This window comes from Homalodisca vitripennis, chromosome 1, assembly GCF_021130785.1.
Source record: "Homalodisca vitripennis isolate AUS2020 chromosome 1, UT_GWSS_2.1, whole genome shotgun sequence".
In the NCBI taxonomy this organism is placed as follows: Eukaryota; Metazoa; Arthropoda; class Insecta; order Hemiptera; family Cicadellidae; genus Homalodisca; species Homalodisca vitripennis.
The window spans coordinates 104,104,268-104,235,159 of NC_060207.1; the positions used below are offsets into that span (position 1 = coordinate 104,104,268).

At 32.8% G+C, this 130,892-nt stretch overlaps 2 protein-coding genes across 26 annotated transcripts in view; one reads left to right on the forward strand and one right to left on the reverse strand.

Moving 5' to 3' along the window:
* Positions 1 to 25,090, reverse strand: part of LOC124368346 (C-Jun-amino-terminal kinase-interacting protein 4) — a 152,075-nt gene extending 126,985 nt beyond the window's left edge. For 12 of the 25 annotated variants that reach the window (XM_046825722.1, XM_046825709.1, XM_046825707.1 and 9 more), the window contains exons 1-3: positions 24,601 to 25,089; positions 5,164 to 5,284; positions 3,284 to 3,473 (exon numbers count right to left, since the gene is read on the reverse strand). In XM_046825722.1, the coding sequence (XP_046681678.1) occupies positions 3,284 to 3,473; positions 5,164 to 5,284; positions 24,601 to 24,912 (623 nt within the window). In that variant the 5' untranslated portion in view covers positions 24,913 to 25,089. Of the gene's footprint in view, positions 1 to 3,283; positions 3,474 to 5,163; positions 5,285 to 24,600 lie in introns of all 25 variants that reach the window. The other 13 variants (XM_046825715.1, XM_046825693.1, XM_046825710.1 and 10 more) reach the window with 2 other exon arrangements.
* An 8,539-nt stretch (positions 25,091 to 33,629) lies between these two features.
* LOC124373976 lies at positions 33,630 to 109,348 on the forward strand. The gene is made up of 15 exons (XM_046832313.1): positions 33,630 to 33,898; positions 36,978 to 37,105; positions 39,715 to 39,984; positions 42,506 to 42,748; positions 47,649 to 47,815; positions 49,994 to 50,788; positions 52,426 to 52,717; positions 66,980 to 67,129; positions 67,683 to 67,775; positions 69,121 to 69,299; positions 75,527 to 75,731; positions 76,994 to 77,281; positions 77,784 to 78,033; positions 80,074 to 80,189; positions 109,128 to 109,348. Exons 2-15 carry the CDS (start codon positions 37,013 to 37,015, stop codon positions 109,239 to 109,241), a joined length of 3,255 nt encoding a protein of 1,084 aa, XP_046688269.1. The 5' UTR covers positions 33,630 to 33,898; positions 36,978 to 37,012; the 3' UTR covers positions 109,242 to 109,348.
* The last annotated feature ends 21,544 nt before the right edge of the window (positions 109,349 to 130,892 follow it).

The window sequence follows — 130,892 nt, forward strand, 5'->3', positions numbered from 1 at the left end:
TTCCAATTTATAAGTTGTCAATTATATATTCAACAAGGTCAACAATTGCTGTGATGGTAGATTTGCTAGCAATAAAGTCGTGTTGCTTTTCTGTTGGTAGTTGGTTCTCTCTCAGGTACTTCAAGAGTCTGATGAGTACAATTTTGTCAATGAGTTTTGAACCAGACGGGAGTAGAGAGACAGGTCTGTAATTAGTAATATCTTTGGGGTCACCTTGTTTTAGTTTTGGGTAGACTTTTGCTATTTTTAATTTGGAAGGAAAGATGCCTTTCGCCAATGACATATTTGTGACTACTACCAGAGGTTCTATTAGTTCATTTTCACTTTATTTAGGAGGACCTTAGCTGATATCCCATCTGTTCCAGCAGAAGTTGAGAATCATAAAGATCTCAAAACTTTGTCCATCTCTTCAGCAGTTGTTAGGTGTAGGATTGTCAGATTCTCTCTTGGAACTGACTGGACAATTAGAGTGGACAATACTGGTTTACAGTTTATGTAATTTGCTTTACGTGTTTCTTTGGCTATGTTTAAAAAGTATTTATTCAAACAATTAGCTAATTTTTCAGTTTCTGTAAGCAGTTCTCTAACATTGTGTACAGTATTTCTAACTCAGTGGTTTCAGACTCTTGTTTTCCTTTGCTGTCATTGTTTATAGTGTTCTAAATAGCTTTGGGTTTATTATCTGCTTGGTGTATATATCATGTATTGTTTGTTGTTATTATCTTGGTGACAAAGTTTGTTTGTCATTTTTACTTCCAGTTGGAAGATATTTGTCTTGTGCATTTAAGAAATCTTCCTTAAGGGTTGCAATTTCTGTGATATAGTACGTAATTTTCCCTTTTTTGTTGTGTTTTCATCTTAGGGCATCTTCAGTTACATGCAAATGGGAGTGAAGTGTCAAAGTGAGAATATGCCTCATCCACCTCTGTTGACTTGATGACACTGTCCCAATTTGTCAAAGGTAGTAAATTTCTTAGGGTCAGATTGTTGTGTGTCCTCCTCCATAGACTAATGGTTATAGTCTCGGCTCTCTAACTGAGAGATAACGGATTCAAATCCCGGCGAGGGCCAATAATGTATAGACACGAAACAGTGTGTGTACTTTGAAATAAACCAGTGTATATCGAAGCCTACATAGCTGAAGCTGAGGCTTAAAAGAGAGAGAAGAAGAAAAAGATTGTTGAGAGTAAGCTGTCTTTTCACAGTGTACATACGAGAGTTATTCCAGAAGTAAGGTCCGATTCGCCGTAACTATTTGAATTTGGCATCAAGAACAAAACAGGCATCCGCGACTCCTGTCATGCTTTGTGCATCAAGCACCGTGATTTATGTTGTTGCTGTGTGCTGTTTATAGTGTCAGTTCACAATGTTTAAGACAGCCCGTTGATTGTGAAGTAAGAAACACTTAGCTGCGGAGATTAATCAGCAGATTACTGACATAACATAATCAGTAACAGTAAAGTGCACAAGTAGGTGTGAGCTTTTAATGAAGGACGGGAAAATGTACATGATGCACCACGCTCTGGTCAACCATCAGTAATAACAGACGATTTGGTCAATGCAGTTGATGAAAGAATTCGTGAAGATCGACAATTCACTATTTTAGATTTAGAAATGGATTTCCCGAATTTGAGTAGAACGACTTTGTACTTTTTTTTAACCAGACTTTACTTTTGGAATAATCTGTGTATTTCTTAGTGCATGTATAGTGTGCAAAATAATTGCCCTGTATGGTCTGATAATCCTGTTATAGTTTCTCTAGTGTCATTCTGTCCCGGTGTAGGCAGAATTGCCTACTCAAGATATTGTATTACCATGTTTATTCAAGATATTAGGTGTATTAGGATATTAATGTGTTGATGTATTGTGTTTGGTGGGTGGAAGGTCTAGTCTGTCGATGTTATATCACGATTAAAGCCTGATAGTCGGTACACAAGGCATTGAAACAGAACAAAGTGCACATCTTAATTTAACTGTGCACATATAAATTCATCAGTGCTATAAAAGCAGTGATCTATAAGATATATTATAGTTTATTTTAAAAAATATTTACATTTTCTTTTTGTTTGATAATGTTTGGCAATTTTAATAAAAAATATTGTCCAATATAGGTAGGCATTGTTTTTATAAAATTCCAAATTTGGTCTGTCTGTTATAACCAGGGATTTGATTTTGAGTGTTATAATGATGATGATGATGATGATGATGATGATGATGATGATGATGATGATTGTGTTGCCTTCTGTAGTTGATTGATTTTGCCCTGAAATCTAATAAAGATTGATAAATATACAAACCATTAACGGTGATGATGCCAAGATCACTAAAGCATCCCTCACAGAATCATCCCACTTAAGTTTGAGCGTAATATGATTTTTTTTTTGCTATTACATTGTTTTCTAGGTTTGTTTTAATAGTAGCCCCATAGACAACAACATACGCTATATGACACTGTATAAGGGAGAAGTATATTGTTTTCATGGGTCTTAATACTCCAGAATTCCGGAAGATATTTTGTTTTAATATTTTTTTCTATATGCAGGTCCCATTTGAGATTTTTATCTATTACTAAGCCTAGAAATTTTATGCTTTGTCCCTGCTTAATTTTCTGATTATTAATTAAGACTTCAGGTTCTTCTTTTAGTTTTTTTGTACTTGTAGTTGTTTTATTGACATTGAGTAGAAGAATACATCTTTCGTTCAAAAATCGATTTACCTTTACTGAATCATTGCTACCAGCTAACACTGCAAAGACAAATATAATAAGTAAAATTTAGATTTAGAAGTTTCACATACCACATGAATTATACAACTCTTTTATTTGTTTTTGAAAAATAGGCTCTTATAAATTAAATTAACAATATACCGGTATTAGAAGTTACATAATAAATCATTTCCATCTATTCTATAACATAATTAATTGATTAAATTTGTATGGTTCAGATAACATATGGAAGTATACAACTCTTATTGTTGTTTTTGCCAAATAGCCTATTTAATAATATTTATAAAACAAACTTGCAATAAATCATCAAACACAATAAATTATTTACAGTTATTACATAACATAATTGATCAAGGTAACCATGTAAACTTTTTCCACAATATGTTTCATTTAATAAACCCATTAAAATTATGTGTTACATATACTACATCAACAATGTTTTTATAAATTCTATGTAAAATAAAGATTACGTTTGAGAACCATACCAGTTTTTCCACATCTCAAGGCCATTAATGAAGGCTAATTGAATGTTAATCTGCACAGGTGAACTGATCTTACCTATTGAGTTGAGAGAGTCCAAGGTTCCCTAACCGCCCTCTCCCAGGTCCTTCCATTCTATCCGAGTTGCCCATTATAATTTTCGTCCTCTCCATATAGTCCATATGGGTCTTAAACAGCTCCGTATAGCGTTCATGCAATTTTGAATATTCTTTCTTCATTTCTTGCTCTTTCTCTTCTAGCCTATACACTACAAGAAAAAAATTCCTTTAACATCTTGTATATACTACACTCCAGTAGTAATTAAATATTACTTTTGTTATTTAATAAGTGAATGAGTTGGAGTATTTTTTAAATTATCACAGAGATATTTTCTGTTAAAATTAATTTTAATTACTGAGGACCATTAGCAAAACTACATACTCTACACTTGGCATCGCCAAAGCTTCCAATAAAAATAAAACCAAGGCAATCTTTACGGTGCATTATAAAAAATATGTTAAATATCAAAACTAAAAATGTTTGGGTAATGGATAATAATACAATATTTGTTATCTCAACAAAAATTTAAACCATGTTATTAACTGATACCTGCTCTTTTCTTCAAGTGTTACAGAAATAGTATCAAATCAAATCAATACCTGTTTTGAATAAGCTCAGTTTTAAATTTTAATAGGCACTGTCACAGTCACTAATGTTTTACAAACTGTGAATGTCTTTATACTTTCACAGTTACTAATAATATTATTGGCTTGATTTGTGCAGTTTTGTTGAGTTTAGTAAATTTCTTACCGTACGTTTGTTTTACAAATTGTGAATGTTTTTATACAAGATAGAAGATATTTTTATTCTTGTTAAGCACAATCACAAATTATGCAATAGGCAAGTCATCAACAATAACAGGTGTGACAAAGTCAGATATAAAAAGTTTAAATTTTAAAATATCTGAACTTACAAAATAGTACTTAAGAATACTGAACATTTAAATTACTCCAATCAGGGAAAAAAGTGCGTTATTCACCAAAAATTAAAATTATACATCCTACAAGTGTTAAACAAGAATTTTTTTTAGTTATGCAGTTTTGCTCCTTCGTTGTCAAATTTATGTATTATATATTTAAGTAACTTAATTGAAACTGTTAAGTTGTTTTGGAAGGAAATGTTTCTTTATAACACGTACAGTTTTAAGTATAGTTATAATTATAGATTAAAGTAAACAATTAATTATGATGGACTAAGCAGCACAGTCTCCAATCTTAAACTGAGGAACATTGTCAGTGTGTGTAAGCTCTGGGAGCAAAGGTGTTCATCAATTGAAAATAATCAGTTGGTTAATAAAGTTTCTTTAGAATTGTTATGATTATATGTGACAACAATTAATCAGTTTAAAGCATAATTATATCTCAGTTTAGAACGTTTTCAGTATAAATTTCTGCTTGAATCAGCGCAAAGAATCTGATGGTTGTATAACTAGGTTTCTCACATGCTTATTCATAAATATTCATTCCAAACTCATAAATAAATTCTAATAAGTTTCTTTTTTTATTAGACAACCATCTTTTTAAACTAATTTTCTCAACTCTAAAGTGTTATAGTAATAGAAGAAAACAAAATAACATATACTGTTACTAATCAATATTTTTATATCAAATCTTGTATTTTATTAAACCTTGGTTGTTGATCACTCAGAGCGATAGAGAATAAATCAATTTATTTCCTGGACATCTGTTTGATATCTAATCTCTGCATTAACACTTATTTGACACAAATTGCTGGTATTTAAAACTTAATATATAAGATAATAATAATTAAGATAATATTACTAAATATATATAATACACTAATGGTAAAATGTAATTCACATTACTCATTTACAAAACTGTTATATTTTAACTATTTTAAGCCCTAATGTGCAATAAAATCAAGATATCCATATTTACCATGATCTGATGAATTTTTGGCTTTAAGTTCCAGCATTCGAACAATTGATTCTAGACTTTCAATTTTTCCTATAAGGTCTTTCCTCTCATCCTCAACAGCATCTTCTACTTCTAGCAGTTTCTGCAAGTCAAAAAATATCATCAGTACACATGGTAATTCTATATTAATAAATACTGTGATGGAAAGATAAATTATGATACAGGCAGTGGTCAGATGTCTATTGAGTCTGATTTTAGATACTATCCCAAAGCATGATTTTCATTTATTGGGGTGGCCCTGAATTCGCCACTGAAGCCTGAACTGTTGGCCAGAGGCATTTCTCATCTATGCCCCTGGTCATCAGAGTGGACTTATTCGCCACCCTGCATTAATGAAGGAAAAGGAAAAACATCCCTCAAGATTATATCTAAATTCAAACTTAATGCCAAGTAAACAATTTGATCTTGAATGTTACTGCATTGTTCAATTAAATAAGTTAACACTAAATTACAGTTTTATCCATCTATAATACATACTTGTTCACCTATATCACATTTATATAGTTTAATATCGTGTAATACAAATAATAAATATGCAACTACTGTTACTAGTGTTAGTACATAGGAAAGGGGAATCGTTTTGTTTACTTCCTTCAATTCTTTTAAATTACTATTTTTAGTTTGTTTATTCTTTCCAATACTTAAAATTGTATACTTTGTACAGTACATCCTTTATTCATGTGCATACTTAAAAATTACCAGACCAACTACTTAAATTTTGTCTTCATGTAAAATTATGTTTAGTCATAAATTATGTGATTCTAAGGTAAATACATACTTCTAGCATAGCACATAACACAGAAATTTAAAAGTTGTATATTAAAAAAACGAATAGGGTGTATTGTAAAAAAAATGTAGAGTACCAAAACATTATTTTACTGTCAAAACATAGGCACAAATAACAAAATCTTTTATTTATTTTTCATTTATACAAATTTATATTTTAGACTTAACCTTTCTTAGTTTACCTATTGATAAAAATTTTACTTAAAAGTACCATTGCAACCCATAATTTTTTAACAGTTAAAATTAAAAAATTCCTGCTGATCTAAAATGTTTTATATATATATATATATATATATATATATATATATATATATATATATATATCCTTCAGGCATAAAATTGATTTAAAGTTATAATACTTACTTTAGAAATATTCTATTTTGTGATAATAAATTTTCAAGCATCTCAAAAAGAAATAAAATGAAACAAGTCTTGATTAAAGATAAAGTTTGGACTATAAAGTGCTCTCTACCAAACAAAACGTTATACACGGTTTCTACACATTTCCTGGCATAAAATTCCCTGAAATTCCCAGGTTTTTTAGACCATACTCCACAAATTTCCAGAGATATAGAAGAATAAGTGTAATATAATTTTATGAAAAGTAACAACTTTTACTGGTACTTTAAGCTATAACATTAAGTTAATAATGTTTCACACAATGTCTCAGAAAATGAAACTATATGTAGTAACGAGTTATTTTGCAAGCATTGAAATATCTATAACGTAAAAAAGCTAGTTATCCCGCAAACTATGTTTTAAAATATTAGGGGTCAGATTTGCCGCTAGATGCCAGGGCAAGTACATTTTGTACTTGTCTAACACCGTCTGCTAATGTGCAAACTAAACATCAGAGGAGTACCCTCTGATAGCAACTGTTACTTTGTTTTGTTCTATCGGTTGTGCTTCTTGAAGCGCCCATAACAAGTATATTCATTGAAGCTTATTTTGCACTATATCTTTGTCGTTTCCGCTCTTGGGTTTTTCCTCTATAAGTTTTTATATAGTTATATTAGTTTAAATTATAGTGAATGTATTTGCAAATTAGAATTTACAATCCACAAAAACAAAATAAATTAGAAATGAAGGTATTTTTGTGAAGTTATCTGATTGTTCAAACTGCTACATATATGATTTCATCCCTTATTTTGGTAAACAAGAAATCTTCCAGAAAAGAAGACCTTGTTGCAAGCAAGCTGTCGCAACTAATAAACAAACGAGACTACTACGGTCGACCCAGTCAAAGAGAAGGAGAAGCATCGCTGAACCATTCAATAAAAACCGCAATTCATCCAGGTGTGAGATGTTTGGGTTGTCTCGTAAAAGGCTTGAGAAAAGAAACCATAGTAGTGCAAAACATGTACTATCGAAGCATTACACACGGAAGTATGTTTTGAGATATACCAAACAAACTATAGAGGTCTACACTCATAAAAAGAAAACAATTAGCAAAACCTGCCTTTTATTGTTTTTCACATTTGTATTTCTTTACTTACAATATCATTTTTTGTTAAATTATGAATTTTGTTTAAACATTTTTTATCAAAACAATGTTGTTTGTTGATTTTATACATACTGGCAGTTTTATGTACAAAACATGATAGATAGTTTAAAAATCTTCCAACAAAGCATTAAACAGTTTTTTTCTTAAATCAACCATTGAAACAAATAAAAATTGTTTTTCTTTTTTATTAGAATACATTGTAATGTTGCTGTAAATTATTGCCAGCTAGGGAAAAATTTTTATAAAAGAATTAGGCGTTAAAAGGTATTGAACATATATATATATATATATATATATATATATATATATATATATATATATATATTTGACACAATGTTTAAGTAAGAAATAAAATCAATGTCATTAGTATATCTAATTATTTAGCCAAAGAATAAAACTCCTCTTCAACTTCTGCTTTAATTTTTAAATTTGTTTCTTGAAGTAAAGATTTTTTTATGACTAATAATTCATTAATTTTTGGTGAAGTGAATAAAGTTGGAGTACATGCTCCGTAGCAGATGCTCAGGTAGTGAGGAGTAACTCCTTCTAACACGAGTAAGTGCTCTGATTCGATGTGAATAAAAAGTCAATATTGGGCCAGAGGACTTGCTCAGGCAAATGGAGCAAGTGCTCACAGTTCCCTTTCCCTATCTTGTGCTAGACAGACGTGTTGCAACTTGTCCAGATATCGAGCAGATAAAACTAATATTCCGCGTCCACATTCGCATTGTTGTTTTAGTTGTCTCACGAGTTACAACAAAACAAGTGATGGCTTGTGATAAAGGGAATAACCCATAACTTGAAAACCAGGCTTCTTTTATTTCGATTATAAAGGAATGTTCAATTATTTTGGAAAAGAGTAATATACCAAGTATCAAAAACAAAAGAAACTGAGCCATTCAAGAGATTCAAAATCGAATTGATAATGAATTGGGATTGCATCTCGACTCAAGCCAAATTTTGAAAAAATTCAATAATATGAAGAGTAGAGTGAAGTCAAAGGCAGATACTAACAAGACTGGCAACAAGAAGGTTATCTTAAAACCAAGGGAAGAGGGGTTACTTAATTTTATTAGAGGTGACACCGACAACCCGGGTATTGTGCTTTTAAAAGGTAAGTTCATTTAAAACAGCTAAATAAATAATTTTGCTTTTTATAACAGTTATTTGATCCTGTTGGCATGATAAATAAACTCTCAATTTTTCTTCATATTGTACTGGTATACTTTGTGTTAATTTTTTTCAGAACTACGCTTGTAATAAAGAACTTGACGTTTTCAGGTGCTGTTACTGCGCGGACTGAAGAGACTCAGAATGAAAACAGTGTTTCTTTTGACTCTTCGGTGAATTCCACCAACTTTGAAACTAGCTCGGACAAAACAACTGAGAATCGACAAGGAAAAACGCAAGATTCGACTGCTGAACAAAGTAAAGTAACAGGACCAAGCGTTAAGCAAGCAAAGAAAAAACTTAAATTAATTGAAACTGAGGTAACTAAAGATTTGACCTTGCCTGAGCTACGTATGGTGTTACTTAAGCAGCTTGATTACTTCAAAAAAGCTGAGAAATTGGTTGATATTCAATTGAAACGAGAAAAATCTAAGGAAATCGATCAGCCACAATCAACAGCACCATCTGAGCAAAACGGAATTTCAACAGAGGAACTACAAACTATGATTGGAACTTCTTATTCAACAACTTACTGTGATGGATTGGAGTTCACTACTCTGTAATAAATGTATAATAATGTAAAATAAATTCTCATCCTGATCCTATTATAAAAATACCTACCTACTTCCAATTCCTAAAAATAACACACAAAAAACAAAAACAATACCAAATATATTTAAACTCTGGGGTCGTAATGACCGTGTTTACGTGCGTACGACTTTCAATAGAGCCAGTCTTACAGCCGTAAAGCCAGTGTCTGGGACACTTGCTCAAGGGTTTTACATACGCAGTGTGTACAACCGCGTATACAACACGGCCACAAGCAAAGGTTAAGTCCTACTGTGTTACAACAAGGCTTGTGGCCGTGTTGTATACGTACACACTGCCTACATGAGACCCTTGAGCGACTGTCTCAGACACTGGCTTTACGGCTGTAAGACTGGTTCTATTGAAAGTCATACGCACGTAAACATGGTCATTACGACCCCAGAGTTTAGATATTTTTGGCATTGTTTTTGTTTTTTTGTGTGTTTTTTTTTTAGGAATTGGAAGTAGGTAGGTATTTTTTATTCTTTTACCAGAACATTTATTTACACAGTACATTCTTTTTAGCTGTAAACTCCATGTATCAGCCGAGCAATTTCGGTTCTTCTCTGTTGTCCTCTATTGTGGATGTCTCTTCGGTTACGATTCTCTACATTGCCAACTTCATTGTTTTGCCTTTCCTCAATGTTATAGTCAAAGTCTTCATCACTTAGTCTTTTTGCTACATTATGAAGAATAAAGCAACAAACAACCATCGATGGAACATTTTCAGTTTTAATCCTAATTTTGTTTTGCATAATTGTCAAACGTTGTTTCAACTGACCAAAACAACGTTCAATTATTACTCTTTCTCGGGACAAACACAGATTGTATGCCCTTTCTCTAGCAGTTATTGGGTTTTCATAGGGCGTCATAAGCCAGAGAGCTATCCCTTAACCCGAATCTCCAATTAGGAGTGCATTAGCTTCATTGAATTCCATAATTCTGTAAATATCTGAATTTCTCCAAATTCGTGCATCATGCACTGAACCTGTCCAAGAAGCATCTACGCTTGTGAACTCTTCAGCAAAATTACAAGTTGCCTGCACATTTATACTTGGAATCATCTTTCTATTTATAAATTCATCGCCATGGTCAGAAGGCTTGCGTATAGGTATTTGACTGCAGTCAACAGCTCCAATGGCTGAAGGAAATCTGTATTTTTCTTGCTAATTGGCTTTTTGTTGTTTCATTTCTTCTCTTGTAGAATGAAATTTTATCCATACGTTTTTCTTCAGTAATATAGCTGCCATTACATCTGAAATGGTTTTTGTGACTGTAGTTCTGTCGATACCAACGTCATCGGTAACACCACTCTGAAACCCAGGATCACCAACATATCGAAGAAAAGTACGCATTCTGTCCAAATTGGGCAACGCACCACCACGCCTTTCAAAGTTTTCCCCAAGAAAATGATCACTGATCCACTCAAAATTCATTTTATTAAAACGATAAAGAGTTCGGAAGTCTTGCTCTAGAGATTCCCGACGCACTCTGCAAAGTTTTACAGCACGAAAAGGTAAAAACTCTTCTATCACAAGATTGAATGTCTTTACTTGAGCAAGTTGTATCTACTAATGAGTAGATCAGTAATTTCTGGAGTACCTGCTCACATTTTGGAGCAAGTGCCTAGTTTTATTCACCTAAAAAGGTGAGTAGATACTCCAAGTCAATTGTCTAGTCGTCAACATGAGAAAGTGCTCCGAGCCTCCACTGAGCAAGTTCTTTTTATTCACATGAAACTGGAGTACGTACTCATTTTTTGGAGGAAAGAGCATTTGCTCAGCTTTATTCACTTCACCCTTTATCTGCAACTCTCTTTTTCTTACTACACCAATGATGCAGGAACATAAATATAAAAAACATTATTTACAAAAGTACAATAATTTGTCAATTAACTTATCTATTTTCTGTTTTAAAAACACAAAATACAGAAAAAACATTAGGTGATTTGTTATTAAGGAAAAGCCAAACACTAACGTATTGGTCTTTTATTTAAATGGAGTACATTATATGGCCTATTGGAGATGTATTAACCCATTGGTATAACTGTAATAATAACAGCTTTTATGTTGCTTTAGATTCAAATTAAATTAAAAGAAAGTGCAGTTTTATGTTTGATTCTTTTATGACCATTTATAGTTAGTTATCGCTGATATAGCCTATAATGTAAATATTTTTTCTGAATCATCAAGAATCAGTAAAAATGTGTATGTAATTTTACAAAAAAAAAAAAACATTTTCCATACATCTTGTTTTTTATATATGTACACAAGGCAAAGAAATGGACATAACAATTATTGCTTTTTGAAAGTAATCTAATTTTGTTATTAACTTTAATTTAAATCCGTCTAGTTTTATTCAGATTTATCTTAAATTATAAATAAAAATATAAATATCAGCAGAGCCATTTTTTTCCTTCGATAACTACCACTGCTGCTACTTGTAATATATTGGGATCTTAATATATTGCTGGTGCTTTATATGTTTCTGTTTTGCATAGTTACATCTAGAAGTAACTTAGGAATACATTTTAAAATTACTTGCCTGGATAACTTTTTTATGATACTAACATTCTTCTACAAATAAAAACAATTGCAAATCTACAAATTATTTTATTTTTTTATTTACCAAATACACTAAGTGATATTAAAGCAAGTGAAACTGTATAAAACAACTGACAAATATAACTCAATATAATTAAATAATACGTTTCAAATACATACAAGTTACGAACTGGCTTTTATGCACAGTAATCTAGCTAAGCGTGATAGCCTTAAAACAACTGTTAATTTGTGTATAGTCATGTAATAATTTTACGTTTTATAAGCATTAGTCATTTATTATAATTCAAAAGTTTTCCAATAAAAACATTTTATTTGTGATATCATCATGGATTTGTATGATATCATCATATAGACGGTATGAATGCAGCAATGCACAATCAACTTCTGTACAAACTAAATTATCTTCACTTTAACATGGATAAGGCATCTTTATTGTTAATATAGAGGTAATTAATTATCAAATTCACCCAAAAATATTAATTTTAAGTTTTTAAATTTGATTTTAATTCTTCATATTTGAGTACTGAAAACTACACAATGAAGTTACATCATGCTAAATTTTTAATTTATTTCAACAGTAAAACGTCCCAAAAAAAATAATAAAAATGTTTAAAGTTTTTTTTACTTGTATTTTACTGCAATGTATATAAATTGTAGTAAAGTTAATGTTTTAATCATAAAACATAAAACTATAGATTATGAATAGTATAAATATTTATATCCATAGAATAACTTTGTTTTATTTGGATAGTGAAATTTCACACTTTAATAAGATTGAGCATTACTTGACATTTGAAATGAACAGGAGTTTTTTTTATGTTTATATTACCAAAAATTACATTGACAACAAAACTTTTGATTCACTTGTTATTTTTTGTAACTTTATACACAAGTTTACACAAAAAAACCACTGTAGCCTTAAGATCTTGCGTAATTTATCATACTAATTTGTGGTATGAAACAATAATTCATCGTTATATAAGTTAATAATGACCTTACAGGCCTACATGGATTGAAGCCCAAGTGTCAATGCTTTCAAGATATGTTTTTATCACATCAGTGGGCAGAAGATAACATTTCTCATAAAGTTTGTTGGACATTTGTTAATTAAGCTAAGCAAAATATCACATCTTACAGTTTGGATATAAATTTGATTTTGTTTGGAGTTTCAGAGGTAAAAGTTATACTGATAGCCAATCTTCAATTTAAAAGTTTATAATACATATTTAATGAGATATGTTTGGTTAAATTATATTTATATAAGAGGCTAAACAGAACAAAATATTTTTGACAACGAATGCACAACATAAAAACTAAAAACTAATACTTTTCAAACATAAATTAATACAATGTTCTGAACATTAATTCATACAAAATAGGTCAATTTGTGATGATGTAAAATAAATTATTAAATAAAAATCAAATGATGTTTATATAAAAATAAGACACAAACTGGACATTACCGTACGGACTTCAGCAGCTGAACGGACTTACCGATTAGGTTTTTTTTCAAACATTTACTCAATTTATCTCAATGTGATATATTTTATATCAAACACATTTATTTACAATGACATTAATAAGTCAATTTCACAATATTATTCCTTAAGATTTTTTTTGTTAAAATTAAAATAAATGCTATTTAAAAGTGAATAGTTTATCTTCATTCACAAATCCCTTCCAGTGACTGGAATTTCTTAAAACTTGGTAAAAACTAAAAGACTATAACTGATCATTATATATATGATTTTATATTGAATTTACTTAATTACAACTTTTATCTGTCTGATACCCAACATATTTTTTTAATTGATAGCCTAAACATTTTTCTAATAAACAAATATAACTGAATTGAATATTGAAGTTGTATATCAAAAGGAGTTTTAGTTCATTATTTTAACACCCAGGAAGAAAGTAAAAAACATGTTTCCCTCATTCATTTTACAACATTTGTACACCTCTGATTGCACCTGGTTAATACAACACAAAAACATAGGTAGAATTGATTTGACTTTGCAATACATGACTGCTCAGTTTGTTGGAAAGTTTATACCTTAACCCTAGAACTGATCATCTATTTTTCTTGTGTAGTCTAACATGTTGTTGCGCCTATATAATATGAAATAATTCTGGTTCATAAAACATGTAGGGCTAATTATTCTTTGGAAAATGTACTGGCGATAAATATAATGCTGTCTAACTTGTAGCTGATGGTGTAAGTTTTGATGTTTTTTTTTTTTTTAATAATTTCATATACCTATATCATTTAAATACAGATGGCCTACTGATCAATAGTCAGCACAACTATGCTTTAATTTTTATATTTCTTTAGTTCCCTGCAAAACTTCTTGTAAATTAAAAAACCTACTTTTAATTGATTAGGAAAATGCAGGTACAATTTTTATTGGGGTAAAGATTTCAAAACAAACATAATACTTAGTGACAAAACAAACAGTAACATCTACATTATAGTCCATGGCCTGTAGGGTCAAGTAAAGTTCACATGCTTCCTACATTTACTGTACGAGTATATCATTTTTTTAAATCCATGACTAGTAATACTTATAACAAGTCAATGACAAATCGACTCAGACAGGGTGAAGTACAATACATGGACACAGTTCTTATACATTAGCCTTACAAATGATATTTTGTAATTGGCAACATCAATATAATTTACTTATTTTTGATTAATTATAACAAAAACATATTATCAACTGTAAACACAATTTCAAATTATTAACAAAATATCTCCTTTAAAAGTGATTTTCATCTAAAACAATTACAATAAATGTCAAGGTAAATAAATTAAATAGGCTTTAAAAGTAACTGTGATCACCCAGATTTGAGACATTGAACTGGTGCCCAAAACTCAGTATTTGAAAGATTTGTAACTTTTTACCATGACCTTTAAAAGCAGAGTTTTCCATTGCTACCTAGGTAAAAACTTCTAAAAGGCATTAAAATTGTTTTATTCCCTGGTTTTTTAGTATTTATTAGTGTTACTGGTTAAGAGAATAAGTGGTGGGGGAAATCCCATGTGGTGTTTGTGACCATGTTGTGCTGACTGATTTTGGAAGAAATTTCACTAGTGTTTAACCCTTTGAGTGCCAAGTATTTATTGACTGTGTATACTGAAAAGTGCCAGGTATTTTTCTAGTGGGTGTACCTAAAAGTGCCAGCCCTTTTGAAGGCATTTTGCAAGGTTTTAGTAAAAAATTCACAGTTTGATTATTTAATAAGCTATCAACATGATTCTTTTTTTTTTACTTTTATCTGAAAACTCTGTATAATTAACATAAAATAACAAAGTTACCATAACACTAAATTTAGGAATACCAAAAATGGACTTACCTAAAAAAAATTCAAAAATTTTTTTAAATTTCATTTTTTAACCAAATTATTATGACCAAAAAAATTCATATCCTTTTCTTAGTCCCTATCACTGGAAATCATATGCAATTGTCTGTAAATCTTGAAAAATTTATATTATTATCTTCAATAATGAGTAAGTTATACAACTTTTAAGAAACTATTGTCACATTGTTTCCGGTAGCTATGGCAACCAAAAATATTTATATGTGAGTTTCATAATATTTAAAGTTTGATTGGAAGTGTACTATAACAACTTATTTTGAAAAGAACGATTCTTCACAAACATTTCAATATGATATTATTATAAAATATTAAAGGTTAACATTTTTAGTGACTTTTTCCCGAACGTCCGTTGTCGGCACTTTTCAGCCAACTTTTGTCGTCCGGTAAAATCGGACGTTGGCACTCAAAGGGTTAAAGAAGGTGCAAACTAAATTTACACCTCAGTTTAGTTTGACACCATGAATAGTCATAAATAAACAGTTTTAATAGCAGCAAGGTAGTATTTAACATTTTTATATTTTTCACAATAAGTTTCTGAAAATGGAATAGAGATAAGAAGGGCACTCTCTGTAGTTAAGACAGTGCTCACCTTTAGACCTGGCTAGCTGCTGTTGATAACTTATCAGCAGATTATCTATTACTGCCTTATCTATTATCAGACCTTATCTATTTGTTTATTTTGCAAATATTGCAAGATTCTCTTATTGAGTGTTGGTTCATTAGTAGAGGCATATTTGAATCTAGTTTCATCCTAATTTTATTTATTTACTTTATTTATTCACAAATTAATCTGAAAATGAAGGAAAACACTGAGAAATAACCATGTGGGGATTGTTTTAAAATTTTGGGAAGAAATGATAGGGCTATACTTTGTTCAGAATACTTGAACTGGTATGATCTTAAGTGTACAAATCTTCTTCCATAATATGGAGAAATCCAAAATGAAATGGGTGTGTGTTAAATGTTATCATGAACACAAAAACAATTGTCCACAGTGCCAATGAGATCATAGATATGACAACATACTGATGAGCTTAATAAGGTTTTAAAAGAACAACTAAAATCTATGAATGAAGTAGTAAAAACATTAAATGAAGATTTATTTCAAGCACAACAAGAAATAAAAAAACTTAAAAAGTGAAAAAGTTCATTTGGAGCATGTTATTGAAAAAAAGCAGACAGCTTACCATATGGTTCAGAAACTTTGTGTTTGAGACAGTTCCCTCCCTTAGTTCACAATACAAAAAAGGAAACAAACAAAAAAACCGAGGCACTTGTAACCAAAAGTAAAAAAGCCATTTCATGCTCTTCAAGTTGCTTACAACACACTTATAGATGATATTTATAGATTCAGTAAACTCTACCAAAGCAATTATAGTTGATTTATTTTTTCTAAACCCATGTCATAACGATTATTTACCTTTAGATGTTTAAATAATCTATGGTACATAATTCTTTCCAAACTTTTGAAACTGATGGTAAAATGAAAATAGGACGATAATTCTGAATATCTGTTACTGAGCCTTTTTTGAAGACTGGGATAACCTTTGAAATTTTTAAGTTATCAGGAAATATGCAAGAGAAGAATTTAATAGATACAATAGTGGTTTAATTAGGAAATGTTTTACAAACTTTGTCAATATCACTGGAATTCCATCATAGCCAGTGATGATTTATTTTGAAGCGAGTCTAAAATTTGTTTCAATTCGGCTTCAGTCACAGGAGGACATTGAAATTTTGAAAAATTTATGCTGGTATTATTGTATTTATGTTTTGGCTCAATTGAAGGAAGGTCTTTTAACAACGCATCTATCACATTTATAAAATAATCATTAAAGGAGTTAGCAATATGAGATAGATCGCTAATACATGAATCTTTGGATTTTAATACAAGATTCCCTTCACAACTATGTATATTCTTTTTTGTTTCTTTATTTATAATTTGCCATGACATCTTGTTAATAATTTCTGTATTTTTAATTTTGGTGTACACATTTTTTTTACTGTTAGTTTAGAATAATATTTTATTCTTGACTTCGTATTTTAGATTATCAGATTTTGCGAGTTTTGATAATTTACTGATATTATTAGTAAATTCATATTTTTTCATCTTTTAAATTTTGTGTAATCTAAGTGTGCTTTTCATTTTCTTTTTTAATCTGTGTAACAGGAAAACAGAGATTAAAATAATATCTGAATATACTGTCAAAGCAATCATACTTCCCATCAACTTGAGAATAACATACTGAATACCAGGTTTCTTTTTCCAATAGAGTCCTAAAAATACCATATTGTTAACTGAGAATATTCTTCTAAAATGGGTCAAGGCATTTTTGTTTCTTACTCGGGTTTGCAGAAGTTCAAGCATTTGTGCATCATGGTCTGATCAAGACAATCCAAAAAAAACTTTAATTTAATTAATATTACTATTTGTCAAGAAATTATCTGTACAGGATTTAGACGTTGGTGTCACTCTAGTTGGAAAATCAATTAAGTAATTCATTCCATTTCGTCTTAAAATGTTTTTAAGTTCCTTTGACTCTTTAGATTCATCTAACATGTTAACATTAAAATCTCCTGTAATGATTAAATATTCTCTTTTCCTACAAGAAATTCTATGAGTTTGACCTATGAAAAACTCTTATTGATTAATTCTTACCAATACAACACCAAACCTTTGTACCTTAAATTTATCTAAAAAAACATTCAAATAATTTATTGTGAAGTTCAACAAATACAGTAGCTGGGGAAACCAGCTGCCTCCCCATTAATCCCTCTTTTTAAAGAATCACCACACCTTCTCCAAAAGTTGTAGTGCGAGAATATTCTGAAATTAAAGTATAGCTTTCTATATTAAAGCATTCAAGTTTAATTGTTGACGAGTTATGTTCCGTTATAACAATTATTAGAGGGTCTAATTCAGACAAAGTTATTTCTAAAGCATCAACACGTTTTTTTTAATTCATGATATTCTGGTGAAAAAATTTATGCTTTTAGGTTTTTTATTTATTCTACTTAGTACCAGTCAATTTGGCTACCACACTAGAAGATTAACTGTACAGGCCATAGATACGCTTGTGGAACAAATTTTATTGGCTTTAGAAGACTGCAATTCAGCTCAGGTCACTTTATGTCACATTAGTAAAGCCTTTGATACTGGGCAGCATGATGTATTGTTGGTAAAACTACAGTTTTCTTAACCTAGCTGTCTTAAAAACTTATATGAAAGATTGTAAGTAGTTAGTTGAGATAGGAGGTAACAGATCTAAAATTGTTGAACTAATTATTGGAGTCCCTCAAGGGTCTGTTTTGGGACCATTTATTTTCTTTTTTTATAAATGAATTAAGTTTCAATTTGTTAAACTTTACCACAATTTATGCCGATGATAACTCTTTGCTCAATGTACATAGAAATATTGAACAGCTTAATTTTTTGTATGAAGGCACTTTGTTGGATGCAACCTAGTGCTTTGTAATCAATGGCCTTCTTTTAAAGAAGGATAAAACTCAAAATTCACTTGTTTCTTTAAGGTCTGTAGATGTTCTGTTAATTCTTTAAGATATGTCAAATGATGATAATAATCTAGTTACCTTGTTAGGAATAAATAATGATTATAATCTTTCATGGAAATGTCACACTGATAGTGTTTTTTTAAAATTGTCCAGAGTAATATTTTTACTAGCAAATTTAAGGAGTCATGTAACTACTAGTTATGTAAAAATGTCCTATTACTCATTTGTTAAAAGTATTATAAGGTATAGTTTGGTGGTGTTATGAAGGAATGGGACAGGCATGGAGAAGATTTTTATTCTGAATAAAAAAGCAGTAAGAATATTAACTGACTCTAAGCCATTAAATCATTATAGATCTCTTTTTGTAAAAACCAGTATTTTTACCATTGTAAATTTGTACATGTTTTATATTTACCTTTAGTTGAGAAAATATATTATCAATTCCCCTTTAGGAAACTTGACACATTACCATGATACTAGAAATAGTACGGTAATAAGCTTGTATTACCACAGTATAGGTTAACAAGAACCATGGATTATCATAAGTATATAAGCTTAAAAATATATTTTAATCTAGCTGCTTCATGGTAAAATCTAACAGAAAAAAATGTGCAATAGTGTTACACAACTGGCTATCTAGGAATCCATTCTATAAATTCGACGAATATTATAAAGGCATTAACAATGTGATATGAATACTATAAAATTTAATCTGAATAGTTAGTATTGTACTTTTTTAATATGAATATGAATATGTATATGTATATAAAGGTAAAACTTTTAGAATGACTTTAAACATGACAATATCCATTGCAATATATTTAAAACCTGAGGTATGTTAACATACCTGACTGTCAAACCTACCTGAGGGCCACCCAGGTCAGACCTGAAGGTATTTTTATAATTTAAGTATTGTTATTTGAGGTAAACTAACAAAATATTCACCTAACCTAACTACCTCACTTTTGGACGTTTTGGGAGGGCCGACCAGTGCACCTAAGAGTTAACCATCTTAACCTTCTTATTTTCCACCATAACTTCCTTATTTCATGTTTCCATTTGAAAGTTCTTTATTTACGCCAGTTGCCTCTCAGGTAGGCCGGTCGGCTCTAGGGCAAGTCAGACCATCAGGTAGTGTTCCGTGAGTTCTCATTAGTTGATCTCAAATAACAAGTTTAATTATAAGCAAATCCTCAAGTCGGCTGGTTGACCTTCGGATAAGGCAGTCAACCCTTGGGTCCAATAGTCAGGTGGTAGGTTTGGTCAGTTTGATCTTTATCACTTTCTGCAAAATCAATTCATGTTTGTAGCATCTAGATTCATTATATTTCCTTATCTTGTGGTATTATTAATTGTTGACTTGTATAATAAAAAGTGCTTAATATGTGATTCGGATTGCAATATTGATTAAATAAAAGTGAGGAAAGGCCTATAAAGTTAAAAAATACATTCCATAAAGGGAGAAAATCCCTGTTGTTCTTGAGTAGTTTCACCGTCTCAGGTAGGTATTAAGCCCTTAGGTAGGTATTAAGTCCTTAGGTAGGTTGATAGTCCCTTAGGTAGGGTATATGGCCCTTGGTAGATGAGAGTTAGGTTAGGTAGGTTTTGTTAGCTTCATGAGCAAAATAACATTGCTTCACTGTTTGTTATTCTCAAATTTTTCATTGACCTTTTAGTAAAAATAACAGTATTTTAGGTCTAAGGTAGGTAGATTAAAGAATTGAGGGACTTCCTCATGATGGTTTTTTTTTATTAAGCCTTTAAGTTACATATTCTTTTCCTTAATATTGCAATTTCTTAACATTGATTTTTTTAGTTACTTTCCACTAAAAAATCAACAAACCATATGAAGTGTAACTTAATACACTATATTTCATAGGAGGTTAGACGTAAGGTTTGATTAACATGATAGAAACTCGTCAATATAATTTAGTTATATACTTGATTGTAGTATAGTAAGCGGCCACCATCAAAATCAATCGAATCAGAGCACCAAAATAATGATTAGAAATACCTAAACCATTGAATACAAAAACATCATAATTATAGTTACTTACAATTAATTACCGCCAGCTCTTTTTAACGTATTGCATAACAATATTGTTCCAAATTATTTCAAACAAAGTTAATTACTTGTGCTGTATTTGAGTAATTGGCGCGTTCAGAGTATGATAAGCGGATCCGGTGGTTTTAATATACTTTGGTATAATCATCGATACTTCAAATATCAAATAACAGAACTAGTTATCAATGGATATCAAAGTATCTAAAATACTAAATAAATTTCATATGTTTGAAATTAAAAGAATTAATATAATATACCTCGTCAATTATATATCAGCCATAACCATCAGACAAACAATTAGGATAAGTGATAGAGAAATCTCATTTAACAATAGAGAAACTGCAATAAAAAAATAAATATATATTACCAAAAAATAAACACAATCTATCATTTCCCAATGCTATTTTGGCTAGTTTTCTACAGTTAACCATCATTTTTATTTAGATGAAGTCACTTACCAAATATTATTTTTACAAACTGAAGATGTGGCAGCAGTATAATAAGAGGCCCCCACCAAAATAGAATCATAGTATACCCTTAAAAACAGTAAAAAGGGTACTTTGGGATTATACCGACCACACTAGTATGAAGAACACAAAAATAGAAATTTATAGAAACAAACATGATAGAACGAAAAAACAACTCTTCAATTACAAAATTACAAACTTACAAGCATTTCCAGGTATTGTGATCGGTATTGTTGTCGCTGTTATCTTATCTTTCTCGAGAATCCTGATTACGGCAGGCCGCGCGGCATCACGTGATTTGCACGGTACATAATTGCCTTTCCATTTCAATTCAATTTATATTTCTGATTAGCCCCTCTAGAATTTGATATTTTACTGATAGGTACTATCTCGAGGGATGTTTTTCTTTCGTCGACATCAGCGCGGGGCAGCACCGAAGGCCGGAGGCACTCGCATTTTGGGTGGCGGAATGTGATCAAGAATAAAAACAAGTTTTGAGTGTTTTTTTAATAAAGAGTTTAGTTTGGTAAATGTTTGTTTTTGTTAAATTTTTGTGTTTGGAGAAATGTAGAGGTAAAACACGGAAGTACAACAAAGCGATGCACCAGCTGAACGGGCGGCGAGGCTCTGCAATCACGTTATCTACTAGACGCTCGACTTTGACCTCTGTCTGAGGATGGGGAGGGGTTTGCGATAAGACAATTCCTGTTTTATACTGACGAAATAGTCTTCTACGCTAATCTAGTAATCAGTAGAAGCAAAATGTTAAATAACGATTCATGTCTGGGTGTGGTCGGTATAATCCCAAAGTACCTAAATTTCATATGTTTGAAATTAAAAGAATTAATATAATATACCTCGTCAATTATATATCAGCCATAACCATCAGACAAACAATTAGGATAAGTGATAGAGAAATCTCATTTAACAATAGAGAAACTGCAATAAAAAAATAAATATATTACCAAAAAAATAAACACAATCTATCATTTCCCAATGCTATTTTGGCTAGTTTTCTACAGTTAACCATCATTTTTATTTAGATGAAGTCACTTACCAAATATTATTTTTACAAACTGAAGATGTGGCAGCAGTATAATAAGAGGCCCCCACCAAAATAGAATCATAGTATACCCTTAAAAACAGTAAAAAGTAACCAAATGTTAAACTGTTTTGTTTGTTACATTTTATAGATACGTACAACATAAATAGTTTTCATACAATGTAATTCGTGCCAACATTTTTTTCTATAGTTTAGATAATCATAAATATGATTCTATTGTGGTGGTGGCCTCTTATTATTTTGCAGCCAAACAGTTATGTAATGTCATAAATAATATAGGAACCATAACTTTTAATCAAACGATACAACTAAGGTAATAGGAAAATTGACATTTAAATAATAAAGAAAACGTAACAAGAACCATTTTGGAACCGAGAAAGACACAGTGAATCATCTGGTACTTTGGGATTATACCGACCACACCCAGACATGAATCGTTATTTCACATTTCGTTTCTACTGATTACTAGATTAGCGTAGAACAATATTTCGTCAATATAAAACAGGAATTGTCTTATCGCAAACCCCTCCCCATCCTCAGACAGAGGTCAAAGTCGAGCGTCTAGTAGATAACGTGATTGCAGAGTCTCGCCGCCCGTTCAGCTGGTGCATCGCTTTGTTGTACTTCCGTGTTTTACCTCTACATTTCTCCAAACACAAAAATTCAACAAAAACAAACATTTACCAAACTAAACTCTTTATTAAAAAAACACTAAAAACTTGTTTTTATTCTTGATCACATTCCGCCACCCAAAATGCGAGTGCCTCCGGCCATCAGCGCGGGCTTTGGCAGCACCGGTGCTGCCCCGCGCTGATGTCGACGAAAGAAAAACATCCCTCGAGATAGTACCTATCAGTAAAATATCAAATTCTAGAGGGGCTAATCAGAAATATAAATTGAATTGTAATGGAAAGGCAATTATGTACCGTGCAAATCACGTGATGCCGCGCGGTCTGCCGTAATCAGGATTCTCGAGAAAGATAAGATAACAGCGACAACAATAACGATCACAATACCTGGAAATGCTTGTAAGTTTGTAATTTTGTAATTGAAGAGTTGTTTTTTCGTTCTATCATGTTTGTTTCTATAAATTTCTATTTTTGTGTTCTTCATACTAGTGTGGTCGGTATAATCCCAAAGTACCAATCATCTTTTAGTGTTATTTTGTATAGTTTTCTGAAGTTAACTATCCTTTTTAGGGGTAGGGTACGATAAGCGGACACAGTTTTATATATCGAAGAATGTAATCATCGATACCTAATATTCGCATCTCAAATCCTACACTATCAATCGATATAAAGTATTTATAGTTCTCAATAACAATCATATGTTTTAAATTAAAATATGGATCTAATATTTACAGTGATCAAACAAATTATTATAACCAACATTAGGAAAACTGAAGACGACATATTTGCTCCTCTCACAGTTACAGTTGTTTCTTTCCCACAAATTTCACATAATGGGGTTTTCCGCATGAGTCCAACATGTGAAGTCTTAAAAAACATTTCTTATCATCTTCCAAAGCAATGTTGTGTATTTTTCTAAAATTGACTGTCATTTTTAATAATCAAATGTTACTTATATAAAATTGAAATATTACATTAAGAGTATTATTTGAAAGTGTTTACAGCTATTGATATAGATTATTTAATTAATCGTTAAAAATAATTAATCAGTATCGATTGATTATATCGATGTTTATGATTAAGTAATATCGTTTGCCAATTTCGATATAAAAAACCGGGTCCGCTTATCGTACCCTACCCCTTTTTAGTTTAAAAGAAGCTTTATAGAACAAATTGTGCTTAGAATATTAAATTGTGTACTTGGTGCAGATGATTTAGTTATTGTTCAAATTAATTACTACTGGTTGTTGATATTGATGGGTATAATAATTAAATATTGTTTGATAATATCGATAGTAAAATGTATTGTATTATAAGAACAACTTTGTTTTAAAATGTTCAGCTAGATATTAATTGATTGTAGAGTTAAGTTTGTATAAAAATTAAATTTTATCTCTCCTAAAAGATGGAATTTACAGCCAGTAAGATTGCCAAACAGGAAAACAGGTGGGGAGACATGTATAACTTTTTAAATATGAATACAGTCTAGTCATAACTATTGTAGTCTAACTAGGCCTATTTAATAATAATTAGTGCAATTTGACCTACCACCAAGTTAATGATAACCTCAGACTCTTTATAAACAACAGACTGACATATAATCTGCATTGTCTAAAAATGTGATTTAAAATATAAAGGTCTTATTGTAGGGTGAAAATTAAAGTAACTCACCTGTTCAGAAGTTTTCCTCAGTTGCTTCTCCCTTTCATACTGAGTTACAAGCTGTTCGTTGTCTTCCCTAAGTAGTTCTAGTTCAACTTCATGTTCCTGATTTTCTGTATAAGACAGGTCTAAACATTCTAAAACATTTACCACTAGGGGCATTAAATCTTTTACCACATCTTCATCATATTTACCAATCATTTTTTCAAATTCCTGGTAAATACTGCCAGCCAAGGATTGAACCTTTTCTGACATAACAACATGAGAATCTTCATGGGTTCCATAAACCGTCTCTTGCTCCATTTCAATCATGATGTTCATATTATGTCACTAAAATCTCACCTGTAGATAAACAATATATTTATTAATAACAACATAAACATTATGTATTTATATAACACTGCGCACATCACTATGACTCACACACCATAGTGACATTTCTCTTCTTTCATTCTGGATCAGTGATCAGTGGAGTTGAGTAGAGATAGCTGATTTCTGTTTTATTCAATACCAAATCTGGATACACGAAACAGATGTTGATAGTAACATGTTCAACAACGCAACAAAAAATAAAATATAATAAATTAATGTGTACGCAAGTTATTGTATACTTATTAACCTGAGGAATCTATTTCGCCTCTTTATTTTATTCATTTATTCACACAGAAAATGTATATGGTTATACAGCAAGTTGGCATAGGAAATTATAATATTAGAATAGTGGTTGTTGCAACTGAAATAAATATAAATACAAATATATATGATAACATTAAAGAAATGTATGGAAAACATCTAGATCATGGCGATAAACATTATATATGAGTATTTTTTTATTTAGAAAAGATATATGAATATGTAGTATATACCGAGTTAACAATAGTGGAAAATATAAATACTTTCCAGATAAAATAATAGTAGATAGAACAGTTGTAATGTAATTAAATATTAGGACAATACAACAGAGAGGTGTGGTGCAGCCATAATATGGGCTTATAATATCGGACAGAGATTTGAATAAATATTTTAGAACATTTTGTGACAATCTTGGTCCATGTGTAATTAAACACATCAAAAGATTAGGTTATCCGTTCTTACTTAAGATGATTGGTTTTCTCCGCACTAATTGGTGGTCTCTTGTAATTCTTTAAAACATTACTATACAATCAATACAAAACACTTTCGATCCGATTGTCTACTCTTGTTTTTTTTACAATTCGAAGAGAGTGCAATAACTTGATGACCTTAATAAAATCGTTTCAACAATTCATACACAATTCACTGCTTACAGTTAACTTAAACCAAAATGTGCTATGGTCAAAAGTCAAAGCTGTCAATAAATTCGAAACTTTTAACTCTGAAATGGTTTTCAATTATATATTCTCGACGAATGATGGTCTAGACTACTTCCAATGTGTTTACGAACTATTTTCCTCTGCTTTTGTCGATGATTATCAAACAACTTGCAAAATCGTTAACAAAACAAATACAGGCAATCTTTCCTTCTATTATATTGCACATAACGGGAATTATAAAATGCTGCTTAACCTGAGCATGACCAAAGACCTAAACTCGATTTGATCACATCTGCCGTCGCCACATCTGCACTTACTTAGTTTCTTCTCCTATGGCTACTTTTTTAATATGTCTCTGAGTTTTGGGACTTTCCCTGACGTCTTCAAGGCTGGTGACATTAATTCTGACCACATAATACATATCATTCTCATGTATGGTTGTATTGAAGACAATGTAAGCGTGGCATTTTCAGAAGTTTATAATGTTATGTTCAGATTTTTCGGACAGAGTGTAACATATTATTACAGTTCAAATTTACATAAAATAAATTATCATACATATAACATAGAAGTACATCAACTATCGTAAAATTTTATCATCAGATAAAATAAAGTAATTTCTTTTGACCTAATACCACAGAATACATTAAATCTTAATAATGGCAATAATTTAAAACGTTAATGAGCATAAAGGAGCCAAAAAAACACTTTGATCTGATACTGAGAGGATAAGTTAAAGTCATGATGAGTCACGAATTTAATGTAGAAGGTAACATATCCATCACGCGTCACACTTTATTCTTCTAACACAAATATAAATAATACATTAAGTATGCGATAATTAAACAGATGACTGCATATGAGAATACAGTGGGACTAATCACACAAAACGTAATTTTAAGAATACTTGTTTTAGAGAAATAAACATAACTAATTTGGGAAATATATTAAATTTAAAACTACATTAGTAGTAAAAATAACTGGCAGTATTGTATTTCCACAATTTGTTACGAATTATTTGGTTTACTACTCTAGAAACGCCATAAAATATGACTAAAACAATTTGTTTTCTTTGTATTTCAGCACAATTGTCAGTGTAAACGTAATTAATTAGTACATCGGCGAGGCGGAAGATTCCCTAAATTGCATAATTAGTACAAAATCGAAAATCACGTCGGAGCGGCTAGTAGTAAACGAATCGTAATTGTTTAGCATTATTTTGGACAGGAGGAAGGAAAATGTCTGAAAGTATCAAAATATTTTACATTATAATATAGTTTTCGAACAGAAGTATACAAATAGTTACCTCTTTTCAATAGTTTACTATTTACTATTTTTTTAATGTAATGATTATTATTTAGTAAAGTTAGGGTTAAGAAGCCTTGTTTAACACTTGACCAGGGAACCATTGGCTGACATCTGAACCACCACCAACGGCCGGGCAGGCGGGCTTCTTGCAAGGACAGGATCGCTCAGCGGTCACCCATCGAAGCAGCAGTCATGCTCGGTGTTGCTTGATCCGGTTATCTTGCGATAACCATTGTACTCGGATACACTACGCCATTGGCGATTTAGTTTTAATGTTATAATTAATTAATTATTATCTTACTTACTCACGAGAGTCTCGATAATTGAGTTATAGCACAAACATGTAGTATTATTATTTCTCAGTTGTTTTTTAATATAAACATGAGTTAAGTTAAATACACTAAAGTTTAGTCGATAGTGATGGGCACTTTAGTATAATGCATAAGCCCCGACCGCCCATCCACTAAATAAGTACTTTGACAAAAATACATATTGCATCCATTTATGGGAATAGTACGGCGAAAATTCTTTTTCATAAATCTAGTCCTGTCCTTTAAAGCATACTTAGGTATAGTATACTACATTATATTCAGAGTTGTAATGTTTTATTTTTGTCAGAGTTTAATCAATTATGTGTTTTAATACTGTTCTGTAATTTATTTATAATAGCGGCTTCCTTCGTTTTCCGCTTTATAGCGCACAACTACAAAATTTTAAGTGGCAACAGATTTTAGCATTGGATGCTATATATCTTCTCATAGCCTGATACCTTTGAATATGTATCAGCGATTACAAAATATTTAACTATAAAATTATAATAAAAATACTCACTATTTTAAATTTAATTCATAAATGGGTATTTAGCATACTATAACAATTCATTACAACTCAAACAAAAGATTCAGAATAGCAGCGGAACAGATCTGGCTTTATCAAACAAAATTCTGCCACAAATGACACAATTCCCTTATGGATACAAGGTCTATTCTCTGCAAAATCAAAGCTGATAAATAATAAAAGATTAAAAAATTTTATTATAGCTATTTATAATATAGTCTTTAATGCTAGTAACAATAAGAAATGTTATAGATAATTCTAGTAAGTTCGGATTTTATAAGAGGAATTTCATCGTCTCTTGGGGTGATTGGATCTAACGTTGCCTTCATATCGTCTGTTGTTTTTTTCACATTTTAATTTGATATTTGTTACATATTAAAAACAGTAACTTTTTACCGAGGCTGATCATATCAGTGCGTTAGTCTATAGAAGTGTTGCTCGAAACATGGATGTGATTGAAGCGTAAGAAGCTCTGTTATACCTACATAACCTATATCAAATAGCCACTAGCAGGTACATAACCAATATCAAGTAGCCACTAGCAGTAGCCGAGCCAGTCAAAAGACTAAACGTGCACACGCTGTCGTGTTCTGCCCGACGCGCGGCTTATCAACAAGCGTTCAACCCACCTACGCCAGGCTTCGGCGGTCTAGAGGTCAAGGCACTCGCTATCGGAACCCAAGATTTAGAGATCAATTCCAGCCTGGAGACCTTAACTTTTTGCAAGACAGCAACCTATTAAAATAATAATATCTTAATATATAACGCTATTTCTACCTCAGTACGTTATTGTTATTTATTTGTATTTTATTCTTATTTAAATCTGCATCTGTATATAATGAAAAGGAATCTTAATTCCAGTGCTCTCATTACTACGAGTTTACAGTACTTTATCCTACCTGTCAATATTTATCTATTCTAAATCTGAACACTGTACTATAACAAATACGTGATCAGCCCCAGCTGCTGTTAGTGGATCGAGTAGCTAACAGTGACTGGTGTGGAGATTTACGGAGATTATTTTTTGTATCCTCATTTAATTGTGGAACGATCTGCTTACAAATACAAGCTAGAATATGTCTAATCCTTGTCCAATATGTGTCAGGCTTGTCTTGGATGCCGACGATGGGGTCTCTTGTGATGGAAAGTGTCTGCGGTGGTTTCACAGAACATGTTTAAACATGTCAAAATCTGAGTACCAGCGCCTAAGTGGTAATAATAATAAAAAATAGCACTGTAATATAACAGACTGCACAGATACCGCTAGTCAACCCCTTCAAAAACTCGCATCTCAAATGTCTGAGGTATTGAGAAAACTTGACAGTCTTCTTGGAAAGGTGGGCAAGATCGATGAGATCTCTAATGATGTCACAGAAATAAAAGCGGAAATATCTTCCATGAAGGCTGGTTTGTCTGCCCTGGAACCTAGAATAGCGCGTGTGGAGGACAGAATTACATCCGTTGAAGCTGCGATCGAAGATACCCAATCTGGAGCAAATTCAATGTCTCCCGAATCCACCTTTGCTGAATTCCATGACCGTACTCGCCGCTCCATGAATATTATGGTCTACAATTTGAAGGAATCCGAAGAAACTGATGTAAATAAAAAGATACAGCACGACTTGGACCTCTTAAACAAATTGTTCCCTGCAATTAACCCTAATGTCACCCTAACAGGAATTAAAGCTTATCGTGTTGGGCAAAAACAGCAGAATAAATCACGCCCCCTTAAAGTAATATTGACCAGTGCTGCGGATGTTGTGGCTCTTATTGGCAAATTTAAAACCGAATCAGTGGATCCCCTGTTTTCATCTGTCAAGTTGTCAAGAGACCGTACCCCACGTGAAATCAAGCACTTACAGACTCTCAATGCTAAACTGATTGAGCGTACATCACGTGGTGAAACAGGACTCACTATCAAATATATCAACAGCGTTCCTCAAATTGTTAAGCAGCAAAACAACGCATAAAATTCAACAGTGCCCCACATAATCTAAATATTTATTTTCAAAATGTAAATGGTATAAGAAGTAAACTTTCCCAATGTTCACTCAGCGTTGCTACTTCTTCCTATGATGTTATTGCCTTAGTGGAAACTAATCTCTCTCCGGAAATCAGTAACTCTGAACTTGGACTTTATGATTTTAATGTCTACCGATGTGACAGGTCCCAAACCACCAGTGCTAAGGCCAGCGGAGGTGGCGTGCTTGTTGCTGTACGTAACACTGTCCCCTGCAAATTAATGAAGAATTCTTATGACTCAACTGAATGTCTGTTTGTCTCTTGCACACTATCATCATGCAGTTTTCTTCTTGGTTGTGTTTATATCCCTCCAAATCGGCCGAATTTAGTCTACAATGGATTCTGCGACTCTGTTGATGAAGTCATCGCTTGTGCTGATTATCCTGAGAGAGTTTTACTAATGGGTGATTTCAACATTCCCGTTAAGAGTTAGCCCTCCAATGACACATTACCAAGTTCAGGATCGACTCGCCATCTGATTGAACTGGCAGCAACCCACAATCTGCAACAGATAAACAATACTCCAAATATCAGAGGTGTTTATCTTGATCTTATTTTCTCATCCATCCCTGGCTCTGCAGTTGCTCCTTCTCGGGATGTATTGGTTGTTGAGGACGTACACCACCCTGCACTCTCTATTTCTTTTAACATTCGTATGATATCCTCTTCTAATAATGTAAAATATATACTTCATTTCCGTCGTTGTAACTTGGAAGCCATTTTCCATGAACTGCAGAGCTTGGATTATCCTATAATACTAAGACCTGTGGAGTCTGAAGATTGTTTCAACTTGTTTTGTCAGAGTCTGCAGCAAATCATTCTTAAGCATACTCCTATGAAGAAATGCTGTAGGACAAGCTTTCCCAAATGGTTTACTAAAGAGCTTCAAAGGTTTGTGATCGAAAAGAAGATGGCACACAAGATGTATAAGAAGACTGCCGACGCTGTTCATCTGGAGAATTTCCGTAGGCTTAGGGATATTTGTGGTGACCTGGCCAGGACCTGCTATAACGGATACATCAGAAACGTTGAAAACAGCATTCCGGAAAACATTAAATCTTTCTGGTCCCATATTAATAACATGAAAAGTGACTCAACCATTCCGAATACTCTTACCTTAGATTCAAGAGTGGCTCAAACGCCAAAGGAGAAATGTGATCTTTTCGCTGAGTACTTTTCTTCCGTCTTTCAAGTTGCAAATGTGCCAGCTCCAGACTTTAACTTTGGATGGAATTCTACAGTCCCTCAGTGTATCATTACACCAACTGATATTGAACGTAGACTAAATGCGCTTGATGCTGGTAAGAGTGCTGGACCTGATAACATACCGCCATTGGTGCTAAAATTTTGTTCATCCATCTTGGCCCCTCATCTTGCCTCCTTGTTCTCCGCATTGCTTCAGTCCGGCATCTTTCCCTCTGCTCTTAAGCATGGATTTGTTGTCCCTATATTTAAGTCTGGTCATAACAACAATGTTAAGAATTATAGGCCGATTGTGATCCAGTCTACTCTGGCTAAAGTGTTTGAGAGTATCATTATGGATCATCTGTATATTTTTCTCAGCAAATTCATTTCTCTGGAACAACATGGGTTTCTACGCTCTCGCTCAACAGTGTCTAACTTCCTTGAATTCCAGGAGTATGTCATGACAGCTTTCAATGATTCTTGTCAGGTGGACTGCATCTATTTGGATTTATCTAAGGCCTTTGACAGAGTTGATTTTTGCTTGCTCATTGCTAAACTGAAGGGATACGGTGTTCAGAGGTCACTCCTAAATTGGTTGAGTAGCTACCTTAGAGACAGAATTCTTACAGTGAAGTTTGATGGAAGTACTTCAATACCTATAATTGTGTTATCTGGAGTTCCCCAAGGGTACCACTTGGGTACCTTACTCTTCTTGATTTTTATGAATGACATCCATGGGATTATACTTACAAACTTCCTCATATGTGCTGATGACATAAAGATTTTTGATAAGGTTCATTCTGATGGTAAAGCCCTGCAATGCTCACTAAATAACATCGTTAACTGGTGCAGTTCTAATGGTATGGAGCTGAATGCTGGCAAATGTGTTGTACTATCTTTTAAACGTGGTTCTAACATCATCTTAATAGACTATTTGCTAGAAAATGCTCCACTGAAAAGAGTTGTTAAATTCAAGGACTTGTGTGTGTTTCATTCATATTCTCTCAGTCCCTACGATCACATACAGCATATAGTTTCGAGAGCCAACTCGTTGCTTGGATTCATTTTCAGATCAACTAAACACTTCGTCTCGCCATACTCTATGGTAATCTTGTACAAAGCCCTAGTCCGCCCTATTCTTGAGTATGGGTCTACTATTTGGTCGCCTTATCAACTCAACCATGTACACAGTCTAAACAACGTACAGAAACGCTTTGTCAGGATGCTTGGCTGCCGGCTTGGCTGGACCTATTTTAGTACTCCCATTGCTGAGATTGAAAACCAATTTGCTCTCCGTCCACTGGATTCGAGGCGTCAAATCAGTGACTTGGTTACGTTATACAAGCTAGTAAATGGATTGATTGACTGCCCGGTTCTACTCAGCAGTGTTGATCTCTCTGTCTCAAGAGGAACCCGTTCCAGAACGATATTTCAAAGACGCCATCGTTCGACTTATTACTCCTACCACAGCGGCCTCTCTAGACTCCTGAGAACTGGAAGTGATATTGCTACTCATGTAGACTTGTTCAATGAATCTGTTGTGTCTTTTAAATGTAAGGTAGCTTCCATTATTTGATATGTAATTTAGCTAGCCAGCTAGCCTATAGGTACCAATGTCAGTCTTGTTATTTATTTTCCTAGTTTAATTCAATATTGTTTTGTTACCATTCGTTAAGTAATGTATCTATTTGTTTCATATTTTGTTATTGTTGTGTAGTATTTATTAATCCTAGTCATATTCTTGTTACTGTTGTACTTATATATAGATCTAAAACACTAAGTTACTCTGTACTATTCTATTTTTATAAATGGTGTGTACCGTTGAAATAAATAAATAAATCACTTCGTTTGTATTGTACCCCCCAGGAGCTTGTAAAATCTTTCTCGGGACTTTGAATTGGAAGCGCTGGATGATGTCAAGGTTTAATTTTTAAACAGATTTTCACAACTGAATTCCATAGGTTCACACAGGCTTCAATATAATATAGTATAAAATTAATTGTTCTCCATTTACAGATGGTATTTTCCTTCAAATTATGTAAGAAAAACTTGCGTTAAGTTATATCCTCTTGTTCCAGATGTGTGTTTAATTTTGCTAGTTTTGGCTATCACAGTCACCATGAGGGAGATCTATCTTACATTGTTTATAAAGAGTTTTCTACCTGTACTTCATAGAGAAAAGTGAGATTATATTCTGCAAAATATAGAGAGCAAAATTAACAAAATGTTATTGTTTCACTAACGGGAGTCGGAAGTCAACATTTCAGGCATATCAGCTTGCATATGCTCATTGTTTTGTACATTGTTATAAGTCATAGACGTTTACAAATAAGTTTCTAACTTCCATACTCAGTTGACATTGTCTAAACAAAAACAGTAGAATATTTGTTTTGTTTTGGCGCCAATGTGATTTTGACTGACTTGATTTGGTTTGTGAAATAACCAAAATACCTAGGCCTAGGTTAATTTCTAATGTAACATCGCAAATTGAGCTTATACCCTAATTCATTTTTATTTGTGATGCACTGTTTCCTGGTTACTATATAAGATCTTGTAAATTAGAAGAACGATTTTTATTTTCAGTTCTAACTTGCCGCAAAGTAATCCAAGTAGTAATCCTTTGTTTACTGAAAATTATTAAAATCGGATTTGGGCGACAAATCGTAAGTAATGTAGGCCCTATTGTTATTTCTGGTAAATTTGTACAATTGAAAAAATGATAATGTGAAGTTGTAGGTTATACTTGTTACCTAGGTTAAATTCTCTTTTGCTCTACTTGTCTTTTTCACTAGTGAATAGGCCAAGGTATAGGCTTTGTTCTAAATCTAATCTCAATTTTCATATATTTGGTAAGCCTACATATTTCATAAAAAAAAACAGGGCAAAGTACGGTAAGCGGACCTGGTTCTCATATTACTTATTACAATTCATCAATACTATATATATCGAATAGCCTAACAGAACTATTAATCAATATCAACGTATCTAAAATATTAAATTAAAGTCACATGTTTCAAATGAATAGAAATAGTTTAAAAAATTACATAATGTTATAAATAAAAAGACACTATAACCATTAATCAAAATTTTAAAACTAAGAAAGGTAATAGGAAAATGACATTTAAATATTAAAGAAAATGTAACAAGAAAAGAAATATTTTGAAACCGAGAAAGACACAGTAAATAATTTATTATTGTTATTTTGGGGTAGACTTTAATAAAAGGCCTACACTCGTTATTCGGTTGTTTTTATGGAATGGTTCAATGGTTTTTATCCCAAGGAACAATTTGATATTGCAGTGTTTTAACTTACCATATGGTTTCAACTTATTAGTTATAATAATTTTAATGGAAAAAATAAACAGCAAGAAGTAAGTAATATTGTGAGACTTCAAAAATGGTGATGAATATGAGGAAAATATGTGAGATATTTTTCACAAGTGACTGTTTAAATGGCTTTAATGTGTGAATTTGGCTCCTGGTAACCCAAGGGAAAAATTCTTTCCTCCACTTCACAAAAGTGGTTATCATTGATATCAAGCTAGGGAAGTTATAAATATTGTAAGGTTTCTTTGATATCTAATTCTAGGCTATAGTTGATTTTTTTGTTTTGTAATGTTATTGTTAAATTTATATTTTTAAAATTGTAATTAACGAGATTCTTCTTGATATGGTAATTTATTATAAATCTTATTGTGCCGATATGATTTTTACATAATTATCTAAGTTGGATTATATGTAGAATTGTTCGATAATTGCAATTGAATAAGAGTTATTCAAGTCTTATTAAAGTCCCCCCTTATTTTTTTTTTTTTTTTTTTGAATATTTTTCTAAAGTTAACTTTCTTTTGTTATTGAATGAAGTTACTTATAGAACTAATTGTGTTTAGAATACGAAAATGTGTGTACAGTTTGTGTAGATGATATAGTTATTGTTCAAATTAATTACTTTTGGTGGTTTGTATCGATGGGTACAATAATTAAATATAGTTTGATAATTTTGATATAAAAACTGGGTCTGGTTATTGTACTCTACCTGGCAACATGACTATTTCCTACTCTTACCATGTAAAAATAAAACTGATCCCACAGTATGTTATAAAAATGTGTAAATATAAACATCAAAAAGAGATTAATTTAATAAGAGGCTACTATCATATCCCCTTTGTATCTTTATTCTGCCCCTTACTCATGGGCCACTGGTCTATGTGAGGATTCTTATCAAACAGAATAAGGAGATTCGTTACAGTAATGATAAATATTTTTTAGGACAGTCACACACTGGTCACAGACAAGATTTGAACCTGCACTATCTCTAAGTCAAATCCTAAGGAGTTAGATTTTATGATAATTGGTTATCCTAAGAAGATGGCCACATTACCACTTTTTAAAATTACGTCATTCTTCCTCTCTTTAATGCATTATATTATTTATACTATATATCACAGCTTGTTGAAATGATTTATGTCTCAAAAAAGTCCAAACAAGTCAAACTTGGTTCATAAATAAATAACATTTAAAAAAATAAGTTACCAACATATCATCTGTCATAAAATCTATGTACATCTTTTGACTGTGTCAGAAGGATTATTTTATAATCCATGATGTAAGTTAGCACATTCAGAAAATTTATAAAATACTAATACTCCCAATTTAAACTTAATTGCTAATAGCGTGCAATATGAGTAGAACTAACTGACAAGAGCACTTAAGTGAATAAATAAAGAAGTTAGTTCAAAATGAGGTTAGATCAAATTATCAATTCTGTATCCAACATACATAAAGAACTTCTCCAGTATGACAATAATAAAAATAATTAATTTAATTACAAAACTAGAAATAATTGAAAATATGGAAAAAATTATGTTTTAGTGAAACTACTTTATGATTATTACAGTTTCTTGGAGCAATTGGAACAAGTTAAATTCAATAAATTTTATTAAAACAATACTCTTCCAATATAATACTTTTTTTAACAAATTATTTTGGAAAAGTGTTGCTTAAAACATTTACATTTAACTTGATGATTAGCCTATTGTACATTTTCATGAAACTAATTAAAGATCAAAATACAATCGTTCTTTAATTTTTTTCTCAGTGTATTGTGTATGTGATAACCACTCCAAATAGTACTTAAAAAGTAAATCAACAAACATGTTAATTCATAGAGTGTTAAGTTACGTAGTAATTCAATGATTATGTTTTATATATATATATATATATATATATATATAGTGTTAATTGACTGTTTTCTGTCGATAACATTATAAATAAATAAATAATTAGAACCAATTGCCCTTCAAAGTAGGACTTTCAAAATGGATTGAACTTTCTTCCAAATTGTTAACTGTTAAAGTTGGAGTACAACAGTGTGTTCTTAATTATGTAGTTGACAGACATAGTTGGTTAACAGAGATGCTTTCTCAGGTAGTTGTCTGTTAAAGTGGGTTGACGAAGTTGCTCTCCCAAGTGGTTGACAGACATAGTTGGTTAACAGAGATGCTTTCTCAGGTAGTTGTCTGTTAAAGTGGGTTGGCGAACTTGCTCTCCCAAGTGGTTGACAGACAGAGTTGGTGGACAGAGGTCCTTTCTCAAGTATGATGTAAAAAGTTGACCAAGACATTTTTGAATATTTTAAATCATTTATCATATATTCACTGATAAAAAGGTACATTCTTATATTCTAATAATTCCCTATAGATTTGTTAACTTTAAGACGTTTAGTTCTATTATTATTTCTAGGCATTATTGTGACTGCTAATACTCTTTTTGATGTCATGGACATAAATCAAGTGATTAAAGACTGCATCAGTACTGCTTCTGAATGTGAAAAACAACAACACTATGAATCACTGATACAGAATTTACAGGTAAGATTGAGCTTTTGTCTTAAAACTACATTCTTTAGCTTAAATGATGTTTACTAAAACAATAATCATGGGCAACTATTATGGTTAAATAATTACTGAAAAGTTAAAAATTATGTTATAGAAGATGGTTGGGATGTTTTACCTCCTTGAAGATGAGGCTTTTCTATACATATTTTTTTCAGAATTAAATATAGGAGTAAAAATCTTATACATCAGTGAGCTATTGATTATAATTTATTTTGTAATATGAATGTAGTAGTTAATTGTCAATATCCAGTTGTCTAATAATAATTCTTAGTTAGTTTCATTATATTTTCTCTATGTAAATGGTGGATTAAACCAATTTTCATCAATACAAGTGGTGTTCTTGCTTCATTTAGTTTCTATGCCGGCTTGGAAAATTACCAACCATATTTTTATTGCTTACCAATAACACTAAAAATGTATGTGTGATATGTAATATTTTTTTTCCATTTATTCTTGTGTTATTTATAGGAAAACATCTCCTGAGTATTGTAAATATAGTTTTTGTAAACTCATTCAATAAAAAAAAGTATTACTTAAAACTAGAATTGATAATGTTGGATAAAAGGAGGTTTTAATTGACGAATTGTTATTGTGGTAGAGAGGAGTTCATGGGTAACCTTCCAGAATATTTTACAAATTAAGCATAAAACACTTTTTACTGCATTTTAACATCAAGACATTAACCCTCCGAGTGGTGAAAGACGCTACAGCGTCTATTAAATCTCGTTCGCCAGTGGCAGAGACGCTCTAGCGTCTATTAACGCAAGCCTGTTTTGTTCTGGTATTTCCGATGTTATACTTAAATAATTTACAGTATTTTATATAAATTTTCTATTGCAAACATACAAAATCAGTAAAAATGTCCCGCCACTCGGAGGTTTAAAAGATAAATCATTGAAAAAAATTATTTTTTTATAATTTTCCTATATTTGCCCAATTTAATGTTATGTAAGGGATGTTTTTATTATTTGTTTTTATATCTAAATACTGTAAATCATTCAAAAACTGTATTAAAAATATTTGTTATTGAAGTTCAAACTTTAAAAAACGACACCTTATCAATATGGACTGTTATTGCTAATTAATAGCAAGATTATAAATAAATTGTTGAATTCAAAAATAATTTTAACCATTCCACCAGCTAACAGTTAATATTTATTTTAGTAGAAAATAATATTTTGTGTGGAAGTACTAAATTAAATTAAGTTTGGGATTTGTTTTGTAATATTTAATGCCCAACTTAATCTCATTTATTACTTCCTTCTGAAAGGGCACCCACTCATTTGTGGGAATCAGAGCCAGATAATCGATATAGTACCAAATGTAATTGTTTATGGATCCTATAGCTTTTTCCAATAAATCTTACTTTCCCAAAGGTATTTCTAGAACTCTTGACAGAAATATAATTGGAATGTGTTTTACACATTACATACTTTTGACATGTTAAGTACTGGAAATGTTTAAAATTGCATACCTAATTTGATGACATATTATTATTTACAAAAAAATTAGATCAATGTAGCTAAACTGTCATCAGGAGATATCTAGGCATTAGTGTCAGTCAAAATCAGTAATGCCGTTTCCAGTGCGTTAAATAACATATTCCACCTGGTAGAGGCTGTCTTTTTTGAGGTAGTTGAGTTATTTCACACAAAATTTGACTAGTTCATGCACAATGTCAATAAAAAACACTATTTGCAACTATTTGTAAATGGACAGCAATTGGACAAATATCTTGTTATGCTATCTGAAGGGCAGTAAGCCATTATTTGATCCATGAGGTCGATCCCCTTCATGTGAACGTTGTATTGCATCACAGTTTTCAGCATAATTTATAGCTGCTTTCTTTTATTTCTGGTGGTACCCGTTTTGTTGTCAATGCATTTGTAATGGAAAATGTACTGTTTTTAACGTAGATCACAGTGCGTGCCAACAATGGACGTGTCTCCACCATTAATAGTGGATCCTGAAACGAAATGAGTCAAATTGTCCATTTGGAGATCGGCACAATAGGTGGCAAGCGAGATAACATTCTCTGGCAATCTCTGAGCTTATGCTGAAGCAATGAATATAGAGATAGGTCTATTAATTTTCTATTTTTAATATAGGTCACCTCGCACTACCACTATGTTATGTTAATTAATGTAATTGTATTTTTGTGTTAATGAACTCTAATGTTAGTATGTTCTATTCAGTTTTGTTTAGCTGTTTGGTTTAGTCTTGTAATTTAGGTCGCCACCTTAAATCTCTATATCCTCAGAAAACAATGCCAAAGAGGTGTAATATTAGACTAAGCGTAAAGGGATAGTGGCTGAGCTTTGCAATCATTTCATGATGTAATAAATTTAGAAATATTTAATACATTTTGTTCTCAAATGCGATTTCAACACAAAGGACTTATAGTTTTTTGTGGATATTCTCTAGAGTTATGTTTTACCCTAAAAATCCAGTAATCCCTAGAGATATTTGGTAATATCTGGCCAACCTACTTAAAACACTTTATTTTTATATATAAAATATCATAATATGGCTTTTCTTGGCATCTTGTATTTAAGTGTAAACATGACCTAATTCATGATCAGGTATTGAGCACTACTGATGACTTGTCAGTGTTCGACACGGGCAGGTTTGAAACGGCAGAACTGTTTATCCTGCTACATGAGCTATTGTCATGCCACCCTGCGGAGAGCGAGGTGGTGTCAGCAGTGGTGGAGGTGCTGCAGGCAGCTGTGCGCAATCCTGCTGCGTGCCTTGCTCTCGCTCATACATATCACCTGCTTTACCCCCTCACGGCACTACTAGATGGACAACTCCCGATGGACAGGAGGCTGGCTGTACTCCGGATTATACAGGCAAGTCTTAACCCTTTCCGGGCCAGGCGGCAATATATTGCCGCCATAGATCGTGTCTGAAAAGTGCCAGGCGGCAATATATTGCCGCCTTGATATTCGTAATTTTCTTTAAAAAATACGACATCAAATGATTAAAGTTTTATGTTTTTTTATTCCCTGGTATATTTGTAGATATTTAATATGAATATAATTTTTATTTTGGAGGTCTATGCATTTTTATTTCGTAATTGTCACGTGACATTATCAGGTCACTCGATCTATTGTTGTTAATTCTTTATGCTTTAGTGCAATCGTACCATTGTATGCTGGATTCTTCTTCATTATTTTATTTTGTGGTTGTAAATATTAGTAGTGTTACCTGCTTAGCTATTGTGTGTAGTAGTTACAATGACTGACAATTTGCGATCTCACGGGAGTGAAATTGTAAGTAGCATATTTGTAAATAGAAAAAGTGTAAATAAATTTCAAATAAAAATTGTGTAAATATTTCTTGGTAAATAGTGTTTTTAACTGTATTGAAACTGCTTATGGATCCTACAATCATCTGTTTACCGGTACATCCGTAATGTGAATATTTATTTTAAGTTTCTTGCAGTTAAGAGTCAGTTGCTTTATCACTTGTTGCGAAGTACAATTATGCGTATTTATACAAAATGTGTCATAAAAAATTTATTTATGAGAGAAATAACACAAAATTTTGTATGGTTGTTCCTTTATAAATGTACAATATAATAACATAGCTTTCTACAGTAAAATTATTTTTCCTTTTTTAGTTATTTACGAAAAAAAATTAAAAAATTAAATTTTTTTTTATGTAATCCATTAAAACATTATTTTTTTTTAATTTTAAATTACTTAAAACTACATCTTTATATTTTTTTGTTGATAGTATATATCTATACGAGTAATTTGGTGCAACTTTTAGGTCATTCTCTAATGTTTATGAAAAGTTATAAATTTTAATCTAAGAGACTGCAAAATCGCCAATTTTAGCCTGGCACTTTTGACTAGTCACAAGGGGATAGATATGTGAAAAAATTTTGCAACATCTCATATTTGGTCCTGGCCCTGAAAGGGTTAAATAGGTAACGAAGAAAGTGTAAGTTACTGAAGTCTGTGACTTTAGTGATTGTGGAGATGTAAATGTTGTGCATGTTAAAAAACACTAGACAACACACACACTATTTGTGTTGTGTTGTTAGTCTAGTTGTCAATTATTTAATTATTACTAAACCTTTGCAGTAAAATTTTTACACTGTGTTATCCCAGTGATAGAGCAGACCGTATAAACTATCTTATTTTTTGGATTGGCTTGAAAGTGTTGGAATGATAATTTTTCCACATCTTAAATAGACACAACAGATCAAATCCATCTCACTACTACGGTTTGAAAGATCTATTTTTGGATTAACTGCATTATACTTATATTTATTATTATTTACTTTAACAAGTGTTTAATATAAATATGTGTTTGATACCGATTTTTCTTTAGAATGTTATATAACAGTCGTAGAGTATAGTGCTACTAATTTACTCCAGCTGTAATTTATAAAACTGTCGGCAGATTTGTCAAGCTGCACCATGTTGTGAATCCATTTCCCATTAGTACAGTCAGATTCTAGTTGTGCCCTGAGGTTTTCCTTGTATGCTACCCAATTTTTGTTTCTTGGATTCCTATACTGAACTTTTTCAAGCACTAGTTCTCCAATTTTAAAGCAGATGTGAGCATGATCAGAGAGCGAGGGCTTGTCAGACACATGCCAGCCGCGTATCTGATTAACCATACCCTCCGTCATCATGGTTACATCTATCATGTCCCTACGCGTCCTCGTGCGAAACGTGGGTACATTTCCCACATTTGCAATCACTAGACTACGGGACATTATGTATTCCAGAAGCGACTTACCCCTGCTGTTAATGTTGGTGCTGCTCCATGCCTTGTTGTGCGAGTTGGCATCGCATCCAACCACTAGCTCTGAGCCGCTCCTCCCAACATGGTCCACCAGGGTAGCCATCTCTCTGGAGGGCGTAGAATCCACATCATCATACGGGAGGTATAATGATGCAATCAGCAGGGTTCGTCCAGTCCCAGCCACCATCAGCCTGACTGGCGAGATCCCTGCAACAAAATTCCAGAACAGTTCTCATGGGGTCACTGGCTTATGGTGCAAGGACCTTATCAAACAGAATAAGGGAGAGAGTTGATACAGTACAAGGTCAATGGTACTGATAAAAAGTGCAACAGTCACAGAGAGGACTTGAACCTGCGCTATCTCTAGCTCAGACCTCAAGTCCAACATCCAAGACTGCTCGACCATTGGCATTCTCTAGTGTATTGGATAATTGATAAGACAGACTGTCGGTTTTGCTATCGACATTCACATATAAAGTTGCACTAAGACACATGCAGCAATGGAGGGGTGTTCATAGTAACTCATATACGTCAATGTGTAAACAAAATAAATATAATTTTGCGTACTAATAATAAAATAAATTCAGTTCAATGTGTGCTTATTTCCAGGAGCTCACTTATGAGATAGCTATCTATTGGCAAGAGGCACAGTTGCCGAAACTGATAAAAATATTGCTGGACATCATATCGAGCAATGATAGTGAGCTGATACCTGTCGCCCTCGGTGTCCTCGTCAACCTCTGCCACAAGAACAAGCCAGCTGTCTACACTCTCATGAGCTGTGTCGACATCAAGGTATTCCTCAGGAAGGTGCTTAACCTTCAAAGGGAACATGTTGAAACCAGTGTCCAGGTTAGAACTTTAGCAAATTTTTAGTTCTAAATCTGAATTAAATGCAATTATGGCCAGTAGGTTTAGTAGAGTGATTTCATGTGACAGTCTTGACCAATGAAATAGCAACATTGCTACGGTTTCTTATGAGTCATGGTTCAGTACAGACTGAACTTTTCAAGTATACAGACACTGTTTCATTTTAGATTTATGACTTTCCTTAAAATGTTTTTTGTCTTGATGTATTTATCAAATCCATACAGATGGCTTGAATCAGCTTATCATCCCAGCATTCTAAAAAACAATGCCTGCTGTTGTATACTAAGGCTGGCTTTTGTGGATACAAGCAACAAAAATAAGTTTTGAATAAACAATATAAAATAAGGTTGAAAATACGGAAATAAAAACAAATCAAGAAACATGGCACTGGACAGTTCAAACATGACTGAGTACTGCTCTGTTATGTAGTTTGTAGCAGATACCAGTTCACAAAATGTCATGTTTATTTTTTTACACTTAACATTGGCACTTACTCATAACATTTCTATTATCCTTTAATAAAAAGTGAAGTTACAAAATAAATATAAATTAAATGCAGATTTCCCATCCATTAAATATGTGCCCAGAATCTTGAATATGGGTATTATTTTGTTGCATCATATTCTTGTCAGAATAACTACGAATTCATTATGCTTTTCATGTTACATACTCTGTTTTATATTATATGATCAAGCGTAAATAATTTTGAGCTACAGGAGTAGATATTTGCTTCATAAGTTGTATGTAACAGCAATATGACATTGTAAACATTGAACACTCCAATCCATTATATAGTCAAAACTAGTGTTGTGTGTATGGCAGTCAAACAGACTAGCAATATTGGTTTAGGTTGCAACAGATTGATTAATCCTTTAACCACTTTAGACAAGTATACTCACCAGCTGATCACTTTTCATAACCGCTACTGCCAAGTATTCTTGTGCTGTTTTGTTGCGTAGCATCCAGTTTTCTGTTTTTCTTGTTTGCCGAGAGATCAGGCAACATGAGTTTTACAAGGCGAGAAAAAGTGAGACGTAAATGCAGCTACATATATGAGAAGTGTAACGTGTGAAGGTCAGTCCGGAATTTAAAAATGCCCGCCACGGCAAACTTGTGCTTGTGACGAGAGTGTGGTAGACCGGCAGTTCGATTACCCAAACATCTGATAAACTTTGCTCTCCTCGCGCCGTTCATGCAGAGTTCAGATGTGGACGAGTCAATTGAATTCCAGTGCCAAGAGACGAATCCGGTGGTCTCCTAAACCTAAGTATCTTAGATAAATGTACACATCAAATTATATTTTCTTGTGACTGGCACCAATTAAGATGGATTAAAGTATTTTTTATTTAGGGGAATTCGGAGTCTGGGGATAGGCTAGCGGCTGTATGGAATATTTTTAATGAATTGGAGGTGGGAGGTGTATACCATACTTTATTAATTGACATTTTTAATTGAATTATTTTTACTTTCAAAATGTAATTTAAGTTATCAAGGTTGGCTGGAGCACAAAAGGCCTGATCCCGAGACCTCTGGGGATTCCGTGTGTAGTCTACTGATTATGGACGGGATCGAACCTGACCAATAAGGTTACGAAAATATTTAATATCCAAATCAGAATCATAGACAAGGGCCAGGCGATAATTAGGACTCTCCCCCGCAAAGGCTACTTGCTAGCTACACCTTTGTTGTTGCAGACGTTGCTTTATGTTTATTGCTATGTTTGGTGGAATACCATGTACTAAAAAATTCAGGGATTAATGTTTAAAAATAATATTGTACAGAAGTTTATATGTTATAACTGTATGTACGGTAAAAACATCTTTATTTTTCTTAAATTACTGTAGTAAAACAATTGTGGAATAAACTCTTATTTATATCGTAATAAAAATAGGTTAATACAGTTTCAAAGATTTTTTAAAGATGTGAAATCAAAATACGCAAGAAAATAATTCAAATGTGCAACAATGATTTTTTAATTTCAATTATGTATTAGGTTAGTTATTTACTTGGAGAAGAGATCAGATTGCAGATCTCGAAACGTAGTGTTACTGATTGTTTATATCACTGAATGATGGCAATTGTCCGGAAAAATCCTGTTTCCCTCATTTTAGAAGTGGTGCAATTTGTACTTTTGGCACTGTATCACTTTACTAATACAGTTCATGACCAATACTTTAATTCTTTGTTGAAATTATGAGGGCTGTCGGTAGTTCTCATGATGCAGCCTTGCAGACAAATGACTAAACTTGATTTTACACCAATTCATGTGCTGTCTCATTTACTACAATCATTGTTATTGTGAAAGTGAGTGGAGGATATCTTACAGATAATAAATATTTATGAAGCATTTTTTTCTTAGCTCATTTCATCAGTAGTTAACAAGAAATTAACAATTAATTTCTTGTTACTCACTTATTATAGTTCAAAAGCATTATCTATAAATCAACTGACCAGTTTTTACCCTCAATCATAATTTTTCATGTATAAGAAAAATATATGCTAAGAAGTTAAAATTGAGAATAAAAATAAATTATAAAAAGTACACACCTAATTTGAGAACTACAAATGGTCCTCCTAGTGCTATGGATCTAAGAGAAACCAAATATATATATATATATATATATATGTACTCAGTTTTGGTCATTGTATTAAAGAGTTGCTAGACCATTTTTAAAGTGTTGTAGACATACAAGTCAAGTATATTAAAGTTTTAAGGTATTTAATTCTTAGAATTACAATTATAACATAAGATTGCGAAGTTGAGAGGATAAATAGGATTTAGGCAATTTACCATTGTTACAAAACAATGATGGAGGCTTATGTGTACCAAATAATGGGGTATTGATTATATAACTACAACCCTAATACCTTAATTTTTAGTTGTAATTACCAACAAAGGAGTGAAAAAAATAATGATTAACACCTTTACAGCGACATGAGTCATATACCGATTTAGGACAGCCAGGATAATATCAGCGACTGTCCGCCATAATCAATGTGTTAAACTATGATACATATCTAGCTATACATTATATATTGTGAAAACCTTCACTGCGACACCTGTCATGTACCAACTTTTGGGTACCCGGGATAGTACCAGCGACTCATCGCCACTCAATGTGTTTAGTCAATGTGTTAAGTGGTTTTTAAAGTGACTACTTCTTTCAGCGGACTATGGATGTATGTTTTGCAAGAAGAAAAATCTTTTTGTTTTGCATTTCGTTTTTCGCATGCTTTCAAAGTAGAATGACAGCTTTACTGAAACATAAACAAACCATTATATAAACATCTAACTAAAGTTGATGTTAATGAAAAATCTATTATGAGAGATTAGAGGAAAATATAAACCACAATAACATACAACATTATATATAATAAGGAAAGTAACAAAACTTTTCTCTAATGTAGTAGTGCCTTCAATGATTTGTTTTCTAACTTTTTGATCAGTTTACTCATATCATTATTGACGTAAATGTCCAAATCATTGCATCGTCTAGATCTATCCCTGCTTTTGCAGACTTTCCTTGGTTATGGAGTTTATAAGTTTAGGTTACTTGTAAGCTGTAAATATTTACAAAATCAATATTCATAATCTGTTATAGCAATGTAGTGTGTTATTAACACACTAAAAAACTTCCAACGTCAATCGTTGGAAAGAGACTAAAATATATGGTAAAATACTGGTTTAAATAGATCTATGAATTAATTTAAAGCGCGCACACACACACACACACACACACACACACACACACACATATATATAGTAAATTGATTTTGTGACACAGTGTCAGTGAAATTGTGTAAAGTAAGCTTTATATCCCTTGTAGTAGGAACTCAATTGGTGGTACTAGTAATTTTGTATTTGTTCTTATTTTTATGAAAATTAATAAACATTAACATTAATTCAACTATTTGAAATAACATTTTCTTTTGTTTTATTATGAAATTGTTATATCTTGACCTAAAGTTGAAAAATGTGTATACATTATAGCTAATGAAATGGAAAATGGGATATTTTGTTTCCCACAGTAATGTTCTTATTATTTATTACAGTTTTTATGCTTTAAAGTTATTTTCTTGAACATTATTTTTTCTATCACCACAACAAATGCTCCACAGCAAATAATTACCTGACTTTTTTAAACTTTCCAGTACTAAATTGTTTAGAGAATGAATTCTGCAAATTTTGGTACCAGAGACATTTCAGTACCTTGAGTAAGATCTGAAAAAAAAAATTTATTATACAAAAACAAAACATTTTTCATGTAGTGATTTTATAAAACTGTAAAAAAAATAGTACAGCCATTTTAAAATCAATTATTTGTTCTTATAAAGATATTTAAAAGAATTATAGTCTCATACTTGAAAAAGAGAGTAGATATCGGTACTTTCAATTTTCTGTTTCTATTTATTGGGACACCTTATGGTTGCAAATTTATTGCTCCTGACAACTCCATTACACTTGCTTTCTTATTCTCATTCAAATTAGCAGTGATTAACATTGTGTAGTAAGCACAAATTTTATGTGGAGGCATTGGCAATTTAGTGACGAAATATGAAAATCTTTGACAGCCTTGAGCCATGTACAAGTTTAATGTATTTGAATAATTTTACGGTTAAATTTGAAATCTTTTAGTTTGTTTTTAGTTAACCTTAATGTTGTTTAAATGACAATCTGTGTAAAAAAAGTACATTAAGGTTTTAAGATTCAAAGGGTATATTTTTGTATTTTTAAAATTATGTTAGTAAATTCTGCTTTTTTTTCTTTCACTCTCCTCTTGTAATCAGTAATTTTTCTGCCCATCAGTACAACAATTTTACAGTAGTGTAATTGAAAACAACATTCGTAAACATATTTTTAAGAATAGTGTTTCAATTTCAGGTCTGCAAACTAGTGATGATCTTGGACAACTTATCTGGAAATATCCCTGACGCTCAAATCTTGTCTTTTGTCCAAGTATCCTTCCTCAGGATCCAGAAAGTGTTCAAATGTGGAAACGTGTGTCTGATGCGTCACATTGTCAGTTTTTTTCCGTCATGCCAAGGGAAGTGAACATGGGAGAAAAATTCTATTGACATATCCGACGTGAGTTATCTTTTAGATTATCAAAGTACATACCAACTGTAATAATGTTCATTTTTCTTCAATTAAAATCAGTGATGGGTGGAATCCAGAACCTTAAAATTAGATTCCGAACCTTAAAAATCGATTCCGATTATCAAGTTTTGAATTTTAGCTTCTTTAACCAAAGTATGATTTTTAAAAATCAATACAATCAAATTTCTGTCATTATTAAACCTTTGGAAACTGTCTGATAATACAAAAAGTAATTAAAGAATACCACTCTATTGTAAAGGGGTTTGCAGATGTTCAGAAAAATAGCTACATTTTAAGAATAATTTAGAAGCTACATATACCTTCTACATTAATTTGATATAATATGGGTATTCAGAATATATATGCTTTTAATCTACAAAATATGTAAAGCTATCTCTAGTCATGAATTTTGCGGGTCATGAATCTCTAGTCTCATTGCATAAACATAAATGTAGAAAGTAAACACAGCAAGCAAAATATCATTTACAAACCTTGATAAATTGGTAATTAGATTATCTATCTACGATTTTTAATTGAAAAAACACAACTAAAACATGTTTTAGCGATCAGTAATTTGCATACTACTGATCAGTGGTCGTCTGCAAATAGACACAACAGACTCACACCAATGCACAAAGATAAATATAGAAAATACTAAATGCAAACAATATATTATTTACCAACCGATAATTAATGAAGCGGCGGATCTCCGCAGATTCAAATGTTGAATCCCATCAACTAATTCTTGAATCGGAATCTTTGTTGAAGATTCGGTGGATTCGAGATTCAAAAATTTGGCTTTGACTCGTCACTAGTTAAAATATAAGTTAAGGTATAATTCATGCCAAGATGTTTTAAAGCTTAAATTTGGTATTATCTTTTATTAATATTTGAAGAATATCAACTCACACCAACACTTGGAGTACACACTGTGTCCTAGGGGAGAGCGGGGCTATACCGTACAGTGAGGCTAAACCGTACACCCAGATTTTGCGTCTTCATTTCAAGATAGAAGTGTCTGACAGGTGCTGCACCCTAGCGGCAGACAGCGCAAATTTGCACAGGACTGAGTTTGTTTGCTATACCTGATACTAAAACTGTGTCGTTGAAAAAACATGTTTTTACTGTTTTTCTTATAGTTTTGGAGCATTACAAAATAAGAGGTAGGTAAAGAACCTTATCTAATATTCTAGTAACTGTAGGATTATAAGAAACTACTTCTCTTAAGCTGTCTTTTAATATTTAACGATGATTGGTTAGTTGTCGGAATTTGAGGTTAGGTTACTAACATTACTCGTGGTACAAGATGGGGCTAAACCGTAAACCTCTGTACGGTCTAGCCCCGTAACTGTACGAGTTAGCCCCTAACGGTTTGTTATGGCAATATTAATAGATTGTAGTTTATGGAGAAAATTCACAAATTTTATAGTTCTGTATTCTTCCTCAAAATGTAAGCTTAATTAACTAAATATATTTAACTTGTTAGCCATAAAACAAAAGCTTTATTTGCAGATGGTTCGAAAATATCAAAGGACAACCCAAAGAGCCAAATGGACGGAGGAAGCAATGAGGGCAGCTATTGATGACGTTGTAAATAACACCAAAAAATTAAGAGAGGCAGCCAGAGCTTACGGCATTCCAGTTATGACATTGAGCGATAGACTTAAGACTCGTGACTCAACAAAGTTACCTTTAGGGCATAAACCTGTATTCACAAAGGAACAAGAACATGAAATTGCAGAACAAGTTTTACTTTTGGCTAAAATGTTTTATGGTATTTCATCTGTTGAGCTCCGCCGTTTAGTATTTGAATATGCTAAGAAAAATGAAATTCCAAACAAATTTGACAAATCTGTTAAATTAGCAGGACAAGATTGGCTCAAGGGATTTTTGAAGTGAAATCCAGCAATCAGTATTCGAAAACCAGAGGCCACAAGTATGAGTCGAATAACCGCATTCAATAAAGAAGAAGTTGATCTTTTTTACTCCAACCTGAAACTTGAAATGGATAAACACAAGTTTATAGCCAGTAGGATATACAATTTTGACGAGACAGGGATCTCTACAGTCCAAAAACCAGGAAAAATTCTTGGTCCTAAAGGTGCTAAGCAGTTGGGTGCTGCTACTAGCTGGGAACGTGGGAAAAATATTTCTGTGTGCTGTGCAATGAGCGCTGCAGGAGAATACATTCCACCGATGTTCATCTTCCCTCGCAAGAGAATGAGCCCTAATTTGACAAAAGGAGGACCACCAGATTCAATTTACCACTGTAGTAACAACGGATGGATAACTGAAGAATTGTTTATCATCTGGTTACACCATTTTATTCTCCATGCCAAGCCAACTAAAGAGCAGCCTGTACTCCTCGTAATGGACAATCACAAAACCCATACTACTTTATCAGCGTACAATGTTTGCAAAGAGAATGGAATAATTGTAGTGACACTACCACCACACTCATCACATCGCCTTCAGCCATTAGACATTACTTTCTACAGCAGTCTAAAAGCGGCATTCAATAAGGAATGTGATAATTTTCTTAGGTCACATCATCATGAAAAAATAACCCCTTATGATATAGCTGCTGTTTTCAATAACGCATATGTTAAGGTTGCCAATATAGCAAAAGGTGTAAGTGGATTTGCGTCGGCTGGAATATTTCCTCTTGATCCAGAAAAGTTCACAGAAGAGGATTTTGCAGTGCGATTAGAGGTTGAACTGGGATTGCCAGTTATAGAAGATAGAGATATTCCTAGTGGCATGGGTTCAAGGGATACTTCAGTCTCTGGAGTCGAGAACAGTCCAACTTCAGCCCACATGGATATGGATATAGACGAAGACTTAACTTTAAATAAAGAAAAAGATGTATCTCTGCAGAATGCACCAACAGTGCTTTTGCCTACTCCACCTCAATCAAATGCAGTGTAATTTAAATCTATATGTCCCACACCTCAGTCTACAATAAACAAAGTATCTTCGAGAAAACAACACTCAATTATCTTTACTAAGTCCCCAAATAAATCACAACTGGAAGAGTCTGCAAAAATAAAAGAACTTAAGAAAACAATTCAACAACTGCAAGAAAAATTAAAAGCTAAAGTGAAAGAGCATAAAACATCAAAACAAAGCAAGACTGAGCCTAAAAGACTTCGGCCTACTTCCAAGAAAACAGAATCTGGGAAATATAACAGCCGAAGAAAAATTAAATTTGAGGACTCGTCATCAGATGACAATCTTCCTGACATGAAAGATATTTGCCAAGACGATGAGTTAGATGACAAGGACCCAAAAATGTCATTAATTCAAAAAGGATCCTTAAGACAAGCTTCCGGCTCAAAGGATGTCTGCATGTTGTGTGGAGACTTTGGCAAGGACAACGAGCTCTGGTTTAGGTGCTGCTCATGTGCAGGGTGGATCCATGCGGCTTGCAGTGCTTCGGAGTGTGCTGACAACTTTTTTTGTGATTTATGTACCTAGCTTAATGTGTAAAATCATGTCTGTTCTCTTTTAAGTTTTTGATACAACTCATTCCCCTATTACATGAAATAATAATAATATAATAAACAGTCTTTTGTACAATATTGTATTGCACTAATACTATAAATAGCCCCGACTCTAGGGGCTATTTCGTACAATGACACTTTTTTTAATTTCTAATTTTAAAATGTAAAAAGTGAAGTAATTCCAAAATGTTTGTGTGCTTTTAGAACCCAATGAACCAAATTATATGTTGTTTATAGTAATATAATTTCTATTCAATCAATAGCTGAGTAATACAAACTCTCCCTTAAGTGTACGGCATAGCCCCGCTCTCCCCTACTTACTACCAAAAAGAGCATTAATTGTATTAAACTCTTATCCTTTGTCTCATGTGTATATTTTAAAATAAAACTGTTTGACTATGACTGTTTGTACCATTATTACTGAACTTCAAATTTCTGAAGTGTTAATATGATAAATATAGAAATCAAAATCAATCTAAGAATACATAAAAATGTTTTTAAAATCAAATTACTAAATCTTATGTTTAACCTATTAAAATATGATCATTAACCCAGCTTCGTATCTTGTATTGCTGGTACTGGGTATAGTAATGAGGTTGGTTGGTTTCAATTTTAATGTTTATATATAGTTTAGTTTATACATAGTTTGTTTTGTTAACAGATAGTATTTAGAAAAATACCTAGAAGTCGCAAGATATTTTTATAAATTTAATCGCTATAATTTATTGGTGGGAGTAGTCAAGAGATGTTTTCAGTTGTTTATCTATTCAGTACCACTTTTACATTTTTCTTGAAATTTTGTTGTATTTTATTTGTGTGTGTAGAAATATTAAATTTTGAATATTTTTATAATGGTATGAATGAAAACATTAATGTAAAAGTCTCAATAGTTGTAATTTTTGCACAAAATTAAAAAAAAAAATGCAAAGTAAGCTTTATTATTGTTAAAACTGCTATATAACAGTTAAATACAACATTTATAATTTGGTGTATTTTACTTGAAATTAAAGCCAAAAATAATTGTTTCCTGATATTTTAAATGAAGTTCTCCATTGCAGGTACCAGGAGGATACAAATAATCTGATCAATATATTGATGGCTAAGGAGGTACCAAACAACTGGCAGTGTGTGCAGCAGCTGGTGGATTTCCTCCAACAGTTAGTAGAACTGGAGTTGCCTGCCATCACACCCCTGATGTCCAAAATGGTGACATGTGTGCTGCCCTGGGTGCAGGTGGATGGGGTAGCTCCTGATGCATTAGAGCTCATTACTACTGTTCTCCAACAATGTCGCAATACTGATGATAATGTATACAAGGCTGTGTGTTCATCAGTAGAAAAGAATCTCCAGGTCAGTCACCAGGGGTACTGTGTACAGGTTGAGTTGTGTGAATAAACTGACACGTAGATCCACAGAACTGTGAAGCAGTGAATGCATATAGAACAAGGTAATAATGTTCTACTACCATCAAAGGTTGTTTGTTTGCAGTTGTTGGTTCAGAAAATATTAGTTCTTCTAAATATATTTTCATTAAGTGGTAAAGCCACTCACAATGTAATACAGCTGTTACTGACACAAAAGTTGGACTTAGCAATGTAAAAGTGCAACTTTTACTCTCAGTTTACTCTCGTTTACTCTCAGTTTGATGTTTTTGAAAACTTAATACTTCTCTTGTGGAAAATAATGAGTGAGGAGTACCTCAACAAATACTGAGTACAATGGAGAAAATAGTTCAGAGCGTGACCGTACAGCTCGCCACGTAGCCTCAACCAACCAAAGATATGCTGTTACCAAACTGTATGTTGGTAACAGCATATCTGTATATCTCTATATATCAGCATATCTGTATCTGTACTTCTGCCAAATAGACACAGAACTTAACTCAGAAACATTCTTTATCCTTTTTTAGTGCTCAAAAAAATATGAGAGCTGTTTTTAATCAGATGCTATATAAATAAGAAGCTTGAACAAAACTTACATTTTGGAATAAAGATCATTTCTCTAGGTCCAAAATTAAGTTAATTAATTGATCACTCAATATTCTTTATATAAACAATGTGCTTAATTTCTTTTCTATCATATTTTCATATTGTATAGTGCGACTAGAGTTGTATATAACATTAAAATAAAATATTTATATTTGTTTTAAATTCACAATTTTATATTATTTTTTAAACAAACATGATGCAGAAATACATTAACTGTACATACATCAATAATGCCTTAAAACGTATATTATAATTGACATAGTATTAAACCAGAATGTATTTAAATAAACATATGTTATAAATTATTTATCATTTTAATATAATAATTTATTATAGCCTATAATTTTCTTTGTACAATGTATAAAAATTACCTCCTTTGCAAAAATATTTTAAAATAATATTTTATGAACTTCCCCAGCAGTCATAAAACTATTCAAGGATTACCTTTGTTATATTTACTACAAAACGTTCAAGTTACTAAAAAAATCTAAACAAGATGTATTTAATTAAATTTAGCAATCAATTTCAATAAATATCTGTAGAATATGGTCATACTAATTCATTACTAATCAGTGTTACGTAATGTATTCTAAATAAATATGTTTATTTAATTTCAGTTCACAAAGACAAGAAAAGCCAAAAAAGTGTATAATATTAACCAAAATATGATTATATGATATATTTTACTGTAACCTATATCATAGAAATTATAATAGATTTCAGTAATACTTACTTATTTGAATTAAAAGAGAAATGAATTCAAAGAAAAACGTGAAAACATCAGAATCCCCCAGATAAATTTTCTAAAGAAATTAGTCACTATTTTAATTAAAGCATTTTTGCCAGGCACAAAGCGATGACGCACAGCCGCACTATTTGCCGGACTCCAACTGTCTTCTCTGTTGCACTCAGGTTAAGCTATTACCTCTCTCTTTACACAAACTCCCAGTTTATTCACTAAACTCACTGCCTCTTTTTAATTTTTGTATGCATGCAGCAAACGCTATTAGTTCTGCTTGTATTTTAAGATGGAATGACAAAAATATTATGGAATGACGTTATGTAGTAGAATGTTTGGGACATGAAACATAGATATATGTAGGCAGTTTTCCTAATTACGTTCTTTTCTGGGCATGTTCTAAAAGCTTTATGTGATTTGGTTGACTACATTGTGTTTTAATACAGTAAGAATCCCAAATTATCTCCAAAGTAAGACCTCAAAATAACCGGATTGTAGAACTAACCAGTCCCTTTTATGAATCTATATTATTAAAAGGACTTTTTTCTTATTTAAGCATTTTTATTAAGAAAGCTATGAACACTGAATTGGATTCCTCCACATTGGATAAAATAGTTCAAGTATTTTTGAAATCGTTGGACTATTTAATGAAAAATTATAAACACAGAAATTTGAGATATTTTATTTATGCTTATAAATATTGTTTCACTCCATGACTTCAGAGCCTCGAAACACTACTCTTAAATTATTTTAATGGATCAGGAGATTGGAATATCTTCCAGTGACCTTCACTTAGGAGTGTCTGGTTTGCCATTTATGCCTATGACATCCCTGTTATTCAGCAGTAATTTGTATGCGAACCTGCTGGTAATGAATAAATAAATTGCGTCTTGATTTTTACCATGCTTATCAGCAGTGTTTTTTATTACTCTTATTTACTTTTTCTTACCCAATGCTCTATCATGGGCCCAATTCTATTCCGTATCTTTGTGGCTGATCTGTCCTCCAATAAACTGTGACTTGTACCAATATTCAGATGACAAATCGGCTGGTCATGGGGAGGGATCTGCAGTCTCTGCATTCTTGCATCTCTGAGTGCTTGGACTAGCTTAATAACTGGTTCCTTACCAATGGTGTTAAGCTTAATGAATATAAAACTATATTAGTTAATTTTAGTATATTCTACATATTGTGGGGAACAATGTTTCAATGTGTCTTCCACCAACACATTGTTGTCTCCAAACTGAGCTTTTCTTCTCTTACTTGGCAAAAGAATTTAATTGAATTTGATTTATGCTAGGGTTCTGGTCAATTGTGTATCATAAGAGGAGTATATATTTCTAATTTTAAAAATATGAACTGTGATCCACTATATGGGATTGCACTAAAAAATGTTAACAGAGTATTTGTCATTTAAAAAACCTAAATACATAATAAGTTTGATATACAGTAGAACCCCTCTAATCGTATCACCTTCGGGAGTGGTAGTATAGTATGAACGAATAAAAGATTGGATTATACAAAAAAGCCAATATTTATTACATTTATTACTGCAAATGTTGAGATTCTGGGGCACAAGGGTAATTCTATAGGTCTAGTCTACTGCAGGAGAAGACTGTTGGGGTTCGGTGGGGTTTGTTCCCTAAGAGTCAAAGGTTCTTGCCAGCCTAGACAAGGGTGTGACTCTCCCTGCCTGCTTTGACTGGAGAGGCTGGTTCAGAGCTGGCCTCTCCTTCTTCCAAGGGGAAATGACTTGATTTTAGTGCCCTAAACTTTTCCTCATGAACCTTGACATGAGGTGGCCCCTACTTCCAACGTTACCCATCCAAAATATCCTGTCACTCCGGAAGCAGTGTAAAGGTCCTTATAGGACTAGGTAAAAATTTTATAAGCTTTTTGTTCCAAGAAAACAAAAAAACAGTAAACAATGGCAAACGATGGGTGGTGTATCATCGACAAGTCAGTACAAGCTCACGAGATCAAGCATGGATGGATTAACCAGAACGACAGACCAGCTGAGGGCAGATTAGAGGGGTTCTACTGTATTTTTGAAAAATAATGTAATAATATAGAAATAATTTTATCTTTTGTAAAAAGATGTTTGTCCAAATTTGTTTATAAATAATGGCCAGATCTCCTATAAATCAAGACAACTTTTTTCATACCTTGCTCATTCTTCGAGTAAATTACTACATTCCTTGCTAAATAATCAACCAATTGTATAAATTAACAACAAATGTTATATTTAAAATTTATTTCTTACAGTTAAAAGAGTACCTTGCAAGCAATACATTTTACTCCTTAAAGGAATATTTAAAACAAATACACCTCTTTTAAAAATGGAAATGGTAGAATAAGGTAGATGATGCATGGATATATGATTTGCTTTTCTAAATTTGTAACTTTATTTAAATTAAACAATAATTTATTACTATGATACAGGGTGTTCAGACCACCCGGCCACTATCTCCTGTTGTTGAACCGTTTGACGTAAAGTGATACAATATCTGTAACCCTAATAAATCACATATGACAAACGTCTCAAAATTGATTTTGTCGTATTTAAAATACAGGATGTGCCCATAAATGAAAAGTCACAGGTTTGAATCTCAAAAATTTAAAATAGCAAGATAGGTCATGTGGCACATAATTTTCAAGGCCTTTGATCTCTGAACAATTTGGTACAACATTTTTTAAATATCTTATCTTGTACAAATGGTAGGTGGTTTTTGGAAAAAATTTGAATTTTCTCTTGTTTAAATATGGTACTTTTGTTCTTAAACTTGCAAGTTTAAATTTTTTATATTAGAAAGAACACAAGATAAGCTTTCAAACGGTATATCGTATGACCATTTTTGCAAGTTTTTCTTACAGCACTAAATTTTTTAAATTTAGAAAAGCTTTTAAATAAGAACATAGGTCATGGGGCTCATTAAATTAAAGATTGTTAAGGAAACATTTTCTTACTTTAAACTTTATTTCTGTCCCTTCTAGTTTACAAGTTATTATATGATTCAAGTATTATTCTTACTAATTACCAAATTGCTTATTTTAACAATGGTTCAAATTTAGTAAAATATGTATTATAACGTTGTAATGCATTCTAAAAAAGTAACATTGATAAAAAATCTATGCTATGGTAAACGTAGAAAGCTTATAGGTGGGATAGATAGGTTGATTCAAGATTCAAGATTCAAGATCTTTATTAGTTGTTAAACATGATTTACATGCAATAAACATCGTCAGTAATATGAATGGCTTAAAAAATATTTAAACTAAGAACTTCTTATTTCAGTTTCCTTAAGCTTCTTTCAATTTCTTAATTTTTAATAATTAATTAACAAATTTAAATAGAGTAACAAGAAACTAACAACAAGAATTAACCAGAAAATATTAACAAGATTAAACAGTGAATAACAAAACAATAACAAAAAGCCTATAACTAGTGAATTAAAAAATAATCGAGATAAAATTGCTAAAATTAGTCAACAATTTAAAATAAACTACAACAAATCATCAGTTAATGAATGTATTATCCTAATTTTAAAATCTCATATCACTAGTATCACTTGCCAAATATTGTTCTATAGAATAAAAAGCTTTCTCTTTAAACCAGGTCCTCAGTACATTTTTAAATTTCACCATGCTGACTGAGACCATGCTATTCTTGGTAGTTTATTAAACAATTCTATTTCAATAAATATATGACTTTTCTTTGTTTTCTCTAAATCTAACACTTAAAACATCTAACTTTCCATTATTATCGAGTTGGGTAACTATGTACATCCTGTCTTAGCTGATATTTACTTAAGGTTTGCCTTAACTCTTAACAAACAATCATAAATAAATAGACAAGGCAGAGTCATTATATGTAATTCTTTAAAAACTGGGTAGCAAGACTCTCTTTCTGGTATACCCTTAACTACTCTTAGTGCCTTTTTTTGCCATAAAAACACATTGCTTGGCTGCACTACTATTACCCCATAACACCACTACACATACAGTAGATGAGGATGAAAGAATGCATAGTAAGCTGTCAACAGCATCTCTCTGAACTTACACAGCTTTTTAATTTACGTAATAAATAAATTACTCTAGCTAATTTTTTACAAATAGTTTGAATATGAAAGTCCCAGCTTAGCCTACTATCTAAATATATACCTAACTGCTTAACAGGTTTAAAATTATTGCTTACATTTAAAATCTAAGGAGAAACATATGTGTTCAGTTTTGTCATTATTTACTACAAGAGAGTTGACTTTGAACCATTCTTTGCTCTTTCTAATGCTCTGCTCTGATCCAACATAAGAAGGTCTAGCTGTTTGTTCCTGCTCAGTAGTGTTGCATCATCTGCATATAGAACTGAATTGCAAGGCATGCTATTTGCAAAGTCATTCACCGCTATAATGAACAAGAAAGGTCCTAATACTGATACCTTGTGGTACACCAATTTTTACATTACAGAAATCAGATTGGTCCATTAGCCTGTACCACCGTCTGCCTTCTACCAGTGAGGTATGATGAAAAAAGTCTCAGTTCCCCCATCCTTAACACCATATTGATTTAGTTTTTTCAACAGCAAGTCAAGTGGAATGCAGTCAAAATGCTTTTGATAGATCTATTAGTGTAGCAGAACATATGGTTTTACATTCAAAACTATTTAAGACTTTACTGACTAAACTGATTCTACAGCCTTGATAGTATTACGGCCACGTATAAAACCCAAACACTGCTTATCACAGATAAGACCAATTCTGTGATATATATCCATACAGCTGCTCTTTTATACAATGTTCAAAAATCTTACTAAAAATAGGTACCAAAGATATTGGGCGATAATTGGCTGGATTCCGTTTATCTCCTTTCTTATAAATAGGTATCACTTTAATTGCTTTCATAACATTTGGAAATAACGTTTTGCTGAAGCATCATATTGTACAGATATAATAGTGGCTCCAATTCATAACATAAATAATTTCTTTTACAACCTTGTTTGAAAAACCATATATGTCCTCACTTTGAGATGAACTTAACTGTGATACACATTTCAAAATATCAAATTCTGTAATGTGATGCCACTTAAACTTTAAATCTAAATTAGAATGACTAGGACAGGTATTGGTTTAAAAAATTCTAAAGCTTTGCTACTATTATTGTTTTGACTGATGGCATTACTTTGATTTAGCTGGGAAGCAGCATTAACAAAATATTCATTCAATTGTTTGGAATCCACTTCTGGTTTCTTTACTTAATTTTATACTTTGACTTTCTGCTTTTATTACATTCCATGCAGCTTTACACTTGTTATTTTGCATTTTGAAATGTAAATGACTATTTGCAGCTATCTTTGCCTGAGTAATTTTACACTTGTATCTTTTTTTTTGCCAAAGCATAGTTATTCTTAAGCTGAATTTTATCCTCATTATTTACACCATGTTTTAACCTATCGTACAAAACTAGCAAAAATTCTCTCATTTTCTTCAGTTCAGGTGTAAACCATTAACTTTCGGTTTGTTTTCTTAAAGAGTTAACTTTAGTTTTTCTTAACCTTACAGCAGTTATTATAGATACCTGACAATACACCAATAAATGAACTGAAAGCCTCATCTACATCACTATACATTCTTAATGGCATACCAATCTACGTGTATTAGTTGAGCTTTCAAGTTAGAAATTGCTCCTGGTTTCAGATTTCTTACACATACAATATTTATTCTCTTTAATCCCTCGTTAAATTTGTATTGTTAAATGTTACAAAAAGTCCTGCATGGTCAGACAAACAAGGTTTAAATACTTTACAGTTAGTTTTTTCTTTCAAGTCATTAGTTATGACATTGTCCAGGCATGCATTGTTTCTTGTACTCTCAGTATTTAAGCAATATAAGTTGTAAGATCTAAGCATGTTTAGGAAGGATAACAGTTTTAAGTGTGTTCTTTTTTATGTCAATATTAAAATCACCTGATATTATAATCAATGCTCCATTGTACTTCTTAATTACAAACTTAATCAATAGTTCTAATAAATAAATAAACATACATACATCTGAAGTAGGTGTACGGTAAATGGTAATAACAATGCTATTTATGTCATTCAAAATAATTGCTGATACCAGTCAAATACTCCTCAAGACAGAACAAACTACTTACATTAATTACGTTTTTAATTTTTATAACCCACTTTGACAAATATGCAACACCCACCCCTAGTTAAGAGGAGGTTTTCTACAGTAAATATCTGCTAAAAAACATACCCTGATGGAATATACAGTGAACTTTCATCTTGATTCAACCAGTGCTCATTGATAGTTATTATGTTACAATTTAAATTTATCTAATGCTAATTCTAAAGAAAACAACTTATTTCTAATGGACTGTATATTTAGATGGAATAAACTCAGGAGTTTGTCAGTGTTGGTTGTGGTGTCGAAGGCTGAAGGTTCCCCTGTAGGTGGTTGGTCGTTTTCCCGCCGTGTCGGTCTGGTCCCTGACGTTATTTGTGCTCGGGTTGACAGCTGCTTATCCCCGCTGCCTCACATATTCTCTCCGCCAACCATCTCTTACCAGTTCTATTGAGATGCATACCGTTTGATGTGTGCATCTGCCTCTCCGCTTTGCTAGCCTCCACCACAGTCACATTCGTATAGCCATCTCACCGAGTCTTTTGAGTTCCAAGTTAGTCCTTCCTGGTCTCTTGGTTGACACATGACCAATCAACCAAGTCGTATCTATTCGGAAGGTCCACTAGTATAATTTTTTTATCCTTACATTCGTCAAGAGTTTTTTTAATTCCTTTTTAATGCTTCTTCTCCCTCATTCCTAGCCACATCATTAGTCCCACACATAATAACTAACATGTCTTCTTCATCTTTTTAGCTCTTCATCAATATTTTTCCTACTAAGAATTTGCGATGCACGGCCTCCAGGAGTGACAAAACCCACAGACTTGAGAGACTTGTTATGCTGATCATTATTTATTTGGGTGTTAATATGCCACGACAAGTCCTTCCCATGACTATCCGCACAGATCAACATTTTCTTCTTAGGAATTCTGTCCTCAACCTCATGCAAGACACTTGTGTCCTCCACTGCACTATCATCGGGTGGTGTTAAAAATATTGTAGCGATTTTCAGAAAAATAACTAGGCCCAACATTCTTACTTTTTTGTAAAAGACTGCCTTTTAAGAAAATTAACTTTATTCTGCTCTTTGTTAACCACAGATGAGTAGGAACGGTGATTAATAGTACGGTTAAGTTTGCTATTTTGAGAAAAGGATGTTAAAAACTGCTGGTAAACTATTTCGTTTACTATCATGTTTCTTTTTTGAGACAACAGTAAAAGACTCTTCAGATGTCACTAAGTTATTCTTTAATTCTTTAAATTTCAGCTTGAAGCAAAATAATTTTCTCCTCTTTTTTGCAACACCATAGTTTCGAGACAGACATTTTGATTCCTAAGATCTTCAATTTCTTGTTTTAGCTTTTTGCAGATCCTCATTTAATGTATTCACAACAAAGTGTAAATTTTTCTAATTGTTGTTCAAGTTCTTTGTTTACTTCCATTGTAATATCATTAGTATGCCTAGTCTCCATGTTTATGAATGGATCACTCTCATTTAGGTCAGTTTTGTTTTCCTCAGAGGATTCACAGTGATCCATCATCCTCTGATCGTTTATTCATACATTTGTCACAAGACCACTTGATGTTAGACCTTGTCTATTTGTTTGAGTTCTCTTATAGTAAGTGAAGTACATTTCATATGATACCATTGTAGACACACTCATTCCTACATAACACAGCTCTACAATTATTGCCAACATTTTTTTGGCATTCACCACAGGGATGCTCAGGTTTATTTTCCTTTTCCATCCTTTCTAGGCATTATTTATTTGTACACAAAAGAAAATAAATTGATTTTTTGAACTCAATGTACCAATAAATATATAATATTTTTGTAACTAGAACACAATAAAATGTTTTATAAAAATACAATAATAATAAAATCACCTCTGAAGGAAGCAAAAAATATAAACTATGCTGGAGTTAGATTTGAACCATGAACCTTTGACACAACTGTCTGAACCTCTACCACTGAGCTACAATATGCTGATGCCATCTGGCAGACGATATCACTAATCTGTCCCACTACTGCATGAAGTAGCAAGTTTGAGCAAGACGAATTCTGTTGTATATTTATATTATTTAGATTTTATAATTGCTTGAAAGAATATTGAAAGTTTATTAGTTATATACAATTTAATATAGAAAATCTTAATTAAAATCACTGCCACTTCTCTCCAAACTCCAAAATGTTATATTTACACAGCATCCATTACAGCATTTTTAAACGTTTAACAAATCTTAAAACAGCTGATCAACAATGATATTTCGATTTAAAATAACATATGTATTTTTCTAATATATGCAATCATTTTATTATTAAGTCATTGCCAACTACAGCTTTTTGGTCAGTTGCTATTTTTGTCTCAACTCAATATTATTTTCTATCTTTTTGTAGTTATAATATTGTTTTTTTATTATATTGTTATTTTTTTATCAGGAATTCATGTCAGTTGACTTTTTTCAAAAAATATTATTCGTTAAGTTTTGTTATCTTATTTGTTGTTCTCGGTAGTTTTAGTTGTTTTTCTGTGATCATGTTAATATTCAAACCTTTTCTCAATGTTACACAATGAAATTGTATTGTACAAATGGCAAACTGTTGGAGAGTAAATAAATGAATGGGAGATATACATCTCATATAGTTCAGCTGTTCAAAAACATAATTGACTAAATGTAAGAGGAAGGTGAACTGGAGCAAAACTCAACATTCGCATTGAATTGAATATATTTGTCACATAATTCAATTCAATGGTAGCAGAATGACATAAATAAAATAGTAGACATTTAACTTCAGTATCAATCTGATGTAAGATAATTTGCTGTTCACAAATATGTTTTAATCCAAATATAACAATTAACAAAATATAACAATGAACAAGTATAACAATTAACATATATAAACATTAACAAATAATAAAATAACAAAATGTAAGAATAATTTGTGAGATATAAATATTACCCCTAAAATATTATGTCATCTAATGAAACATCGTAGCATTTGTCTAAACTATAATAAGCTTTTTCTAAAAACCATTTCTTAACAAGTTTTTAAAAATATTTACAGACAAAGACTTTACATTTAGAGGTAATTTGTCAAAAAGCTTTATACCAACATGTAAGTATCTTATTTTTGACTTAGACGTTAAAATTGTTCATCAATAAGTTTTTTATTTCTGGTGTTGTATATGTGTTTATTACTTCTTAAATAAAATGCTACGTAATGCTCTTTAACATACATAATTGACTGAAACATGAACACACAGGATAACGTTTACGTTTTTACGAATACTTAGATTAATAAAATGAGATCTACATGATCCAATGTCCCTAATTTCCAAAATACATCTAATTGCCTTCTTTAGCCATATAAAAACTGTTGAGCCTCAGACTAGTTTCCCCAAAGAGTTTTACCGTATAACAGGAGACAGTAAAAAAATAGCAATAAGCATTTGAAATAAATTCCTTACTGGTACATGTCTGTAGTTTCTCAAATTTTACACGATTGATTTGTATGTTCACCCCAACTAAGATTGCAGTCTAGATTTATTCTTAGGAGTTAAAAACATATATTCTCAGTGTTTTTAAGCCCAAAAACTATTTTTTTGGTCTTATTTCTGTTAAATAATAATTTATTATTTTCAAGCCATATGCAAGATTTTTTAAATGTGGTTTCACTGTTTTTGAGTAATATATTAAGATGTTTTCCTACAGTTAACTATTTTGTATTCGCATATAAATCACAATTGCTGTATAAGAAACTTGGGAGATCATTAGTAAAAATAATAAAAAGAAATGGCCCAAGTACTGAGCCCTAGGAACCCTGTTTAATACTTTTTGCAGACTTGATTATTGGTTCACCAGTTTCAACCATTTGATATCCATCCATCAAGTATTACCGTAATAGATTTAGGAATCTAATTATTTAAAAGTAACTCCATTCTAATTTAATATCTATAGATCTTTTTTAACCTATCATAAGTATCTTTGTACACTGTGTTGGATTTTATCTGTAAAATAAATGTCCAAATTAATGTCACCGATTATAACCAGATTATAATTCTTAAATTTGTTGAATTTATTCAAAAAGAGAATCAGATTATTTAGAGCATCATCAAACACCTCAATAATTGAATCTGGTGTTCCATAAATTGTGATAACAATTAGTTTTATAGTCGGGAAAACAACAGACGCTACTTCAAACACCTTTTCAAGATTGAATTGCTGTACATTTATTGGTTCATAATCATAAACAAAACTATTACTAACATATATAGATACTCCCCCATGTCCTATTTTTTCCTACAATAATTAGCTGCCAAATTATACCCACTAGGCAAGTACAAATCCATCTCCAGAGAAGCAAGCCAATGTTCAAGGCAAATTATATTATGTTTACATTCATTTAAAACAATTCAATTCATTAATCTTATTTCTAAGACACTGAATATTGATATGAAATATTGTAATGTTATCGGGAAAATTGTTGTATGTCATTTTGAAGTCTATGTCTTCAACCCCTCTTCTGTTGACATGAAGTTTTCCTCTGGCATAGAGTCCACATTAGTCTAATTGGGTTTGGTAGGCCCGAGATAGAGGTGATTCTCCTGTAATATATATCAAGGTCTCCCATATCTTCATTGCCAACCATGTCTTTCCTACTAAATTTAAATGTATACCATGTACAGTATGCATGTGTCTCTCAGCTGTACTCGCTTCTACAAACCTCACATTATCATAACGGTCACTTAAAGTTTTTAGTTTTAAATTAGTTTTATTAATTTCTCTATTGACACATGATCAGTCCGATTTGTCATATCTTTGAGGTAAGTCTACTAAAACCACTTTGTTATCAGTACAAAGGTTAAGAGTACTTTTTATACCGTCCAATACTTCATGTACTTTGTTTCTGGCAACATCATTGGAATCAAAATCAGGATGTCTTCTTTATGCATTAATTCTTGTTTTACATTCTTCTCATTTAAAACCTGCTTGGTACGGCTTCCATGTTTAAAAAAAGCAACAGCCTGATACTTTTAAAAGGTGGTTTTATGCATATTTTAATATGCCAAGATAAATCCTTGCCATGACTGTCTGCACAAATTAAAATTATATTTCTATGACAGTTTTTATAATATTCATTTCATAATATATATTTAATTTGTTTTGATATTTAAGTTTTTTTATTACTGTTTTAAAATTATCAAATAAATTTAGCAATTAAATATAATAGTTTTTTAATTAAAAGCCAACCATGTATGCGATAGCATCAGTATTTGGAGAGCTATTTTTTGTATAGCCATAATGATGATTTTGTTTTGGACATGATATATGCTAGCTATGAACTCGCTTAGTAATTGTCAGGTTAATTTAACTTTTATTAACTGAAATAGTGCATTAGAAGAAGAATAGTGCTGAATATGTTTAAACGTTTTCTTCCCAAATGAGTTTAAAAATTTATTTTAAAGTTATCACCAATATGTCACTGTCATATGATTCCTCTTCATAGGCATGTCTGGCTTTTAAAGTTGTGATAAGTGTAATTTCACTCTTACAAAGGAAGGGGCTTATCACAAAAATAGTGTCCAATGTATAGTCAACTCAGTTTTACGAAACAAAGAATTTTGCATGTGGGTTTTGAACGCATTTCCTCTTACATTCTGCTAAACTTAGTGAATAAGTGCATTGTCGCACAGCAAAATTATAAGAATTAAATAAAATAAAAGTTAAACTATAAATGTTGTTATATTTGTGGTCAATACATGTTCAATGATTTCATAGAATCAGTGTTTATACCATTGTATTTTGTCATCCTAATTGCTATTAAAAAAATTTATCTAATTTTTTAGATATTCCTTTTTTCTTGTCTGTACTTAGTCCATATAACATTTCTACAGTAGGTTATAGCATTATTAAAAAATGCTTTAGGTTGTAGGTATAGGCCTAACATGTAAATATTTTTAAAGGGGCAGCTTAGACAAAAGAGTATTTGCGGATTTGTAGAAAATCATTATTGTACCTTTCTAAAAGAGTATTAAATAAAGGTTTTTGCTAATCATATTTTGTTTCTCTGTGTAATCAATGTTTGCAATGCCATCTTAAATGTATTTAACCTAAGTAAGGAAGATTAAAGTATTTAAAACAGCAATTAAACATTGCAAGCTTTCCGAACTACATTGAGAAATTCACTTACATTCAGCCATCTGCATGGCATTAGAACTACTATGGAAAATAGCTATACAGCAATAACCACTAATTCCCTAGAATTAACAATCTGAGGTTCATTGACCACAGATAAGTCTGCTTGAATACTGCTTACAAAGTTACGGGTAATGTGCAGACACCAAATTTAATTTTAATTACTAATAATAGTACTTGTATCAACAGTTATACTAACCACAGGAAAATAAATTTAATTTTAAATGGTCCTTTTAAAAATTAGGGAACAGTTTTGGAAACTTTTTGACTACCTTGTATGTATTGTTTTATTAGTGACTGTCCCCAATTATTTTTATCTTTGATTGCTGATTTCCTTCCAATAACATTTGTTCTGTTTGATTTGACCAATTTTTAGTTTTTAATATTCCATACGATGTTCAGAAACATATGGAACATCATATTAGCTACATTTAATTTACATTTAAATCTTTTGGTTTTATCAGTTCTTCTGAACAAGTCAAAACAACAATTAAATGAGTTTCCAAACACTATTACATTGCTTAATCTGAAACTGCAAGGGAGGTAACAAAAGTATGCCCTGTTACAGGTACTGGTAGAGATGCTACATGGTGGGTGTAGAACAGAATCTATCTCCAGCCAAGAGCGCCTATCGCTCATCAGTCTGCTGCACCTGTTCCGAGAGTTAGCAGCAGATCCTGCACTGTCAGCCTACTTAGCTACCAATGTCGACAAAGAGGTAAAAACATCTGCATTACTGTTTAGACAGACATGCAGAACGATGTTGAAAGATTATTTTTGTCCTGTTAGAAATAAACTTATTTGTTGAAACATTGTATCATTACATTTTTCATAGGTAGTTATTGTTGAGAGAGATTTTGTTTAAAATATTGTTTGGATAGAATTTATTATGCTCAGTTAATACTTTACAACCACTTACATTTAAAACAAATAATAACTTTTAAAATTTAACCAGTTACTAAAATAATAATCTTCTTTTATGGGCGGTCTATTGCCATGCACTGAAGCCTTAAATGACCTATTGTGCACTCAGAAGTGTATAATGAATCCGAACAGTTTATAATTATCTCAACAGATCCTCAAAACACTGAGGCCAATTTATTGATCAAATCCTTTTGCTACAAAAATTATTTTAATTTTGCTATTAAATTATGGAAATGAATTCATCAACTTAGAGTGAGCATCTGAAATTTAAACTTACATGTTATGTGTTATTTTATACAAATGATGTTGTAAAGTTGATATTAAACTTAAGGAATATGTATTGACAGGAGCTGAAGAAACTGCTTCTGCCTCTCATGTCGTTGAGTACACATGATGGGATGCATCTGTTTCAACAATCTGTCACTACTCTGTATGTAGAGGTACAGCATTCATTATACTCCTTTACCTGTAACAGTTCATTTTTGTACAATGTGCTATATAAAATTGTTAAATATAAATTGTTTAACAAGAGTTAATGCTTGAGCAGGCCATTAAACATGTTGGTAGTTTAAGCTTATACAGTCAAAATCTAGTGTTTGTTGAAAGGAAATACCTGAACTTTAAGATTTATAAATCATAACAATAATCTTGTTAATTAATTATTTAATTGAAAGTGATTATTTTTATAACTTAAATGTTTACCATTACTGAACATAATTCTGCTTTGTAATGATAGATATGAGTAAGTTACTATGTTGTTGATGGTTCTTTGGCAGATGTTTATGATCTCTTCAATACCATTGAAAAAATTACAATTTTGTCTTTCTGAATGATAGTTTTAACACCTTTCTTGCTGGTGTATACTGAATGAAGACTTCTTACTGATCAAGCAATAGACAATTTTCTACAAGACAAATTATTAGAAATTGGGGATTTACCATATTAGAAAATATGCTACTGTTTACAAATGAAAGCATTAAGAAATCTTCAATATATTGTGTTACTAGTTTGTATGAATGGTCAACATTTAAAATTGTTGATTCTGTTCATAGAAATTGATGATTAGTATTTATTATATTTTTACAAATTATTCGTCATATTTATCATTGTATTGTAAAGTTCTTACTTAATTAGTGTAAACCAAAGTAGTAGGTTTATATTGAAACTATTACTTACTATTTCATTAGCCATTTTAAATTAATTAAATAACCATGTTAAGGCATTTATTTAGTTATTAGTGTATTTATTTTTGGATGAATTTTAATGGAATGACCCAAGTATGAATTTTGTAGTATTATAGAATTTGGCAACATTTTGGTAATCTCATCAAAATCAGCTAATTTGCCATTGAATTATTTCATTACTGTAACAGGCATTTACAAATTTTTATATATTTCAAGTCCATTCTCAAAAATTTTGCTTTTGCTTGGAATATAATAAAAGTATAAAGAATTTTTCTTAAAATTTGTAGCATGTATTATAATTTTAGTGAGAATAATAAAGTATCTGTTTATTTACTAACAGATATTTGTGAAATCTACATAATTAAGCCAAAAAGTCCCTAAAAATCAACAGTATTCTGTCTAAAATTAAATGAATTATTTATTAAAGTTTACTGCCACTTTCAGGGTTAAATCATCTTTTTAAGAAAAGTTCTTTATTCTAGGCTATAGTATTTGTCCTTGACAACATATAAACCCTACTTAACTCGAAAAAACTGCTTTACTTGAATGTATATATTTTAAAAGTAATCATTGTATTTCATTTTATAAAATTTCTTTGCAGGTCCTTAGTTTTGTGTCCAAGCTCAGCATGGATGACAAGGAATGGTTATTTTTGTACTCGGACTTGTTGCACAAGAGACAGATTTTGCAAGCTCTAGCTATTGCTCTGTACTCTGGTCCTTACGAAGTTAAGGAACAAATTTTGTATCTAGCTGCTACTACAAGTTTTTCTAAAGACTGGTAATTCTTTTTAAGTTCATTTTATTCTTCTTAATTTATATAAATATATTTAATTTAAGTTGTTATAAAGTGGTTGAATTTGTTAACAAGTATATGACTTGCATGAAATATCACTCTCAGGAAAAAAAAACAATGAAATTAATTTAAAGTCTAATTAAAAAAGTATTAAGGTAGTACTTTACCTTAAGGAGTTGGCATATTAAGGATCAAGCTCTCCCTTGACCATGCAGTCCTCTGGATATGCTGTTCGGCCTGATCGGTTATAATGAGAAGACAAGAAATAGATCAGGCAGTCCCCAGGTGTATGTGTACATAAATACAGCACTAAATTATAGAGAAGGTGGCTATGATAGTGCTGTGTGGAAGCTCTGATTCGGCTCATGTGTTTGCTTATGAAGACTCCGGCCACTGTGCAACATTTTTCTCCAGTCTCACAAAAGTACAAAGTGTGAGCATTCAGAGACGATAAATTGACAAGATGAAAGAAAAGCTTTTTATACCACCATTGAGTGTGCCTAGCACTTCCAAGGCTTGCAATCATTATGTCTGCTCTGTCTACCACTCTTGTGTTGCCATTGTATTCTTGAATATATTTTGGTTTTAAAATAGGCTTATTAGTGTTGTAGTCAACTTTTCTTGCTCTTATAATCTCATCACTGTGTCCATTTGTTATCATGACTACCTGTCTTTTGTCAATTTATGTTACTAGCAGATTAGCCCTGCCATTGAACACATCTCTTTCTCCAACATGTACCTTTTATTGAAACTGTGACATTGCCATTCTATCAGCCCTTACAGTCCCACAGGCATTTATTTTATTCAGATATAAGACACTGAATGCTCTCTCTTCAGTAAATGCAATGCTCTTTATTAAAAAAAGAGCGAAGTGACAGTTGTGTCAGAGGAGCCCAAATCTTGTGTTTCCCAACATTTCACTGTCTGAGGCACTATACACAATTGGGTCAACTACATGGCTTGTCTCACAGTCACAGAGAAAATAGGTTTTATATGCCAAATATGCACCGCTTTGAGAGAATTTATTGTTTGAAACCTAGCTGTCCCTTAAATAAAAAGTCATTTTCATCAATACACAAGTTTCTAAAGAGTTGAAAATTGTGGAAAAAAACTGTTGTGAAACGTCTCAATCACTATTTTTATTTTTGAAAGTCTTCCATGTAGAGTCAGTTGGATATTATCAGAAATGAAGCAGGTGCAATGTTAGTAGGTATCTGTTTTTTTACACATAGTTTTGGATTGTGTTTTGCTGTAAGCTGTCAGTGGACCAGTAGCTTTCAATAGCGATTTTATTGTTATGTACCATCAGTAAATTTATGAACATCACTGATTTAGCCTGTACTTCTCAGATAATGGAACAGACGAAGTAAGAATATCATATTGTCTATTGGTTTCAGCAATTATAAATTCTAATGTCTCGTCCAGTAACACTTAAAAAAAAAAACCATACAGCATGGATAATGATGAAAATGCGGATCTATCTACTATTCTATTATTGGCATTATCATATTGGTGATTTGTCAGCACAAAATAGAAATACAACCATGATTGAACTTCAACTGTTTTTTGCTTTGGTGTTTAGAAGCATGTTTCCATTTAGGCTAAAAAATATGGTTTTTTACAGCCTTATCTTTTTTAGGGAGTTTTTGTTCTCACCTCTTTGTTTTAGGCTTCTTGGGCCTGCCATTGCACCATTATCTATCTGCCTCAGAGTTATCTTCATTTCTTAAACTGTCTCAAAATTGCTTGACTCGCCAAGTCTTAATTGGTAAATTGGGTCTGCATGCCAATCGTCATCATCTTTAGAAAAATCACACTGTTGAATGCCTAAATCATAACTAGGTAAATCTAAAAACAATAGATTAAATTTAGAGGTTAATGTTCACACTGATGATGGTTTAATACTGAAAAACATGGTTGAAAATAAATTATTTTATAAAAGGGTTTTAGTTGACCATTCATTACACTAAAAACAATAATATTACCTTATCGTTATTGCATAGTTACATAGTTTCTGCCATCTGAAGCACAAATCAAAATGTAAAACACTGAACTCATGATTGCAAAATAAAAACAAACAGCAATGTTATGTTTTGAGAAACACGTTATAAAGACGCTCAACATGCCCTAGTAATTGTTCTTTAATTTGCCACTAAAGTGTAGTAGCAATCAAACAGCATTATTTAGGGTTAACTTAGTACAGAGAAACACACTAAATTCAATCATAATTAATTTTCCAGCTGTCAGACATGGCGTAACCAGGCAGCTATTTGTAAATGTTTTAACATAGGTGTGGAAGTTAATGACACGTACATAAAAATTAATTTCCTTCCTAATTCATTGTTTTTTATTCTATTGTCATTTGTGTTTTGTAAATAATGGTGTAAACTTTCACAATTATTTTAGTATGGGTTGACAAAGTGAGTAAAAGAGCAATATTAAAAAAAAAATAAACCTTTAATTGTTTTAACTCTTCAAACTTTGTTTTCTTAGCTGTACATGGAGAAATACAAGATTTTAAGAATACAGTCTATATTCTTCTATCCTGAGCTTTTAAATTTCTTAAATTTTGTGAAGACTTAGTATATAAAAAAACTGACAAAGCTACTACATCTAACTTGTACGTATAAAAAGTAACTTTCATTAATTTGTTAAATAAATAATGATTTTATTTCAATCACTGCTTTGCCTGACTGGTCTTCAAACTACCAATGTCAATGTATCTATGTTCCTCAAATATTCCTGTCATCAATACCAAATCGTTATTACAAATTGGGTCTGTGTCAGGGTTTCCAATGATACCCCTGTTACATCCATTAATATCTGGGCCTATGGCAATAAATAGGATGTGGAAATATGAATTTTTTCCATTGATTATTACTGAGTCAGAGATGCTTGGAGACTTCTCTGTGAACGTACTTGCTTCCAAGTGTAGTTGTAGTGAGAGAAGATAGGGTTCGAAGATTGGGGTTTCATACATTTACTCACAATCTCCTCAAGAAAGTTGAGTTATATTTTAATATGAAAGTGAGGTTACCCAGTGATGACTTTGTTAAAAGTCACCCCTTTTCGTTCCTAATGCAATGAATTAACTAAAAGTATGGCAATAAGAAATGCTCCCAATGATCATCACTAACTCATAGACGCTGTGTAATGTCGTCACCCAATTAAATATACTCATTGATTTCTTTGTAGGAGACCAAGATGTATGGAGTACAGGAAATGGGCCAAACAGAGCCGAGCGCTGGCGGTTACATCACACTAGACCCGGTTACCCCCACTGCACTGTTCCTATCACTGTACGGACTAACATCATATTTGCCATTTCCAATAATAATATCAGTTTCAGTCCACTTGTAGATGTGGTTAATACACTATGCGTTATTTATTATTATTATTATTAGTTTATTATTAAATTTTTTTGGTGGCATTGTGCTAATGAGACGTTTTAGTAATGTTTACATTTAATGTGCAATGTGTTTCTGGCCATGAGCCGAGGTTTTGACTGGACTTATAATCTAACAGTAACCATTTATTAGAACGTTTTACTCAATTTACTAATTTTAACTTGTTTCAATAGAGTAAACTCATTTATTTGAACTGTTTTTCCTTCAGGATTTATTTTCACCTATAATTTTATTGCTTTTTATACAAACTATGTAAATACCATTATGCCTGGAACCCCTTGCACTGTAACCGGATATAAAAGCCATGTAAAAATAACATTTCAGTGAAGTTATATGTTATTTAATTTTTTCCCAAATACGCCGACTTGAAGAAAATTTGGGTTGGTATATGCTATAGAAAAGACTCCTTCAATGTAAGCACATCTCGTGTATGGTCACTTACATTTTGTAGTCAGATTTTATCCTAAATTTAAAGGCAGACTTGATAGGAGAGCTACAAAAAAAATGTTTAAATCTAATGCTATTATTTAAAAAATTTAACCACTTTTGGGTGAATGTTCACTTAGTGAGAGGAACAACAGAAACAAAAAAGAAAAAATAGTTTAAAATGTTTTTACAAGTACTAAAGAAATAAAACTTACAGATAAAGTTGAAAAACTGAAAAATGACAGACAAAAATTAAAAGGAAAATTTGTGTCCACTCAAATCCAAATCCTTTTAAACTAAAATAAGAAAGTATACGTTTGGAGTACTTGTAAATGCATTTACAATAAAATACCTAGGTAAGCGGTGTTATGTTTACCTAAGAAATGAAATAAAAATACTGCTTCCTGAAAAACTGGGCTTCTAAAATTCACCTGAAAATTTGTGTCCTAGATCAAGTACTAGAGATGAATTAGGCTACTATTATTACAAAAGTTCATAGCTAACGTGGAAAAAAAAATGTTGGATTAAGAAATCATCCAATCAAAAAGATTCAAAATAAATTCAAACCTTTTCTCCTTAAGAATAGATTTATTTGTTTGAAGAAGAATCGCAATGAGTTTGAATTCTATAACAATCTTGAAGTTGAAAGAAGAAAGATTTAGAAAATTTAAAAAATTAAGAAAGTTATAAACTAGCAAAATAGCTGGAAGATTATCAGCTTAATTTGAAGCCAAAGTGCAAAATATACCAAATCCCACGTTTTTAAAGCATAGTTAAGCTATTCTCTGGGTATTTCTATAAAGAAAACTCCTGTTTTGAGAAAACATCTGTAGTTGTGTTATTATATATAAACGAGTTTGTTTTCTAAGAGAATCGAGTTTGTTTTCTAAGAGAATCGCTATATAATTAGCCACTGAAATTGAAACAAAGAATTAACTTATATTTATTGTGAATATCATTGGGAACATTATCTGAAGCTTTGAACAAATATAAGTAAACGGTTATCATATTTCAAGACATTATTAAATCAAAATAACAAATGATGCAGACTGAAGACAATGTGATAGTGGGAAAATGTATTGAAATGATCATTTTTATTTCTATTATAAGCTTAAGTTAAGGTTTTCTATAATATAACGTATTACATTTTAGCCATAGTTTTATTATTAGATTATAAATATACAGAATATTTAATACAATCGCCTTTAAAATGCATACCACTTGATAACAGCGTGGAACAAGGTTTCGTGCAATGCAATATAGCGTCCGACTGGTCTATAGTGATATCATTGTACCGATCATTGGGCACGGAGGGAAGGGAGTCTAGCCCGCCTTCTCTACTTTATACATCATGGTTAGAGACCACTTCCTGATATGCATTGCAAAACAGTGTGGAAAGCGTATTCATCTTAATGGCCATTGTTAATATGAATTTCAGAGAATTCTCATCCTCAAGGCAAAGTAACGGATAATGCCATTGTCAAAGCTACAGTTTTTTTAAGGTGGAAACAGGAAAAAAAGCTAGAATTTATTGTTAATTAAAAAAAAACTAATGAATAAATAAAACCTATCCTCATCATATAGGCATAATACCATAGTGCTAGAGAGTAAACAGTTGATTAAATATTAATTATAGTTGATAAGTTCAAAATATTTCATAAAAAGTTAACAAAATAAATGCATCATGATCAAAATTGAATATCTAAATTGAATAATGGACTTTTTTTATGGAACCAGCAAGAACAATTGGATAACAGTTTAACTAAATATACCATATGTTGTTAAACTTTCTTCTCTCACGTCTGTTCTGAGTAAGTAAATTTTCTTGTTACTTTAACCTATATGTGTCTAGTCTTATTAGTCTTTTATACAGGCATCTTGTCAAGACAGTCATAAGCCCTCTCTTGGCATTTCATGCTCTGTATTTTCTTTTGAGAATGCTTGACTAAAGCACTGGATTGCCATCCAATTGTTTCCATTTCTCAATACATAAGATTCTTCTAGACTGTTACCTAACTGATTATGTGTTCTTCGTAATCATTCCCACTCTTAATTAGAGACATTCCATCTTTTGTTCATATGTATAGTTAATTGTGACTTATTATGTACTTATACTGTGTGCTCTATCTTATGTTATTACTTGCTAGTTCCTGTTCAATTGTCTTTATCTTTTCCAGAAATTGTATTTTTATTGTTGTTGGAAACTAAATTTGTACTCAATAATTGAGTTCAATCATTCTTAAAATATAAATATATCATTGCAATAAACCTTGGTTAAAGGTTTGCATTTAGTTAATAAAACAAATGGTTACACATTTTATCTATATTGTAATACAAGTATAAAGATATGTAGTTATTTATTATATTTTATGTTTCCAGTTTAACCATGCTGTCAAGGTGCCTGACAGACCTGAATCAGCTGTTCCAATCACCTCCTACTACAGCGAACTCCTTTCCAGAGAAAGATGTTTCATTTTCTTTTTCACAGTCTCACCCAGAGTTTTCTTCTTCCTTCACGAAATCACAAAGAAATGGGTTAGACAGTTTGATAGAAAAGTTAGACGACCTCTATAAGAAGAACAAGGTAGAGTTAGACAAATTAAGCAGAGTTTATTTCAATACAAAATATTTTTATAAGGAATTCATAACACTTTAATGTTTTATTTGATAAACTTGTTTCATGTATTCTATGCAATTTTCACTAGGGAAAGTAGTCAAGTCATAAACATTCATAGCAATTTTCAGCATCTTCATCTGCTTGGTATTCTTAAACTAAAAACTGGCTTCAAAGCTTCTTGAATAGAAGGAGTCAGCCAGTGGAATTAAGGCATGTAGAAAATGGAGTAATGCGGGAAGTAAAATCCAATCTCCTACCTTTGACTCGAAGAGTACCTCAAGGAACCGTCATGGGTCCTGCACTTTTCATTCTTTTTATAAATAACTTACCTAAACAAAAAAGTGAAGATGGTCTCCTTTTGATGTTTGCAGACAATATGACCTTAATACTTAAAGAACTGACAAGTGAGATTTTGGCTGTGAAATCCTTTATAAGTCTTAACATGGCTATAATAAGTGCCACAATAATTATCTAACAGTTAATACAGTACAACCAAAATATCTCAATAGCTTTTTCAAGAAATTTGGATTATGTTCTACACCTACCAAACGTTGAAATATGTGATGAAGCTATGTTTCTAGGCATTACTTTAGACAAGAACCTAACTTGGACACATTACATATATAATTTTTGCATAAAACTTAGTGTCTTTGCAATAAGATGAATTAAAGAGACTAAATATGACGAAACAACTATTACTGCCTACCGTACAATGTTCGAATCACATATCAGGTATGGGATAATTGTCTGGTGTGGAACATCTGTAACTAACCTATAAAGAGTCCTTTTAGACTTGAAGAGCATGAAAAGGGCATTCTAAAGTCTGAAAGGGCTGCACATTGTTAGATTCTTTTTAAGAAGAAAACATGATACATTGGCAGGAAACTGCACAATAAACTACCTGCTGAACTATGGTCCAAGGAAGTAAAGGACCTCAAGTCTGCATAGCATAAATGGCTCAGCAACAGGCCCCTATACTGTACAGAAGAATTTTACAATGCAAATTCAGAATCTTTTTAACTTAAATCCTGTAAATACTATTGACGCTAGTACTGTTTTCTAAGAATACATTAATAAAGTCTATAGCCTGTTGTCTTTATGTGCTTGTAATAAATTGGGCAGTTACAATTATTTTTTTATTCAGTAAATTGTGAATTTGTGCAACTTTATTTAATATTATAAGTAAGCTGTCAATTGTTTTTGGATCCTTCAACTGATGTTGATGTCAGTTAGAGAATGCGGCGGTAGCAGGGATCGTAGAGCTGTACCAATACAAGCTGGCGGATACACGCCGAACAGAACAAGGCCTACAGGCCAGCCTGGCGGCAGCAGACCGTCACCACACCCAGCTGTCCCACCACGTGGCCCATCTAAATGCTGAAACCGCCAGACTGCACCAGCTTCTATATTCAAGTCAGCAGGCACAACAAGGCTTCCAGTTGGAACTGTCAGAGCTGCGGCAACAGCTGGTAGCTGCGCAGGAATCAGCTACCACTTCTCACATCAAATTCAAACAGGTAGAGTGATTTATACTGAAATATATTACAGGAACAAAATCATTCTATACTCCAAGTAACTTAAATTTTTGTACAATTTATAGTTTGTATAACTGAACTCCAATACAGCCAATTAGTTTTTTTTTAATTGTAGCACAAACACATATAATGTTTGCAAGATTTCTGGCCAAACAGGTAACTCTCCAATAAATGTGGCATAAATCCATGAGGACGTTTTATCTTAGCATCACCCATAAACTCATCATCAAAAACATTGTGTATTATAGAGATAACCTCTGAAGCAGAATGGCCAAGTTTCAGACAAAACTTAGTGCTAACTTTTTGCTAAAAATGTTCAATCATAATGAAATGTGACACAAAGTAATAACACACAAAAGTGCACCATTAGTTTGTTGTAAAAATACATTTTTGTTTTGAAAAATTTTTCAGCTATTTCTACTGGACTAAAATAGTTAATTTTTCTTTTTGGAATAATTTAAATGATTACTGTTTTGTTTGACAGTTGAAACAAGACGTTCATTCGAAAAGTATGATAATAAAGGACCAGAATGATGAAATCGTTAGGCTGAAACAAACAGTTGAAGAGCATTCAAAGAGATGTGAGGAATTAAAACAGAGAACGACAAGCCTAATGGAGGAACGAGAGGAACAAAACATAGTGATACAAAAACTTGAACAAAAAACTGTGAACTTGGAAGAGAATGTTCAAGAACAGAAGAAGTGTATACAGAATTTAGAAACTGTAAAAACAGGTAAATCTCTTCATTTGATAATAAAATTAATAAATTGGGAATTTAACATTGGTTGCTGAACTGTACATGTAATTAAGTAAACCTAAACATTAACAGTTTATACTAAAATTTGTAAGTTAGCCAGTAAATTTATATCCATGATTTTCAATTTCTTGAGAATATCTGTGTAGTTTTGCAGTGATGTAGAATTATGGATACTCATTGGTATTGATACCATTCTATATGAATTTCATTCCCTTAAGTTTCAGATAATAAATGGATAAAAATCTGTATGAAATATAAACTTTAAATCATTAGTTTTAATAGTTAAACCTATATTTAACAATTCATTAGTATTGGACACAAAAATCTAAATTTTGGAAGTGAAACATTTTGTTATATAACTGTTATAACTAGTATTTGAGACTAGTTATTATTTAGCGTATGCAGTTTTAAACTTCGACATTATGTTACAAGCGGAGTCTCAGATGCGCAGCTGTTGCCTGTGTGCCCTGTTAACATTTTCATGAAAAAAAGTTTTACATTTTTTATTCAGTTTTAATCAAAATATGTAAACACTAGTTACAGTTTTTGAAACTACGTCTTGACTCAAACATGTAATCTTCATACTTACTAGTTGTACTATTCTTTACAAGTTTGTTGAAACAGTTTCACTACATGTAATATACCAGTAAAGTTGTATATTAGTGTTAAAACTGTTATTATATTTATATTACAATTTATATGGAGGCAACTTCGCACTTCTCTTTCTATTAATGCTAGTAAAATACATAAATAAAGAACCAAAAGTTTTTTACACTGCCAGCTCTAACACAGTAGTGTTAGCTAACGGTGTACTACAAGTCTTAACCACAGAAAATATCAGTACCACTTACAATCATGCTTAATGAGACGGTCTCACCATGAAACTAAAATACACAGTTGCTCTTTTACCTGCTAAATAACAGCACTGAACACTCTTCCTAATCTTATCTATCATGTTTCTGGTTAGCATGACTACATAGAATAGTACTTGTTCTATTGTAGTCGGCTTATGATTGTTTCTGTTTTGACAATTACGAGAAGAACATTCACAGCCGTAGAAGATATAGTGTAAAATGGCATATTTCTATTGTAATGGAAGTTAAATAATGTTCATCTAGACCATTGTAAATAATACTGTTTCTCAAACTAAAAGGTTTAATAAAATACTTTTTGAATGAAAGACATTATTTATATATGTCACTATTTTTAGACACCAAATTTCATTAGAATTAGGCTATCCATATTTTTGGTTTTGTGGTAGTCTTGTGTGGTGCACTTGCGTATGTATTGAATCGGAAGAGATATAAGTCAAAGTTCATTTTACATAACTGGTTTATTTAACATTATAAGGAAAACAATAGCGTGGAATAATTATGTAAAAAGTTAATAAGTTTTTATATTTTTAGTAAGATGTGTTTGTTTGTTTACACTGAGCCAACATAAATGAATAATAGTAGAATCTTTTTACATCAGGTTGAGACACTATAGTTTATGTAATTTTTGTCTCATGTTGTTAAACATCCAATGGATTTCAAAACTGACTAAATTTTTTTTTCTTCGTTAAAATGTGTCTTATTGTGGAATTTAAAAAAATCTAAAAATTAAAACATAAAAAAAAACATGAGTCCACCAACTGCACCTGCATGTCAGATTTTATAACAATTGGTCCGTTGATTATGCCTGGTTTGGTTAGCTTGATGCTTTATTTACATAGTATGAAAGTACAATTTTTGGAAACACTTATTGTGACTCAGGTGGTCCCAAAACCATTATTTCCATTACAAATCAAAATTATATATCTGGGTGGTCAGTTGGTCAGATTATTTCCCCTCTACAATATATTAAAAAGAAAGTAACTTATAATAAAATAAAAAATAAAATAAAATTGAAATTTTATAATAATATTTTTTTTATACCAACAGATCTCAACTGTTTTATTTTTTATATGTGTTTATTGTTATAACTTAATTGGAAAATTATGCATTTCAATAATAATAAATTATTCATGCGTTTCAGATCTTCAAGCCTCTAACTCAAAACTAGAGGAAAAACTGGAAGAGCGTAACCTATTGTTATCAGAAAAAGAATCCTTACTGGAGAAAAAAACAGCTCAAATAAAGTCTTTAGAAAATGTAAGTAAAAATATGTTTTATATTGTTCTGTCTTTCCATTAAGGTTATTTTTAAATCCTTATTCAGAGCAACTAATGACTGGTAACTCTCAACTGTGACATGTTTGGTGCTCCTGGCTTGTGCAAGCTTATTTTTAAGTGGTCATACTCGCTTATGAATTGATGGATTTCATTGAAACAAGTATAGTTGGAATTTTAATTAAATTGTAATTTTCCTCTTATCTATTAAAATCTATTTGTAAAATTTGGTTTCTTTAGCTTTACTAGCTTAACCCCTTCCGGGCCAGGCGGCAATATATTGCCACCATAGATCGCGTCTGAAAAGCGCCAGGCGGCAATATATAGTCTCCTTGATATTCGTTGTTTTCTTAAATAAATACGACGTCAAATGATTAAAGTTTTATGTTTTTTTATTCCCTGGTATATTTGTAGATAATTAATATGAATATCATTTTTATTTTGGAGGTCTATGCATTTTTATTTCGTAATTGCATGTGACATTATCAGCTGACTCGATCTATTGTTGTTAATTCTTTATGCTTTAGTGTAATCGTACTATTGTATGCTGGATTCTTCTTCATTATTTTATTTTGTGGTTGTAAATATTAGTAGTTTTAGTTGTTACGTGCTCAGATTCAAGATTCAAGATCTTTATTTGTTGTTAAACATGATTTACATGCAATAAACATCGTCAGTAATATGAATGGCTTAAAAAATATTTAAACTAAGAACTTCTTATTTCAGTTTCCTTAAGCTTCTTTCAATTTCCTAATTTTTAATAATTAATTAACAAATTTAAATAGAGTAACAAGAAACTAACAACAAGAATTAACAGAAAATATTAACAAGATTAACAGTGAATAACAAAACAATAACAAAAAGCCTATAACTAGTGAATTAAAATAATCGAGATAAAATTGGTAAAATTAGTCAACAATTTAAAATAAACTACAACAAATCAACAGTAATGAATGTATTATCCTAATTTAAAATCTCATATCACTAGTATCACTTGCCAAATATTGTTCTATAGAATAAAAAGCTTTCTCTTTAAACCAGGTCCTCAGTACATTTTTAAATTTCACCATGCTGACTGACCAAGCTATTCTTGGTAGTTTATTAAACAATTCTATTTCAATAAATATATGACTTTTCTTTGTTTTCTCTAATCTAACACTTAAAACATCTAACTTTCCATTATATCGAGTTGGGTAACTATGTACATCCTGTCTTAGCTGATATTTACTTAGGTTTGCCTTAACTCTTAACAAACAATCATAAATAAATAGACAAGGCAGAGTCATTATATGTAATTCTTTAAAAACTGGGTAGCAAGACTCTCTTTCTGGTATACCCTTAACTACTCTTAGTGCCTTTTTTTGCCATAAAAACACTTGCTTGGCTGCACTACTATTACCCCATAACACCACTCCATACAGTAGATGAGGATGAAAGAATGCATAGTAAGCTGTCAACAGCATCTCTGAACTTACACAGCTTTTTAATTTACGTAATAAATAAATTACTCTAGCTAATTTTTTACAAATAGTTTGAATATGAAAGTCCCAGCTTAGCCTACTATCTAAATATATACCTAACTGCTTAACAGGTTTAAAATTATTGCTTACATTAAAATCTAAGGAGAAACATATGTGTTCAGTTTTGTCATTATTTACTACAAGAGAGTTGACTTTGAACCATTCTTTTGCTCTTTCTAATGCTCTGCTCTGATCCAACATAAGAAGGTCTAGCTGTTTGTTCTTGCTCAGTAGTGTTGCATCATCTGCATTGTGATAAATCTATACAAGTACTTTGGTGCAACTTTTAGGTCATTTTCTAATTTTTATGAAAAAATAAATTTTAATCTAAGAGACTGCAAAGTTGCCAATTTTAGCCTGGCACTTTTGACTAGTCACAAGGGGATATGAGATGTGAAAAAATGTTACAACATCTCATAATTGGTCCTGGCCCTGAAAGGGTTAAGAGATAATAACTCTTTTATAAAAAATACAAAATGGCAGCTAGTGGCCTTCTACAGCTAACGAGACACTTCTCGACCTATGTTGATATAATTTTGTGTGTGAAATAATGAGTACTCTCAGCTAAAAGTGTCACCCTTTTGTGGACACCTTGTATATATTTTCTTTTGTTTTCATATATATATATATATATATATATATATATATGTTTAGAACCTCAGCACTTGCTGGTCCAGGAGCGTAAATCGTGCGTACCTTGTTGGTCATCGCGCCTCATGCTGGTCCGGGCCTTGAACGTGTTGGTCCGGACCCGCAAGTTACGAGGCTCTGTATAGAGCGTGTAACATCCTGGACCAAGAATTGCTGCTTGCCTGTAAAGTTCATTTGATTGTACAGTAGCTCGCCTAGCGTGAGCATAACGAACTAAATACTCGACTGAGGGGAAATCCCCCACCATTCTCGGACCAAGATTTGCCGGGTTTCTGTACAGGGCATACTGTCGAACATTGAATAAAGTGCTTTTTCAAATCAAATCAAATCAGTCTTTATTGCCTTTTAACAGCATACAATATTGTATAGAAGTAGTCTGTATTAGCCAATGTATTAGCCTATCTACTCATTCACACACAATTATACATACAAAAAGTTCCTCATCCAGACAAACATGCAATGGCTAATCGGATCCTGTTAAAACGTGTTTCAATTTTAATTTTCTATTCACAGGCGGCTTTCCATGAACTCACATACCGTGTCAAAAGCACCTGACACCAATAGGCATTGAAGACGAGATTTAAACTTTTTGGTACTGCCAATGTTTTAAGATCCTCAGAGAGCCTATTAATCAACCTAACACCAGCCTGCGATGGCAAATTATGAGACGCCACCGTTCGATGTGGTTGACTGCGATAGTTGTTCCTGCCTCTTGTCTCATACTGGTGAATGTTCCTTCCCTGAGCCAATGTGCTCTTTGATTTACAGAACACAGCCACCTCGAAGATGTAGAGGCAGGGCAAGGTCAGTAAACCAAGCTCCCTGAAGGCATTCCTGCACGACTCTCTTCTCTTTAATTTTGAAATGATTCGTACACAGTTTGTTGTTTGCACAGCTGCCCCAGAGTCTTTCCCCGAGCCATTCTCAGGATGTCGTGAGAACAGTGTTTTGCCAGATTCCGCAAAGCATACAAACCTGAAGTTACTCTGGAACAAACACTTTCAACATGATTGTCCCAGGTCAGACCTCGATCTAGGTACATCCCTAGGAATTTGATGGAGTCAGATTCCTCTAAGAGTTTGTTATCTACCAGGACAGCAGGTCGTGCACTACCTTCACGCTGTCTCAGACAAAAATCAATTGTGTTTGATTTTGAGCTGTTTGTTTACAAATTGATTTCAGAAAAAATTCAATGCATGAATTCACTGTGACAAATAAATTAATTTCAAGCTTCTGCAAAGAATTTGCAGTAACGCAGAGAGTCGTATCGTCAGCATATTGAATCACCTTTCCATAGTGGATCGATGAGTTTAAATTGTTAACGTAAATAGTAAAAAGCACTGGCCCATGGATCGATCCATGAGGGACGCCATTTGCCATTTTCAATTTTCCTGACATGGCATTTGAGATCTGCACGCACTGGTCTCTATCCTTATGTAGGACGAGATCCACCTGTGTGGTAGACCCCGTATTCTCCATGTCGCTAACTGATGCATCAGTGTCAAAAGCCTTAGAAAGATCGATAAATATGCTGAGCACCTTAGCCCGTCTCTCAAAACCATCGTAAACAATATCCACAAGACTTGAAACCGCATCAATTGTTGATTTGTTTTTATGGAAGCCGAACTTTTCAGGACACAGTATGTCAAAACTTTCCAGAAAACTTTGTAGTTCATTCAAAAATTTTGGTTTGATGAGGATATTCTTTCTTAAACTTCGGGGCAATTTTTGCTGTTTTCAAATCATCCAGGTAAACTCCAGATAGAAATGAGGAGTTCACCACTTTTTTAGTGGAGTCAAGATACGCTTGGAGCATTTTTTGAGTAACCACATGGACATACCACTGTTGTTACAAGATTTCTTTTAATTTATTTTTTGCACAATACCAGCCATCTCAGCCTCATCGACAGGGGTCAAGATCATAGACGATACCGGTTCTCTACCAAGGTTGCGGGAGAGGGTTTCAGTGAAGCACTCATCACACGAACCAACTGAGGCAAAATACTTGTTAAATTCGTCAGCAATTTTTTGAGGATCATCTGTAAGTTGGTTTTCAACGAGCAGTAAACATTGTTTTGATTTTTGTATAGGATGTTCTCGTTTTACGGATTAATTAATTATTTTCCATGCTGTTTTTGAAAAGTTCTCGGCATTCTTTAATGTTTTGTTTAATTCATAGGCTTTAGCAGCTTTTATAACTTTCTTATATATTCTTCTATAATTTTTGAAATATCTTTGAAAATTTTCGTTGTTTGTATTAATAAAAATTGAGTGATAAAATTTGAGTTTTTCACGAGATGTGAGAATACCTTGTGTAACCCAAGTATTCTTATATCGCCTACTGCGTACTTCAAATTTTCTGTAAGGATATGAAATATTTAAATAATAGAGAAAGCGTTCATTAAAAACAGTGTAAATTTTATTTGGACACTGAATGTTATTTAAACAATTCCAACTTTCTCGCTTAAGGTGATAAATTAACTCGTTAATATTTTGAGGGTTTAGAGCTTTTTGGACCGTATTTTCTGCAAGCATAGTCACCGGATCAAATCCATTAATCAATCTCCTGAGCGAAGTGATCAGAGATGGCAGGATTGAACACGACAACGTCAACTTTCGGGATGTTGGTGATAACGTTGTCGATGGTTGTACTCGTCGTGGCAAATACTCGTGTAGGAGAGTCCACTGACCAATTTAGACCAAAAGATTGAAGAATATCACGCAGCCGCCGAGTGTGGGGGTCGGGGTGGTCCAGTGCGTTTATATTTAAATCGCCAATTAAGAGAAATAGTTGATTGTTTGAAAACAATCTGAATTGGTTAGCAGGCTCTCTGGTTTTCCAAAAAAGGATGAAATAAAACTTCGGTTGTTGTTTGGACGGTATATTTCAACAATATTAACTTTTTCGGATGAATTTAAAGTTATATTAATACCAGCAGCCTCAAAATCAAATTCTAGAGTATGAATTACTTTTTTTTCGAATTTCAAGTGGATTTTTACAAAGATTGCCACACCACCTCCCTTAAAATTGGAACGAAGGAAAATATGTGCCAATTCATAATTTTGCATTTTTTTAAATGCTGATCGGTTGTAAAACAGTGTTCCGATATCACAATAATATCAGGTTTTCGCTCATCGCACATGAGGTCCAACTCTTCTAACTTATTGGTAGCGGATTGAGCATTTAGGTGAATAATTTTGAGTTTCAAAATTTTATGAAAATTTTGAGTGGTTTCTGAAAACGTGTTCTGAATAAATAACAGGATCTGATACCCCTCTCTCGTTTTCAATTCGTCATAGGCTCTTGGTTTTTTTTTGACAGGAAAGCGTAATATTGTTTTCGTCAGTCAGGTTTTACAGGCGAAGTAGCTTTGATGAAGTGAGACGGTTCTGGGCAGGACTGGCGAGCGACTCACAGGTATCAGTTGCAGCAGATGAGGCAGCGGGCACTAGGCAGTGTTAGAGACAACTCAGGCGCAGCAGGCGGTCCGACAGCAGCAACCAAGCCCTCCACTTTCATTTCGACCAGCAGCTCTTTACCCGGCAATTGCAGATGCATGCCATCCGTGTAAACCAGTTTCTTCCGATATCATTGATATCGAGGAGCTTGAGGTTTGAGTGTCTCACGCATAGCTCCTCTATGTAGTAATTGGCGAGAATGGTCAGTTGGTTCACAGGATGGCTAACGAGCAGATCGTGAAGATAAGGGATCATTGCCAAGATGACATCGGCCGAACTCAGTCGAACGGTGACTCTTTCTTCCTGGCGATTATAGATGTTGTGTGACTCACCGGCAGCGATGTCGTTGGTTCTGGCGAGCAGGATGAAGCAGCTAGAGGGAGGCGAGGGGCTGCTGGACGTTACATTCAGGAGTTTGGCCCCAGGCTTACATATGCCAGTCACTTTGGCAGCCGATGAGACGCGGCGCTGCACAATGCGGGCCAGGAAACGGGTATTACTGTCACCCTCAATCACAATATTCCTGAAGGAAAGCAACTCTCTTTTAATTTTGCCTTTCAATTTTGGCCTTCTACCAGGAGAAGACTTTGGAGGAGGGTGTTGGCCGGATGGTTTACTATTGTTGCAGGTTATTGTAACGGGGATATTTTTGTTGAGCTGCATTAGTGGTTGCAATGGTTTTGAGAATGGGAGAATGGGTGTTTCGTTTGTATTTTCGAGAGGTTCAAATCTATTGCTGGTCGTAATAGGAACATATTTTTTATTTTAACAGACAATCCAATTACCCGTCGCCTGAGAGTAGCCACAGGAACACCCCTGGACCTCCCTCTCGGCCCGTAGACATTCAATCTTTGCCTCGAGTACCTGAATAGTTGTCCTCAGATTGGTGACGAGGTCGCGAGTCTCGGAGCACTGTGAGACCTGACAGCAGGTGGTCACCGGTGGCTCGCACTGAACAGCGCAGTCTCTTACAGAAGCTCCCGCTGATACTCCGGACAGCGAAGATCTCGCAACAAAAATGTCATTTGTATACCGAAGAAGCCTTGTGTCCGATTTAATGGAATGATCGACAACCCTCATCAGATCGACATTGAGCTGCCTTATCTGCTCCTTTAATCTGCAGTTTTTTGACGCAAGTTCGTCAGCATCAGATGCTCCCGACGAGGCGACAGGCGTAGGCACTTCGAGTGAGTTTGTAGTAGCGAGCAGGTCAGGTTTTGTTGCAGCGACAGGGGTCGGTTTCTCTCCCGTAGACGCTTGGAACGCAGTAGTCTCGCCCGCCGGTGAACTGATTGATGTGGAGGATTTGGATGGAGTGGCGCTCAGCGCAGAGTCCGGGCCAGGCGTGGAGCAGGCAGGCAGGCCCGGCGACAGGATTCTCGGGCCCTATGCAATCATGAAGACCGGGGCCCCCCCCCCCAAAGATTCAACAGGCAACCAACCTAATTTACATTAAAATTCACCCCCCCCCCCCCAACGTTAGAACAAAATTCCCATATTGGTTATATTAACATAGCAAGCATTATTTTATTCCAAAACTTACTACTCCATTACTTGATTTACTTATTTGTTAAATGATTCACTTCTTCAAAATTATGCCAAATCCGTGATTTTTCCTGTATTTACTTCAATTTAAGTTATATAAATAAATGTTGCTAAACAAATGGAAAGAATTGAGGTTTATAATTATGTAGTGATTATTTTTTTTACTATAAATCAATACAAAACAAAACTCACTGAACTTAATTAAAATCAAAAACACCATCCTTAAAAAAATATACACTTAATGAACTAAATGGACAAAACATAATTAACAAAGAATAAAATCATTAAAATTAAAGTTCAACTCGTGTCGCTCTCCTTTTTAGTAGAAAACAAAACTTAATGATAGGTTCCTGGAAAACCTAATGAAACAAAAACTAAATATCATTGAACAATCACTTAACGAACAAAACTAAAAAAAAATTAAATGAACAAAACCTAATGAACATTGTACAAAACATAAATTGAAAAATTAATAAAGAAACATTGGGCTATGTTACTCACTAACATTAAACATGGACTAAAAACACAACTCGTCGGGCCTTCTTCCCCAGCAAAGTCTTCTATAATGTCGTCATATTTCAAACTACGTGCCAAATCTGACTCCATGGCTAGAATACTCAGGTCATTCATGCGGTCTTGCGTCATCGTAGAACGATTTGCACTTTTTAATTCTTTTCATCAAACTGAAGCTCCTCTCCCCTTGGGCTGACAGATACAGGTATGCAACAGAACAACCGGATCGCTGTAGTGATATTTGGAAATAAACTATCTAGTTTGTTCTTCCTTAGAGCGTTTATTAGGACTTAATGGTTGAAGAGTTTGTTCCCCCAAGTTAGTGCGATGAATCGATTTCAAATGTTTAAATTCATTTAAAATTTCCATCTCAATATCCTCTTTGTATGTTTGACACAGACTCAAACATTGCTGCTCAATAAAACTGTCGTCTTCCTCAAATATATTTCCAAAGACATTGGAAAAGGTTGCTGATTTTTCCAGCAAACTCGAATCTCTGAGACAGTCCCCCTAAGACTGAGTCTAAGATCTTGAAGAAGACATCAATCCTAAAACGTTCCTCTTCGTTTTTTAATTGATGTTCCGTGCCGTCCCTTGTTTCGTCATGAAAAATCTTTCTTTTCTTTAATCTTTTTTCCTTAAAATCAGTTTCGCAATCTACACTCTCAGCCATGTTGCCTGCCACTAGCTTGGCCTCAGTGTAGAGATTGCTCCATCTGTCTCTCAGTACTTTTAGTTCCTCTATTAAATCATTCAGATTTTTTTGTTTCAAACGTCTAGAGTTGTTGATCGGGCTTGTAATACTTTATTTTTTGTTGTCTATTGCAACAAGCACCTTTAGCCATATTGTCGACATCATGATAACATTCGAACGATTGTAGATATTTCAATAGCCCTTTTCAGATCTGTCTTGCATTCTGCAGATAGATTCAGTTCTTTACAATCATTGAGGGCATTGATGATGAGAGGCAAATGCTTTACGAAAGGGCGCACACTATCTACTCGGGCTGACCATCTCGTTTGAGAAATACTGTGCAGAGAAGAGCCTATTCTGTTTTCTAAGTACTCCCATCTTTGAGGGCTTCTAGAAAAGAAGTTATACGTCTTTTGCAGCATGCCAAAAAATGTTGTAGCTTCCTCGCAGCATTCAGCAGCATTAACCCCACACAGGTTGAGGCTATGTGCGGCACAGTTATTATAAAAAGCCAAATTGTTGGTCTCCATTATGATGGCTTGGGCACCTTTGTATATTCCAGCCATATTGGATCCATTGTCGTACCCCTGGCCTCTGCATTCCTTCAACGGAATTGAGTGTTTGTTGAGCTCGCTAATAATCAACTTAGCCACATCCATTTCCAGTTTTTTTTGTTACAGTCAACAAAATTTAAAAATCGTTCGCAAATTTTAAATTCTGAATTCACAATCTAAGAGATATCTCAAGATCAACGTTGTTTGCTCAGTATGTGAGGCATCGGGGGTAGAGTCAGCAATAATAGCATAATATTTTGATTTCTTCCTTTCTTCCAATACCTTCTGTCGAACTCTTTCCCCCACAAACTTGAATGAATTCATTTTGAGAGTCTTTAGACAGATAATGAGCTTGAAACACGTTTTCCCTCTTCTTGGGCCTTTTTTACTTTTGCAATATGTTCTCTTAGTAAAGGGTCATATTCCGCTAACAGCTCTATCAGACCCAGAAAGTTTCCATTGTTGGGATCCCCAATTTTTTCAGAGGTCCCTCTGAGAGCTAATCCTCGCTCTCCAAGGAACATGACCACGGAGAGCAATCTTTGAAATATATCCCTCCAATATTTGGTTCTTGAAGCCAGTTCTGAGTCGAGTTGAGAATGTATGTCTGATCCATCACTTAGCCTCCTTTTCTAACTCTCTCCATTGGATGTAGCAATTTTTGTGGGAAGCGCTGGTTTTTCATGCAAAGGTAGCTTGTTGTAAAGCTTCCGCCATCCATATTCCTTTTTTCCATCCATCGTTACTTAACAAAACTGACTTATTTGAATCGTGTTTTTCACCCCCACTATTATTATTGAAAAAGTCTACATGGAAAAACAAAATAAGGAACTCAGCAGTCTCACTCCATACAAGCCAATCTCTTCTGACGCTCTCTCCGTTCGGCCTTTTTGAAAAAAGAACCGTTTTTTGGAAACGCTCTTTTTCCATCACTTGGCAGATCTGACGGCATCAAAGATGGACCCATTTTCACTAAAGTCTCAATCACACTGTCAGTCACCACCTTGTTTTTCAGAAGTCCCAAATCTGAACTGGTAATTATAGTTCCTAACCCCGAATCTACATTAGCATTTAGAATGTCACGATTGTGATCTTCCAAAACAATATCATCTTTAGGATCAGGTTCTGAGGTAAAGCTATCTACCATTGTTTCTCCTTCATCAGCATTAGGCCTACAGCTTTCAAGATCTTCGCTGTCCTTCAGTATAGGGTGTTCATGAAAACTGTGAGAAACTTCGCAAAGTTTCTCCCTGGCGGCGCCAGGGTCGTTAGGGCCGCTGTTTAGAACTAGTTGTAGCTACGTCTACTTTGATTCCAACGTCAAATAATGTCCTGGATCCTTTATTTGAACTTTCAATTTTCTTTTGCCTTTCTTTACGTTTTTGAGCACCAGATTTATGTTTGTAAGTGTCCATTTTGAGATATAACGGTGTTTTTTATGCGAAATGATGATAAAATACTGTGAATGGACCTAAAAATAAATATCTTGGATTAGTCAAGAATAATAAATTGATGTGGGCAGATCATAAAATAATATTTGAAATAGAATTTTAGAACCTAAATATCAAAATACAAATTTAAAAATGTATCAAATTGATCATAAACACTATTAGACAATTAAAAATTAGTATTGATTACTAGGCCTAAACCGAGCAGTTGCTAAAATAAATACGGAATGTAAATTATCAAACGCTGCGTTTAAAGTAGTAATGTATCTCAAACTGGGCTAAACTAATCAAAAACCGACAGGTGCAATCACAGGACACGTGAGGGGATGTGATGAGTCATTGAGCTATTTTCGGATACTGTATCGCTTGCTGCGCTCTCACTCAGATTTCCAAGGTCAAGTTTTTTAAGACGTTCACCCAGCGATCTCTATTGTTTACCTGTCTTGCCAACATATTGGGGGTTTTACTTCCTGTTTCTCTCTCTGTTTATCCTGTCCTCACTCCCCATTCCCTCTCGTAAAACTGCGCAACTAGTGATGCGATGCGTCGCCTCAAGTTGGTTGTCATAACAACCAATATATCAGCCAACGAGCCAACCACGAAACAATACCAAACTATGTCGTCATTGAATAATATTTTCTACGTGCTAACGTGCATACTGCATACAAGCATGTGAACAACCACAAAAGAGTGAGCGATGAGCCGTCGTTCTCTCTGATTTAATAGGATAAACTTGATTAATTGAAACTTAAAACGACGTTCAGTAGCAGTAGCAAACCGAATTTATGTGTTGTTTTTTTAATTTTTAACCATCCTACTCCTCATATGTTTTAGTTTAGATTTAGATACACAGTAACGTCAGTAACATTTATAATTTTCACGTCTTATTACATAGGTACGTTTATAAGACGATTACAACGTCTCAAATTTTGCAGCCCAGTAATAATTAAGTTTATTTGTATTTTTTGCTGTTATGGAACCTTGTTGATCGTCTTAAAAGGTTAACCAGCCCTTGGATAATCGGGAGTTAACTGTAGCCTAATTTATTTTATGAAAACTGATTACTGTATAATTCAAATTTATAATGAGGGGTAAAAATCATGGCTTCCACATGGGTTGGGCTGGTGGACCCCTGGTCCCAGGCCTGGGCCCCTGGGGGCCCGGCTCTGTCCCTAATTTTATATATTTTACAATTTTTATTTTATTATGTTTATATTATAATCATCAGTTAAAATAAAAATCTGCGTTACATTAAAATTAAAAATCTCATGTTTTAATTATGCCCTACAGCATGACAAGTGAACAGAAGGAGCGGGCCCTGAGCCTGATCCTGGTAACAGGGCCCGCAATCAAATGTGGGATCCATGGTAAAATTTATTCAGTTTTTTAATTTTTTCGGAAATTTGGAACTTATTTTCTAAAAATTAAATGATAAAAATATTTACTAACTCACCTGTATGTTTCTTTAATTCACGGTTAAATCAATCTCAATCTCCTTACAACAACAACAACAACAACAAACCTAATTAAGCACGACAACAAACTAAAACTAGAAGTGTACAAAAACAACCAATCACGATAACTTAATAAAACCATTACCACCAGCAACCAGCATAGAAATGCAAGATTGAAAGAAACATTAGTTTATTATCGTGTCGGTATCACTGTCATCCGACGCTCAGGTTGCAACTTGTAGTGAGCAAGGAGGGGAGGGGCCGGGAGGGGAGGGGGTGGAGAAGAGTCACTGCCTTCGCGTCTGGGCGATGCGGACCCCGGGCCCGACGTCTGACAGCCACAACCACAACGGTTCGCGCCACCTCAGTGTTTACAATTTTATTGGTTTTAAATCGGAGCAAAGAAAGTAGTTTAAATTAACATTGCCATGTTATTTCCTGAATATTTTCACCGCACAGGGCCCTGGGCCGATGGTAATGGGCAATGATAAAAAAAAAATAAAAATACATATTTTAGTCGGCCCGGGCCCCCTGTGGCCCCGGGCCCCTATGCATTTGCCCCCCTTGCCCCCCCCTGTCGCCGGGCCTGCAGGCAGGCGGCGAGTTAGATGCAGGCGGAGTAGGTGAAGCAGCGTCGGTCGCAGACTGAGTCCTGGACAGCGGTGACAAAAGCGAACGCATGGTGACTGGGTGTTCAGCGCTGTGTTTTTTATAGCAAACGGTCAGTGCCGTTATATTTGGATCAGTTTTAATCGATGCGCTGCAAATGTTTTCCGAGACATCGCCAAGATATGTCTCCATTTTTTTAAAATTCTATATTGTCTGTACTTAAAATTGTTAAAAGAAATACAGGGTTTCCCGGTTTTTGTTTTTCTATTGTAAATTGCATATTTTTGTCAATAATAAATTAATGAATGAATAAATAAATAAATAGATAAAATGAAAAGTCACGATTATTAAAAGAATCTAAGTAATAAATTTATAAGAAATAAAACTTATTAGATTAACAATAAAAACAGTTTCTCTACAGCAAAAAGGTGCTTCTGTCGGTGGGAATCGAACCAATGTGTACTGAGATGCAGTGCCGCGACCCTACTGTTGCTGCCACGCAGGTAGACAAGATGTGGTAGTTACTTCTTGTTCATACGGCTCGTTGCACTATGGTTGTGTCAAAAATGGAGTTGCACAGTTGTATTGCAAGTCTAACCTTGCTAGTTTTGCGACTAGGTTTAGGGCTAAAACTTACAGATAAATAAACTATCCAACTCACTCATTATCGGTAACTTAAAAGTGTTCTTCAGTAACTAATTCTAACAAAACTGTGACGTAAAACCTTGCAAAATTTCGTCTATGCCAGTGCCGCGCTCGTGTGTACTTTCTTGACAGTATACTTTGATTATCAGTAGGATTTTAATACGTACAGATTCGAAGACCTTAATGTTTCATTTTATAGAGCCTAAAAGTTAGTTTTGCTTTCAAAAATTATTTTTCAAAGTTTGTTATTTCACTTTTCATTCTTCATGTATATAAAACGAGTTCAGGTACATTAAATCAGGTATGCTGATCGTCTGATTTTAATTTCTAACATTCACTCACTCTATTCGCAACAATTTGAGTGCGGAATTACTAAATATATACCTGTAAACTTATTTTATTTCAGTTTACTTATTCTATACACCTATTGTTATATTCATACATGTATTTCTTATATATGTTAGAACCTTTTATCATATGGACATGTTAAAAATTTTCATTCTGATGATAAGTAGACAGTTTATTAACCATATGATATAAGAAATCAGTAACGATGGTAAAATTGTTTCACTGAACGATGGCAAATGTCCGGAAAAATCCTGTTTCCTTCACAATCCTTCCATCGTCAAAAATAACCTTCAAACAAAGAGGAGCATATGATATACCTTGGATAAATTAGATGAGCTACCGTTTGTAAAGACAACCTTTCGACACTGCGTTGAAAACCCAATTTCAAATGGTCCTGACGTTTTAACAAAAAAATCAGTTCCTCAAAAATTTAGGTAATTACTGTAATAAAATCAATTACTCGAAAAACTAAAATATGTGGGAAATATTTCAAAAGCCATGGATATAAACAAAGATAAAGAAAGGATTCCAATTAATTGATCATTTCAATCAAGGGTCAACGAAAGGTTAAAACTCTACGATGTAAAAGATGAAGCAGATTTATTCAAGAAATATTACGCGAACGTCGGGGACAGCCTAGCCCGGTTTTTCCTGTAACCTGGGTCGTCACGAACAATACTGAGTACCTGGTGGACGCTTACTTCCGGCTAAAATCTATAACGGGCCCCGAACTCCAGCACGTATTCACGGATATGAAGGGCGGCTCGGCTCCCGGCAGTGATAACATTCTAGCTTAATTCCTTCAAATTTATTTGGCCTATTTAATTTTTCCCTTGCTTCATATAATAAATCAGAATATTAATGAGGGCATTTTCCCAATCACTTTCAAACTTGGAAAAGTAATCCCGTTTTATAAAGGGTAAAGTAATGATCATGATTTTGGGCGGACTTCCCAAGTACGTTCATTATTAACAGGAAATATTCATTAAATTTATCTAGAGTAATGAATGTGATTGAATGATAATATATAAAATATATCTTCTTACTGGCCGTTTATTGTTTACGCCTCTGAAACTACTAAGTTACGTATTGACTGTTTACATTTCTTTCAGTGGCAATCCAAAATTTACCCAAAGAATTATATTGTTTGTTTTTTACGGTTTTTAACTATTGAATTATGGTATAAGAGCATAATCATATTTTTAAATTTTTGCTATGACCAATTTTAAAACGGCAGTTACCCATCCAAGCAGCTGCCACGCTCGGCGTTGCTTGATCCCGACCCGTTACACTGTGCCATTGGCAAGAGGAAATGTTCGCTGCTACAACTATAAAAAAACTAAGGTTCCTATGTGCTAATGAAACAAATCATAGGATTTAGTTACAAATACTGCTTTATCTAAACAGTGGTTTGCAAGAAGACCTATAATATTTCGTGAAAAAATATCCGTATTGCTTTATAGTACCTTGAGAATGAAATTATGTTCAGATCAAATATTTCCCCCATATCTGAACTTCCTAGTTTAAATGAGGATAAATCACTATAATGGCCATAGTAGGATATTATTAGTATTTAGGAGAACATGATAATTTAGAAAACAAATTTTCCTAAACCAAGCATTTTTCAGACATAATATATTTGTATGTTAGACTTTTTTTTATTTTAACCCCTAAATATATTTTAATGACAGGTGGATTTATTACCAAACAATACAAACTTGGAGATGAACTATTTCGATATATTTTAGCGTTATGCTCCTTATAAGTATAATGTGTATTTTTGTGCATTCAATAAATTAAGGGAAATCAAGTTATATGAAATTAAAGTTTAGTTTATCTGATTTCTATACAAATATTTCAATATATTTTAATTTTAGATTGTTTTGTTCAAACGCATTGATATAGTTAAAGGACGAAACAAACACGATAATAGCACTCAAGAATCAAGTACTTAATAAGACCAATATCCGTAAAAGATTTAAGGGTATCGTAGGGGTAACACGTTCACGGTCAAAATTTGTTCAAAGGACTTTTATAATTACTTTCTTAGAAAGAGGGCTGTAGGGTGACTTGAGCAAATTAGCAGTTCTACATCAATGAACCGCAGTTTACAGAAGTTGATAATAATGAAGCAATGGGGATTTCCAAAATGGTCATTCCAATGTATGCCCGCTATATTTTTCACTAGACCAGCGGATGTGTTTTTTTATGGGTGAGAGGCATTACGGTGCAGTAACCATATTAAATAAAACCAAAGTCACAGTTATTTCCGGTGAATGATTCCCTTACGGGGAGATTTGTGTTCATGGAAGGTTTGTGAAATGGCCATATACTCATTTGATCTTTACATTTATGCAAACAATGTTTTGTATAAATAATTTACGGAGTGTTGAATGAGTAGACTGTAGAAAACAAACAACACATGGGCGTTACAATAAATATATCTATTTAAGATATAAAAACATCCTCACTACATGCACAGCACATAGAACGCCATTACGTTTTATTTAATACTTACTTATGTTAACGACAGTGATGTATTGCATTTATCAGTCAAAATAATTTGTTTTAGATAAAATATATGTTAAGCGAAACGTACAACTTTTCCTATATTCCTATATGACCGTTCCTATCCAAAGGCGTATCCAGGAGGCTTTTGGGGTAACCCCCCTCCCCTTATTGATACAAACATTCAAAGTAGGCTTATATTTTAACTTACGTTAAACAGAATGTATACTCGTTGTCAAACAATGAATCACACTCTCGTAGTTCTGTTTGGTTTTTTATTTGTTTCGATATTTTAACTATAACAGCTGACATAATAGTAAAACACAAAACTTGTGCTTTATAATTTCTCTGAATGACAAGTACGTCTGTTACCTCTAGGGGTTGACAAATATAAGAAGACACTGTCGCTTATAAAAAGGTGTTTTATAATTGACCAACATTTAAAAATCAAATAATGAACTTCAACCCTTTGGTAGTGACTTAAAACACACAAAAAGTTACGTAATAACCCATGTAATTTATTTTATACCATCTTTTAATCAAATATTTACAAAAACCATTATTCCACAAACACTGTAAAGAAATATCATGTTAATCATAATATTATTGTTATCATAATATCTGACTTAAAGTTCGTATATTTTTATTTACTTAAGTTTTTATTTAAATAAAAGAACATATTTACATTAAATTCCACAATATATAAATATTAGACTAATAATAACAAAATATTATCATAAAGTAAATGTGAAACTCTTAATGATATCAAAATGAACTCGAGAACTTTATGCAAACAGTAAAGTCTTTCCGATCAGATAACTTTTGAGGTTTGAGGCATAAATAATGTAGGACTTAAGAAAACAATTAAATGATTATAAATTTGTAAGTTCAATTTTTTAATTTTTATATAATTCTAGTTTCTATTTCTGAAGCTTTGTTCTGGATTTGTAAACATGTGTTAGTTGTGGAAAGCAACATAATTGCAATAATAAATTAATTAATAACAGATAATTGAGATGCTATATCACGAAAAATATTCAAGTATTTAATTTTTAGAAAACATATATCAGCCTATAGACTGAAACATACTACCGTAAGTCCCCCTGATTGAATACTATAAGACTGACCTGTTTATATATAAGTCTGGTCTAAAATCACAACACAGTAACTTTAAACTAATGTCACTTTTGACATAAATAGATAAGATTCTCGAGAAATATGTAAGAATTCAGTTACCAAGTTACCTAAAGCAATTTCACATTGTAGCTAACGAACATTATGGTTTTAGAGAAGAAAAAAGTACATCCGATGCTTTAATTGATGTTACTAAGTTAATTTCACATACATAAAAAACACGTTATAGTGACATTCCTAGACCAAGATAAGGTTTTTGATTCCGTTAATAGAAGAAATCTCATTAGAAAACTGGAAATTACTGGAATTAAGAATCTAGATAACTTCATTGCTTTAAGAAGTAATGCTAGTTGGCTTCCGGCCACGCATCTGAGTAGGATTTTGCCATGGGGCCTTGCAGATTTTGCCTTGCATACCAATTTCTTAAGAGACCCTTACTAGTCGTATTCTGTCCGTCCACATAGGTGACCAATCAATACAAGGATCTTATGAAACAGAATAAGGAGGAAATCGGTACAGAGAAGAACGATTGTATTAGTAAACGGTGCAGCGGTCACAGAGGAGAATTGATTTTGCGCTATTATTACTTCAAAGTTTTAGGTCCGGCAACGAATGCGCTAACACTACAACTAGGTCGGGCCACCGTACTCTGCTGCATTGATATCACATTGAAACCTTATGAAAAATGAATTCCCCTTAAACTATAACCAAAAACCCCTTTTCATATCAAAACCATGGTGTTTATATAATTTTAATGACGGTAAGTTTATGGCCGACCAACCTGATATAGCAAAGTGCACTGATGGTCATTCTTTACTGAACAGACGATAGCAAAGCCGCATCTTCCGATCATTTATGTATACATCTACTAGATAGATAACAGAGCAATTTAAAATTTGTCTTGCCGACTGCGATCTTTGGATCTACCAGACGACAATGAGACGGCAGCTGCAGTAATTACGTATGTTGTGATGGCCCCGTTTTTTTGTACTTGCTCAGTCAGGTACGTAGTTGTACTGAATGTATGCTTAATAATCATGTATATTTTTTACCCGGTGATAAAAGGTTTAAGAATCATGAACTGAGCATGAAGAATTAAAAATGATGAGCAAATCAAGAATTGATTTAATTCTTCTTGCTGTTTGACTCAAATGTCACATGTTTTAATGATACACTTGTCACATCCGCTCGCAAATTGTAGAAAATTCATTGCTATTCGAGGGTAGGCATAGTTGGTACTTTTATTCTAATAATTTTTAAAATATAGGAATTCACACATTGGTAAAATCTTTTAAACTATTTGTAAATAGTGATTTATTCAAAGTTTAATATTTAGTGTTAAAAACAATCGTTTTCACGGGGAAAATATTTATTTGAGATAACTACATTTTTAGTTATATATTATCCAAATACTACTACAAATCTCGATTACATTAAATATGTGCAAAAATGGATCTTGATAAAACAGAATTATTTTCCTAACACGTATAAGCAATCTTTTTTTTTTAAATCTAACGCATCCTTCCTAGTTTGGCAATTCATACAAACTGTGCAGGATGAACTAAAATCACTAATTCCTCTAAAATAAAGAACGGTGAAAGAATTTCCAGATAAGTTTTTTCAATAACCCGAAATCAATCGAACATAATGTGAACACCTACCAACCACTCAGTAGCTATTCTCTCGTTATAGCTATAAAGATATTGACGGTATCTAATGATCTCACTTCCATATTAAAATCCCGGAACTATGAAAGGGCTCTGTTCACACAGAAGATAAACTTAAACAATTGCAGTCCTTCCAGGAACCAGGCTTCTGAATCGTCCTTTGCCGGCCCGAACCGAGGGGCAACTATTTATGCTCGGCGCAATCTAGCCAAATTTTTTCCCCCAGAAGTTTTAGAATGGTCTACTATGCCCTAATCCATCTTCATTTTGCGTATGGAATTAGACTTTGGGGAAGTTGTGCAAAAAACAAAATGGAGCGCGTCTTTAGACTTCAGAAAAAAGCTGTCAGAATCATTGAAAATCTGAATTACAGAGAGTCGTGTAGGGAATATTTCAGAGAGTTGAGATTGCTGGCTTTGCCCTGTCTCTATATTTTTGAGGTGATCATGTACTGCAGATCAAGGTGCATCTTGATTCGTGGCAGGAACGGTCATCAATATGACACTAGAGGCAGGGACAACTTTCGAACTCATCAACGCAGATTGACATTAGCGCAACATCTACCGCAAGAAGCTGGTGTCAGATTAATCAACAGGCTCCCTGAAGAAATCAAAATTTCCAATAATCAAAATCGATTTAAAACGCGTCTCAATCTCCTTTTGGTGTCCAAGGCTTTCTACTCTGTTGATAAATTCATGATAAGCCACTGGGATGTTTGAGAGTGCTGGATCTGAGGTCAATGCGATTGTGTCTTGAATGATTGTGTGAATTGTGAATATGAGGTTGCGTTAATGTGTAGATAAAATCGTGTAAATTTACTTAACTATTGGCTATTGCGATACGATGTAAAAATTGTTAAAATAATACAATAAAGAGATTATTATTATTATTTTATTAACGTTTACAGGGTGTGACAAAACGATTTTGTGAATTTTTGTGCTCTTAATTGTCTCAGCGATTCATCATGAACTCGTCAACAGAGTAAAATGCCTCTGGCACCAAAATAGTTTTGAACTGATCTTTAAATTTAGTTGTTTAATACCTTCAGGGATACTGGTATTAGTCCGACACCAACTTGAAAAGGCAAATTTCTGAAAGCATTTCTTCTGTGTTGTTGGACTCGAAAGTTATCACCTCTACTGCCATGATGGTGAAACCCCCCCCCTCGAACAAAGCGCACTTTGATCTGGAGTAAAGGATCACCTTGAGAATATAGAAACAGGACAGAGTCAGTAACCCGACTTCCCTAAAAGCATCTCTGCATGACTCTCTGGCTCTCAAACCAGAAATCATTCTCACAGTTCTTTTTTGGAGAATGAAGACCCGTTCCAACTTGTGTTTTGCACAGCTACCCAGAGTTTAATTCCATACCCTAGATGAGGATAGATTAGGCAAAAATATGCCGTTTTCAAGACTCCGATGGAGCAATACTGTGGCAAGTTGCGAAGAGCAAAAATTTCTGATGCAATTTCTGCACAAGCGTGGTCGATGTGATTATCCCAAGTCAAACCCCGATCTAGCTACATATAAAGTAATTTCGTGGTTTGAGTTTTTATTGTTTACATGTTTTATACTGTAAAGTTCCATTAAATCTAGAATACAGTAAATGTTTTGTTGATAGTGCTAATATTGACAGTGTCCTGCACTGAGCGCCGAAGAAAAATTTAACTTTTCCTGTAAAGTGACAAGATGTATAATATTTATTGAGAATTTTTTTTAAGGAAAACTGGTAATAATGATTTACTAAAATGTCATTAATAAAAAAAGCAGCAAAGTATGGTATTGTTTTTGATGGGGAAGGATAGGATTGAATTTAAAACCTTTGATAAATGTTGTATAAGAATTAAATATAGAGTAATATGAAATATTCTTATATTGTTTACCGAGACTCGGCCGGCAAAGCAGATTCGGGACGACTCAGACGAATTTCCAGAGGTTCATATCGGTTTGCTTCCGGAGTAAAAAACTCGTAGAATCATCTATTAAAGTCTATAGTTTTATTTTTAAATACATCCATGACCTTTTTTATTGACACAAAAAGCCAATGTAGTTCCTAAATCTGGCAATAATACTAAATATGATTGTATAAACCTCCCACATTTTAAATTTACCGTTCTATAGATCTCCCCGAGATACAAACGGAAAGACACACATTCCTGCTTTAAAGATTTAGTGATAGATTTTATTTAATGTAACATTGTTTATGTACAATTCAAAAATTTTGTTCAAACAAATTTAAAACCTTAGAAATTTATTAAATTAATGAATAGTGTTAGTGCTATTGGTTCAAAATTAGTGAAGCCTGTAACTCGAGGGGCTGGAAAAACTTTATGATTCTCTGTCTGTCTTTCCGAACGACATTCCGATAACTAAATGTGCTATTGACTTGAAATTGTGCATGAAGCTTCATATCTATTTGAGGAACACTGAGTTTCATGATGGTCTGTGTCACTCTATAGAGTTTGGTTAGACACTAGCCAGAGAGTGGTAATAACACTAATATCTTTGTTTCGTATTGCACACAAACCTTGTATACAAAATTGTATACTATAGATTAATAATACCTCATATTTTTCTATTGAGTAATTATTTGTGTAGGATATTCATAAAATAAATAATAACTAAAGAAGAAGTTATCAACATACAAAAAGTAAATATTTGTTTCGTGAATGCTTAGCTGTTAGCTGTGATATTTTTAGGAAAGGGGTAAATATTTGTTTCGTGAATGCTTAGCTGTTAGCTGTGATATTTTTAGGAAAGGGGTAAATTTAACTTAATTTAATTTACTATCAATTAATTCAACATTTTCAAAAATAATATTTTGGCCTGACAAATTGCCCCCTTGTGCATACTAGTATGTCTAAATTTATTTTAAATCATCAACACACTATAATGATTTTTTTATGTATCAAATGGTTTTTATATTGTGGAAAATTAGCATTTCTTTGTGAAACTCTTTATTTTGCTCGAAAGGTTTTAACAAATACCACACAGTTAGAAAACATTTTATAATACTCTTTTTAATGCACTGTTAAGATATTATAATTGCGTTATAATTATCGTCTTCAATTCAAGAGTATTGTTTTATTTAGCTGTTCTCTCTGGAGCAGTTCCCTGATATTTATAACTCCAGGCTATCGCTTTCTAGATAATAAACGCGCCACTCAGAACACTCAACCATTGAAACCGTTGGCCTAACATAATATCAACTTACCTGATGTTCCATTCCAATAGGCTAATTAAATAGCAATATAATCAAAAATCTGTCATAAAGCAATAATTTTCCAAACTCCTGCCTATCATGAAAATTTACATTGGACTAAAATCCTAATTACATTTAAAATATAGACATGCGTAGTTATTAACTACTTCATCATTCAGCTAACGCACTTTTTCCTGTCTACAGTGTCATTTACATCGTAAAAAAATTAAATAGTCATGCGATAATTTTATGTAACGTTGTTCTAATGTATTGATTGACTTTACCTACCACGTCATTCATGAGAGGACGTAATGAAAGCTGATTGAAAAGAGGAAGGAAATTACTTTGCTTGCTCTCAATCTGAAGTATAGGTTAGGTTGCATCTTGAACCTAATGCATAGATGACCACTGCGGTGCTGGCTCGGTATATTCATTACTGCATGACAGATCAGGTTCTATTACTTCGGTGCTCAGTGCACAGTTTTCAGCTCTGCGATCAGAGCAAACAGTGCATTCAGTGCAGGTGCAGGACACCGAGGAAACTCGCTTCCAGTCTTCTGTCAAGAACAGGGCGAGTGGGCGAGAGAGAGCGAGCAGTCGAATGACAAAGAATGAACATCCGCCCCGCTGACCAATATAGTACTCTTACTACCACTACGACGCGACAACAGTACTCTTGTCCTGCGTGCCGTGACCGTCGTCAGCACCTCCTGCACTTGGTCAGGGATTCATTCATGAGTTTTTCTAAAACACTTCAATAACTAACGCTCGCTCCCACTTAACTCTGTGTTGGCAGCCGATCTTTAAGGTTGACTTTTTGATTATTCCTAATGACTGCAATTTTGGGTATTAAAAAATTGTTTAGATTCATCTTATAACCAGAACTAAAAACTGTTAATGATAAAGATATGAATTTTTAAAGTAGGTGCAAGTAGTCTGGCTGAAGAAAATGTCAGGAATTTATTTATAAAACATTTTTCAACTATTTATATATTTTGTAAAAACATTTTAAAGCTATATTTAATCTTAACAAATTTAATTTTCTCAAATCATTAAAATTAAGAAATGTCACGTCCTGAAGTTACTATTTATCTACGTACAGTACAAAATTCACTTTTTTATCATCGGCATCGGCCGTTTAATGTGGACTTCATCACAAATATTTTCTCATTTACACATATATTAATCGTAAAAATCCTGTAATATTGCTGTATTCGTATATTATTAACTTATTCCCTTACGACTTATATTGAGGTAATATGTGAAAAGCTCGTATCTATGATTTGATGTAACTCATTATGTAGTGAGGAAATACTTCCTCCCGTGTTTAGTAACTTTAAATTAGTATATAGTGATTTCTTGCAATAAGACGGAAACATTTATATGTTATTTGGAGAAAGGAATTCAAGTATGATCGTTGGATAACATGCAGTTAATTATAAACGAAATGGGTTCAGTGAAAGGTTAACATCAAAAGTTACAGTATGTATTTAACATTTAATGGTAAATAAGAAACAGTAATGTGCATTGGTGTCCCGTAGCGTTTAAATGTTGATAGAGTTTAAATCCAATCAAATAGGTCTCAGTTCCTTATAGGACATATTTGGTTAGGGATCATAAGTACTATCAGACACAGAACTTTGTGACACACTTTTAAGAACGCCTTGCTTTAAGATTTATGCACCAGACTTAGTGCAAACAAATATTCTAAACTCTAGGATGGAATCAGTAATTTAACGCGATTTACTGAGTGTTTATCCATCGTATATACATAACAGAGATTAGGAGCATTTAATAGCGATGCTTCTTTTCCTGGGAAGGAGCGATGGATTTCCCATATGATATTTTTCTTATATGGAGTAATCTTCATTCGTTCATAACTGTTACAATATTTACTATGTGTGCTCTATATAGGTTTATTTGGAAAATCTGCCATTTATTCTTGTATTGGTATCCGCAAAGCAATGTTAAGCGACCATCTATCTTATCGCTGATTGCCAGGTTCACATCTTAGGGAAATTCTTTAAAGCTGAAACTATTTTATTATTTTCATTTCTCATTTTTAATACGTTAAACATTTTTTTATTTTTGTTAACATCATGTTATTAACCTTAATTATTAAGTAAAAATAACACAAATAGGACAATATTCGTATTGTTTTTGCTAACATTAACCATAACAAAAAACATATTACTTTGTAAGTGTTACTATTTTTCAGGAAATTTTTGATTTAATTAAAACAACTATATACGGAAAACTAAGGCGTTGAAGTTTCAAAATCAAGCAACATTGGAAACCTCTTCTATATTTATCTCATAAGAGTATATTTAGCTGTTATTACTGTGTCGTGTAGTGTTTAAATCGATAGAAATATCTTGAATTCGTTTTCATGAATGTGAAAGAATTGGGGGGGAGGGCTTATTAGGCTAGACCCCCTGATCAAGTGCAATGCACATATGATTAAAGCAGCCTTATTCGGCTTAAGAATTAGGTGTGTAAAACGGTGATATGTATTAAAAAATATATATTTTTAAACCTTTTTATCGGTACTTTCACGCCATTCTCTATTTGGGGCGGTTCCCTAACACAAAGAAATTTATAATGATAATCATAAAATAATCAATGTTCAAAATTCGCACCTATAATATTTTACAAGAGTTGACATTTAAGAGGCTCTTTTAATTAACTAATTTTTGTAACTGTAGAGACGGGGGCGGAAAATGGAATTTTTAGCTATTTTAGAGACCAGTAGGGCATAGCCCGAAGAGATTTTCGAAATAAGAATATGCATATATTCATCCAAGGAACCTTAAGAATGTCTACGTAAAATTGCAGTACAATGGGTTAAAGTTAAAGCGTGAAAGCAAAACAAACAAACATAAGCAATTTTCCATTTATAATATTATTAATACCTTCATGTTATATCCAGGCCTAAAAATCATTTCAATCAGGCATCAATCAAGGATAATACATTTTACCGTACGTGGTAGAAAAGTCGCTTGTGGGAATATTTTATTTTATTCATAATAAAATTGTTAAATTATATTTGATTTAAATATAGACATTTTTAAGATACGTATGTGTTATATTAAATAAGTAATTATTTATGAAAATATATTTTTTTCCTTTCCTAAAGTTCTAAATTACGTACAAAAATAAAGTTTTTATATTCATCCGTTTTTTGGTCCTAATTTATGAACTTGGCAAATATTTTCTAGATTCAATGTATGTAGGTCTTAAAAGCCATTAATAATGCTGTATATCTACGAGAGTGGTATGAAAAGTGTCCGACCTAACAAACATGACATAATTTGTGAAATAAAAATATCAACATAGTCTCCTTGTCACTCTACACACTTCTATCAGCGATACCATCTCTGTAAATCGTAAAAATTGTACTCGGAATATTTCTCTGAAAAATAATTGTTCACGAAGGTGATTGCCTCTTCATTTGACGATCACATTGTCCTCCGAGCGCAATTTTGAGATGAAGGAACGAAGAGAATTCGCTTGGGACTGGATCTGGTAAGGCGGATGGTTAAGCAGTTAAGCCCGTAATTCATGGATTTTCGCCATCATAACCGCTAAGGGACGAGAAGGTTCGTAGCCTTGGTGAAACATTATATTCTTTTTCTACAAATGTGGGCGTTTCTTTAAAAATGTCTACCTTTACCTTGTCAAGTAATGATGGATAGTATGCTCCTGTAATGGTTTTCCTTTTTGAAGCTAATCTATTAAATTAATTCTATTAATATCGCATAAACAGTCGTCATCTCTTTCCTAACCAAAGAAGCAGCATTTTTTATTTTTTGAGTCTGTTCCCCTTATGTAATTTTTTTCGGGTGTATAATGGTGTAGTCAAGTTTTATCTACAGTAATTAATCAGCGCATTTGGATTATTTTACCTAAACTGCGCCAGAAGAGCGTTGGAAATGTTCATCCTCGAACCTTTATGATCTAACGTGAGCAAACGCGACATTAAATGCGCGGACAGCTTTCTCATGCCTAAATTTTGATATATTTTTTACTTTAATTCGGTGGTCGTCTAGCACCATTTGGTTAACTCTGTCGATGATTTCATGGGTAGTTGCAGTTTTTGGACGTCCTGAACGTTCATCGTCTCTCAAGATCTTATGGATATTTTTAAATGAAGCAGCCCAAAATTTCACTGAGGTAAATGATTGTGCAGAATGGCAGCACGATAATCGTGTCCATACCACAAAAACACTCACATCAACTGACTCGACTGTTACATAAAAACGGCACGTCGAAAATAGCTAAAACTTTTTTTAGTAACTGTCAAAAGACGAAATTCAGTAGCTTTTGTTAACGAACCTTCCATCTTCACGTTCAGAAAGCAAACTTTTCAGACCACCCTCGTATACTATTAACTAACTCCGATATGTTTAATACAGAATTATACAGAATTAGAATGTGAAAAGATCTATGTTGCTTTAATGTACCATCTTTTAATGCAGAGTATAACGAAGAGTTGGTTTTACCATCTGTGAATGTAGAGTGTGAACAGACCTTAGCTACATTTTATGGTTTTATATTATGCTATATGGAGATATGCTTGTGTAATATCTCATTGTATAATACCAAAATATTTCTTCCCAAATTCAGTAACTTTAAATTAGTGCTCAGTGGTTTCTTGCAATCAAACATTTAATATGTAATTTGAGGAAGTAAATTTTAGTATGATCGTGAAATAAAATACAACCATAACCAGTATAGGCTAAAGTAGTGAAAGACTAACATCTCATGTTACATTCGATATTTACAAATTAAAGGGCCAATAAAAAGGGGTAACAAGAAACAGTATTCCGCATTGGCCTTCTGTATTCTTAAAATTGTTAAAGGTGCCAATGACCTAAAAATAGGCGAATTTAATAAAATAATAAAATTTGTGCGCACTTAAATCTATAAAACATTTAGGAAAAACGAAGAAATTTTAAAACTTTACAATTAAGTGCAGTACCTGAGAACTAATAATATTTTACAAGATCAGCTCAAGATTTTGTCCACATGTTAAGACATAATTATTTTTATAAACTTGGTATAATGTTTATTTTTTAGCTTTTAGTGAATTCAACTCCCTTCAATATCACATAGTTATATTTAAATTTTTTATAGCAGATTTATTATAAAATGTACAAATTTTATTTTTCATTTCATTCCGTATTTATAATTTTAGGAGATAAATATGTTGCTGATTATCTTATAGTATAAATGGGTAGATGTAATTCAGCAGTTAGTATGGAATTAGTAGGTCTATATATGTATACATTCCTGGTCCCTGATCATATTCGAAAATTAGTTTCATTAAAAACAATTCTTAGATTTAAGTTCATCATTGATGATTGGTGTATTATTTTTAAAATGATATTAATGTAGAATGTTTACATTCTTTTAGTGTTTTAGGGTGATATATGTGATGTAGATGTTTAAAATTTTAAAATAAAAAATACTGTGAAGAGTGCTTTAAAATTTATAATGTTCTGGCAAAATAAAGCTGTTATTTTATCTATTTCAATGTAATCCTTTCGCTGATTTGCTGAACACACAACTACCCAGCAATAATTTTGACGCTTGAGGCATAATATTCTCCGTGTGTAAACCAGCCACTGTCAATTAACTTTTATGTTAAATTCACTACAGAAACGCGACCCATTAACAAATTAAAAAACAGTATTATGACAAAAATGCACAGCATAGATAAATTTTACTTACATTAAAACATGCGCATTACCATATCTATTTATAATTGTAAATATAGAAATAGTTTAAACTGAAAATATTTTTAATGCGTATGATTTATAAAATGTCATTCTATTGAAATATATGTTTAATATTATGAAATACAATAAATGTATGTGGGTAATAAGGAGGCCACAGATCAGATGCAACAGCAATTTATGTTTTAATATTAATGATTATCCAAGATATTCTGTTACTTTCACCTAAGGTAATATTATTGATTACCTTAAAATGAAATAAAATATGTGAAATGAATGCTTTACAACTTGGAGTTTTACAAACGAAAGGCAAGTACAGGTCTTTTTAATATATTACAATCAAAAGGCAGATGCAGGTCCCTTCCCCTCTTTCTCCCACCACCAACCACACGACCCGCGGATCAACATGCACCGCTTAATTGTACGGTGTATAAAAAGGACCAACATGGACCGCTCATTACACGCGGACCAGCATGTGGACAAAAGTTTTTATATATTAAAAAATATTAGCATACATTTATCAAGCAAGTTATAAAACATAAATGTATGCTGAGAAAAAATTCATAACACGGTTATATGAAGGTTTAAATAGGGGGCTTGATGGACCTGCATGGGTCGCTGTATAACACAGGACCATCAAGTGCCTTGTTTCCGTAAATATATATATATATATATATATATATATATACATGTAATAGTATTTTAATCATGAATTTAAAAAACTTGTAGTGTAATTTGAAGAAGCTTTTATATCTATATTTCCTTTAGAACTCAAGCTATTTAAATTTGTTTGCAAAAACAGCCTAACCACACAAAAATTTCAATTCCTAGATGCTAAAATTCTGTTAAATTTTGCATACCAAAGGGTTAACTGCCTAATGGCTTTCAAAAGGCTGTAAATATTTACTGAGCCTCAACAGTTTACTTGGTATTCAGTTTATCCAGTTCTGGAAAATGGGTAGTTGACTGTAGAATTGATGAATGAAGACTTGTGTTAGCTAGAAATGTTACGTAAATCTTTGAACCTATCTACACTCATATTATTCATATCTTAAAACGGAATGTACCATGCCTTTTCAACAATGTTGTTAAACTTAAGCTGAAATCATTAGTTAAACAGCTGTTTCCTATGATAAAATTTTGTTTTTTCTCTAAAACAATGGAATGATTGTTTACATTTAGTGCCATAAAAGATTATTCTTAGTTAAGACAACAATTTATTTATTTTTCAGGATTTATCAAATCTGAAAGTGCAAATGAAATCACTTGAAAATCAGCTGGTTGACTTTGAGAAAATGAGGAAGATAATATTTGAAATCACCGGTGGAAAGAAAAGTAACTATTGATGTTTACTTGTGTATAGTATATCAATATTTTGGAAGCAACATTTTTATATGTGGTTATTATTTTATGTGCATGAAGATTTTGTAAAATATTAAATATATTAATATGCTTTGGTGTCTGTATTTTGAACAAATCTTTGGCTCTCAGTTTTTACTACTAATTATTCTTTTTTATCAATACTGCTGATTATTCGTTCAAATGATGAAAAGTCCGTTGTTTGCAGTTTTTATCGTACAGTAAACTTGAATTTGATATTATCATTTTAATATAACAAAATTAAATTATTTGGATTTCAGATCATTTCATTTTTATATTCTATTTCTTTTTTTTTTATCGAATACTGGATCTTCAATTTTGGGTTATGATTCTGATATGGAACAATAAAAATTAATTTTTGTTAACTTCCTCCTGTCAGTTACACCTAAAGTTCATCTACTGTAATTGGTTAATGTGTAATAATAAGGGAAAGTATCATGTAACATATCAGTTTAGTATTATTCTACTTTACTACAGTCCTCTAAAACTTAAATACTAAATATCATAAACTAAGTGAAAAAAAGTTTTATTTGTGTCAATTTCAATTCACAACCGACCAATGTACAAAAATATATATTTCAATAATGTCTGAATTCAGATTATGTATTTAAGCCTGATTCTCCAGTGTTTCTCTACAAATCCAGTAAAATGGGATCCATAAAGAATAATATTAGGATATTAACTTTACTAGGACAATTGATAACTATTATGTTATGTGAGTCCATGAATGTTCAAAAGTCTATAACCAGGGAACTATATAATGAACTAAAAATATGGGACCATGCATGATCACCACTGTACTTTTTTTGGTACTGTCATGAGATATTTCTGAACTTAAGTACTCTTTCCCTGGAAAAAGATATCAATAATTCCATTCTTAATATATAATAACTAATGGAAAATTATGATGAATTAATAAAATTAAGTGAAATATTGTCTATGATAAAATTGCTGGAAACTAGGTTGAAAGATGAAACTTATAAAATGTAAACAAGATATTAAACACTAATACCACTAAAGAATTACAACACATATTCCAATAATTAATTTAATTTTTGGGAGGCCTTTCAGAATCAAGGATTCCATCGTCAGACAACTTCACAAAACCAACTTGGGAAGTTTTTTTCCTGATGATGGAATCCTTGATTCTGAAAGGCCTCTCAAAATTAAATTAATTCACTAGAGGTATTAATTAAAAATATTTCCAATGCTCCAAGAATCTTCAAGATATCAAAACGTTTAGCTTGATTTCCACCTTCACAAAAAGACAAGATGGAGGCTAATGAATTGAAAGCCCAAAATTTTCTTTTAGATAATACTGGCTTCACTAAAGTAATTGCTTCCAGGGAAAAAGGGGGTGGGGAATTGGTTTACCAATTTAAAAATAATGTTCAACTTTGTGATCCTAATTTTAAGACTGAAAATTGGTACAACTGTCTGACTAATAATATTGATACCATCAGGGATAAAAATAACTTTGAAGTTATTATTGAGATAAATTCAAGAACCATACAAATGTTAGTGTGTAGTGACAGCCATTGGTTGGACTAATCGTGGTATATTAATAACAATTAAAAAATTTGTAACACATAGTTTCATTCATCCTGGCGGTCGTGAATGTTTATAGAACTGCTAACTATGATTTAAATACTTTTATTGACAATTTGGATAAGTTAATGCCTTTTTTATGATTAGGAAATGTAAATATTTTATTTTAATTGGGGATCTGAATGTGGATATTTTTAAGTTGGAGAAGGATGATGTTTTTGTATATACACAGATCAATGAATTTATATCCCATAAATAGTTTACCAACTAGAAACAAGGCCTGTCTAGACAACATGTACACAGATATTGATAAACATCTATGCACATCTACCATGTTGAAGCAAGTTACTATTTCTGATCATGTTGGCATCTTTGTTGACATTAAATTGAATTGTAAAAAGTCCATGGATAATGTTAGTCCTAAGATAAAAATGAAATCTCATTTCATCTGTTAGAATAAGTAATCTTAAGGAAGCTCTCAGTTACTGTGAAGATTGGGATATTTTTAATGATAATTTAGATGTAAATGTAAACTGTTTAACATTCTTAAAAATGTAATGTATTTTAATATATATTGTCCACTCATTAATGTTGAAAATAAAGCCAACAAAAAACCGAAATTGACATGGTACACTCCTGAAATTGAACATATGAAGTCATATAGCCTATGTTGATTCTCTGTAATAAATGGAAAAATAGTTTAAGTGTAAATGATAAGGTTAGGTTTAAGAACTTTAAGAAGTTATACAAAAGGGCTATTTCTAAAGCAAAAAAATCTGCAAATGATTCAATTATCGTAAACTCCCAAAATAAATGTAAAATGGCATAGCAGATTATCAGAAGGGAAGCAGGGGATTTTATTTCCAATAGTAAAGACAGTATGATAGTAAAAACTCCTAATGTTTTAAACAATAATTTTGTAAATGTTCTTATTAATCTTGGCTTTAACTTTGATACCAATTGTGAATCTTTCCGTAATTTGTTGCATAATTTTTCTGACCATCATAACAGTGTTACAAGTAACTTTAATTGGGAAGCTTTTAATACTAGTGCAGTAAAAGCAGCTGTAACTGACTTAAGTAAGGAGTGAAGATAATTATGGCCAATTTTGTCTTTGAGAATATATATCATGTAATTTTAGTAGCTCTAACCTGCTATATAAACCAAATCTTAACTGCAAGTGAATTCCCAGATGGTCTAAAATATTGTAAAGTTACACCAGTTTTTAAAAAAGGCCAAAAAGAAATGCCCGAAAACCATAGACCAATTACTATTGTACGAACCATTGGTACAATAATAGAAACCTGTAAGTTATCTAACAATTAGAATTCAAATGGTTACTGTAAACACCAGAAAATAGTACCACATGTTCCCCCAAGACCGTGTACTTGGTTTTTTGTTTGTTTTTAGACTTTATTGATGATTTTCATCAATGTCTGTACTTTATACAGATGAAACAACTCTTCTTAATTCTAATGTGAATGTGTGGCAACTTAATGTACAATTAACTAATGCTTTTCAACAACCTAAAGATAAGTATTCGACCAATAACATTATTATAAATGAAATAAAACTCCAAAATATAATTTTTACATGCAATAATAATTTAGACTTAGACTATATTAAACCTGTTATGATCTTAGGGATTGTACTTGACAGTAAACTTAGCTGGAGGCCACTTGTTGGAAAGTGTCTGTAAAAAACGTTCTAGAGTAATTTTCCTCCTATGTAAATTTAAGCATTGTGTTAATCTTGTATTGTTAATGACCTACTTTGATCTGTTCCATATACACCTTTGTTATGGTATCCATCTATGGGGCATCTCTAGTGCCTCCAAAAAGTTTTTGTGTAGCAAAAAAAGGCAATCAGGTTAATGGCCGATCTTTCTGATCAAGAGTGTTGTAGACAGTCTTTGTAATTTTAAAATAACGACTCTTGCTTGTATTTATGTATATCAGAATTTAATGCATGTGGAGTTATTATGTTATTATCCTCTTTTAACCACCAAACCCAAATTGGAAGCCCTATAGGTCGCTCTCCATACAGTTCTGTAGCGTAATTTTAGGGCATATGGCTTAAGGTGCTTGTCTAGCTTTACAATATCATAATTAGACCAATGATGGCTGGACTAGATGGTGTTCAGCGCTTGGTTGGCTGGACTAGATGGTGTTCAGCGCCTGGTTGGCTGAACTAGATGTTCAGCTCCTGGTTTGTTTCTGCGTTAGTGGACTCCATGCACTCCAGTCCTACTGCAGCTTTGGAGGCTCCTTACATTTTTTTCTATAAGACAAAAAAAGAAGAAGAAGATGATTCTTTTTTTAGCCTTATTCTACCCATCCTCATAGACTAGTTCATGCTACATTGTAGCATTTTATCCACACTATAAAAGGCTTAATAGCATTCAACAGCATTCTTGAAGTTTTTACAGGTAGCATCTTTAGCAATCATAGGCAAACATTTTAATACCAATATAAGAATATGTATGCATTATAAAATTGGCTTACAAGAGTCAGTAACATTTACATTCAACATTATGCGCAAGGCTCTCTTTTGGCATATTAATATATCTTTCAAAATATTCTTTAATTATCAAGCTATAGCTGGTACAAGTTTTTAGAAATATAAATGCACAGACAAAGTTCATCTTCTTGGTGTCTCCATATAAGCTTTGAATCTAGGTTGATTCCAAGTACAGAACTGGCGCTTAGGCTAAAGATCTGGTTCTGTCTTATCTTCATTGATACATAGGCCATTGGCAGTGAACTGATGTTGGACTAATCTCTCATATAGCTGAATTCATTTCAGAAAGTAAGTTAGAGCACATCAAAATAGTGTTATCAGTATATAGAGTACATTTTTACTAAGTATAAAATTTGGAAAGTCATTGATGAAGACAGTGAATAAGAAGGGGCCCAGGAAGGAGCTCTGGGGTACCCCACTTACAACCTGTTAAAGATCTTATGTCTGTCAGGATAGCTCCTATTTCGAGAAGAGAGTGCAGATATGGTACACAAATGGGTCAAGGAGGGATGAAGAGGTGGATCTAAGTGTCAATGACCTAATTTCTGGTCCTCTAAAGCATTGGGTTCCTTCCCAATTGTCTCTCAAGCAGAAATGCATGCAGTAAATCTGTGTGCCTGGATCAACTTATTATGAAAAACAAGTGTGCTAAGATCTATATTCTATCAGACAGTCAAACTGCACTGAGATCTCTCAGTAGCTGGAATGTTTTGTCAAAATTGGTCTGGGAATGCTTTTTCTTTTATGTTATGAGAGAGAAAACTATAATTTTCACTATTCCTTTAAGTTATCGAAAAAAGAATGCAAAATTTTAAAACATGTAGCATGTAATTTTTTCGTATCATTTTAAACATGGTGGGGGAATTAATTCATATTTATCAAAATAAAACATATACTATCACTCAAAAGAAGTGGCCCAAGATTCATGTTTGGGAAAATATATAATAGAATCCCAGCTGAAATTAAAGTAATTGAAGATATTTCAAAATTCAAGACAGCCTTGAAGGAATACTTAATCCAAAGACCCTATTACTCAGTAGAGGAGTATTTTACTGAAGAATAGACACTACATGACATGACGACCGTGGCGCAATTGCGCTACCAGTGGGAGATTATCAAGCAAGCATCTCTCCCGTCATATTTCACATACTTACTGTACAAATTTGAAATCCTTATCATTAGACATATTTGGCCTGATTATAAAAGGCCCAAAATGACTACTTCAAATGTCTATAATTTCTAGTAAAGTGACCCAAAAAAAAAACTTTTTTTCTTTTTCTGTCTTCAAGAGGTGTATCTTGAAGGATTGTGACTATTATATTTAAAACATTTTACTCAACTAAGCCTATGTTAATTCCGATGAGGTGCAACTTAGACATATTAACCCTTTCGACCCCAAGATTTTTGTGTGGGGATCTGCCAGATTCCCAGCTCTTGGCGCTGAGGTATCTGCACCAGTCTCAGCCACATTTTACTAGAGATGTAGACGTTAGCTAAAAATTGCATAGAATTTTCATTTATTGATGAAAATTCATGTAGCTTTTATGTTTTTACTTCCCAAAGTACACTGTATTACATGCTTTAAACTAAACTTTTGTAATCATGCACAAAAAATTTTTTGTAAAAAAATTGTTACAAAAAAAATCATTCCTAAATTTTGCATTTCTAATGGTAAGGAGAAGCCTCAAAAAATTCCTAGGTCAAAAACAATATGTTTTTTTATTATTACACATAAAATTGAAGTAGAACCCAAGTTTTCATTGCAATATATTTATAAATAGCTGAAATAATATCAAAAGTAAAAAAGATGTAACATGGCCAAACAGCCACGGCCATCTAAATCAAACTAAAACATAGTTGACATATCGAATAAAAAGTATCGATAGTTACTGTAACTTTGTAGGCCGGTTCATTACGAGTACTCGGATATAATAATTATAATTATACTGCAATTTATTATATTCGAAAAATTTTTTTTTCTGAACGTCCTAAAAATAGGACGGGATCATACGCAATTTCACGCGATGTCCTAAAAATAGGACGTTGGGATCGAAAGGGTTAATGAAGCAGGTATGCAGTTAAAGGAAAGCCCTATTGAACTACAGAAAGAAACAAGGGCCAGCCTTAAACGAGCAGAAAAATGCATTGAAGTCGGCAGAGACACTTTTGATAATTTACTGTTGAATAGGTTGTAATCCTGTGTTTTTCCAGTTAATTTTACTTTGTTGTGTTATTAATAAGAATTAATTTTATCAAATATCAATTCGATTTCTATGTACTTCATTTACACAGCTGTTCCAGAAAAAAATTGTCTACAAGTTTAATTAAATTTTTGGATCTGTTTCTTGGTGACATAACAAAGTTATTGTTGCACAAAGATTAAAAAAGGTGTTTTTACACTAAATGTTTTTTGCATTTGATAAAGGTTTCCTCAAAAACTACCTAACATAACAGCTCTGGGACCTGTTTAATTCAATTTATCAGGTCAACAACCATAAAAGAACTATTCTACCCTTAATCTACCTTACCAGATTTTCAGGAAGACCTTGAAACCTTTACATGGTGAGCTGAAATCCAGGTGAAATCTTTCTCTAGCCGTAATTTACTAATAAAGCATTTCCAGACTTATCTTTATATAAACTGTTTTCATTATTTTTACATGTAAAATGAGCTTCCACAGTTTCTGCATATCTTAGTGAATCACCCTGTATATATTAAATTAAAGGTCTCTATTAGTAGAGTACAAAGCAGCAAATCTGACCTATAAAGATTCACTCTTTAAACAATTACACTAGTTTAAAGTTTGAAACATTTACAATGTAGGTCCTGTTCTAGGTGGTTTAATATTTTTGTCTTGGCTCAAGTTGTGAAAGTTAAACATAGTAAATGCATACAATACTTAGGAAATAGTTTTTAAGGTAGTTATTTATTGACTCTTCACATCTAATAGAGGATGGCCTACAAGGAGTTCGGCAAAAATTTTTAACATAATCATAGCCCAAGATGTACATTATTTAAAACAAACAATATTTGGAAGTGACACATTTTTACAGCCTATATATATATTATTGAAATGATAACTAACTAATAATGAATCAATTAATAAAATAACATACACTTGATAATTACATCCTTCTGCATGCTCTGGTAGTGAATTTTTAATCAAAAGACTGAAAGGTAATAATAACCAAGTGATTGGAACATTTTGAAGTTAGCCAACACAGTGACATGTGTCAAGGTAAGTTTTATCACTTAAAATTAGATCTGTAAATTTCCCCATTTGTTTACACTTTGTTGAGAAACCAGCCTTTCAATAAATAACATATGTGGTGCGTATATTATACTCATTAAATGATACTTCTCTCTTACTGTGTACCTGTTATGGATTAGTGATCTTTTTAAGCAGGTTACTCTTGATCATATGTTCGTAACATACACAAAATTTCATTACCACTTCATCAACCTCATTTTTTTCACTTTCAGATATCCTAGGATATAAAATTAAGATATCTAAACAGATAGATATCCACCTACACAATCCGTTTTGAAACGTCAGTTTACTGATGTAACAAAAAAGTGCCTACAAAATACAAAATTAGTATAAATGTTTCAACACTCATTCCACAAGGATGTGGATGTATTACAAAAATGCATCAAGTAGAATCTAATCTCGTTTTATGTTACTGAGCACTATGTCCCAAGAATGGTTTATTGGATGAAGTCTTCTTAGTGTAAAGAAGAAGTGTCAAGAACATAGTGATGTGTAAGTGCTCCTAAAAGTGTTTATGAAACTCAGTACAAGTTTACAAGTTCAAATGAAGAAGAACATAAGTGGTAGATGCAAATGTGTATTGAAAACGTAATACTCTTTACGAATTTAACTACTGTTTTAAATTTGCTTACACTCATAATATTGAAAGCATAGAGTAAACTTGATTAGATTTCAAACTTTTCTGCAACCTCTGTTGATTACAAATTAAGAAAATATTCAGATAAGAATAATAAAAGTTTTAGTAAAAATATACTTTTTTAACTTTACATTTTTTTTAACTGTACATTTTTGCAAATATTAAGTGTGCAGTGCTTGGTCAGTACTGTAATGCAGATACCAAAGACAAAGTTATTACCTAACATTTAATATAAATTTAAAGACTGTTGTAAAAACCTATCTTGGTTGGGAAAATAAAGCTACATAAATTCATGATCGGGGACACAAGGCAAAATCAACTATGGTACAAAAATATATACTGTAGTGAATTACGATGACCATAATCTTTGTGACATATTTTCTTGATCATGACAACAATGCAAACTCAACATTGAAATACTAAAACCTATATACCAGGATTTATCTTCACCAGAATTATTTAAAAAAAATTGTCTCAAAATGTAAACGAGTCGTACAACTCGGTTTTGTGGTCCAGAGTTCCCAAAATAAATTTGGTAGGTCTTACTTAACACTCTAAAATTTAAAACTTATGAATGAACAGGGTAGCCACCCAACCTGAAATTTTGCTGAGAACCGGAAAAATTACAAAAACAATTTCTCCGTGCGGAGGAACTTATAAAATCAAGACATACTTCAACAGCTTCTTGAATCAAGAGTGTATTAATCTCTAAACATCGTATTATACGCGACGTGGATCGTGAAATTGTGAATGAAGATGCAAAAGTGCTTAAATACGTTTTAAAAATCACGATTTCACAATATAATTCTATTCGCGGACAACTACTGATCAGCAGTACGCAAATTGTCGATTATTAAAACTTGTTAGTGCTTTCCGTATGAAAAATTTAGATTAGTAAACAACCAAATTAACAAACTGCTGTAGTTTAAAAATAATATTTTATCTATAATTAGTATTTTTTATATTAATTTTGACGCAGCGTCAAGTCTGCTCCGTCTATTCGTGGACAAAAACGATCGGAAGTACGCAGATTACTGATTGGCGAGACGTGTTTTTTCTGTGTGTATAAAAACTATTTAGAAAAATATAATAACAAAATACAGGGATTAATTAATAATATTTAAATTGACGTTCGTATTTCTATGTCTATATTTGTCAACGTAATCGTGTCTCCTGGTTCTATGCGCTCATGTTAGATGCTCAGCGGAAAACGGGCGATTACTCTTTTTTTTTAAGTACACGACTTACTATGTGTTGTTCATAAAAATATTCTCTATAAATGTAAATATATCAATACATTTTTACGTACATGGAATATATTATTTTGGAAGCTCATTTTATAATCTACTATTTCTATAATTTAAAAGGAGAATCTCTGTAAATTACTTTAAAGTAGCGTGGTATTCTTCGGCTTGCCCCCCCCCCCCAAAGGATAAATTGATTAAGTTCATATGAAAGTATTTGATGATGTATCAGATGGACAGACCGTGTGTACCGGCAATATCATTGTCTCGTACCGGAGATCAAGTTCGTTCACCGCAGACCTCTGACCCGCAATGCTGGACTGCAGTCTGCCCCACGGTAGCCGTTTTGGTATTTGTTATCTTTGTTTATTCGGTATATGTATTTTCCAAACATCACAGAAAGGAAAGTTATTAGGTATACAAGATATTTCGTCGACACAGAGATATAAACTAAGGAGGTTAAAATAGGTGATGGCAATAAACCATCACCGATTTTATCGCACATCGCTAGCGACAAAATGCTGGAACACCGCAGCTTTGTGGCGTTTCTTGTGAATACAGCTGGTGACGTTATACCGTCACCGTTGAACTCGGCGTTATGTTTTAATTACAGTTGTTTATTTGGTTTGAAAATAGACTAGAGAATCGGAAATTTTTTACCGGGAATTTGAAAAGAGATTTTGAGTGGCTACCCTGATGTATAAGGTTTTTTCATTTTGGGCGGGTAGATGTTGAGATGAAATAAAATAAAGTATGTATGATATATTAACGAAATCTATCTTTCATATGACAAGCCCATGGATGGAATATGACATCATTCAAATGTCCACCACGGTTTCTCATGATAGTATGGATTCGAGTGGTCCAATTTTCAATTACTCTGCAGCATAAATCCGGTTGGATTTGAGAGATGGCCTGGGTTATGTTGATCTTAAGTTCATCGGTTGATTGAGGCCTATTAGCATAGACCTGCGACTTCAGAAAACCCCATAAAAAGTCTAGGGGCGTCAAATCACACGATCTTGGTGGGCAATTCACGTCACATCTGCGAGAGATAACCATACCCTCAAAATGTTCATGGTGTCGTTCGCTGTGGCACGTATCGCCGTCCTGTTGAAACCACATGTCGTTTACGTTCATATCGTTCAATGTGGGCCAAAAGAAATCCGTTATCATCGTTCTGTAGCGTTCGCCGTTGACAGTGATGTCCTCACCAACCTTTTTTTTAATAAGGACCAATCACACCGCCAGACCAATAGTATCCGCACGAAATAGTAACTTTTTGTGGATGCATCGTTACCTGGTGAACCTCATGTTGGTTGGCGTTATCCCATATACGGCAATTATGCTTGTTAATATAGCCATTCATCTAGAAATGCGCTTCGTCGCTGGAGATAATTTTTCGGCCGAAATTAGGGTCCTCCTCCAAAACCCACTCGGCGAACAAACGGCGTTGTCTATGGTCATAAACTTTGAGTTTCTGGGTAAGTTGGATTTTGTACGGATGCAGGCCTAAATCCAGACGCAAAATTCGCCAAGTTGAAGTTTGCGAAAGGCCGAGTTCTTGTGCACGGCGAGGAATTGACTTCCTCTGCACACTTTCACGGACAGCAGCGACGTTCTCGATAGATCTGCTGTTCCTTTGACGACATCTGAGTGTAGGCTGGTTGTTTACCGAACCGGCCTTCTCGAATTTAGCTACCAAACGTTGAAGAGTTGATATTGAAGGGCCTTCGCGTCTGCCGTAAAACGTCGCAACGCACGTAACGTTTTAACTAAACACATTTCGATAATAAAGTTTAAACAACTGAACGTGCTGCTCAATCGTGTAACTTGTCATGAAATAGCAGAACTCACTGAACAACGATACAGTAATGAAAAAGCTGACACCAAAACAACATGGCCGCGACATGTTGCCAACATCTACCCGCCGCAAATGAAAAATCCTATACAATTCAATGCAATTAAAGGAATGTGGCTATAATTAGAGTATTGAAACACGTGGGGTTAAAACCTGGAGAAAAGCTGTCTTGAAATTATGTCGGATATTGATAGAGATCGAGTGAGAAAATCAGAAATTTCCAATAAAGATGTTAAAAATTTACAAAACAAGGAATGGTTAAAACGAAAAGGAATAGATATATGGAGAAACAAATGCAGCCTGAAATACGTTACAGAGATATTTTATAAGAAGGTAAATGAAATCCTTACATTTATTGCTAGTTGTTTTTTTTTCCGAAAGCAGGATTTTTAAAAAGAGGACCGCTTTTTCTGAGGATCTACATGCTCTAGACACACACAAATGTTGCATTGCAATAGTACATACGTGCCGTAGAAATTGCATACATTTTTAATTAAAAACTAATTTTTTATTCAAATAAGCTTAGTGGAAAACAAAAAATCATAATTTTCAAGTTAACCAATGTATCAAATATCAATATATATATATATATATATATATATATATATATATATATATATATATATATATAACGCGCAAAGAAACCAGTACTTAAGTAAGGTAAAATTGACCCCGGGACCGAACTTGGAAACACACGCCACTAAAACATATATCCTCCTTGTCGAAATGAAGTTAGGAATGAATCTGGAAACTGTTAAGATGTAGTGATTGATGCAAGTAGTCTAATACTTGAATTCTGTATTTTAAAATGATTCTGTTTGGCTGCTACCTGTAGCTTCACTTATGTTTGGTCGAGTAATGGAAGATGTCGTAGATAAAAGATATGATCAACGCTTTTTAGTTTTGTACGTAAAGTATATACATTTTGAGTATGTATTTGAACACTAAAATACATAACATTTCGAGATTTGATTCTGAGTAATCGATATAAACTGTTGTAGTATAATTTAAAAATAATGAAGAAAAAACCTAAGTGTTTGGTTGTGTATTAAGTTTATTTTAAAATTGAGGCATCTCTCATTACTCTGAAACCACTGAGAGAGTAAAAGTGCTTGAAGAGCAACATTTTTCCTATGGGGCTCAAATGTAATTGAAACTTAGTATGCTTGTCAGTAATTCCAACTCGCACTAAAAATAATACATTTATCAAACTATAAAGCTCTCAAGCGAAAAAAATAGTTACTCCCAACTTTCCTTAACAAATGTATGGAACCATGTACGGTACGGTATGGTTTAGTAAGACGCGTAGTATTTATTAGGTGAATCTTCTATTTTTTTAGTAAGATCTCGCAGCAATTGGTAGCAGCAAATCTGGTTCACTGAAGGAAGACATTTTCCCTATAGATGATGTTTAAAGAGCCATGAAAGCACGCGTTTCCGTCGCTTAATTTGACATCTCTAAAGTTTTAATTTTAGTCGCCGGGACGCTCGACGATTTTGTCGTGGTGACAAATACGCGTAATGTGACACTAAGCCTAAGAGTTCATGGTTAGGAGGATCAGAGGTTAGGGATCAGCTTGTAAAAGCGTTGCTGTTTTTGGAATGAATTAATTTCTTACACCACAGCTGAGTTTACCTTGATGTCTCGATCAAGAGCATATACTGAGATAACCAACTCAAAGTGGCATCATTTGGATCTCAAAAAGCACACAAATTTTTAATTTGGAATTTTTATCTTATTCTGAATGCATATTTTTAAGTTACGTACCAAATAAAAAATTTTAAAATTCTGTCCCCATTTTTGAATATAGCCAACTTCGAAATTTTGTATGAAAACCCCTATTTTTGTGATGGATTTGGATTTAACAATCTAAGAAATTTTCAATCTGAATCCTGAGTTTAGCTCAAATGTACCTGATGAGACAATGAGAATGTCTCTTCCCTTAGATTGCACTATATTTTGTAATCTAGGTGTAAGTCCGCGACAGCATCAGATATCAGACGCTACACCAAGAGGAATACGAATTGGAGCAAAACTTAACATTCACATTGAATTAACCCTTTCTACCGTGTGTTCATTATGTGTACTTTTTCATTCTTGGCGTTACTTTGATATACTATCATTTTCTAAGATAATAATTAACCAATCTTTCGAATAACGGCATGAGGTACCATAAAAACCGTTATTACTGGCCAACAGAAAACCCTGTGGTTGTAAGAGAATGTGATCACCAAGTTAGATTTTCCATAAGCTGCTGTTCGCCATACTGGGTAATCGTGTTTTAGATGTTCATTTTATCGTGGGAGTCTTACAAGAGCCCGCGACATCAGTTGTTAGAGGAAGTTTTGTTGTACAATATTGTTGATTTGCCGCTGAATGTGAGAATACGACCTAAGACGGAGCTCCGATACTCAACGCTCACATAGCCGTCGACTTTCTGCATATCACTTTCCAGATAGAGTGATAGCCCAAAGATTAAAGTGATGACCATTTTGCACAACATTTGCCATAAAACGTTAGTAATAGCCGTAAATAACTTGCACAGGAACGCGTACGCGTGTATTTATGAAGGTAGAGCTAACTTTGAATATGAATAAATACGTTTTTCGTTTAAAATAATGTATTTGTGAAATTGCAATAGTTTTCTAAAAATTCCATTGAGAAAAATTTTACACTCTGAGTTAATTTTATTGTTACTAAATGGTAAAGTGACTTTTTAATGTAAGTAACTAACTTTCAGCACATTTAACGGCTAAACAATTAAGTATATCAAAATAACACCAAGAATGAAAAAGTCAAGCAATAAGAAAAAGTAGGGGTTTCCATAGTAAATTTTAAAGTTGACCGCTATATTGGAGAAGTGCAGTCGAATTTTAAATTTTTAAACTACGTAATTGTAACTAGTATAAAATTTCCACTGCAATAGTTTATAGTTTACCTAGTTACGTATCTCAATCAAGAAAAAATGTATACATATCCCGGAAAACTACTCCGGTAAAAGTATTGACGACATCCGATTTAAGATATTCCATTGCCTCAATAGAGTTTGCCTTGTCCTGATGAAAAAAAATATATACTAGATCTGTAAGACCTCAGTATATGGGGGCCTCCTTACTAAGTTCATAAAACCTTTCAAAATAATCGTTTATAATAGGTTTTTCATTATAGAAGTCTTGTTTTTCGGCCAGTTGTCTGGGAAAGATTGGCTCGTTGAGGTATGATAGTGTTTATTCCTCTGTTTTTTCTTCAGCCAATGTAAAAAATGCCATATCACAATGTCAATATTTTTCTAGTACCTTATGTGAAACATTCACAACTTTGTTAAGGTGGATTTTATAACCATGTTTAGAATAATATTACAAATGAATTAGGTGTTTTTAATTCGGTCGTTTTCGCAATAAGGAATACAAGTTAGATAGTAACTTTGTCCACTATCTGTGTTACACTTCTGATCAAGCACTGTATACTTAAGATTTCCTAAATTCGAATGTAAACTAATGTTTTAGCCTTATTGATAAACTACAGCTTCAAGTGTCGACTGCTTTTTAGTGCAAGTTAAATTCAGATCATAAAACATAAATATTTATGTATTATTTTGTTCTAATTCTAAATTATTCCTGAAAACCTTTTCCGATCCTTCATGTAAGAGACCTTCCGCGGACTTCTACAAATATTTTTAAACAGGAATTAACCGAATCGGTCCAGCCCTTCTTGAGAATAGTGATTAGCAAAATATTTAGAGATTCATTTTTATTTATAGTAATAATTTTATGAATACCACAGATCAAAATATACTTAATGTGATCGATTTAGTTGTTTATGTTGCGACAAAGTATGGAAAATATCCGCCATTTGGTGGCTTACAGGGTGTAAGTGTGTGTTTCTACACGCTTAACCACTTTAATTGAAAATAGTTTGACGTCTTTAATGACTGTTTACTCTTGTAAATAAAATAAACAATTATTAGTAACTTTCCTATTAGTAGAATGTATCTCTAGCTGTAGAATACTGTGTCAGAAGCATTCTCACAATTCTACGAGGCGCCTCATATTTTCAACAGCTATCTTAACAGTGTTGATACTATCATTGTGTAACTACATTGATATACCTATATTTTTTATGAATCTATTTTATAAAAACGGAATCTGGTATTTCAAGTATTGTTTGTTACTTAGTATTGACTTTCAGGTATATACACATCTAGGCCTATGTAGAGGATTGGAATGATATTTTAGAACGGCTTTTCTCTAACAATACGAGAAGTAAATTAATTCTCGTAATTAAAATTAGAGAGTTGGAGGTTTCTATCCTCAGGGAAACAACTTCACGTTTCTCCCTGCATTTTCAGACTAACCATATTTCGGAGAAACGATGTGGCTCCAAATCATTTGGGAGCCGTGCTCCTCCGACAATTTTTTAATATGAACATCTGTGATCACAAAGCTCAGGACAGTCCTTAGAGAGTACATATAAAATTTACCGACTACGAATTTTGTATACGAAGCAGGAACACTTGTTATTTGAATAGATGTGTTCCGTGTACTTTTCTCAAACGTCAATTAAAGATGTTTTACAGTAATGAGCATCCGGGAGTGTGGTGTACAATTCGTGATGACATTGACTGCCCTTGCGACTTGGCTCATCATCAGCGTGATCTACCGGCAGCAGAGCAATTTAGTCTCGTATGAGATGCGTGACAGCTACGGGCTGTGAATACATTTATTCGTCCTATTCTGCCGCATAAAAGGTGATGACGCAATGCCACAATTATCCTTGATGGTTTTGAAAAATTGTATTTGCGTCCAATGCCGCTTTGCCTATACAACCATTTCGTATTACAGGATTCGTGAGTTACTAAGCGTGCAAAGTTAGGCCACAGAATTGTAATTAAAAGCATCGATCTGTAATGCATCGAAAAGTAATGTTAAATCTATTTGAAGACTAGAAATAAATAACGGGCTAAGTGCCAAAAATTACGAAATGGTTTTTTTTTAATATGTTTCTGAATGTAAAGCCCTACATACCTATATAACGGGGTAAGTGCCAAATGCATTGGAAGTAGTTTTAAAAAAATCCGATAGACTGCGCCATGGGCTATGTGCCACCCGCCTAACCTATATGACGGGCTAAGTGCCACTTTCCAGTTTTAGTCAGCTTGCTGTTGTTTATTTACAAGGGCTAAAGTGAAACTGTTTGAGGTTATGTTAGTGTTGTTCTATTGTAATAATAGTTGATCATTATAACTGTTACTATGGAGAACGTATTTGAAAGAACATTCATGTTCAAAAGAAAAACAGGAAGAAAGGAGAAGGTACAATCCAGCAGGAGATGAAATTACGAAGAAATAAAGGAGATTGGCATACATAACTAAGAAGAAACAAATTGTTAGTGCTAAGGAAGAAACTAGTACTAGGGTAAGTGTTTTTTAATTGATTAATAGTTATTAAGGATAATAATATCATCGCTGTCGTGTATCAAAACTTTTTTAAATCAAAAGGCATGGGTTTCAGTACCATAGGAAATACGAAATGAACACAGGTTAGACATAGTTAAGAAAATTTTGAAGGCGCCTTGAAATATAGGGCTAAGTGGCTGACACTCAGTAATGTCAGCTACTAACATAGGTTTTATTTTACAGGCAATTTGCAAATGTAAGAACGAGTGTAAGACGATCAGTTCTGATTGGAAGTTTGAAGCTCTTTACTGATTTTTACAACTTGGAGGATAATGTCAAACAAAACAACCTTCTCATGGGACTTCTAATTCTCATACCAGTAAAAATAAGGCGACATGGTAACTACACAAATGAGAAGGGCAGTAGAAGGCAATGCAGCTATTTTGCTTTACTCTACCAAATGAAGGAGGTGGTGTGTTCAGTGTTTGTAAACAAACTTTTTTGGATACATTCTCCATAAACAAGAGGCGAGTTGAAACATTAGTGAGTGCGAAAAAATTGGGCATGACCTCATACACGAAAAAAGAGGTAATAAATTGAAAACAAGGAAATTCTCTCAAGAACATGAAAATGCTTGTTGTTGGACATATAAACACTTTCCCACGTGATGAGAGCCATTACACAAGGAATAAAAGTTCGAGGAAATATCTTAGCCAAGATCTAAGCATAAATAGAAATGTATCTTGCATTCAAAGAACTCCACACTGACTCTCCGATAACTTATCGTTACTATTTTAGTACTTTCAAGAAACATTTCCCAGACTTATCCTTCCGTCTTCTCCAAGAACAGACACATGCGACACATGTGATATTTTGAAAGCCCAGAGACAGGGCAGCCCTGGAAACAGAGAGTTACAATTTAAAATTGAAAATCATCATAGGAAAGCTGCAAAAGCTTTATCTGTAAATGAAAGACGATTTAACCAACTCAAAAGATTCTAATCATAGATCTTGCACTGTATCTATGGATCTTCAGCAGGTGCTGTCACTGCCATGTTTAACACAAAAAAATAAACAACAAAATGTATTATTCACGACAGTTATCCTGCTATAATTTATGTATTCATGTGGGTGACTCCAATACAGGAAATATGTTTTTATGGAATGAGCCATAACAGGCAGAGGAAGTAACGAAATTGCTTCTTGTTTTTTGAAGTCCTTAAATAATGGAATAACCAACAAAAAGGTTCTCAATGTGTGGAGTGATAATTGTTTTGGACAAAACAAGAAAGAACAAAATGTTATTGTTCTTGTGGTACTATCTTATCTCTACAGAACAGTTTCATGAAATTAATCAAAAGTTCTTGGTACCCACCGGGGCACTCTTTTATGAGCTGTGACAGGGACTTTGCGCTCATTGAAAAAAGGAAGCGTGTTGAAAAAATGCGAAACACCAATGGATTTGGTTAGTTTGATAGCGAATGCAAACAGGCAAAACCCATCTACAGTCACACTAATGGCTCCTGAAGATTTCTTTGACTTTAAATCCGCTGCTGAAAACACTTTGGATACTAAAAAGTTAGAAATATCCAAGGTACACTGGATTCAAGTATCTAAAGGCAACGTGAAAAGTAAAAACAAGGAGGACATTGAATGAAATGGAAGCATGGAAAGAATGTAATGTGCTGAAGAAAAATTGTGGAAATGGGACAAATTAAGGACAAGCTTTTCAACTTGAGTTGTAAGAACAGATTAACAGAAGATAAGAAAAAAGATTTGCGTCAATTATTACCATTTCTTAAAAAATGAAAGCAAGATATTCTATGAAGAAATTTTTGCAAATGTAATCAATGGCACATAGCCCATTAAATAGGTTTATGACATGGCACACATAGCCCATTAAATAGGTTTATGACTTGGCACTTAGCCCACTTACACTTTTGTATTTTTTAACTCTTAAAATGATTCTAGATACAGGTCTGATTTTTAGGTATAGTGTATCTTGTACCATGTAACTATAATAAAATTATAATCTCATACAGTACGTAGATTATTTCACCCAACATCAAAAACTTTATTATCTCAAAACTTTGTTTTTGGCACTTAGCCCGTTATTTATTTCAAGTCTTCATTTATAAAAACTTTATCCATACGTTTTGTAGTAAACGCTCTCAAATTGGGGATAGTTCCACTTTCTAGTTTTTTAGAATAGGATAGTTCGATTACAACATACCTGATGACCAGAATTGATCATTTGTAATTTAAACCAAACTGAGTACCTACTTATCTTCCGCCAACATCCTCTTTTAACGGAGTTTCCTCCTCTCTCAATAAAGTATTACAAATGATCTATTTTAAGGTTAATTATCAAGTCATTGACACTTCTGCTGGACTGCTATCGGAGTATTTGGTCGCTGAACGGTATGTGGAGCTCAGCTGCCGGGCTCTCTCCTCTGAATACGCCCCTGGTTCGTGCTCTAGGCGGGGAGTTCCTCGGACGACGCTGAAGCCATCAAATTGGTATTGTTTATGTCGACGCTCTTACTTGTTATTTATGCAATTAAATGTCAGCGAGTAAAATGCAGTTGTAGATAAATAAATAATACAACTGACAATGAATCTGCCATTGTTTATGCGGCTGGTTAAGGTCAGCCAGATGTTAAATACTGGACGGGTTAAGTTGCGATCGAACCTGACCCGACCCCGTGCCCAATGCGCAACTTCACTGCAGAGCCGTGAACCCTAACCTAGACCCCAGGCTCGGGTCTGCAAGGCTTCTCAAATGTCACCTCCGCGCCACAATACTGCATCCATCATGTTTGGACAATATCCTCGCCTTGGTAGAGTGACGTCACCCGTAGTGAATAATCGTTTATAAACAAGCCACCGCGCACAATCGGAGCACTGGATTGTGCAGTGGCCTGAATTATTGTTTGCAGGACCATCATTGTCGGTTTCTGGAAACTACATTAACAGTTTGTTGGAATCATTCTAGAAAGTGCCAAGTTAGAAGAGGTCGGCCTCCCTTTATGAAGGTCTCCAACACACCGATAGTGCAAGATTCCAGGCCTACTTGAATTTATCCGAATTCCATTATTCATCAATATGCCAGAAAAGTTCTGTAGCGCAGATCTTGTTTGCAAGCTATTTTCAAAAATCTATTACAAACGCCTATTGTCCAAATACCATCATATTTGGTCAGTGTTTGAATGCCTGAACATATTTCAATAGTTGCAAATGTTTGAATTGCCGTAGTCGTTGTACTGAAAAAACATTTGATTACAGTGCAATGTTCGAACAAAACATATAGATTAGAAAAGTTGTCAAAGAATTATACTACAATCTGGTACACAAAGTGGGGACTATTTTTTTTTAATAAATTGAATAGTAAATAAACATGCAATGGTGGTTTTATGACATATCTCAAAATCTTCGGAAATGTTATCTGTAACAGTGTTTTCATGCAGCTAACAGTTTAATATAAAAATATACTAAGTATGGTATGTAATTTTGAAGCTAATGAATATTGATGTTAAACTTAAATAATACTCAAATATTGGTGTTGGATACTGTTCGTATATGCATTTTATCCGTACTATTCGTACAACGCAAGTTTAGACTAAATTACAACAAAACAAAAGATTTAAAATTTTAGTTTAGTATTTTAATTAGATTAATTATAACAGTGATTAATTGTTTACTCTGAGAATGGTGGCTACCGAATGCCACCAACTGCGTGTTCATATGACGAAAATGTTTTACAGAAAATCAGTGTTGGAAACTTATATCAGACGCTCACGTATTGTGATTTGTAATTTTAGCAATTTTTTTAGTTCTCTAAATGCACACGATATAATTTTCCACACTTTTTGTCTAATCGTAAAAATTAATAAATGAAAATTGAACAATGGAATATCAGCTTTACCAAAGTAAAAAAAAATACCGATTCGAATAAAAATTAGATACGGATTAAAAATTAGTTTTATCAGCAACCAAGAAGTGTTTGTTTAGAAGATTTCGTGAGACCTCAATGGATCACTAATGTCACTTGTTAGATCCAGGGTTAAGAAACATTTCTGTATTCATCGGACCACGAGAGTATATGGCATAGCTCTCCTTAGACACGACACAGTGAGGTGATTTATAAATCCTTTTGATTTCTAACATTGAGACTAAAGGCTAAGGGTGAAATTACTAACCTACTTGCTCCAGAATGTTTGTAAGAATTGATAAGTTGGTACTCTTTCTTTTAGAATCGTAAGAAAAAAATTAGAAAGCTTATAAAATATGAGCGTGTTTGTAAACCACCCGTAATTTTAACTTTTAATCCTGAATTCATATAACCTGACCTGCTGAAATATGGCTAAGATAAGTTCTTGCCAAACATAAGAAAAAATATTGATATTTAGCCAAAAAATAACCACTTTCTTAAAGTAAAGACGAGTTGTTGGAAAAATATTCTTCTAATTATCAAATTGTGATGAATTCAATTGAAATGTAACCTTTACAAGTATTATGAAAGTTTTCGAATAATGATGTTACGTTATTATTAGCAAGGCGACGCGTCGCAGGATCAAGATTTCAACTTTAGATAGATTTTGTATAGTCTACAATATGGCACTGTACACTGCAATTGTCTTCATGGTAGCACTCACCGAATATTTCTGTATAATTTTACCAAAAATGACCCGCCGAGCCTAAAACCATCTCCGTTCCAAATATATTTAAGGTATATAATGCGACTTATGAAAACGATAGCTGTCCCAAACAAGTTGAAACTTCGTTGACGAGATTGTACGCTGTTCCGTTTCAATATTGGGCCCGTTCAAATTGTAATAAACTCGCAACTCTTTTTTACCTTGAATTGTTTTCGAAATATGAATTATCGATAAGAATTTTTCGATCACCAAAAACTGGCGAAAGGAATGCTGAAACAAGATGAAACTTGGTACAAATATTGATGTTATAACTATCTTGACTACGTTTGATGGTCAGTTTGGTACACCATCTCGTTCCAGTATGGCGGCCTTTCAAATAACAAGTCCGTTAGTTATGCACCTAGGCAAAAATAAAAAGATTTATCGTAATGCATATAACAATTCCTAAATTTATTTTTCATAAACATTGTTGTATCTGTTTT

What these genes read in the sequence shown, in the direction of transcription:
- LOC124373976 (XM_046832313.1), top strand. Translation starts at nt 37,013, where the DNA reads ATGGACATAAATCAAGTGATTAAAGACTGCATCAGTACTGCTTCTGAA. An exon ending in CACTGATACAGAATTTACAG is followed by an intron (nt 37,106 to 39,714) that starts GTAAGATTGAGC and finishes ATTCATGATCAG; the next exon opens with GTATTGAGCACTACTGATGA. An exon ending in AAATAAAGTCTTTAGAAAAT is followed by an intron (nt 80,190 to 109,127) that starts GTAAGTAAAAAT and finishes TTTATTTTTCAG; the next exon opens with GATTTATCAAATCTGAAAGT.